At 37.1% G+C, this 121,896-nt stretch overlaps 2 protein-coding genes across 4 annotated transcripts; both read right to left on the bottom strand.

Moving 5' to 3' along the window:
- Positions 1-15,751: 15,751 nt before the first annotated feature.
- Nup42 (nucleoporin 42) lies at positions 15,752-35,513 on the bottom strand. 2 transcript variants are annotated; one of them, XM_046463631.1, is made up of 7 exons: positions 35,297-35,513; positions 33,117-33,345; positions 31,831-31,925; positions 22,262-22,338; positions 21,491-21,577; positions 19,425-19,503; positions 15,752-18,264 (listed from the first exon to the last, which is right to left on the bottom strand). In XM_046463631.1, exons 1-7 carry the CDS (start codon positions 35,415-35,417, stop codon positions 17,687-17,689), a joined length of 1,266 nt encoding a protein of 421 aa, XP_046319587.1. In that variant the 5' UTR covers positions 35,418-35,513; the 3' UTR covers positions 15,752-17,686. The 2 variants fall into 2 exon arrangements, with proteins under 2 accessions (XP_046319587.1, XP_058441330.1); XM_058585347.1 differs by lacking the exon at positions 35,297-35,513 and adding an exon at positions 35,003-35,180.
- Positions 35,514-47,992: 12,479 nt separating this feature from the next.
- Klhl7 (kelch like family member 7) lies at positions 47,993-104,973 on the bottom strand. 2 transcript variants are annotated; one of them, XM_046463509.2, is made up of 12 exons: positions 104,577-104,702; positions 103,958-104,133; positions 92,305-92,407; positions 91,296-91,389; positions 90,943-91,067; positions 82,173-82,348; positions 79,274-79,448; positions 70,723-70,865; positions 54,945-55,185; positions 53,188-53,389; positions 50,565-50,662; positions 47,993-49,392 (listed from the first exon to the last, which is right to left on the bottom strand). In XM_046463509.2, exons 3-12 carry the CDS (start codon positions 92,381-92,383, stop codon positions 49,109-49,111), a joined length of 1,617 nt encoding a protein of 538 aa, XP_046319465.1. In that variant the 5' UTR covers positions 92,384-92,407; positions 103,958-104,133; positions 104,577-104,702; the 3' UTR covers positions 47,993-49,108. The 2 variants fall into 2 exon arrangements, with proteins under 2 accessions (XP_046319465.1, XP_046319464.1); XM_046463508.2 differs by lacking the exon at positions 103,958-104,133 and having other exon boundaries at positions 104,577-104,973.
- Between the last annotated feature and the right edge of the window lie 16,923 nt (positions 104,974-121,896).

The raw sequence follows: 121,896 nt of genomic DNA, 5'->3' as shown, positions 1-121,896 counted from the left end.
TTTCATCAGAAGACTAGAATGGCTCTCTTCCTCCTGTTCTCTAAAGAGAATTCTCTTTGGTCACTTAGCTCTGCCTTGGCAGACCATGCCTTACCAAACCCTTACCTTCTGGGGTGGTTGCAACTGACAGCTACTGTTGTTTATCCTTCTCTTCCTAATAGAACCATATTTTCCTTTGGGGCAGCCAAGCCCACAGCTTAGGGGATGCCTTTCCCATTTGCTACCCAACCTTCTTTGTAGCTTGATATAGTGCTGTCAGTTCTACCAGACAAGAGGTACGGAGAAGTGGCTTTTAGCAAGGCAGTTTCAAGGAGCTGAATGGGCTGAGAAGTGTTCCCTTTTTACCATTGTGCTCTTTCTCCCTCTGGCTGGAAAGTGAATATTAAAAAGACTCTGGTTCTTCAGTAGCCATCTTGAATTATAAGGTATCCTTAAGGATCAATGTCATGTGCAAAGATGGCTGATCAGAAGGTAGAGAGAGCCTGGGTCTCTCTGATGGCCATCATTTCAGTTTTGGACCACTCACCTGTGGACTTTGTGAATGGGGGAAGGAAAGGAGCTTTGTTCCTTGAATTTCTGTTATTTTGGTTTTCATATATAAGCAGCCAAACCTAACTGGTGCAGAAGGTTCAAGTCTGCCTGTTTGGTTGGTCTTATAATGTAAGCTGAAGTTCTAAATGGTGGCAGACAGGTGAAATGAGAGAAGCCAGAAGATATATACTAGAAACAGAGAGCTGCTAATGAAAGAGGAAAGAGACTGGGCATGGTGGTACATGCCTATAATCCTAGTCACTGGGGAGGATGAGGTAGGAGAATTGCAAGGTCAAGTCCAGCCTGAACAACTTAGCAAGACCCTGTCTCAAAATAAAAATTGAAAAAAGGGATGGGATATAGCTCAGTGGTAAAGTTCCTTGGGTTCAAAAAAAAAGTGGGAGGGGGGGAGGAAGATCAGGCACAAGTCAGGTGTGAGGCAGGCATCAAGGGCTGGGTTAGGAGAGGGATATTTGGTGGGGACTTGCAGGGAGGTCTGGATAGCTTTAAGGTGTAAGAAATACTGAAAATAAGAAAAATGGGGCAAGAAGACTTTTAAAAAGTGCTGTTCTCCCCCAGAGTCCCCTGTTGGAGTTCTATAGCAAACAGGACTAAACTTACCCTGTAGCCATAACCTCAGCCATGCCCTAGGACTGGCACAGGATTAGTCAGCATTGTGGTGGCGTTTTCCAAAGTCACATCCTATTATGAAAAGCCAGCAAGACCCCAGCTGCGGCTTCCATGCTTAGGAGCACTTGGCGGGTAGTCAGAGTAAGGACAAGAGGAGAAAGAGGGTCCCAGGGGGCACCCAAAGAGTTTGAGGAGAGCAGGAATTTTTGTAAAAAGCTGGTTTCTTTTTCACTTAGGTGCAAGTTTGTAAAACAGAAAGTCTCTACACAAAGATTTGTACACAAATATCTGTAGCAGCCTTATTAATAATGTCAAAACCTGAAAAGAACCTAATATCCATCTGCAGATAAATAGTTAAGCAGTTAACTCATAAAACAGCGCACTATACATAAGGACATGAATGACTTTCAAAACAACTATTCCCAGTGAAAGGAGCCAGGCAAAAAGACACACTGCATGATTTGTCCTATATAAAACTCTAGAACATGTCATCTAATCTCTAGTGACAGAAAGTAAACCAGTGGTTGTCCAGGACTGGAGGGAGAGATCCTTGGCCACAGAGGTCCTGAGGACATGTTGGGGGGATGGAAATACCCTGTATCTCAAGTTTGTACATCAAGACTTGGCATACTTCACACACTGTGATTTACTGTATATAAATTATATTTTAGCATAATTTAAAGAACAGAATAAATACATGGGAGGAAATTAATTTATAAATAAGCACTGTACGTGGAGAATGTAGATAAGGGTTAGGAAAAGAAACTATTATTTCTAAAGAACCCAATGGAATTGAGTTCCATTTATTCTGAACAGGTGAAAATAATTGAGAAGCCATTGAACTAAGACTCCAGTTATCTCAAAGCCTCACTAATTCTGCCCAGAAATCTGCCTAAGAAGCAAAGCCCTGTTTCTTCCTGTAGCTAAGAATGGAGTGTATTTGCTGACCTCCATTCCATATAAACCTGACCTTTTCACTAAAAATGTTCTGGAGCATTTAGAAGAGGTATGGAGCACATGTGTGACAATGGTGGCCTAATCCAGTTGATCTGAACTCCAGTAAGGATGAAACAGCCTACCTTGCCTTCTTACCAGCCTTCTTGTTCTCATGTGAAAAGTAGAAAGCCAGGAGTGTTTCAAGGAGGTTCTATTAGGCATAGTTCTTGGGTGTTAAAAACTGAATCCACCTCTTGCCAGTAAAGTAAAAAAGAACATGTTAGAAGATGTCATACCACTCTACCAACTTTGGACACTGGATAAACAGCTGGCACCACTGGGGTGGGCATGGCTGGGTCTGCTGTGTGACAAACTGGAGTAAGTCAATGACTTTGTAAGAGTAATAACACAGGTATCCAAAAATGTGATGCAACAAGAATTTCCTTGCACAGAATAAGGCAACATTAGGCTGCCACTTAGCATGCTGCATACCCCAGTGTGTGATTATAACCCCTGGATTACACAGCAAGGTAGCCTTGAGAGAGATACTTAAGTGCTCATATGGTTTTCTCCCCTCCCTCCCTCCACCAAAATAATATAAAGAGCAGTGATCTTCAAGTTCTGAACATCTCTGGCCTGAAATATTTCTTTCTTAGGGCTCCTGGGCTTCCAAGCTTTTACTGTGAGTGAACAAGCTTTACAAGCTTTTACAGTGAGTGAACAGGGTTCCTCTTTCCTGCTTGCTTTCTGATTTGGAAGTAAAATCAAGTGAAAGTAATGAAGCCAAGTACAAGTCTTCATTCTTGCCAGCTTTCAAACCTGGATCAGCCTGTGCTCCCAGCCTCACTTATTCACCCTTGTCAAAATGAATTCTGCAGCCTGCCTTCATTGTTGCTTCAAGAGCTTCCAATTCAGCCTTTTGCCATTGTATGTCGGTCACGTGCCTGTACTCCATCTGCAAGGGAGGTTGGGGAAAAAATATTTTTAGTTGTAGATGGACATAATACCTTTATTTTATTTAGTTTTATGTGCTGCTGGTGATCAAACCCAGGGCCTCACACATGCTAGGCAAGCACTCTACTACTAAGCTACAACCCAGGCCCCCAAAATTCTAGTTTGCATGTGGTAGATACTCAGATGGAATGGATGTTCAAAAGTACTGGGTGCATAAAAAGAATGGCAGCTGTTCACTAGAGAGATCTCAGTAGATTACTACTATTTTTGTCAGGTCTCTCTCACCTTTTCCATTCTGGGACTGGATATGGCAATAGTCCTATTCTGGGACTAGATAACCTTTTCCCACTACAAGGGTTAGGCTGGTCACCTGGATTTGCCAATCAGACTCACTTTGGCCACAGTGAAAGACATATGGGAAGGACATATGACCCAAGCTGGTCCAGGTGGCAGCATCTCTGGGACTTTTGTTGGATCTGTTCTATTTTCTCTGGAATTGCTGTCTGTAAAAATGAGACATGGAAAAAGAAAGACATGAACTTTTAGTGCTCATATTTGCCACCACTAGCCTGCTGAAGAAGAAAGACAACCCAGTGATGAGAGAAAAAGAGGAGGGAAGCAGGGAGGGAGAGAGGGAGGAAAGGAGGGAGGGGGGAAGGAGAGAAGGAGAGAGAGAGGGAGAGAGAGAGAACTGTATATATTTTATAACCAAATGTTTGAGGCTGGGTATTGCATAAAGTGCTCAAGTTTTGGAGGTTGAAAGTTCAAGATCAGGTGTTTTAACCTCTGGTGAAGGCTCCTCTGGTTGTGGAGAATATGGCAAAGCAGAAAGGGAAATGGTACCTGAAGAAGGGTAAGATCACATGGTGAGACAGGAAATCAGAGAGACTCAGGGGTCAGACTTACCCTTTTTAACAGCCAGCTCTCAAAGGAACTGACAAGGTCTCCCGAGAATTATATTAATTTCTTCTTAAGATAAGCCCCCATGATCTAATTACCTTGCACTAGGAGCCCACATTTTAAAGCTTCCATCATCTCAACATAGGCACACTGGAGAACAAGCTGCCATCACATAAATCTCTGGGGGACATACTCAAACCATAACCAAAACAAAACATGCTGTATCCAGTTTTGCCAAAGTATACATCAACCCTGAATTTTAATTATGTGACCCATATACCAATAGATAAGTAAACATCACCCACCTCCATCTTTTCTGTGATCAAGCCAGTTGAGTTGGACTCCTTCACTTGTAACAGAGTCCTAATATATTGGGTGTACTTGGCTGCTTCTATGGTTTGGATCTGGAATGTCTCTGAAAAGCTCATGTGTTAAAGGCTTGGTCCCCAGTGCAGCCGCATCCAGAGGTAGGGCTTTTGGGAAATGATTGGACCATGAGGCTTTTAACCTCATCAGTGGATTAATCTATTTGATTAATTAATAATCTGAAAGAACTACTGGGAGGTGTTAGAAACTGTAAGCACGGCATGGTTGGAGGAAGTAGGTCACTGGAGTCATGCTGTTGGGGACTGTATCTTGTCTCTGGCCTTTCCTCTGTTTCTCCATATTTGCTGGCTGCCATGAGCTGAGAAACTTTCCTCTACCACTCCCTACCACTTTGGTATTCTGCCTCGCCTCAGGCCCAGAGCAATTGAGCTGATGAACCATGCACTGAAACCTCTGAAATCATAAGGCAAGATAAACCTTTCCTCCTCTACATTATTATTGTCAGATATTTTGGTTATAGCAATGAACTGACAAACATAGCTGTGTAGAAGACTGTTAAGAGATTGAGATACACAAAGATCAATAAATGTAGGCTGGCATGTAAATGATAGTAAGATATGTGTTATTCTTCTATTGGCTCATCCTTAATTTTTTCTCTCTTTTTAATAGAACCTGGATTTTTTAAGAGACTCTTATTCCACTCTCAGCCCTTCAGGCAGGGCTCTGCAGCCCAAGCCAACCACAGCATCATATTCCCCTAGATACATGACTAATCCATGATGGGCCTCTAGTCCTAATCACAGCCAGTAAGAGGAAGTGGGAATTTCACTGGGAACCCAGAGAAAGAGATTGACTGACTCTGAGAAGATGAAGTAACTGGAGCTGCCACAGGGATATTGTCAGCTTGAAAAGGGATTCTGAAGAGGGCTTGCTGGCACTAAGACCTTAGCAAGAATGGTTCCCATGGGATGAGGGGTGGGAGACAAATTGAAATAGGCTGACAGAGGTATGACTAGGTGGAGGAGGAGAGTGATCAAGCAAAACCAACATATAGTGTGGCCATTAAAGGAAGCAGGGAGCAAGGGTGGTCCAGGCTTTGGAAAATGAGTACAAGAGCATTTGTTTCTTCCTAGCAAGGAGATGCTATAGCCTATGTGAACCTTTGTGGGAGACTTCATGGAGACCAGGGGATGCAGGAAGAGATGGAAAACTTCATGGAGACCAGGGATGCAGGAAGAGATGGAATACTGTGAGGTAAATCTCTCAAATCTAACAAATATGGAGGGCTGGCTTGGATTGCAGATGACAGTGGCCAATGTCCCCATTGGTAACATCTATTTTCTCTGTGAAAAAGGAGGTAGGGCCTTTCTAGAGAGAGAAGACAGTGGAAATGCCACAGTCTGGCTGGGCACAATCAGGAGCCACTTGTCAAAAGAAACTAACTTTATTTTTAGAACCACACATGCCAAACAAAACAGCCTCTCAGGAAAAACCCTCAGAGCCTCAACTGCCACCACCGGCTTTCCACAAGCCTCTCTCTCCCACACAAGCTTCTCTCCACCTCCCACAATCCTCCTGCTCTTGAGGCCGATTGGCTGGGTCACGTGGGCGGAGCCAAAAAAGTCCCCCAATGAGCAGCTCCGTGGTCTGAAAGGGCAGGGAAACAGCCCAATGAGCATCACCGCAGAGGAGCCAATCAGCTAGATGTTTCTGGGGCCGAGGAGCCAATCAGCTAGATGTTGCTGGGGCCGCTGTGAGCCAATCATCAGCCGGCAGCTGGAAGTTTGCTGGCAGCTGGAAGTTTGCTGGGGCCCCTTCGGCTGTGGCTCTCAACATCTCCCCCTCTCTGTTTAAACAACAAGCATGTGGCTTAGGGACCGTGTCTGTTAGGCAGTCCAATTCAACATATGGTCCTTACCCGTCATCGGATGAACTGACCTCTAGGCGTCAGCCTCCTGTCTTAGGTTGGTACCACTGCAATTGGATCATACCCGTCACTGACTACCGGTCCAGCATACAGCTATACTTGTGGATAGGCCTTTGCACCAGTGGGGGGGTGAGGTTCTTTGCCTCACCTCTGTTGGCCCCCAAATTTTAGACCATCACTAGTAGAGGAGGATGCAAAATGCCATGACATTAAGCCAATTGAGGGCTCCTTTGAAAAATTGTACCACCGGTGACATCATCAGCAAAAATACCCCAACACTACCACAAGTCGCTGCACCAACAGATAGTTCACAATGCATACAGGTGAGCTCACAATGTGTCCAGGCAAGTTCTGCAAGCAGTTCAGTGATGGCTATTGTAGAAGCTGTAGATTGGTTTTATCTTTGACTTCACCAGCACTGGGATGAAGATAGGAATTCTGGCAATAATGGCTAAAGAAAAAATTATGTAACATTCCAGAAGGCACTAAAAGAAAACAATTTTCTTAACAATTTACATTGTCTTCACCGGCACTGGGATGAAGATAGGAATTCTGGCAATAATGGCTAAAGAAAAAATTATGTAACATTACAGAAGGCACTAAAAGAAAACAATTTTCTTAACAATTTACATTATCTTTAAGAGAATTATTAAATATAATGAAAAGGAAAGGTGAAAGTAAACAAACAGATCTGTTAACCTTCTTTTTTGTTTACATATTAAAACAATCCTCAACAGTTGTTTACCCAATTTAAATTAAACCATATAAATCACGTGAAAAAAAATTTTGGATCCATTTTATCATGAGCGCTCATCATATATGATATATGGACATACGTACATTCAAACATATAACACAAAACACAAGTGTGCACACATAATATAATACATACAACACATAACATTATAGTAAAGGCATTATAACTTTTTACAGGTGAAATCTCCATTGCAATGTTTAAAAACTCTATAGTCAAAAAATAGAACTGATCAGCAAAACATTAACCTAGGTCTGTATGAGCTCAAAAAACAAAATAGAACTTCATGATATGGCAAAGGGCAATAATAAAATAGATATTGAAAAAAGCATCCTGGTTCTGTTGCAGATGTAAGAATAGCCAAACTGGAGTTTTGGATATCAGTTGTTATGGATTTGAGCCAAATCATCTTCTTTTTGGTCTGTAGAAATCGCTTTAGTTAATCTTTCTGGAATCCAAATCGGCTGCTGTTCTCCCTGTGGAAACACATAAACAGACCCCCGACTCCAGACAATCACTGGGTCAGGACCTTGGTTAATCTCTCTGGAATCCAAATTGGCTGCTGTTCTCCCTGTGGAAACACACAAACAGACCCTCGACTCCAGACAATTACTGGGTCAGGACCTTTCCATTGTCCTGTTAGAATATCCTTCCAAAGTACCTTGGGCTTATGTACATTTTTTTGACACATATGCCTTTCCGCAGCACTAAGTCCTGATGAATCCAAATTTAAAAAGTTTAGAGTAAAAAGGGTTATTTTAAGTTTATCTTTGGGGAATATATACCCCTTCCCAATTCCTTCTTTTTGCTTTAATAAGTACATTTTAATAGTTTGATGAGCTCTTTCAACTATGCCTTGTCCCTGTGGATTGTATGGGATTCCTGTTATATGAGTAATGCCAAATGTTGAGCAAAATTGTTTAAAAGGGGTAGAAGTACAACCAGGGGCATTATCTGTTTTTAACTGTTTTGGAACACCCACAGTGGCAAAATTTTGTAAGCAATGAGCTATAACATCTTTAGTTTTTTCTCCTGCATGAAGGGAGCCCATCAAAAATCCAGAAGAAGTATCAACTGTAACATGCAAATATTTTAATTTTCCAAATTCTGGCAAGTGTGTGACGTCCATCTGCCAAATATGGTTAGGTATCAATCCTCTAGGATTGACTCCAAGATTAACTTGTGGTAAAAAGGTCACACAATTTTGACATTGTTTTATTATTTGTCTAGCTTGTTCCTTAGTTATTTTAAAATGCTTTTGTAAAGTATTAGCATTGACATGGAACTTTTTATGAAAATTTACAGCTTCTTCTAGTGTAGAGAAAATATGTATGTCATGTGTAGTTTTATCTGCTAAATCATTGCCCAAACTAAGGGCTCCAGGCAATCCTGTATGTGCCCTGATATGTCCTATAAAGAATGGATCTTTTCTGTCCCAGATTAGACTTTGTATAGTGGAAAGCAAAGAGAAAACAGTAGAAGAAGGGGAAATCCTACCAGCATCTTCAAGAGATACTATAGCATTAACTACATACTGACTATCAGAAAATAAATTAAATACAGAATCTTTAAACATCACAAAAGCTTGTAAAACTGCATTAAGCTCTACCTTTTGAGCTGATTGTTTGGGTACTAAAAATGTAAAAGTTTGATCAGGGGTAACTACTGCTGCTGTACCATTATTTGACCCATCAGTGAATATATTTGGAGCATTCATGATAGGTGTTTTTCTTGTCATTTTTGGAAAAATTACAGGATGCAATGACCAAAAAGACAATAAAGGATTAGATGGTAAGTGGTTATCAAATGAAACATTAGATTTGCACATGATTATTGCCCAAGTATTTAACTCATTAGCTAACTCATCAATTTGATTCATAGTATATGGAGTAATAATTTTATTGGGAGAAATTCCAAACACTCCCTTTGCTGCTTTTATTCCTTTGAGTATTAACTGTCCTACAGCCTCAGGATACCTAGTAAGAATAGTGTTAGGAGAATAAGATAAATGTATCCATAATAATGGACCTTCTTGCCAAAATACTCCTGTAGGAATATTTTTTGTTGGTAGTACAATAAATAATAAAGGCAAACTTATATCAATTCTATCCAAATGCATATTTTCCATTTATGTTTCAATGATTTTTAATGCCTTTCTTGCTTCAGGCGTTAACATTCGGGGTGAATTTGGATCTGATGGACCTTTTAGGATATCAAATAAAGGTCCCAACTCTCCTGTTGGTATACCTAAATAAGGCCTTATCCAATTTATGTCTCCTAATAACTTTTGAAAGTCATTAAGTGATTTGAGTTGATCTACTCGTATTTGAATTTTTGGTGGACGGACCATGGTTGAGGATAATAGAACTCCTAAATAATTAATTGGAAAATTTAATTGTACTTTATCTATTGCTATCTCTAGATTATAATTTTTTAATAAGTTTGTAAGTGTGGCATAACATTCTAGCAATGTGTTTTTATCTTTGTGTGCTAATAATACATCATCCATATAGTGAAATATTTGTAGTTCAGGATTTTGATTTCTAAGTGGCTGGATTACTTTGTTAACATAAATTTAACACATAGTTGGGCTGTTAGCCATCCCTTGAGGGAGTACTTTCCATTCATATCTCTGATCAGGACCTTCATGATTCAGTGCAGGGATAGTAAATGCAAAACGTGGACTATCCTCAGGATGAATTGGAATTGAAAAAAAACAATCTTTAATATCTATAACTAAAACATACCAGGTTTTTGGCAAAGCAGACAACTGAGGAATCCCTGATTGAGCAGGTCCCATAATAACCATCTCATTATTAATGGCTCTTAAATCTTGCAATAATCTCCATTTACCAGATTTCTTTTTGATGACAAAAATGGGAGTATTATGGGGAGATACAGAAGGTTGTATATGTCCTTCCGCTAATTGTTGTTTGACCAGGTCATGGGCTGCTTGTATCTTTTCTTTAGTCAGGGGCCACTGAGGAACCCATACTGGTCTTTCTGATTTCCAAGTAATTTTTATTGTCTCAGTGGCCCTTTCTGAAAATCCAACCCATGTCTGTCTGTTCCTTGATCTATTTGTATTGGTGCTGCTATACCTTGTTCTTGTTTTTCTAATCTTTTTCCTTTCCTAAAACCTTGTCTAGTCATAATAGTGGGTGCATTTTGGTTGATGTTATTTGTTAATGTCAAACCTAATTGATCTAGGACATCTCATCCCCATAAATTTACGGGAAGATGATCCAATACATATGGCTGTATAGTTCCTTCACATCCTTCAGGATCCTTCCAATCTAATACCATTGCACTTCTATGGGGATTAGTCGCCACTCCTAGGCCTCGAAGCGTTTGAGTGGCTTGTTGTAATGGCCAATGTTTTGGCCATTCTTGACGAGAGATGATGCTAAGTTCTGCACCTGTATCCAGTAGCCCATTAAATTCATGTCCTTGAATATTTAGTTTTAGCATGGGGCGAGAATCTAAATTTAAAGAAAGCATAGCCCAATCTACACCTGTGGAGCCTAATCCCTTGGAACCTCTTTCTACAGCACGACTAGAAAATTTATCATGTAGGCTGGGTATTATTAGTAACTGTGCTATTCTATCTCCTGGTGAAATTACTGATATACCCTTTGGAGAACTGGTTATAATTTTTATTTCACCTTCATAATCGGGATCAATTACCCCAGGACTTATCATAAGTCGTTTTAGAGTAGAAGAGCTGCGTCCCAATAATAAGCCTACTGTTCCTTTGGGAAGAGGTCCTTTCACCCCTGTGGGAATGATTTGAACTCCCATCTCTGGAGTTAGTACTGCTCTGGCGGAGGCGCAGATGTCCAACCCTGCGCTCCCTCTGGTTTGTCTGATGAGGGATCTGATGGACAATGTGTCCTGGGCACTACCCTGATGGGGTTGCTGGGTTCCTCCAGTGCTCCGTATATTTGTGGTTTTGGGACCCGGAGCATTGGGCCCCCCTGTCCATTTTTTGGCAATGGAGCCCGATGCCTTTCTCCACGATATCGTGGATAAACACCTGGTCCTTGTTAGTTTTTTGATAATGGAGTACCCTCTATGGTGGTTTGAGAATAGCATTCATTAGCCCAATGTCTCCCTCTACGGCATCGTGGGCAAATACCTGGTATTCTACTCCTTTGATACCTAGTTTTGTTAAACCCTCCGCCAATGCGGCAATTCCTTTTAAAATGTCCTGTTTGTTCACAATTGTAGCATGTTCTTGGCCTGGCATCTAAAGCCTGTTTTACTGCAGCTGCCACAATTTGCCCTTGTTCATTAATGTCTCTGGCATCTAAAGCCTGTTTTACTGCAGCTGCCACGACTTGCTCTTGTTCATTAATGTCTCTACATAATTTAATATATGTGTTTAAATCTTCATGTTTCCATGGTCTAATGATATCTCTGCACCAACGATTCGCTTCCTCATAAGCCAGGTGTTTTAGTAATGGCATTGCTTGTTCTGTATTCCCAAAAACTCTGGTAGCTGTTTGAATAAGCCTATCTACAAATTCAGCATAAGGTTCATTAGCTCCTTGTATTACCTTAGATAATTGACCTTGTAAACCTCCATGTCCTTGTAAAGTCTTCCATGCCTTAATTGCATCTGCAGCAATTTGTGCGTATATGCCAGGATCATATGCAATTTGTTGCTGCTGATCCTCATAAGGTCCCTTTCCTAACAACATATCTAGATTTCTCTGAGGATAACCAGCTGCTGCATTTCGCCTAGCCGTCTCCTTGCAAAATTCCTCATTGGCAACCTTCCATAACAGGTATTGTCCTCCATTTAGCACAGCTTTACACATATTAGCCCAATCTGCTGGCATCATGTTCAAGTTGTTAATGGATTCGACCATGCTTACAGTGAAGGGTGCTTGAGGACCATAGGTTGTTACAGCCTCTTTTAGCTGCTTCACTGTTTTGAAATTTAAAACTTGGTAAAATCGCTGCCCTCCTGCCTCAAATACAGGGCATGTTAATATTTGAGATCTTGTCTCAGGATCCCAACTATCAACTGCGGGGGTTGGGGGCCTCCCAGCATATGGAGGTGGCGCTGTTGGTTGGACACTTAAGCCCTCTGGTGATAGAAAGGTGTTAGTAGCAGTCTCCTGTAGAGGTGGTGCTGTTGGTTGGACACTTACACCCTCTGGTGATAGAAAGGTGTTAGTAGCAGTCTCCTGTTGTAACTTTCCCCCTGATGGCTTTTTCTGTTTTACACTTTCTCTGTCTGACTAGCTTGAGAGGCCTTCTCTTTTACTTGAATCTTTTCCTCTGTCTGACTAACTTGAGAGACCTTCTCTTTTACTTGAATTATTATGTCTTCTCCTTCCTCTACCATTGTCTGAACTGAAGGCTTTGGACTAAGCAAACAAGATATGAACGTCCACAATGGCAATGTGCCAACTGGCAGAGTCCCTGGGCTTTTCTTTTCTATTCTTTTTAAATCTTCACCATGATGGTTCCATTGTGATATATTTAACAACTCCTCCTTAAAAAGCCATGGGCTACATTTTTGTATTGTATCAACGTATGCCCTGATTGTTCTTGATTTTACTGAGATGCCTCCTTCCTCTACCAATTTACTTAACACTCTTTCAGTTTGTTTTTTACTAATTTCTGATCCCGTATTTCTACTATAATACAACCCAACAAGATGATGCCAAACAAAACCGAGACAGAATGAAATAAAAAGGGAACAACAAAAAGTCATTATAGCCTTTCTATCCTCCTGACATGTGCATCCGTCCTTTCTCCCTATCTGTTCCTCAGACGTAAATAGTTTTTCCTCAGATGTGAGCGGTTTTTCTTCCGTCTCACTCATCTCCAGGGACAGGCAACTTAAAACAAAAGTGAAGCAAAATAAAAGAGGAATCTTAAAATGGCTACCCATCCTCTCGCCCTGCCCTCAGGGGTGAGCAGTTTCACTTACCCTCAGTTGTTCCCTGTACGGGCCACCAAATGCCGCAGTCTGGCTGGGCACAATCAGGAGCCACTTGTCAAAAGAAACTAACTTTATTTTTAAAACCACACATGCCAAACAAAACAGCCTCTCAGGAAAAACCCTCAGAGCCTCAACTGCCACCACCGGCTTTCCACAAGCCTCTCTCTCCCACACAAGCTTCTCCCCACCTCCCACAATCCTCCTGCTCTTGAGGCCGATTGGCTGGGTCACGTGGGCGGAGCCAAAAAAGTCCCCCAATGAGCAGCTCCGTGGTCTGAAAGGGCAGGGAAACAGTCCAATGAGCATCACCGCAGAGGAGCCAATCAGCTAGATGTTTCTGGGGCCGAGGAGCCAATCAGCTAGATGTTGCTGGGGCCGCTGTGAGCCAATCATCAGCCGGCAGCTGGAAGTTTGCTGGGGCCCCTTCGGCTGTGGCTCTCAACAGAAAGGTATGGGATAGCTATAGTGGGGCAGAGGCTGAGCCCATGGGAGGAGCTTGTGGAGTGCTTGGCAGTGCTTCTGAGACTCAGGTCCTGACCTCAGCTTCCTCCAGAGCATTTTACTCCACATGTGTGCTGGCCTAGGAGACAGCCCCCCAGGGCTGTAGCTGGCCAGGCAAGTGCTTGAAAGAAGAGGGGAAAGAGGAATCACAATTAAGATTTCAAAAGAGTAGTTGTAGTGATGGACCACAGAGTCTAAAATAAACAAATAAGTGAAAGGTGAGACGGTGGCTGAAACATTTGGGCATAGTTCCCTCTTCTCTCATTCAGTTTTCTTTTCCCTGTTACAGCTTTTACCCATTTTGTTCTCAAGTTTGGCTTGTTAGAACCTGTTTTCAGTTAGAAAACTGTGTTGTCTTTTTTAGAGTTACCTCTATCCACTGTTGTGTTTTCTGCCAATAATTTTTCCCCCTTTGAGGAGATTCATCTCTGTGGCAATGACAGATTTGTATGTTCAATACCATTAAACATTACAAAAACTGGCCTGGTGATGTTTTCCAAGCAAAGTCCTGCCTATGTAACTCTCTCTGGTTTTGATGAAAAAAGTGCTCACTATCCAAAGCAATATCCATGTGGTGCTGGTCCAGGGGACTGAAAGGGACTAATGGAAACATTGCTGATCAATCTCTATAGATCTTATTGATATATATATATATATATATATATATATATATATATATATATATTTTTTTTTTTTTTTTTTCAATTACAATAAACCCATTGCCACCTGCTCTCCTTTGAGGACCTACACTATAGGGAGGATGGGAACAATTTAACAAAATATACTAAAACTTAAAATATTCATACTTTTCAACTCAGCATTTTCACTTATAAAACATTCTCACAATAGTAAAAAGATATATGTTCTAGGATGTCCTATTGAAGCATTGTTGGCCCATAACTAGGAATATGGCTAAATTAATTAATGGACATACAATGGAATACTGTGAGGTAAATCTCTCCATGCTGACCGGGAAAATTCTTCAAGATATTGTCAAGATGCAAAATAATATGTTGATAATTATTGCATATAAACACTGGAAAATGTACACCAAAAGGTTAGAGACAATGTGAATTGAGAAGGTAGACTGTAATTTTCATTTAATGCATTTCTATGATTTGAATTCTCTAAAGTATTATTTTGATCAATGATGAAATTATGGAGCATCTCTCTAAGCACTTTACATTCTTTTTTTTTTTCATTTAATCTTCATATAATCACTGGGCGGTAGATATTAACTTGCCCAATTTCACCCAGCTAATAAAAATTTCTTAAGAAAATTAAGAGTTTTCAAACTCTTCACCAGCTTATCTTACCTCTATTTAGCTCAATTCCTGGCTGGGGATGTAGCTCAGTGGTAGAGTGCTTGCTTAGCATGTATGAGATTCTGACTTCCATTCCCAGCACCTTCTGGCTATTTCTCCTTTCCAATATGGTTTTACTTCTCTATCAAAGCTACTAAAATTAATTTCCTCTGTGAAGTTACTACAAGCTGATGGCCCCTCATGACTCCATTAACAACACATCTTGGCACTTTGAAGTACTCCTTTAGATCCCTTTATACATGTTGCTTGAATCTGTACATTTTTTTTTTTTTTTTGGTTCATCTTCATCTTTGGTGATGAGCTCCTGGAGGAACTTGACCCTTTTGAGACTTCTCATAGGTGCTTAGCAGGACTGAATCCTTAGCATAGTACTTAAGATTTGATGGGTCCTTAATAATGACGAGTAATAATCCAATAAATCAAACATATGCCTGTAATCCCAGCAACTCAGGAGAGGAAGTAGGAGGAGCTCAAGTTTGAAGCAGCCCCAGAAACTCAGTGAAGCCCTAAGCAACCTAATGAGACTGTGTCAAAATTAAAAAAAAGTGTTGGGGGTATGACTCAGTGGTAAAGCACCCCTGGGTTAAATTGCCAGTACCAATAATAAAGCAAACCATCTGTCTCTTACATAAGACATATGTTGATCTACTGAATTATGTAAAATGTCTCAGTTGAGCAGATTCTGAAATATTAGATAAATCAAGTAAGGATTTTTTTTTTTTTTTTTTTGTGGTGGAGGGGAGATGTGAGTCATAGGAGAAACAAATGGTTTCAAATAGGTTTCCAAATGGAAAAAGCTCAAATGTGACAAAGGCATCACCAGCAAAATTACCCTATTCTTCTGCTTCAACGTTGTGGGAAGTGAATGCCATTTAAGTGATCAATGACCAAGGAAACAAGGCTAGATTTCCAGTTGCTTGAGGACATGTGGCTGATAACAGCCTCAAGGTCACACTTATCTTCCTTGTCTGGTGTACTGGAACAAATACAAACCCTTACACAGTTCATCAGATATAATTTTCATTTTGTTCACAAATACTCGAATGTGTACTCTAAAATTTCACTGGCTATACTCAAATGTTCTCCAGAGCAGTTTTGCTTCTGGGCTTCAGTATTTGAACAAGGTTTATCAGGGTGGCATGTTTAATCCAACAGACTTCAACACAGCCAATGCACAGTGATCACTTTAGGAATCAGAAAGCTACTTAATACACAATTTAGGGTGAAAAAAGGCATTCTTTTGTGTTTTCTAAAATCTTTGAACATTTAAGGACCTATTTCAGGCATATGGAAAAGTACAGGAAATAACAATTGTAACTATGTATTTGTCATCCACTGTTAAATTTTACCATAGTTATATAAAGCTTTGATTTAAGTCACATTTTTAAAACATCACACATAAAGCTTCCTGTCTATACCACTCGGATCCCATTCATTTTCTTACTAACCAAGGTAAATACTATTTTGAATTTGGAGCCTACTATCCCCATGTTTCTATTCCTATGTTGTATCCATAACCAATATAACTTGCAATTTTAAATACTACATCACACATATAATTCTCATCTGCCTCATTTTGGTTGTTTATACTTGTCACGAGCTGTGCAGATGCAGCCCACCATCATACCAGTTTATCTGCTATTCTGTGAAGGGACTTCTTGTTGCTTTCATTTAATTTGCTGCTATAAACAATATTATGTACATTTTTATACATGTCCTTGTTTATGTACACAAACTTCTCATACATCCATGTGCATACAAATCACTTGATGAGTCTTCAAAAGTGCAGTTTCTGATTCATTGAGTTTGGGGTGAGACCTGGCTTTTTGCATATATGTATTAATTTCCCAGGTGGTGTTGATGCTGCTAGTCCTAGGACCACACTTTGAGGAGGAAGGTCTTGCATAGGAGTGGAACTGCTAAGCTGTAGAGGTTGTGTACCTTCAACATTATTAGATGCTGCCAGACTGCTCTTTTTTAAGTATTTGCAACAATCTACACTTCCATCAATAGCATAAATTTCTACAATATTACACCTTCACCAATATTTGTTATTGTCAGATTTTCATTTTTATCAGGTGGATGAACATGATGTGGCATTTCATTATTTTAATTTGCCCTTCCTGAGTATTAAAGAAGTTTTGGACCTTTTGAGTTTCTTCTGTAATAATTTAATATTTGAAGGGAAAGAAAAAGTCATTATTTTTCTCATACTTTAAAGCATTCTTAAAAAGATTCCCTCACTTTTTGAAGATTTTTCAATTATCCCTTTGTTAAAGGAGATAAAAGTGGAAAGGCAAAATTGAAAGAATGGGGCTTGGAGTAAAGAAAGCAGCCACGTCAATCCAGCTGGAACATCCTAGTCTTGTTTCTGAACTCTTTTCTCTTACCCCACTGAGGGTAAGAGAAAAGGAATTGGAAGCCTAGGGAGGGATGAACAGATAAGAGGTCTAGCCTAGCACGAACAGGCCCTGGGTTTGATCCCCAGGCGCGCATGCATGTGCGCACGCATGCACACACAACTTTAAAGGGTAAGAGACAGTAAAGTGAGATAGAATGAGATTATTCAGTACAATATTTTTTTCAGTTCATAACCATGCCCCCACCACTGGCCAAATTCCCTTGTTTGTTGTGTATTTACTTATTTATAGTTTTGGATATGTTTCACTTAGGCTTAAGGAAAAAATGTCAAACTTTACAATCCCTAAAGTATTATTGAAGCTTACATTCCTCAAAAATGTGTGTGTCTGTGTGTGTGTATATATGCTTTTATGTGAACCACTCAAGACAAGTTCAAAAGCCATTATAAGGCTGGGAGTATGGCACAGTGGAAAGTGCTTGCTTAGTACACACAGGCCCCAGGTTCAAATCCAGCACTGCAAAAACAGAAACAAAAACCTCTTATTTAAAAGCTGCTCTTTTCTGTATTTAAAATTGCCCTTTTAAATATTTAGAAGCTCCACAGGTGGTGGCTTTAATGGAATTTTTCCCAGGATAAATTTCTTAGACTGAAATTGTTCTAGTTCTTCTACTGTTAATTGATCCTTGGGTGTGAATAACACATTATCTGTGGTGATGATGACATTTGAGAATGGGAGAGAGGTGGATATGTTGCTATCTCCAAAGATGTCATTAGATGGCTTGGAAAAGGCAGTGTAAGAATGTGAGCTGGGACTACCAAAACCAGCCATAGAACTGGTGTTTCCAAAGGCTGAGGCCACTGGAGCTCCAACAGGGCCCGCTGCCAAGGAAGCTGGAAATCCTGAAAATCCAGGTGATCCAAAACTGGAAGCTGAAGGACTTTTAAATGAAAATGAAACAGCAGATGTAATTTCAGGCTTCCCAAATCCAAAAGTTGGAGTGGAAGTAGAGGTGGCTGAACTGGCAGAGGGTACAGCTCCAAATGTTAGAGGACTCCCGAACACTGAAGGGCTTCCAGAAGAGGCAGTGACAAATCCAGGGGTTGTTTTAAAACTAAAATTCTGAGCATTATCACTGTTGCTATTATTCACTGGAAAACCTACCAAAAACAGAAAAAGAAAAAAGTGAAAATGAGAGGTTAGGACCAATGCACTGAACCCTATTTTCCCGATATTTTTGCTACTGTGATTTACCTTCACCCTAGAGAAATCTCAGGGACCAGGCAGTGGCCTTTCCACTTTTGGTGTGCCACCCTGTCTTACCTGAATTGTCACTTGACAGCTATGCAGTGACAAAAATGTTCTCAAAGGTACTGCTACCATAGATATGTATTCCTGTGAAACTCTTGAGAAACATTCCTAAAATGAACTAAAGCCTAAGCTGTAGTGTCTTTTCAAAGAACATGCCCATTCTGGCCTCTTTCACAAATGCTTGATGAGCCAATATCTCTGAGGCTCCATCATGGTAGGTGGCAGAATTGGCAAGGGTGATTTATTTATTTAAAAAAACTTCCAGTTTTTATTTTATAAACAATTACTTAAGAAAAATATTCAACCAAACTTTTAGAAATTAGGATGTATTAATAAAATAATCAACTTAAAGTAGCCCTTTTATTTAGGGCCAAAGTGGCCAATAGTTGAAATTCAAAGAGCAGAATCGCCCAATTGATTTTGTTACCTATATTCGATGGCACAGAAATGTAAGTCATACAACTTTCATTGATAACCACCCTACCATCCAGAGTGGAGTTTAAATACTTGCTTGTCAGGTCAGTATTCAGACTTAAAAATCAGTAATATTTTGAAATATATCTACAATTAATCTGAAGAAAACACTTTAAAAACAATTCTCATAGGGAAAAAAAACTTAAAATAATTTCATGGCACATTAGACTGCTTAAAGAAACAGCAAAGATGAAAAATAATGCACAAGAATTATAGTCCCTTGTTTACAGAAACCACCCAAATAAAATATTTTCCCTAATTATCCTTGCTTCTTATAATTTATTAGCAGAGATGACTTGCAAGAAGCAGAATGCACCAACTTTTGGTTCCAGCTTAAGAATGCATAACTGTGAATACAAAGGAAAATACAATTATGATCAAATATTCTGGAATGTGAAAAAACCAAAATCTCTCTTTGAAGTTTTCCTCTATCTGGCAAGGGTGATTTAAAATGATAATTCAGGCTTTTTCATTTGAAACCTACAAAATTCTACTTTTCTGATTGAGTGAAGTCCAGCATTACTTCATCACTTACCTGGTGATCCAAATGTTCCTGCTGGCCTACTTCCAAATCCAAATGTAGGTGCTGCTTGATTTACTCCATCATCAGAGAGCTTAAAAAGAGTATGCAAACATAAAGTGCTTGATGAATAATTCTCAATTACCTTTTCTATACACTTAACAGTCAAATTAAATTTCTGAAATGTATATTTAAAAGTGTGAAGTTAAATGTTTAACATGTAAAATGCCCATAAAGGGATGTTCAAAAGGGTAAGATGTAATATTGTACAAAGTATACTATAAACTAAAAATACAAATATGCATAGAAAAAAAGTACATTAATAAATCAATAATAGGGGCTGAGAATTTAGCTAAATGGCTGAGCATTTGCCTAGGAAGTGCAAGGCTCTGGGTTCAATTTCCAGCACACTCAAAACAACAACAACAACAAAACCCCAAAAAGTTAAATGACTGTCTCTGGCTGAGAAATTATGATTTAAAAAATTGTATGCTTTTAAATTACTTTCTAGATATCAGCAATGAGCACATATGCCAATCAGAAAATAATGTTTAATAATACATTTTACTCTCTATAAGATTGGATTCTACATTTATCAAGAAATATAGATGTAGATACAAAGAACCTTTAGAGGATATTCAGTCTACTCTATTGCTTGAACTGAATCCACAATTATCTTATTAAAAGATTACCACTAAAATCCACTGAACATTTCCTATTCCCTAAAAATATTTTATGCTCTTTCAACTCCACTGACATCTTTTTTCCCTTTTCTCTTCTCTTTTTCTTTTGTAGAACTGGGGATTAAAATCACAGTTGCTCTACTACTGAGCTACATCCCCAGGTCTTTCTAAAATTTTATTTTCAGACAGGGTCTCAGTAAGTTGCCCAGGCTGGCCTTGAACATGCATTCTTCCTGTCTTAGCCCCCTGAGTTGCTAGGATTACAGGTGTGTGCCACCATGCACAGTTCTAACTGCTAAATAATAATTTCTTAATTTCCTTTTCAAGAAACTTTTCAGACTCCTTCCAAGATGTTCCTAATCAAAGTAAGCAAATATAATTTCTCTCATTTGGAAGCCTCAATAGCATTTTTAAAAATTTAACTTTATTGAGGTCTAATTTACATAAAATAAAATGTACTCATTTTATGTAAATATTTCCATGAGTTCTGACAATCTTATAACCGATACTATAATCAAAATTCAGAACATTACTGTTACCCCTAAGAGTCCCCTTTTTCCCTTCTCAGTCAATCCCTTCCTAACTCCTGGTTCCAGACAACCACTCATCTGCTTGTCACCATAGAAGAGATGTGTCTTTTTATTTCATAAAAACAAATACTACAGTATGTACTTTTTTGGTCTCTACTACTCATGAGAAAAAGAAGTGATAAACTATTTAGCCAGTTGAGGATGGATTGTAACCAAATCAACTATGAAGGAGCCCTAGGAAGTTAGCAAAGCAAGGGAAACTCCCTACCCTGAGAGAAGTTCTGCAGTTCCTTGGACTGAAGTATCTTTTCTCCATCACTTCTCATCAACAGTGATGGTGGTTCATTCTCACAGACAGAATACTTATTAGAAGTCCCACTAAAATTCAAATGTCATTATAACTGAAAGGTCCAAGAAATTAGCTTGCAACTAAGAGTCCAGTCAGGACCATATACCTTTGGAGAAAAGTGGGTATATATGTTCTAAAGGCATTTCTGCCTACAAGGAACCTATCTATGATCAAGGTCCTTTAGTCCCAGAAGTATACATTAGTCTGAATATGCATTTATATCATTTCCAATGTAATTTCTTTTAAAACAGATAACCTTAAATACTTAAATTTATGTAATATTTCCCAATTTTCAAAACTAATACTATCAAAAACTACCTAAAATTAGTTTTTTTTAAAAAAGCATAATTATCCCTGCTTTTCTGAGAAACAGAAAAAACAATTCTAGCACCCTGACTCTAAATATCATCTTAAGAATGTGTATCATAATTCTTGACATTTTGTTTTGCCTTCCAAATCCAAAGTGAAATATCCTCTACAAAAAAGTGATTTAAGATATTTCTCTAAAGAAATACTCACCAAAGCTACTTTAGTTGAGGAAGTTAGACTTTTCAGTTCATTTATCCTATTACTCCACTGACTTATTAACTGTTGGATGGAATTTAGCTGAGGAGAGAAGACAGAAACATAGTAACTCAAGTGTTTAAATCAATTTCTTCAATAACAACTTCACAAAAGTTTTATGGTGCCTAACTTACAAAATCTACATTGACTTGCTCCTATTTGCCAAAGATATTCAAACTCTAGTTGCCCCTCCCTGATCTCCAACTCCTTGTGTTACTTGATTAATCACAAGTACCTGGTAACTCAGAGTTAGTTATATTTGGAGATGAGGTGAATAAATGTACTAGTTGAAATGCATGATCATAACTGTCAACAATAGAAAAACATACCATTTTCCTTGAGGTTCCCAACTCAGTCTATTCTATTGACCCAACTTAATAGACGGCTTCTTAACTTTGTTCTTCTAACATTCATCATGGTATCTACACCTAACAGATGCTCAACCAATGTATTGTCAATTGATGAAAAGGTCTGATTTATGAGAATGAATGCTGGGTGACTTATAATAAAAATCATAATATTCTTAATTACTGTATTCAAATATACTATTATCATTTTAGATAACCAACCAATTTCAAAGAAAAAAATTTAGGACGGGGGGAAAAAAGGCTTTCTTATAAAAAACTGGTCTCCATAACTTTGCCAAAACATAAGCCACTACAGACACTGAAAACAGTAATTGACACCAATTTATTATTGAGGTAGATGAATAGGAAACAGACTTACATAACTCTGTAAGTTATTGCTGGTTAAGAAGTTATGGTATTCAAGCCTCAACTCCTCTGGTGAAATGTCTGTAAAACCTGAAGTGAGGAATCAATTTGAATATTTAAAATAAATATCAATAATTTTAATAGTAAAGCTAGAGGTACTAGACAAGAAAATGTTAAAAGTCAATTATCAGAAAATTTTCATAATCATAAGGAAAAGAATTCAGTTTATGTACTATTTAATGTTTAATAAAGTATAAAATTAGAATATAGTTACTTGACCTTTTGAGTGGAGAGAAATTTTCTAAATATGAATGGAAAGAAAACAAAGATCTGACTATATATACATTCAAACTTTAGTCTAAAAAAATTTTGTTAGTCTACAATAAATAAAACTAAAAGGCAAATGGTAAATAAGAAAACGATATTGTAACATATATGACAGGAGAAGAGCTAACATCCTTAATGTGTAAGTTGATCTTATAAATCAATAAGAAAAGTTAATATGGGCAAAGAAAGAACAAGTAACTCACAAAAAATTCAAATAGCCAGTAAATAAATAGTTAAATTTTAAACTACATGTTAAACTAGAGATAAAATAGTTTACTTATAGAACTGGCAAAAATTAAAAATAGAAGATATTTACTGTTATTTAGGATGTGAATATTCTCCCAAAATGCTGTTAAGGGAATTAAAATGGAACAACTTTTCTGGGGGTAAAATTCTCAATAATCATCACAAGCCTTAATAATGTTCACAACCTCTGACATGTAATACAAATATCTAGGATTTAACTTCAGGATATAGTTTTATATGTAAACAAAAATGTATGTATAAGTATGTTCATTCCAGTGTTTCTAGTAGTAGAGACAAAACAAAAACATAGAATACTTAAGCTCAGGGAGGGGCACTTGTCTAGCATCTAGCACGTGCAAGAGTCTGGGTTCAAAACACAGAAGAAAAAAAAAAAAGTATAGTACAAGACTAGATAATTATGATCCTAAATCACACACATGAAATATATGTTTGCATATGTATATGTTTTGAAGAAAATATACTAAAATGTTTCAGTTGTTACCTTTTGTGACATCAGATGATTTTATTTACATATTTTTGTACTTCCCAAGTTTTCTACACCAATAGCTGTAACTTTAATAATTGGGAAAACTTATTAAGAAAGGAAAAAAACGTTCAGGATGTTTTCTACAGAAATTTCCTCGCAATCCAGATATCATTAACTCTAACATCATCTACCCAGGCCAAAAAAACCTAGGAATCATTGGATTTCTCTCTTTACCCATATCTAATATTCAACAACCTGCCAGTTGAGGCTCCAAAACAGAACTTGAATTTTATCTCTACTGCTAATAACTCTACTCTTCAGCTGCAATTATCTCCTAATTTGTTTCTCTGCCTCTACTTCTGTCCCCACTCCCAACAAACCATATTTTTCATATAGTAGCCTGAGTGAGCTTTTTCAATTAGACCATACCTGTCTTCTGCTTAAAGGTCTTCATGGCTGTCCATCACCTAGACTTGGCTACCTGGTTTTATGTTTGTTACTCTTTCCCTTGTTTATTCTCCCATGATTCGGGCCTCATTTAGTGTGCCAATCTTGTTTCCACTCCTGTCTCTGCATTGCCAGGAATGTTTTCCCCCAATCTTCCTATAATGGGTATCTTTTCTTCATTCAGGGCTCAGCCCCAATATTGCACTGGTAAGAATGGATAGCCACTCTATCTAAAGGAACACTCTCCCTGCTATTCTTTCCAGCCATGCTCAACCAGAACACAGAAATGATCTTAGTAACTATTTTCTTAGTTTTTCAATGGTGGTATAAAAAGAATATTATTCTAGACACATAGAAAAAGTTCCTTCCTTCCCTTTTGAAGTACTGCAGATTAATCCCAGGAGTACTTTATCACTGAGCTATATCTCCAGCCCTTTTTATTTTTTTAAAATTTTATTTATTTATTTTTTTTATTAGTTACACATTACAGTACAATGACATTTCATACATTTGTCCAGACCTTTTTATTTTGAGTCAGGGTCAGTTAAGTTACCCAGGCTGCACTCAAACTTAATGATCCTCCTGCCTCAGTTTCCCGAGTTCCTGTGATAACAAGAATGTGACACTGCACTTAGCTAATTCATTATTTATAATGGATGCCTAAGGACAGCAGAACTCCAATTTTTTGGTCTCAGGACCCATTTATTGTTGAGAGCCACAGCCGAAGGGGCCCCAGCAAACTTCCAGCTGCCAGCAAACTTCCAGCTGCCGGCTGATGATTGGCTCACAGCGGTCCCAGCAACATCTAGCTGATTGGCTCCTCGGCCCCAGCAACATCTAGCTGATTGGCTCCTCTGCGGTGATGCTCACTGGGCTGTTTCCCTGCCCTTTCAGACCACGGAGCTGCTCATTGGGGGACTTTTTTGGCTCCACCCACGTGACCCAGCCAATCGGTCTCAAGAGCAGGAGGATTGTAGGAGGTGGAGAGAAGCTTGTGTGGGAGAGAGAGGCTTGTGGAAAGCCGGTGGTGGCAGTTGAGGCTCTGAGGGTTTTTCCTGAGAGGCTGTTTTGTTTGGCGTGTGTGGTTCTAAAAATAAAGTTAGTTTCTTTTGACAAGTGGCTCCTGATTGTGCCCAGCCAGACTGCGGCATTTCTATGGGGATTAGTCGCCACTCCTAGGCCTCGAAGCGTTTGAGTGGCTTGTTGTAATGGCCAATGTTTTGGCCATTCTTGACGAGAGATGATGCTAAGGTCTGCACCTGTATCCAGTAGCCCATTAAATTCATGTCCTTGAATATTTAGTTTTAGCATGGGGCGAGAATCTAAATTTAAAGAAAGCATAGCCCAATCTACACCTGTGGAACCTAATCCCTTGGAACCTCTTTCTACAGCACGACTAGAAAATTTATCATATAGGCTGGGTATTATTAGTAACTGTGCTATTCTATCTCCTGGTGAAATTACTGATATACCCTTTGGAGAACTGGCTATAATTTTTATTTCACCTTCATAATTGGGATCAATTACCCCAGGACTTATCATAAGTCCTTTTAGAGTAGAAGAGCTGCATCCCAATAATAAGCCTACTGTTCCTTTGGGAAGAGGTCCTTTCACCCCTGTGGGAATGATTTGAACTCCCATCTCTGGAGTTAGTACTGCTCTGGCGGAGGCGCAGATGTCCAACCCTGCGCTCCCTCTGGTTTGTCTGATGAGGGATCTGATGGACAATGTGTCCTGGGCACTACCCTGATGGGGTTGCTGGGTTCCTCCAGTGCTCCGTATATTTGTGGTTTTGGGACCCGGAGCATTGGGCCCCCCTGTCCATTTTTTGGCAATGGAGCCCGATGCCTTTCTCCACGATATCGTGGATAAACACCTGGTCCTTGTTAGTTTTTTGATAATGGAGTACCCTCTATGGTGGTTTGAGAATAGCATTCATTAGCCCAATGTCTCCCTCTACGGCATCGTGGGCAAATACCTGGTATTCTACTCCTTTGATACCTAGTTTTGTTAAACCCTCCGCCAATGCGGCAATTCCTTTTAAAATGTCCTGTTTGTTCACAATTGTAGCATGTTCTTGGCCTGGCATCTAAAGCCTGTTTTACTGCAGCTGCCACAATTTGCCCTTGTTCATTAATGTCTCTGGCATCTAAAGCCTGTTTTACTGCAGCTGCCACGACTTGCTCTTGTTCATTAATGTCTCTACATAATTTAATATATGTGTTTAAATCTTCATGTTTCCATGGTCTAATGATATCTCTGCACCAACGATTCGCTTCCTCATAAGCCAGGTGTTTTAGTAATGGCATTGCTTGTTCTGTATTCCCAAAAACTCTGGTAGCTGTTTGAATAAGCCTATCTACAAATTCAGCATAAGGTTCATTAGCTCCTTGTATTACCTTAGATAATTGACCTTGTAAACCTCCATGTCCTTGTAAAGTCTTCCATGCCTTAATTGCATCTGCAGCAATTTGTGCATATACACCAGGATCATATGCAATTTGTTGCTGCTGATCCTCATAAGGTCCCTTTCCTAACAACATATCTAGATTTCTCTGAGGATAACCAGCTGCTGCATTTCGCCTAGCCGTCTCCTTGCAAAATTCCTCATTGGCAACCTTCCATAACAGGTATTGTCCTCCATTTAGCACAGCTTTACACATATTAGCCCAATCTGCTGGCGTCATGTTCAAGTTGTTAATGGATTCGACCATGCTTACAGTGAAGGGTGCTTGAGGACCATAGGTTGTTACAGCCTCTTTTAGCTGCTTCACTGTTTTGAAATTTAAAACTTGGTAAAATCGCTGCCCTCCTGCCTCAAATACAGGGCATGTTAATATTTGAGATCTTGTCTCAGGATCCCAACTATCAACTGCGGGGGTTGGGGACCTCCCAGCATATGGAGGTGGCCTTGTTAGTTGGACACTTACGTCCTCTGGTGATAGAAAGGTGTTAGTAGCAGTCTCCTGTTGTAACTTTCCCCCTGATGGCTTTTTCTGTTTTACACTTTCTTTCTCTGTCTGACTAGCTTGAGAGGCCTTCTCTTTTACTTGAATCTTTTCCTCTGTCCGACTAACTTGAGAGACCTTCTCTTTTACTTGAATCATTATGTCTTCTCCTTCCTCTACCATTGTCTGAACTGAAGGCTTTGGACTAAGCAAACAAGATATGAACGTCCACAATGGCAATGTGCCAACTGGCAGAGTCCCTGGGCTTTTCTTTTCTATTCTTTTTAAATCTTCACCATGATGGTTCCATTGTGATATATTTAACAACTCCTCCTTAAAAAGCCATGGGCTACATTTTTGTATTGTATCAACGTATGCCCTGATTGTTCTTGATTTTACTGAGATGCCTCCTTCCTCTAACAATTTACTTAACACTCTTTCAGTTTGTTTTTTACTAATTTCTGATCCCGTATTTCTACTATAATACAACCCAACAAGATAACGCCTAACAAAACTGAAACTGAGTGAAACAAAATTGGAACAACACAAAATCATTATAATAGCCTCCTGAAATGTCCATCCGTCCTTTCTCCCTATCTGTTCCTCAGATGTGAGCGGTTTTTCTTCCATCTTACACATCTCCAGGGACAGGCAACTTAAAACAAAAATGAAACAAAATAACAAAAGAAGAATCTTAAAATGGCTACCCATCCTCTCGCCCTGCCCTCAGGGGTGAGCAGTTCACTTACCCTCAGTCGCTCCCCATGCGAGCCACCAAATGCCACAGTCTGGCTGGGCACAATCAGGAGCCACTTGTCAAAAGAAACTAACTTTATTTTTAGAACCACACACGCCAAACAAAACAGCCTCTCAGGAAAAACCCTCAGAGCCTCAACTGCCACCACCGGCTTTCCACAAGCCTCTCTCTCCCACACAAGCTTCTCTCCACCTCCCACAATCCTCCTGCTCTTGAGGCCGACTGGCTGGGTCACGTGGGTGGAGCCAAAAAAGTCCCCCAATGAGCAGCTCCGTGGTCTGAAAGGGCAGGGAAACAGCCCAGTGAGCATCACCGCAGAGGAGCCAATCAGCTAGATGTTGCTGGGGCCGAGGAGCCAATCAGCTAGATGTTGCTGGGACCGCTGTGAGCCAATCATCAGCCGGCAGCTGGAAGTTTGCTGGCAGCTGGAAGTTTGCTGGGGCCCCTTCGGCTGTGACTCTCAACAATTTATATTCTTAAAAATCATTAAGGATACCAGAAAGCTCTTTTATATATATATATATATATATATATATATATATATATATATATATATATATATATATGGATAATTACACCACATTTGAAATAAAAACTGAGAAATTTAGAAATATTAATTCATTTAAAAATAATTAATCTTGTATCACATACATTTATTTTCCATCAAAGAAAATTAGTGAAACGAATAGCACTGTTTTGTTTGCAAATCTCTTTAATGTTTGGCTTCAGAGATTCTTAAATATGCTTCTACTTCATTCTGTTGCTGGTGATTATGGTCTTAATATGGTTGAAGTATATGAAAAAAATATTCACATGGATTTGTTACTGGAAAAGAAAGACTTGAATGGCTTTTTCAGATAATTGTGGACATTTTTCTTTGACTTGACACCAAAACTTGGCAAATGGCTGAGTTTTTTTTTTTTGTTGTTGTTGTTCTGTAATTTTTTTTTTGTAGTTGTAGATGGACAGCACACCTTTATTTACTTTTTTATGTGATGCTAAGACTCGAACCCAGTGCCTCACATATGATAGGCAAGTGCTCTGCCACTGAGCTACAGCCCCAGCCCCAAGTGGTTGTTTCTTAAAAGATAGTTGTAATGGGGACTCTGTCCTAATGAGCTTTTTGGACTATCATATTAAAAATCCACTGGTTTATCTTGTTTTTAGAAAAGATTTTTAGTCATACATAATTTTTTTTAACATTACACATTAGTTATTTGGAAAGTACTGGTATAATGAGTTATGTTCAAATATTGGTACATATCATTATATAATATTTTTAAAAAATTACATTTGTTAATGCTGCCATCCATTTTACCAGAAGTATTCTGAGTACTAAACAAGCCATTACTGAGGTGACAGAAGAGTTTCCTATAATTCTAATTTTTGCATAAAAAGTTGAATTTTATCACTGATGAAACTGTCAGTTGTTTTCTTTGAAGTTACAGCCTTACTGCATTTACTCACTTTAATCAATTTTTTAGGATATATTTGCCAAATACATATGTCTGAATAACCACAGCTGTCATTCTTTCCAGTAAAAACTGTCTGAAAAAAGTGACTATCTCATCTCACAACTTGATCACACAAATGTCCTCCCCTCAAGATAAATATCACATTTGAGAGTGGGGAAGAAGCATTTTATGTGTTTCCCATTTTGTCATGCAGAATATTTGAAGTGTATACTCAAGTATTAAGAATTAATAAAATCAGTAATTTTTATCTCTTTATTAAGGACATTCTTAAATTAAAATAGCATTTAAAAATTTTCTTTATTGTGATTACTATAGTCAACTAGTAGTTCGTCATCTCTGCCTTGATTCATGCTAAAATATAAGTGTATTGGTTTTACTCATCAGTTTGCACCAACAGTACAAATGTCAACACAGTGAAAATGCCAATTAATCTCTTAGTATTATTATGAAATATTTTGCACTTACACAGCCTATAAAGGGGTCTACAGGATAGGTTGCCTGATTTAACAAATACTTTTTTAGTATGAGTATGTCCCATATATTATATTGTTATATTGTATATGTGTACACATATAAATATATGATATGTATAAATGATATATAACAAACACATATTATACATGTATAAAAATATTATTGTTTATCTGAAACTTAAATTCAACTGTATGTCTTATATTTTATTCAAGGATCCATGTGTCTCATTTTGAGAACCACTGCTTTTAGGGCATTAGGCACTAGGTTTAATTCTGAATTGATTAAGACTTAATGTACAAGTATTAATATTTAGTCTGATTAAAGGCTTGATTTTATTATTTTCTTTACAGACTATATTCACTATCTGAAATTATGCTACTTATTTGCATTCCTTCTTGTATTCTTTCCTGTTATATGAATATGAGGTGTCCCCAAAAGCTCCTGTTAATGCAGGAATATTCATAGATAAAATAGTCCATCCATCCTATTTTGAATGAACTGATGATTGGGTAATAATTGTAGGCAGGTGGAGCATAGCTAGAGATGGGTCACTGAGGGCGTGCCCTGGAAGGGCTCTTCATCTTCTGGCTCCATCATCCCCCGCTTTTTGGCTGCCAGGAGGAGAGCAGCTTCCCTCCAACACAACCCTCCCCATGATATGCTGCTTCATCTTGGGCCAAGAGCAATCGAGTTGGCCATCTATAGACTGAAATCTTTGAAACCATGAGCCCCAAATAAATGTTTCTTCCTCCAAGTGTTACTGTCACATATTATGGTCACAGTGATGCAAAAGCTGACTCAAACACTTTCTCAAGAATATAAGTTTCATGATGGGTGTGGTAGCACATGCCTATAATTCCAGTGGCTCAGGAGGCTGAGGGAGGAGGATTGCAGGTTTGTAGTCAGCCTCAGTAACTTAGTGAGGCTGCAAGCAACCTAGTGAGACCCGTCTCAAAATTAAAAAATAAAAAGGGCTGGGGATGTGGCTCAATGGCTAAGTGCCCTTGGGTTCAATCCCTGATTTTTTTTATATATATATAAAATTTCATAACTCATTTGCTTTACTTATCACTATATATCAGCTACCCTAGAATAGGGCCTGGCATAAAAGAAATTCAATATTTGCTAAATGAATAATAAGAGAATAAATAAGTAGTGCTGTGATACCAATTCTCACAGAGAAAGAGGAGGCAGACTGAAAGAATGAAGGAAGATCCCATAATTCTGGGGCACTGATTCTAAGGTCTCCTATCTGCTAAGTATCTGCTTCCTCAACAGGCAAAGGCCCAGGACCTTTGGGAAAACCTGGTGGTCTAGGTTTTAAGCCAGAAAGCGCTTAGGGATTGTGGACAAAAGAAAATGGAAAATGGGTAATTTAAAAGAAATGCTAGCCCTGTAGTAGTCTGGGTAAGGCTCCTAATCTTCAAATACTATCTCCAGAATAAGATCTCAAAATGCTTTATGAAAAATAAGTATTCTTAGAAAAATGAGAATAAAGAACAAAGCCAGGCAGCAAAGGCCTTAATGGCAGGTAGAATGTGTGACTTGTGACTATTATTCACTGCAGGCAGCAAGGAGGTTCTGGGGTTTTGCATATGGGAATCAAGAAAGCAAAGCCTTTTTGTAGGTTTATGGTATTGGAATTGTTGTGGGTCCTAATATGATATGTTTCTCATAGGAATTATGTATCTTAAAGGAACTACATTCTCCACTTGCAATCTCTATAAATTATTAATTTAGAATACTTGGATACTTTAGACAAAGTCCAACTCTCCTATAAGCAGCTGTTTGTCATGAATTCATTTAGCATGATCTTTGTTTTAGAAAGTAAGTTTTATTTATTTATTATTTGCAGTAATGGGTATAGAACCCAGGAGTACTTCTCCCTGAGCTACATATCCCGAGCCAGCCCTTTTTTTTAAAATTTTGAGATAGGGTCTTACTAAGTTGCCTCGACTGGCCTTAAATTTGCCATCCTCCTGCCTCAGTCTCTTGAGTTTCTGGGAGTACAGGAATGTACCATAATGCTCAACTAGAAAATAAGTTTTACAGTGTATTTTAAAAACACAATTTTGAGCTGGGTGCGGTGGTGCATGCCTGTAATTCCAGCAGCTCAGGAGGCCGAGGCAGGAGGATTATTATGAGTTCAAAGCCAGCCTCAGCAATGGTGAGGCGCTAAGCAACTGAGTGATTGAATACTCAAGTTCAATCCCCAGTACCAAAACAAATAAACAAACAAAAACAACACACACACACAGAGTTTCCGGGCTAAAGGGTGTAAATGAGTGGTAGAGCGCTTGCCTAGCAAGTATGAGGCCCTGGGATCATTCCCCAGCACTGCAAAAAACCAACCAAACAAAAACCCAAACAACAATGAAACAAATAAAACATAAAAACACATAAATACAATGTCTCAGTTACCTGAAATATTAGGTTTCTTTTTCACTGGTGAATAAACTGAAAACATCCACTGTCCTGATGATTTCCAAACTTCCATATCTTTCACAATTCCTTCCCTGGGGAAAAAAAAAAGTAAAGGATTTTTTCAACTATTTGTTAAAATTTATTACTTGTGATTTTCAATAATTGAAATTTTAAATTCTTGTAAAATACATAATTTAGATTTTTCCAGTTATTTCCTGAAGAATTTTCTTTAAAGCACAAGCTGATAGAAATACAAATTATATTTTGTGATTATAAATAATACAGAGAAATTAATAATTTTGTTTTCCAATTAGTAAATAATTAGCCAATATACTTAATTATATATTATAAATGCCACACATTTTTTTTAAAGAACAAAAATATACTAAAATACACAATACTAACTTTAATCTCTGTTTATTATCATAAACATCATTGATCACTTAGCTGGGAACATTAGAAATTACCACTTAACTGATTCAAAGTTTCTCCCCACCCAGAATGCAACAATTAATAAAATGATAGATATCATGGAGAATACTGTTATAAATTTAGGATTACAACAAATATAAGAGAGTTTTGTTGTTTTGTTTTTTACTTAAAAAACAAAAAAAAACCCTGATATTTACTTAGCAATGTACGAGGCCTTCTATTTAATCCCTAGCACTGCAAAACAACTGTATAATTTATATGGCTCAAAATATTTACTACTGATTCTAATTTAGTTATGGGAAATGAAAGATTAACCATTATACAGAAATTTTGTCTTAGGAGCCAGGAGCTAAGGAAATGTTATAGACAGCCAAGCACTATTTGGGCAACAGTCATAATTTTACTATATATGTTCTTAAGAAATGTCATGAATATACTACACAAAATGAATGAAGTCAGTCTGAACAGGGTTAACTGAAGTAAAAGTTTTAGAAACAAGAATAAGTAATGCTATCAGTGACTTTCAAAATTACAAGTTGTTCTGAAATACTTTGTAAAACACTCATAATTTACAATGACCTTATGCAGGACTAATCTTAGGTATGCTATGGAAATATATTTTTCAGTAAAATAAAGCACAGAATGTTATAAAACAAATTAATGGTTAGCTCTGAATGATAGAATCATGAAAGATTTTTGTTTTATTTTTGATTACTTTAATTTAGTAACAGATTACTTTCTTTAAAAAAAAAACAAAACAAAACAAAAACAAAAACAAAAAAAAACCCTACAGGTGCTTTGGAAAAAAAATAAGCAAATGGGAAGTGATTTCCCTTAAGGCTTTCACTTACAGAAGTTTCTTTTCATCTGTCTGCTCATCAGAGTTAGGTGAAGCAAATGGGTTCTCAGAAAATCCAAAGCCCCTGTTCCTGCTAGTTGAAGCTTCAGAATCAAAAGAACCAAAAGATGGCTTTTCTTGATCTCTGCTGCCCCCCCATGGTGTGGATTTGGAGAAACTGGATGGCTGGATGACACTGGAATATCTCTGACTGGTGGCATTCCATCCACGCCTATTATTACCTAAAACAAATATAAAAATAAAAGAATAATTTTATTATCAACTTCTCTATTAAATCCTGAAAATCTTCATTATATTTTGTTTTATTATGTCTAGGAATTACACAAAGGTTTAACAAAGTACTACATTTCCACTTGTTTCAAATGATAATCTCTTCATTTCCAATTTGCATAGTTAGGTATAGTAACAAATCACATATGGTCTAATTGCTATTTGACATCTTAAATCATAAGGTCCTTCAGGATAAAAAGCTGTGTTTTTATCATTCTTTGCTCCCCCACTAGGCCTTATACAGAAGAAAAGGCTAAAAAATTGACAATTAAACAGAGCAATGAATAAACTGGACAAAGAATAAAAGATTAAATTCTATGCTCTATCCTTGAATAGATGTTTATTCAACTCAGCCTTCCCTCTGGGAAAATAACACCTTCATATCTATCTTTTATAGACATATTTTATGGGTAACTGACATATGAATAAAGTGCATTGAGTTCATAAGTATCAAAATAAACTAACAAGACTCTCTCCTATCTCTATTTTGTCTTTAATCTTATCACTGGGGCTAAGATCAAGGTAATTCATCTTATTTGATAGAATTCTAAAACGTGCCATTAAATATATTAAGAACCAGAATAACAGGAGGTATATTTCGTTACAAAAGTTCATCCCCAACTTTAAATTAGCTGATAAATCCATAGAGAAAAGGGAGAAGACTGCTGAACAAGATCCCTGAAATAGGAGTTAATGGTATCCAAATCCTTTACGGGAATCACACAACTGTAGAAATTCACTTCCTCTTTTGGTATGTTGCATTTGATCTTCACAATTTTGGGCTTTACAATTCCATAAGTACTGATTAGTTTCTGGGAGCTAAATACACTATTTATCTGTTGAATTTTATTCACATTTTTTCACCTACAAGGTCTATTCATTCAACATTTACTTTCTAATAACAACACTTAAAGCAAGCCTCCAGAAACTGCTGAATATCACATTGTTCTTGGAAAATACATTCATGTTTATCAGATTTTGAGACCTGATTTTTGGTTTGGATATTTCACTGGATCCACTACGGATGACACAAAAGGACTGACTTCTACAAGAGGGCTCAGATGTGAAACCGACAGAAGAATCAGATAAATAACCCTAAAGGAGAGGAGTGAAAAGGAATAGGAACTCCTGATATTTTAAAGCACAAAATTCCAATCTTAAGAAAACAAAACCTCCTTCTCTCCTTATAGACAAATGCTTTGACAAGATCCTAGCCCAGGGAGCAGGTCAATGTGAATTTTAAAGGACAATTAGTCACCTGGAATGGAAAGAAGTGCTTCTCTTCCCTATAACCCAGAGGGTTCTGAACCAGGCATCCCACCCTCCCTACCTCACCCCAAATTTTAAGAGCATGTGCATTTTTCTGTGGTATGGGTCTACAGCTTTATCCGATTTCAAGAGTTAGCAACCTCCGCAAATGAAGTCCTGATTCTGATTCAAGTTGCTTGCCTAGCCCTCAAGGGAGGGAAAATAGCTCATCAAAATTGGATTCACGGTGTCAAGGGAAAAAGACAAGTATACAAAACAGTAGTAAGGAAGAATCTGGCTCAACCCACTTGAATTCTCCCAACCACTGACATTCACCGACAAGGTAGTTTTTATACATACTTCTGATGTAAAAATTCGTTGTCTGGCACTAGCACCCAGGGGCAAACCCCGGTCCTCATCTGCTCAACAAAAACCGACTTGCACAAGTCGCGGATGAAAACATCAAACAGAACTGTTCGAAGCCAGGTGGGCGGGGTCGGGGCTGCCGCGACGCGGGCACGTCTGGTCACCTGACCGGCGCGGCGCCACGCCCAGCACCGGGACTCACGCGGGACGACGGGTCCCAGCCGCCCGGGCCCCCACGCCAGGCCTTTCCCGGCTCAGCTGGCGGCGGAGGATTGAGGGGAGCGTCACCTGCGGGCTGCTGCTGTGGTGGTTGCCGTCCCCCGCCCGCACCCCGGGCGCCGGGATGTTCGTTCCAGCACCGGTCTCCAAAGCGGCACCGGCCTTGAAGGAAGAACTGACAAATGGTCATTGCTACAGCGTCGCCGACGGAGCGGTCCTCAGTCAACACCAGTCAGCGAGCAGAGAGTGCCAAGCAACGGAAAGCCACTGGTCCCCTACTGTGACGTCAGTGTCTCGCGCCCGGAAAAGGCGCGCCTTTTTTCCTCTTATCCCGCCCCCAGTGCGATGAGAGGCGCGGGTTTTAGCCAATAGGACTTGAAAAGAGCGGTACTGACGCACCGGCGGCGGACCTAGAAAGCGGGACGCTTGAACGTTATTCCGACACTGGGCGCCGAGTTTGCTATGTAGACCTTCTGTCCTCAGGGAAGCTTGACGTCCGAAATGAGAGGAAAGAGATGACAACGAAGGACTTCAACAGGGCGCTGAAGGGAGACCATTAGCTGTGGTTTGAGAAACGGAGTCGTTCTTTTCATTTGTAGCCACTCAGAAAGTAAAAACTCGGGGAGAAAGTGGACCTTAAAGCCAGTTATGACGTTAACAGGAAATACTGTTTGTTTTTAGGACAACCGAACTGAGAAGTGTCATAATGTTCTTTGAGTGGGTGCTGCCTTTCCACACACTGAGAAATCTTGCCCGTTAAAATCCGCATACTATTTGAAATTATATCAGTAATAATGAAAGAAACATCCCATTTTTTTGCCTTCAGGACTAAATCGCTTTGACACAGAAGTAGCCTCACAGGTACACAGCTTCCAATAAGGGTTTCTGAAAACAAATTCCTTATAGTTTTTGCAATTTCCAAGGAAACATCCCACACCTATTTTCCAGCCCACACTTGATGTTAATGCCTTTGCACATAGTTCTGCTTTGTTTCCAGCCTATCGAAGAAGTTTTATTTAAGCTTCATTTGAACTCAACTCTACCCCAACTCCTATAAATGTCTTGTCTTTGTTTGGTGGGACACCCCATAGTTCCTCTGGTTGCAGTCTCCTTGGTTGCAATGATTTAATGTATATGATTTTGATTAACTGCATGTTTGTCCCTGGTGGTTTTAGGATAGTTGATATAGGGGTAAGCCCTCCCTCTTGCTTGTGTACTTTGGATTTTGAGGACAGTGGGATCTGTAGGAACACTGGGACAAACACAGTACAACTTCCCTGCCCCCATCCATTCAAGACTATGTTCCAGGCCTAATGCCCATCACCCAAATACTTATTGTATATTTCATACAAACATGGGCATTCTTCTACATAACTGTTAACCCAGTCATAAAATCAGGACATTAATATTCATGCATTACTACTATCTATCTAATTCTTAGGCTTCATGTTTTGTCATATGTCCAATTAGGTCCTTATAAAAAACCCCAGAACCCCAGTTCAAAATCATTGTTGCTTGCCTGAGTCAAGTGTTTTTAGTCTCTCAATCTAGAATATTCCTGAATCATAACTTGATTTTCATGTTCTTAACACTTATAGATTATAGATTAGTTGTCTTGTAGAAGTTCATCAATGGACTTCTTTTTTGATGTTTGCTCATGATTAAATTCGGATTATACAGTTTTGTAGGATCATCACAAAAGTGACACTGTGGAGCTGGGAGCTATGACACACACCTGTAATCCCAGAGACTGGGGAGGCTGAGGCAGAAGGATCACAAGTTCAAGGTTATCCTCCGAATCTTGGCAAGACCTTGTATGAAAATAAATAATAAAAAACTGAGGGTGTGCTCAGTGGTTCCTGGGTTCAATTCCCCAATACCTTCCCTCCCCCCAGCCCCACCCTTACCAAATGATGCTGTGGTCTTCACATTGCTCTTACCAAGTTGTGCACAATTTGTCCCCTTATATATGGTGTTTACTATTACTACTTAATTAAGGTGATGTCTGCCAGAAAGCTCCACCATATACTCTTTTCCTCTTTGGCATTAAAATTTTGTGGGAAGGTACTTTGAAATTATATAAAAATCTGATTCCTCATCAAATAGTTCATTCCTTTATTTACTCCTTTAAATATGGACTTATGATTTCAAATTTTATTCAATGGGTTAGAATCCATTAATATAATTTTAAAAATTTTAATGTTCAAATCATCCTTAATTTGGTCAATGGAAGCCCCTTTAAGCTCCTTTGTCCTTTTAACAAAGGAAAAGAAAAACCTGATTCTTGGAGCACTTCTTTACATTTCAGGTGATTAATTTTACACCACCTCTGCTTTAGTCCTGGAATCACTCATCTCTCTAAAGAGCCCTTTTTGTGGGTAGCAAGATCTGAGCTCTAAGTGTGCTTATTGTTATTGTGATTTCTTTGTTGCCAGGTCCTTTTATGAGCATCACTAGGAAATACATATGTATAGACGTGCATGTACTTTGTGTGTGTGTGTGTGTGTGTGTGTGTGTGTGTGTGTATGTATACAAAACACTTATATAATACAGTAATATCTAATTCCAATCCAAGACCACAGGATTAATTTTATTTTCCTCCTACATTGTAACTTTCTTCTTTCATAGTATGAAACTTGGCTTCTATAATCCTTAATATGTTTGTTATCTCCTTGTATCAACCAATTTCTCTGTAGCCACTGACTTTTCATCCCTGAAAATGCCAGCATATGTAAGGACTTTGGCTGGGATTGAAGACCTCAAATAATACCAATTGTGGATAAAGCTAAAATAAAGGTGAGCACAATGGCTTGTTGAAAGCGGAGAGGTGGACAAAGCCAAAATTAAGATAGTCTTAAGTGGAGTGTTGTGTGGGACGATGAGAGCCTAAGGCTGAGGCTTGCAGAACTTGGTAATCAGTTTGATGAGGGGTATTGTTGGCATTCAGGAGATTAGGGTTATAGGAAGGAAAATTTTAGTTTCAAGATGGCAGAGTAAAAATACTTCTTTCCTATACTCCTGAAAATCATCTAAAGAAAACAATAAAAAAACACCATCTTTGATTATAGTAGGAGATAACCATAATCTCAAACCACAATGTATGAAGACTGAATGTACATGGAAGAAGAAGAGTGGATAGTAGATTACTTAGAAGTGAGGAAAAAGGTCAAATTAAAATTCTGCAAGCTGGACACTGAAGTCCCCAGAGAAGACTAAAAAGCCTCAGGAATTAAGAGCTACTGTGGATGCCAGAGAAGGATGGATTTTTTGAAAATCTATATATGGTGTGGTTAGAATTTGGCTACAAAACTCATCTTGCAAGGCAATTGCCTCTGACAGAAGATAAGTTTTATTAATAAATAAATAAAAGGTACAAGAGAGGTTTCAGATTTCAGGATATCAAGTAGAAAGGGTTTAGGGCTTATTGAATGTGAGTTGGAATTCCTTTTGTCTGAGCTCCACAAATTCTAGCTTAAGATTGCCCTCTTCCAGATTTGTACCCCACCAACCAAGGGGAAGGAGATTATTTTATGGAGTATTTAACACCTCCCCCCCAAAAAAAACCTATGGGTTTGTTATGGATTCCCAACAAAAATAGTTGGTCATTTCCTCATCATATATGTTTATTTTTCTTTTTTAGGTACTGGGGATTGAACCCAGGCTTGCTAACTAAGCACATGATCTACCACAGAGCTACACTCCCAGGCCAAGATAGTTACAGATTTTTTTTCCCCCAGTGCTTGGAATCAAATCCAGGGCCCTGTGCATATTAGGCAAGTGCTCTACCACTGAGCCACACCCCAGCCCTTCACTGATTATCGTACTCACCCTTGAACACAAAAATTACCATCAATTTTAAATGTCTGTTTTAAATATAAATGCAGTCAGAGAACACATATTTGCAAATATGCAGAAAACAAATCAGAGGAAATAAACACTCCAAGAACATAAAAAAACTAAAGTGTCCTCAAAGTACAACATGAAACAAGAACAACATGCTCTATACAGGAGCAATACAAAAGAAAGTGCTCTTGGGATACACAATAGAATATTATTCAGCCTTAAAGAATAATGAAATCATGGCATTTGCAGGTAAATGGATGGAGCTGGAGAATATCATGCTAAGCAAAATAAGAAAATCCCCCAGAACCAAAGGCCGAATGTTTTCTCTGATATGTGGATGCCAATTCACAATAAGAGGATGGGTAGGGAAAAATAGAGGTACTTTGGATTAGGCAGAGGGTACAAAGAAGGGGATGGGGTAGGAATAATAATAGAATGAATTGGACATTATTACCCTGAATACATATATGATTTCATGCCTGGTATGATTCTGCAACAAAGAATGAGAAGTTACACTCCATTTATGTATGATGTATCAAAATTAATTCTACTGCCATGTATAACTAATTAGAATAAAAAAGATTGTATGAGTATAAATAAAAAAGTGTTCTTGGAAATCATATATGGATAGTGGGAATGAATTAAACAGTTGGAAGATAAAGTCAGGAGAATCCTAGTAAGACTCAGATAACCTTGAATCTCATTTTTACATTTTGATTAAGAGGGTGTAAAACTCCTAAGAAGCAAAAAGCTTTCTAGTTAGAATAACAACATTTCCTGGCACAGACTACTTTTTGTTTTTTCCCAAATCAGTTGCAGACATCTTGGGAAGGAGGAAAATTAGAAAGATGAAAATGAAGCTTTTAAAAATCAGATTTATGTCTTTTATTGTCATAAAAGTCTAAACCCACTGCTGTAGTCAATAATCTCATATTCCTAAGAGCTCCTGTGATTTCATATTTCATTACAAGGAAGAGAGGGTATTTAAAAGATCTGTCAAGTGTTGAATGATGTGTTCTATAAAATATCCTTTCTTATTACCAATTTATTGAGGTTTAGTGAGAAATGGTTTGGTGCCATGATGGAGTTGACTGGATTTTGTCTTTGGTATATGTTAATAATATCAACCTTAAAAAGCAAAAATTTCCTCTAAGTATCTCCTTTACCTTGGCATATGCAGCAAATCCAAAATTTTTGTTGCTAACAGCATGTAAGACAAAAGGAATATAGACTTAGTTGAACAACTGTTTAGTAAATGGAACATTTTGATTGTTAATAATAGATCAAGATAATTCATGACTCAAATTGTTCATGAGACTGTCAAGCTTTTGAAAACTAGTCTATAAAAGCCACAATTACTATTTTTTTTTTGAGAGAGAATTTAATATTTATTTTTTAGTTTTTGGCGGACACAACATCTTTTGTTTGTATGTGGTGCTGGAGGATCGAACCCAGGCCGCACGCATGCCAGGTGAGGGTGCTACCGCTTGAACCACATCCCCAGCCCACAATTACTATTTTTTTTTTTTAGCAACATTTAAAAAAATATTTTAATTAGTTGTAGTTGGACACAATACCTTTATTTTATTTTTATGTGGTGCTGAGGATCGAACCCAGGGCCTCACACAGGCCAGGTGAGCGCTCTACCACTGAGCCACAACCCCAGCCCCAGCAACAATTTGTAAGATGCCAAACTTTCATGTGCAAATTGTGATTTTCAGAAGTATAATTTTTTTTAAAATTTCCTTTCATGTGCAAATTGTGATTTTCAGAAGTATAATTTTTTTTTAATTTCAGATTTTTTAAGAAGAGTTTTTGTTTCAGTTTAGTACAAGTATGCATATATTTTTGGATTCTAATAAAGGATTTCTTACCATGAGTCTCGGTCATAAAGTCTAAACTCATTGCTGTAGTCAATAATCTTATTCCTATGAGTTGCTGTGATTTCATATTTCATCATTCCTTTGGCCACACTTCTATTATTAATTTAACTCATGTTCCTAAAAAAATGTATTTTTATGTCTTATTCTCTAAACCTGTTAAGAATCTTGATGGTAGGGGCCTTATGTTTACGTGTTTTGGAATCTTCCATAATATTATTGTACATAAAGTATGTTCCCATAACTTTTTCAATTTAACAAAGCCATTTAGAATGTTCAATTTTGAGTCCACACTTGCCTGCAAAAAGATCCTGTGACTCTTGGTTTTATTCCTCCTGGATCCTTTTTTTTTTTGAGCCACTGTTGATGGGAAGAATGGATGCAGTTCTCTTTGGAGACTGAGGCAGGCTCACTACTATGACCTTCAGTGTCAGCATCTACAGCCTTCGGTTCAGACCCCACTGCCCATACTCACGGCCCTCACACTCAGCATCCAGGCTGGGGAAGGTAGCACTAAAGCCACTACCTCTAGATGCCATCTTTCTCTACCCTAAATTGAATTATTGTCATAAAAATTGTGTCACTGCAGAGGATATAACACCAACATATCAAATATCCACTAAAAAGTGCAGCACTTTATAGAACAGGAACTTTTTTGGGGAAAAAAGTAATAGAAAATGTACCTGTCAAAACAGTGTATTTTTGCTATTATCCTGGCATTAATAATTGTGTAGAAGGGTTCCAAGGCAGTAAAAGTCACTTGTTAGCAATTATAATGTAGATTGCTAAGGGAAAACAACTTCATAATAACCTACATCAAACTCATCTGTATCTTTACTATAATGTGTTCTAGTTAGTGGACAAAGCCTATAAAGAATGGCTACTGTATTTGAAATAGATTAAACACTGGTACACATTCTAGAAGGGCAATTATCATAGTAAATTAAGCAATATAACCATATTATGATAAATGGATATTCTTTCCTCCAATGGAGTGCAGAATTCAAAAAGCTAATAAGGTTCACAATAGCCAAATCTAGAAATAGAAAAGATTAATGGTTGCCCAAGGATGGAGTATTTGTGGGTGTACTGGGTTGAATTGTATTTGCCCCCAAAATGTTTACCTAGAGCTTCAGAATGTGACCTCATTTGGAGATTGGATCTTTGCAGATGTAAATAGTTAAGATAAGGTTCTACTAGATTGGGGGGGAGCTCTACCCAGATGACTATTGTCCTTATAGAAACACTATACAAATGGTATTAGAATCAAATCAAAACAGACACAAAGATCAGTGGAATAGAATTGAAGACACAGAGTCAAACCCACATACTTACAACCATCTGATATTTGACAAAGGTGCCCAAAATAGATGTTGGAGAAAAAAAATAGCCTTTTAAACAAATGGTGCTGGGAAAACTGGATAATCATATGTATAGACTGTAAGTAGATCCCTATTTCTCATCCTGCACAAAAGACAAATCAAAATGAACCAAAGATTTAGAATTAGACCAGAAACTTTGTAACTGCTAGAAGAAAATATAGGGCCAATATGCCATCATATTACAGTAGTCACCCACAAAGACCTAAAGCTCAAGAAATAAAACCAAGAATCAGTTAAGTGGGATGCCCTCAAATTAAAAAAAAAAACGTCTGCATAGCAAAGCAAGTGATTAAAAGCATGAAGAGAGAGCCTACAGAATGGGAGAAAATCTTTGCCAGTTGCTCCTCTGACAAGGGATTAATGTCCAGAATATATCAAGAACTCAAAAAACTCATCACAAAAAAAAAACCCAACCAATAGGCAAAATAACTAAACAAGTATTTTTCAAAACAAGAAACACAAATAACCAACAAATACATGAAAAAATGTTCACATCTCTAGCAACCAGGGAAAGGCAAATTAAAACTACACTAAGATTTTATCTCACTCCAGTCAGAATGGGCATTATCAAGAACACAAATACTAATAAATGCGGGTAAAATTGTTAGGGAAAAAGGTACACTTATACATTGTTGGTGGGACTGCAGACTAATTCAACCACTCTGGAAAGCAATGTGGAGATCCCTCAAAAAAACCAGGGATGGAACCACTGTATGACCCAGCTATCCCACTGCCTGGTATTTTTCCCCCAAATCTAACATTGGCATACTACAGCAATATAGTCTCTTCAGTATTGAGACATAAAAGTAGCCAAAATACAGAATCAGCCCAAATTCCTGTCAATAGAAGAATGAATCAAGACAATATGGTAGGTATACACAATGGAGTTTTACTTAGCCATAAATACTGGCATTTTCAGGTAAATGGATGGAACTAGAGAACATCATGCTAAGTAAAATAATCCAGACTCAAAAAAATCAAGGGTCAGATGTTTTCTCTCACTTGGAAGCTAGAGTAAAGTAAGTGAAAGAAAGCGGTGGCAGGGGGAAATCAGGTATCATAAATACATAGGGAAGATCAGTGGAGTAGGTGGAGAACCAGAGGGAGAGAGGAAGGATGGGAAAGGGGAAGAAATATAGAACAAATTTAACAAAATCATTTTATATGTATATATAAATGTGATTGTTGAAAGCCACAGCCGAAGGGGCCCCAGCAAACTTCCAGCTGCCAGCAAACTTCCAGCTGCCGGCTGATGATTGGCTCACAGCGGCCCCAGCAACATCTAGCTGATTGGCTCCTCTGCGGTGATGCTCATTGGGCTGTTTCCCTGCCATTTCAGACCACAGAGCTGCTCATTGGGGGACTTTTTTGGCTCCACCCACGTGACCCAGCCAATGGGCCTCAAGAGCAGGAGGATTATGGGAGGTGGAGAGAGGCTTGTGTTGTTGGAGAGAGAGGCTTGTGGGAACCCGGTGGTGGCAGTTGAGGCTCTGAGGGTTTTTCCTGAGAGGCTGTTTTGTTTGGCGTGTGTGGTTCTAAAAATAAAGTTAGTTTCTTTTGACAAGTGGCTCCTGATTGTGCCCAGCCAGACTGTGGCATTTGGTGGCTCGCACGGGGAGCGACTGAGGGTAAGTGATAAGGTAAACTGCTCGCCCCTGAGGGCAGGGCGAGAGGATGGGTAGCCATTTTAAGATTCCTCTTTTGTTTTGCTTCACTTTTGTTTTAAGTTGCCTGTCCCTGGAGATGAGTGAGACGGAAGAAAAACCGCTCACATCTGAGGAAAAACTATTTGCATCTGAGGAACAGATAGGGAGAAAGGTTATAATGATTTTTTGTTGTTTCATTTTTATTTCATTCTATCTCGGTTTTGTTTGGTGTTATCTTGTTAGGTTGTATTATAGTAGAAATATGGGATCAGAAATTAGTAAAAAACAAACCGAAAGAGTGTTAAGTAAATTGTTAGAGGAAGGAGGCATCCCAGTAAAATTAAGAGCAGTCAGGGCATACGTTGATACAATACAAAAATGTAGCCCATGGCTTTTTAAGGAGGAGTTGTTGAATATATCACAATGGAACCATCATGGTGAAGATTTAAAAAGAATAGAAAAGAAAAGCCCAGGGACTCTGCCAGTTGGCACATTGCCATTGTGGACGTTGGTATCTTGTTTGCTTAGTCCAAAACCTTCAGTTCAGACAAAGGTAGAGGAAGGAGAAGACATAATGATTCAAGTAAAAGAGAAGGTCTCTCAAGTTAGTCAGACAGAGGAAAAGATTCAAGTAAAAGAGAAGGTCTCTCGAGCTAGTCAGACAGAGGAAAAAATTCAAGTAAAAGAGAAGGTCTCTCGAGCTAGTCAGATAGAGGAAAAAATTCAAGTAAAAGAGAAGGTCTCTCGAACTAGTCAGACAGAGGAAAAAATTCAAGTAAAAGAGAAGGCCTCTCAAGCTAGTCAGACAGAGAAAGAAAGTGTAAAACAGAAAAAGCCATCAGGGGGAAAGTTACAACAGGAGACTGCTACTAACACCTTTCTATCACCAGAGGGTGTAAGTGTCCAACCAACAGCACCACCTCTACAGGAGACTGCTACTAACACCTTTCTATCACCAGAGGGTGTAAATGTCCAACTAACAAGGCCACCTCCATATGCTGGGAGGCCCCCAACCCCTGCAGTTGATAGTTGGATCCTGAGACAAGATCTCAAATATTAACATGCCCTGTATTTGAGGCAGGAGGGCAGTGAATTTATCATGTTTTAAATTTCAAAACAGTGAAGCAGCTAAAAGAGTCTGTAACAACCTATGGTCCTCAAGCACCCTTCACTGTAAGCATGGTCGAATCCATTAACAACTTGAACATGACGCCAGCAGATTGGGCTAATATGTGTAAAGCTGTGCTAAATGGAGGACAATACCTGTTATGGAAGGTTGCCAATGAGGAATTTTGCAAGGAGACGGCTAGGCGAAATGCAGCAGCTGGTTATCCTCAGAGAAATCTAGATATGTTGTTAGGAAAGGGACCTTATGAGGATCAGCAGCAACAAATTGCATATGATCCTGGTGTATATGCACAAATTGCTGTAGATGCAATTAAGGCATGGAAGACTTTACAAGGACATGGAGGTTTACAAGGTCAATTATCTAAGGTAATACAAGGAGCTAATGAACCTTATGCTGAATTTGTAGATAGGCTTATTCAAACAGCTACCAGAGTTTTTGGGAATACAGAACAAGCAATGCCATTACTAAAACACCTGGCTTATGAGGAAGCGAATCGTTGGTGCAGAGATATCATTAGACCATGGAAACATGAAGATTTAAACACATATATTAAATTATGTAGAGACATTAATGAACAAGAGCAAGTCGTGGCAGCTGCAGTAAAACAGGCTTTAGATGCCAGAGACATTAATGAACAAGGGCAAATTGTGGCAGCTGCAGTAAAACAGGCTTTAGATGCCAGGCCAAGAACATGCTACAATTGTGAACAAACAGGACATTTTAAAAGGAATTGCCCCATTGGCGGAGGGTTTAACAAAACTAGGTATCAAAGGAGTAGAATACCAGGTATTTGCCCACGATGCCATAGAGGGAGACATTGGGCTAATAAATGCCATTCTCAAACCACCATAGAGGGTACTCCATTATCAAAAAATGAACAAGGACCAGGTGTTTATCCACGATATCGTGGAGAAAGGCATCGGGCTCCATTGCCAAAAAATGGACAAGGGGGCCCAATGCTCCGGGGCCCAAAACCACAAATATACGGAGCACTGGAGGAACCCAGCAACCCCATCAGGGTAGTGCCCAGGACACATTGTCCATCAGATCCCTCATCAGACAAACCAGAGGGAGCGCAGGGTTGGACATCTGCGCCTCCGCCAGAGCAGTACTAACTCCAGAGATGGGAGTTCAAATCATTCCCACAGGGGTGAAAGGACCTCTTCCCAAAGGAACAGTAGGCTTATTATTGGGATGCAGCTCTTCTACTCTAAAAGGACTTATGATAAGTCCTGGGGTAATTGATCCCGATTATGAAGGTGAAATAAAAATTATAGCCAGTTCTCCAAAGGGTATATCAGTAATTTCACCAGGAGATAGAATAGCACAGTTACTAATAATACCCAGCCTACATGATAAATTTTCTAGTCGTGCTGTAGAAAGAGGTTCCAAGGGATTAGGCTCCACAGGTGTAGATTGGGCTATGCTTTCTTTAAATTTAGAACCTCACCCCCCCGCTGGTACAAAGACCTCTTCACAGGTGTGGCTGTATACTGGACCGGTAGTCAGTGACGGGTAAGATCCAATTGCAATGGTACCAACCTAACGGGTAAGGACCATATGTACTATTGGACAACCTAAGGCAGGCACGGTCCCTAAGCCACATGCTTGTTGTTTAAACAGAGAGGGGGAGATGTTGAGAGCCACAGCCGAAGGGGCCCCAGCAAACTTCCAGCTGCCAGCAAACTTCCAGCTGCTGGCTGATGATTGGCTCACAGTGGCCCCAGCAACATCTAGCTGATTGGCTCCTCTGCGGTGATGCTCATTGGCCTGTTTCCCTGCCATTTCAGACCACGGAGCTGCTCATGGGGGGACTTTTTTGGCTCTGCCCACGTGACCCAGCCAATTGGCCTCAAGAGCAGGAGGATTATGGGAGGTGGAGAGAGGCTTGTGGGAAGCCGGTGGTGGCAGTTGAGGCTCTGAGGGTTTTTCCTGAGAGGCTGTTTTGTTTGGCGTGTGTGGTTCTAAAAATAAAGTTAGTTTCTTTTGACAAGTGGCTCCTGATTGTGCCCAGCCAGACTGCGGCATGTGACAAAGGCAATTTCACCTTTATGTGTAAGTGGACAGTACCAATTAAAAAGAAAGGAGCGAAAGGGAGATCAGTGGAGTAGAGGAAGGAGAATAGAGAGGAAAAAGGGGAAGGAAAGGGGGGGATAGGTATCAAAATCAAATTTCTTGCATGTGATTTTGATAAAATGAATTCAATTACTATGTATAACTATAATGATGTAACAAAAAAAATCATGTGAAGATACAGAGGGAAAAGTCCACGTGAAGACAGAATAAACTGAAGTGATGCAGCTACAAGCCAAGAAATGCCAAGGAGTGCTAGCAATCATCAGAAGCTAAGGGGAGGGGACGCATGTGTGGGTCCTGCTTCAGAACCTCCAGAAGGAACCAACCCTGAGGACTACTTGATTTAAGATATCTGGCCTTCTGAACTGAGAGAGAATAATTTTTTGTTATTTAAAGCCACCTAATTTGTGGTAATATGTTACAACAGTCCTTGGAAACTAAAATGGGGAAATGGGATGTGATTGCCATGGGGGTGTCTTTTTGGGGTGATGAAAACATTCTGAAATGATGGTGATGACTGCATTAAGTCTATGAATATACTAAAAACCACTGAATAGTACAGTTTAAATGGGTCAATTGATGGGCATATGAATTACATCTCAATTAACCCGTATATATGTATAAAAATGTATATATGTATAAATAGGTACCTATTATGTTGTTTTGAATTTCCTTTTAACATTCTGAGAGTTTAACACTATAATAATCTCCATATAAATAAAGCAGTGAAAACTAAAATAGAAAAACTGCTTCATAAATTAAAAAAAAATACATAACACATTTAAAATAAATAAAACTGAGCAGTCCACTTTAAGTTAAAAAATATTTATTATTATCAGATAAAAACTGATGATAATTTTACCCATGGCTCATTTCACATTCCATACATAGAGAAAAGGGCAAAACATTACTAGAAAAGAAGTTAGTAGTTGGGTTGGTAAACAATTTATTGAGACATAAAAACAACAAATAGAAGATGACATATACTGAACTCAAATTATTACAAAACTTTTAGACACAACTACACTAAATATCTCTTATGTGTTCTGCTAAAGAAAACATAACCCATATTAAGTTCAAAGAAAATACTAATATTGTGGGTACAACTGTCAGTGCTTTTCTAATAATCTAGAAATTTGCTATAAATAGCTTTATCTTTTGCTAGATAACCATTCTTATTATGATTAGATTTTATTTAACAGAACTAAAGATGCAGACTACTGTTTTAATTGCTGGGTAAAACCATATAAATTAATCATAGATACAAAGCTTAGCATTTCATGTTAAAAAGATAAATTACATTTAATTGGATTGAAAGTGTTTAATGAGGTTTTTGGACACACTGTTAAGTTCCCAAATCTGTTTAAGAAGTTTTGTAAGAAAAGTGTGTATATGCCTTGACTCACCTTGCTTACTTCAGAATAAAATACATTTGGTATTAAATGAAATAAATGAAGACAAGCAAAACTACGTGACACTAAGTTGCTCCATCAAAGTTGCCCATCTTGAATTACAATTCATACTATTTCTTAGTTCCTGACTGAACGTGAACAGACCTAACTACTAGCACTTACATGATATATGAAAATAGAATATAGGGCTAAGATGAGGCTGCTTCAGCCTGCCATAACCATAGTTATAAATTTGAAATTTATTCAAGAAATTCATATTTTTAACAAATGCTTATAATTTTCAAGTTTTCTGGCTAGATATGTTTGTGGTTATGTGGCCAGCTAAAATATGGTCTTTTAATTAAATAAGGAACTCCATATAAAAGAAACATTTACTTTACAGAATCTTACTTCACTCATTTAAAATTTCTTTTACCAAAATGCCAAACCAGAACTCTGTAGCCAAACTCTTGGAACAAAGTGCTGGTGGCCACATTTTTGAGTCTCTGATGTGTCTTGAAGTTCACTTGTTTTTCATGTTTCAAGTGTTTCTTCATTTGCTCCACAAGTATCAACAACACAAATTAAACAACTTGTGACTGGAAAAGCACGAACTTTGGAGTTGGCGACCCATTTGTCTGTTTCAGTATTATATTCAAGGATGTGTCCTAATCGGCCCACACCTTGAAAACCAGCCAAGACATAAATGACAGAGCCAACTGCTGCACACTTCACTGTCACACCCTTCCATGGCATTGGAGACACCATCTTCCATTCATTTAATTTAATGTCGTAATATTCCACACTGTCTAGGCCACCTTCAAAAGAATAAAACAACATGAAAAACTATATGAATAATTGATCATTTTTGGATTTCTCTAACATTTAAAAAAATTTCAAAAAAAGAAAGGCTGTAAGAATTTTACAATGAGTACCTACATATCTACCACCAAAATTTTAAAGAATCATAAATATTATTTCTAAAAAATTAAAATGTTATATTCTGGAAAAATCAAAAAGTAAATTAGTGATTTCCCCTTTGATTATAATCCTCTAGTTTTTCCTTCTTCTCTTTTATAGCAATTTATGGAAAATAAAAATGGATGAGCACCATAGGGGAAAGAATCATTTCTTTGTTATAACTGCATAATGCTTATGTGGTTTCCATAGGCTTAATTTCTTCCAGTTAAACACATTCTAGTTACAAAACAATGTATTGACTAAAATGAAGCTCATGGACTATCTCTAGATTTAGTTCAGATTTCTCATTATTTAAGAAAATTATTTAAGATACTTGAACACATTATTACTAAAGAAAATAAAAAGATCTAATTTAATAATTTAAAAAATAATAATATTAATATTTTCATGCCACGTTTAAAAATGTTTAGGAAGCTGGGTGCAGTGGTGCATACCAGTAATCCCAGTGACTTGGGAGGCTAAGGCAGGAGAATTTCAAATTCCAGGCTAGCCTCAGCAAGTTAACAAGACTCCATCTCAAAAAAACGTGGAGGCAGCTAGGGATATAGCTCAGATGATAAAGTGTCCCTGGGTTCAATTCCCAGTTACCTCCTTTCCCCCCCAAAAAAATAGTTTAAGAAACTTTGCTAAAGTTAGAATTTGGATACAAGAGTTAAAATTTCTAGTTAAAAAGTTTTAGAAGATTTTCTTTTTTAAGGTTCAACTATTTCTATTGTTCAAGTGTTCTAAAGCTGGAGTGATATCATTCCATAGGGAGCATCTGGAAATGTATGGGAATTATTTGAGATTGTCATAGTGACTGGTGGCCCTATTGACATTTCATAGACAGGGATGTTTAACATCATGCAATGTTTCATAAAATGTTAGCTTCCAGAAACTACAGAATAGATGTAATGATGTATGTGGTAGAGAACTGATTTTAAGAAATATTTCAATAAATTAAAATATGAAAGTATCAGCAAACTCATCAGCAAAGTTGAACTAATTAACACTAATTAACATCATATACCTAAACCATTCTGACCACCCACAGCAAATATCTTGTCTTTTACAAATACCAGCCCATGATTCTTCCTGGGTTCAATCATTGGACACAGCTCAGTCCACCTGAAAAAAAAAAATAAAAGAAAGTTTTTAGTATGCTTATTTACATGCAGTAAGAAGGCTCTTATACTAACAAGAAAGGTCTGTTATCCTAAATAATTACATTTAGAGCACACTGACTTATTCTGAAATATTAATGATCCCTTTTTGTTTTAAAAATTGTTCCACAGCCACCACTGTGGAGCACACTGTGAAGTGAGGTGGGAGAGGCCTCCATTGCTGGAAAGGCCTCCACTTGCTCAACGATATAGTGAGCTGTTATGGTGTGTTAAACATGGTATTTAGCTTGGAAAAATTCAATATATATATACCTCTTTCCTTCCTCTTCCCCACTGTGTGCATGTTTTATGTATATCTAAATATGTATGTTATATGTATATCTAAATTTCTTGACAGTTAAGAACACAGTTGCATAAATCCTCCCTCCATAATTCACATGCACAGAATATATTTCATTCTTGTTCCCCAAAGTGAAGTTTAGTGTTTAGAAGCTTTTTCTTAAAATTCTTAATTTCAAACTGTGTTTTGTGATTTCCATAGGCTTAATTTCTTAATTTCCAATTAAACACATTCTAGTTACAAAACAAGATGTCAAAGTTAGGATAAAAAAAAATTCCTATAAAAATAACTTGGAAATCTGGATCAAATTTTAGGAAGGAGATCATAGCATATAACATTTATTTTGAGAATTGGCTAGTTATATTCACAAAGCTTTTTATTTATGAAAATGTAAAGGCACTAAAGAGATCATAAGAATTCAAATTTAACACAGAAACTCAATATAAAAAAAGAAATGCTAAGTTGTACAGTTTATACAATATTCCTAACACTGAATATTCACCTCAATTTTAAAAATCACAAAATTCCTTTACATTTTTTCTCTTTCTATAAATGAGATTGTATTGACTTACAACAGTATTGCCTGAATAAAGATCTTAAAATTTCGAAGTTCAGAAAACTTTACATGGTTATGAGTTACATTTTAAGGATTTTTAGAAATGTAAAAATTAGAAATCAGTATGAATCAGATTACAGCTTTCCAATTAGTATGCTGTAATACCTGTGGGCATTTTATGGAAGAGGTTCATAAAGGAGGGAGGACTTTTAGTGTTAACACCACTCACCCCATGGTTTGGAACAAAATGATATGAATAAATGGCTGAATTGATGGGTGATAAGATAAGGAGTATCCCCAGGATCCCTGGAAAATACATGGTATATTTTGAAAACATGTGAAAGCAATTCATTTGATGATCTCAAAATTTATATTAGCAAAATATAAATTTCAAGACAAGTTGTTGTTACTTTTGTTCCTTACATTGGTAATCTTGAGCAAAAGATGAGAAAGGAAAAATTTTAACTGCATTTATGTTTGGGTAAGGATTATTGATTATGCAATTATTCTTAAAGCCTTTAAAATATGTGAGAAGCAAAAATAGATGAGTGATCATATTTCATAATTAAACTTCTATCTTTTAGTTGAAAAAAGTAATAGGTGGAGTAAAGACTTTTATGTTTGGTAGTGTGGTTAGTGTGGTAATATTTTCTAAATAGAAAACACAAAGCATAACTCTGGACATTAACAACTCTTGTCATAACATTTAACTTGAACATATTGGGGGACCAATATATTCGAGTAATGGAAGAACAACGGGCAATCTAGGTATATATATAAGCAAGTTACTTTTCTTACCAAAATTCTTTTGATACATCAACTAAAAGTATGACTGAGATGTTACACATTTTATTTCAAAATTATCTTATTCAATGATCACATTTCCTTTTTTGCTACAAAGTTAGTAAAATTAGATAACTGATTTTTTCTTTAGCATTTTGCCTTTTTAAAATTGATACTCACTTGATATAAGAGTAATTTTATTTAATAAATATGAGCCCAAACACAATTTTGGACATATGAGCCCCAAAAGACATTATACCTAGGGGTATGATTTATTAATGCCATGAATCAATATGTAATATTTCTACTTAAGGGCAAAGTTACTTCTAAGTCCTCCATCTCCTACATTTCTTGACATCTCAAATATAAATATTTGATGAATCAATCAGATTTGTCTCATTCATACATATTTACTACACAAATAGGACCAGAGAAGGCTTCCATGGGGTATAAAGTCAAGCCATTTCTAAAGGTACAAAGGAAGGGTTAGGTTATCCGGGTTTATGTACATTCTTCTTTTTTTAAAAATTTTTTTTTGTTGTCAATGGACTTTTACTTATTTATATGTGGTGCTAAGAATCGAACCCAGTGCCTCACACATGCTAGGCAAGCACTCTACCACTGAGCTACGGACCCACCCCTTCTTTAAAATTTTTTTTAAAAAATCTGTTCTAATTAGTTATGCATGACAGTAGAATGCACTTTGACACATCATACATAAATGGAGAATAATTTCTTATTCCATTCTTAATGTAAGAACTAAATTCTTCTGTTGGGGTCCTTTTGCCTTTTCACCTACTGGGCTTATAGAATACAGTAACAATGAAATGAATTTTAAGTTGATACATACGTTTCTGTGGCAGGATCATAAACCTCACAAGAACTGAGGACTCTCCCAGAAACATTGTTCCCTAAGCTTCCACCACAAACATAGATGAGGCCATTGGCTTCCACCATCCCATGGCTGCAGCGCTGAGTCAACATGCTGGGCTTCGTGTGCCAGCTTTCAGTTCTGGTATCATAGCACTCAAACAAATACAGAGCTGAGTTTCCTGTATATATTTAAGAAAAAAAGAGGGGGGGAGGGTGTGTGCAATCACACTTAACTGAGTGTATATGTGGGTTGGGAATGAACTGACTGTATAGCTGAATCATAAATTAGGAAAGGAAAGAATTGTAGAGCCATTTTTATAAACAATAACAAAAATGTAAGAAAATTTAATAAAGCTAATAACTCTGTATAGACCTTGGAAAACATTTAAAAAATGAATTTACTTGAAAGACTTTGTTTTTTGGTTCTGGTACTGTAGGAAGAGAAACTGGTTTGATTTCAAAATAAAACAAGAAATATTATTTATGTCTTGAAGTCCAGTTGTGCATGATGGGAATGACCTAAACTTCAAATATTAATATAGAATGGAAAAAAAAGCTACTCACAGATGGTAGGTATATCAACACCTTAAAACATGAAAAAAATTATTTAATAATATTTTAAAGTTTATTTAATGTTAATATGATAGTTACTAATGACTTCTTCACTGGTCTCAGTGAGTAAGTAGATAAGCCCTAAAATCACACCGGTTCATTCTTGACTATATTCTCAAGGTATCAATGTATACATTTTAATGATAAAACATATACATCATGTTTTGCAACTTTTGCATACTATAAGTCGTCAATAATGGTTTGGAAATAATATATTAAAGGTGAAGTGCTTTTTTTTCTTCTTAATAAAACTATTTCTTATCTTCCACTGTTCTGGGGGTAATGCCAAATGATTTAAAGGTAATTACAACACTGCCACCTTTATAATTCTCCATTGCAACCAATGTCTAGGAAAAGTAAAGATCAGAGAATAACAAACAGAAGAAGCAATAGTTATGGCCTAAATAAACTATGATCCTCCTGCCTCAGCTCCTGAATAGCTATGAATTACATCCTTTTAACTTTAAATATTTCTAATTTGGTATAATCAGGTTGGTGGACACTAGGGAAAAATATACAGTATATAACATCTATAAAAAAACTGACAATAAATGCTAAAGAAATGAAGTTTTAAATATTATTTGTTTAGAAAAAACTACTAGATACTAACAAATCAGCCATCAATGAGAAAGGTTTTTATGCCCATACCCACACTCCTGTTATGATCCATAAAAATAAAATATCACTGCCAACATTAGATTAAAACCTTACAGAATACAACAAATGAAAATGATTGTTCTTTTTTATGGTACAAAGAAAGCAACAATAATACATATTTAAAAAGTATGAATGTAGTAAAAATTCTTAAAAGGTCTATAAGTATAACTTTAAAAATATTTAAAGCAAATAATACTAGATGCTAACTAATCTAGAACTAAAATTCAGATAGTGTCAATTAATCATAATAAAAAATGGGCAATTAAAAATCTAGGGAGCTGAAATTCTTATAAATTAATTATTAAGGTAAATCTTGAAGGAAATGGGCTCTAAAATGTGACAAACATGTAATTAAATTACCAAAGACAATCTGGAAAAATAATATCAATGTTTATTTTAATATGAAAGCTAATATACTTGGCTTTAAAACATTTCCTTCAAACAAAATTACTAAGAAGTCCTTACCTACTTCTGAACCTCCAGATGTATAAATTTTGCCTTCTGCAGCACAGGCAGCAAGGCTGTCTCGAGGTGTTGGAGGGCCCAGTTTGGAATACCAGCTATCCTTTACTACATTATAGCAGTCCATTCGCTTTATGGGGAAAAGCTGAGAGCCACCCAAAATGTATACTACGTTGTCCCAAAATACACATGCTGCATCTCTCCGTTTTTCAAATGGGCAGCGGATGTCTGTCCAGCTATAATCCTGAAACAGGAAAGGATAGGAAGCTTTTGGTGAGGGAAAAGCATAATTAAAAAGGACAAGCATAGATGTAATTAAGAAAATAAAAAGTAAAGAAATGTGTTAATTTACTAGAATATATACAATTTTGACTTGAGACTGTTATCCAATTTAATCTGTGTAATTTCTCCAGAATGTTGGTTGGTTTGCAGTAGAGGGCAAGAGGAAGATACTCTATTCTTTTGGGTCCTGTCTTTTCTGACTTTTAATTTATACATCTGGATATACTGCTATAACCTTGTTTTCTATTTCTTCTGCTATTGAATACTAGAAAACTCTAAAATAAAGTTGTTTTGTTATTTTTAAAAAGATTGTTTCAAATAAAATATCTCCATGCCTTCCTGCCAGATGTATAGACTGATATAAAAAATGTCAATGGACCTTAAGGAGGTCAAATTGCCATTATCCTACTGATACCTAAAGCCAAAAGGTATTTTGTGGGCTTTTGTGAGATATTTTCTATAAATATTGACTCAGTGTTGTCTACCATGCTCTTAAAACTATGCTATTTGTGTGCATTTATAAATATATAACAATTTTCATCATTATGTACAACTATGATATACCAATAAAAATGTGCAAAGAGAAAAAAAGTTATTAAAAAACCCCTATGTTATTTACTTTGAAATATTTAAGTTCTGAGTACTAGGATACTTGCTTTTTCTCCCTGATGATTTGATAAGAGTACACATCAGTACCTCACAGTAAGGGCTGTTCACAATACCACCCTGTTTCCTATGTTTGATGGCATCTGAGGATACTTCTGCCTATCTTCCATGTATGTGAATGGGGAATGTTGACACTTTTTTTGAGAAAGGATGGGCTGGGGATGTGGCTCAAGCGGTAGCGCGCTTGCCTGGCATGCGTGCGGCCCAGGTTCAATCCTCAGCACCACATACAAAGATGTTGTGTCTGCTGAAAACTAAAAAATAAATATTAAAAACTCTTTTCTCTCTGTGTCTTAAAAAAAAAAAAAAAGAGAGAGAGAGAAAGGAGACTAGTGTTTTGGTATTTTCTGAAAAAAATCATGATCAGACAGTAATCCAAACAATTCCCATCTCCCTGAATGTACTGACTATCAACGCTGAGTTCCCTTTGGGAAAATCTGACTGATACCTATTATGCTAGTATCTTATGTGGCAGGTGTTTACTAGATTACAGCAGTTCATCATAAGAATATGAGGGTTGATCTCTTAGGAAAAGAAGAGCCCCTCTATAAGGATTTTAACTCCTGATGATGATGAATATACAGTTTTTCAGGTGACCAGGAAAATAGAGATTTAATCACAATCTCAATCACAGATCTGAAATTAGGATCTTTGTCCTTTCTAAGTTGCCGAGTGGTACATCCATTATTAGTAGGTAAAGACAACTATACTATAAACATAACTCCTTCCTGAAGCTTCAGTTTTACACAAAGGATACTGAAAAACTAGGGGAAAGTAATTTTATTTATTCTCCTAGAGAAACTGTATCCCACAGAATGAAAGATAAAATAATGATCATATTCTACAGAGAGCAATCCCTCAAAGATAAACTGAATGATTTTCTTTCAAATTCTGGAAAAATTTTCAAATTCCTACCTTGCCAAGTTTGTTTAGCAAATAAATGCAATTTAATCAACTATATTAACAACTCAGTGAATCTAAAGTCATGCCATTCTTATACCAAACTTATACTTATTAAGTTATGTAGGAACCTCTCCAAAATTTTTAAAGATATTCTCAAGAACATTATTTTCCCATGCTCTTAATTTTGGGATGAAAGAGTTGGTCACATATTCTTTTATCTGATCTCCAAGACCTGCGAGTCTTTTTTTTTTTAATATTATTGTATTTTTATACCTTTTATTTTTATGTGGTGCTGAGGATAGACCCCCAGTGCCTCGCACATGCTAGGCAAGTGCTCTACTACTGAACTACAACTGCAACCCCGACCTGCTTATCTTCAAATTAAAATAACTACCCACGTGGGACCTAGGATTAAAAAGGAAAAACATGCATTCTTTTAGCTGAATTTCCTTAAACAGTTAGATACTATGACATGAAGGTCTAAGGAATGAAGTAATTCTGCAGAGTTTGGTAACAAAATATTCTAATATTATTAAAATATTCTAATATTATTAAGAGAGTAGGGAATACATTGCTGGTTATATGTACCTATCATACAGGTGCTAGTAATGCTTCAAGTCTAAGAACTAAAATAAATTCTTGGAATCATAAATGCCAGGTAAAAAACAATGAGCTTATGTGTGTGCACTTGAGGGAGGGAGAGAGAGGAATAGGCACATGCCTCTTCCTACCTACAATTTGGACTCCAATGTCTCAAGGAAAAAATTTGTTGTTTTTTTTTTTGAGCTGAGGTCTTGCTATATTATCCAGGCTGGTCTTGAACTCCTGCCTGAGCTCCTGAATGCTGGAACTATAGGTGTATTTCACCATGTCTGGCCCTCAATTTTTAATATCTGTCAATGGTTACTGTAGATGTAATACACTAGTATTTGACAAATACTAGCCATATATAATATTGGTGCCCATTAGTTCATCATCTAGGCAGATAAGTGAAATATCCTATGTCAGCATTTCTACCAATAATGCAAAACAGAGTTCAATTTTAGCTAAAATTTAATGTTTTACATTTGGGCTCACTTAAATACACCTTCATTTGTCTGGCTTTCATTTTATGTATGTATGGAGGGAAAGGAGCTTATATATATTTTTTCCATGTATGTATATGGTTAGGTACTCCAACAGTGCTGGGGAAGTCTTCCTAATTCTCCCAATTTATCACCCAAAATAGAGTATTGGGAAGATGATTTGATGTTTTCCCTTTGATAACTGGTTATATTACTTAGGAGATAATACATGTATTAAAGAAACATGTGAAGTTAGGCTTGTCAGCTCAGTGAGTATGAATTTTGGGCCTTGACCTGGTGATAGAACCAGGTCCCTGCATTCCCAGGTTATAAAGGAAGGTAAAAGAATTTGCAGTTTTCAATGTTAAAAACAAGATGGACAAACAGCACTATAGTCACACATGGGGAGGTACCTATGGGTTGTAGGTGGCAGGGAATCATTACATTAAAAATATAATTCAATCCAGTTAAATTTTATGAGTATCTATTCTACACAAAGGTCTGTATTTATGGGCTGAGAAGATAGGAAAATAGGAAAGTCTGGGAAAGATATAGCAACCTTTCTTAAGTTTTGACATAGTGCCCATATATGCACACATGCAGACATATCTATGAATAAAGACCTGTTTTCCTTGGTCCTAACTTAGCCTTTCTTGCCTTTGCTGATATGCTATATTCTGTACTTTTTTCAAGCTTAAGACTCCTTTCCATTAGGGAGGTTTCCCTGATTTCCTTCTTCTGAATCCCTACCACTTGAAAGGGCAATATCAGTGACTAAGCACTGTTATCTTCCTTGTTCGGTTTTATATCTTAATGCAATAGTTCTTTTAAAATTTTTAAAAATTTATTTATATTATTTACTTGGTACTGGGTACTGAACCCAAGAGTGCTTTACCACTGAGCTATATCCCCAGCCCTTTTTATTTTTTGTTTTGAGATAGGCTATGTGCTACCATATCCAGCTGTAGGGCAATACAGGATGGCAAAAACTTCTTGAGGTGAGGGGCTGTCAGTATTTGTTCTAAATGCTTAAGGCAAAAACATCAGTGTGCTATGTTTCTTCAGAATAATGACTGATTCTATATATATAATTATACATGTATATAAGTATATACAATTTTAGATACATAATAGAGATTTTTAAAATCAAGGGAACCACGATGCAAAATGAAATATACATTTTATTTATTTATTTTAAGACTTGAGAACTTTATTCTGGATCATTTTGAGAGAAAAATCAATCTAAATTAGAGAGGAGGGTCCAGAAGAAAAAGGAAAGCAAAATTAACAAGATTAAAAAAAAAAAAAAAAAAAAAAAGCTTTAAGATTTCTTAAAGAAACTTTGGGGGAGGGTCAATCCAATTTGAGTTTAGAAAAACAAATTTCAAATTACAAGTTTACTTTCTCTTAAGCCATTATCTGACTTTTCTTAAGTTTCCAAGGGCTGCTAAAATTAACAAACTATGGTGACAATCTATAGAAAGCAGTTCATGCCACATGCCAGAAATTTTCTGGAAGTAGTTTCATGAGAAGTACATAGAAACATTTCTGATTTCATTCATTTTACAAGGTCAGAAAGAATGTGCTCAAAGAAGTTGGGACAAGCTAGGTTCTGTCTGAAGAGCTGTGGATCTCAAGGAGGTCACTTCTTAGGAAGTTTAGTTTCCTTTTCTGTAAAATAAAAGGATTCTACTAGATGATCTCCTCCCTTTCAGCCCTAAAATCTAATGATCTCAGGGTCTGGTTTAGAATGTAACAAAAAAACTACCATTAAGTAATAAATAGTAATTATTAGTTTTTGATTGCTACCTTCTTAGGAAGTATGATGAAATTAACTTATTAACTGAATTTCCTGAAATAATCTTGAAATAATCTCTCATTTACAGATAAGAAAACTAAGTGATGTAAGAACCTTATCAAAAGTCACATAGTTGAAAACAGATAATCCAAAATTTAAATCTAAAGCTGTGCTCTTAGCTCCTATGCTGTACCATTTCTCTAAAATCTTCTTTCACCGGCTACTAGATAGAACACTGGACTGGGAGAAAGGCAATCTGGATCTTTCTCACCACTCTTGTGTTCCTAGCTAAGTTACTCTGGGTACTTATGTTGATAATGAACCTCAATAGACTCATCTGTAGAATCAGATGTTAGCAGGATGACTGCTGAGGTCCTGCACCACCTCTACATCTTATCATTTATAAACACAATGCTCAACCAAGCCAAAAAGATGCTTTCATATTCAGCATTCAATGAACTCTACAAATCTTTTCTCTTTCTTCCTCAACAAACTCTACCAATAAATCTCTCAGGAAGCTTCTTCCATGGAGGATTCCTGACTAACAAATCCAACCCAGAGAATTTTCTTCTTTTTATACTACCAATGCTGGCACTGTCTTTAACACTGGGACATATAACTGGTTAAATTCAATTGAATTTCTTATCAACCTCTGCCTCTGTGCAGAGGAAATTTTTATTAGGTGACAGTTTGTATTTACAGAAAAGTATATTTCATACAGCTGGGGTACCTGCATTTTTGACCTTACAACAGTTAGAGTATGCAGGTGCTGCACTCTGTTCCTAGTTTGGACCAGTTAGAAATCTTTTGTCACTGCAGCAGTATCTTTTAATTGTTCCAGCTGGCATCCTGTCACCGAGGATCCTGGCTTTGTGGTTGACTGCACCACTGAGGACTTGGGAGGCCTGTGACAAATCAATAAACAATACTTGGGGTTGGAGAGCAGGCTTTCATACACTTTTTAAAGTAAAATCTAAACTATTTACATTTTTATCCTTTGTTAGAATAATTCTTTTCTGAAGAATTTATCCAAAGGGAAAAACTGGACAGTATGCAAAGCTGGCATATAAAGGGTATTTCACTGCAGGGATATTTTATTTATTTATTTAAAGGGGGGGAGGGAGGGGGGAGAATTTTAATATTTATTTTTTAGTTTTCAGTGGACACAACATCTTTGTTTGTATGTGGTGCCGAGGATCGAACCCGGGCCGCATGCATGCCACACGAGCGCGTTACCGCTTGAGCCACAACCCCAGCCCCTGCAGGGATATTTTAATAGGAAAAAACTGACATAGGCCAAATGTGAAAGAAAAGGGCAGGTATACTGTAGCCCTTCATGAGGAAATTTTCACCTCACCATAAGATAAAGCTGGGAGGAAAAAGAATTTTGTAAAATAGTATGTTTGTCGTGACCTCAAAAAAAAAATGAAATGTGAGAACTGGAGTGATGTTTGCTGAATACTGATATCTGTCTGAATGTTGGGAGCACTTTGAATTTTATATCCTGCTATGTTTCAATTTTTAATAAAGAAAATGTATCTTTTTTTTAAACAGAAAAGGTAAAAATACAACAATCACACAAATGATAGCCAAGAATGGCACAAAAAAAAAAAAAAAAAAACAAACAAACAACTGCTTCCACATAGAGACCTACAATAGTACTCAACATTTTAACAGAAATGTGAAATTAAAACTAATTTTAAGACACAGGCTTTAAGAATTGAAGAAAACCAAACAGCTCTTTTACTATGTGTTGAATTTCAATTTAGGACAGATTTACAGTATTTGACTTTCTTCTAAATTTCCTTCACCACCTCTACATCTTATCATTTATAAACACAATGCTCAACCAGAGTATAGTGGTTTTCCAGAAGTAAACATGTGTTAAGCAAGTAATTCACAGGCTGTTCCTGTATTTTGAAATGTGTCCATTTTTAATAGAGCCACACAAATATTGGTGGAGATATATTATAAAATTACAGAAAAAAATTTTTCCCCTTGCCAGGCTGAGGCTTTGTGTACGCATATTATATTCAACAATAGCACTTAGCCACTGAATGAAAATTAAATATTAGGAAGAATGTCTGTATGAGCACCCTGCCAAGTTATTTTCAACAGATTTGCCTTTAAATGAACTATGATGTGTAACTTTTAATCTTGGGCATAGTAAGGCACATTACACTTCACATGATTATCTCAAATTCTGGAATGAACTCATGTACTAATTTAATAAAATGTTCTCACCAATGAAGCATCAACTCACTGTGTTCAGACATGAGGAGTACAGGAAATAATGCAGATGGTCAATGTTTGGAAGAGTTAGGGAAGGTAAAGGGAAACCCACAGTGGAGAAGAGGGCAACCTTCTGTACATTTAAACGTAAGAAAATCAGAAAACCCAAGGATGGCAGGGAGACAGTAACTGAGTGACAATCCAAGACATGACTAAGGAGTTACAGAAACATAACTCCTATCCACACAAATCTTGAAGTTTAAGCTCTTTTAGTCCACAAAACTAGTTTAGAAAGACTTGGATTTGCCTAAGATCATATACCTAGATTGAAATGCTCTTTCTAAAAAACAGTTACCTTCCTTTAGAGAAAAAAGACCCATGAGTAGGTCTAAGAAAAATGACTAATGACCCACACCTTCAGTTTTTCTACCTACATTAAATTCTTTTTAAAAGTGCAAAGTTAAATTAGATTCTATTCAATTAAATAATTCCCTTGTGATCTTTCATGAAAAATTTTTATAATCATACTTTTTACACAAAATGATGCATTCTCACTCAGCATTCAATATACTTGTAATACTTTTTCTTCTTTCTTCCCAAACTCTACCAATAACTCCCATTCAAGAGAACCTCCATGAAGCTATCACAAAGGGGTCCTGGTTGACAAATCCAACCCAGGAAGCTTTTTTTCATATGACCAAGCCATCACTGTGTATCACACACTGGGATACGTAACTGGTTAAATTCAGTCAAGCATCTCATTGACCTTGTTATGGTTTCATCAGGTGTCCCCAAAAAGCTCATGTGTGAGACAACACAAGAAAGTTTAAACATGAAATAATTGCTGCTTTCCTCCACCACACTCTCCACCATGATGATCCGCTTTATTTCAAGCCCTAAGGAATGGAGCTGGCTGTCAAAGGACAAAGACCTCTGAAACCATGAGCCCCAAATAAACTTTTCCTCCTTTATTTTTGGTAGATCTTTTAGTCATAGCAGGGAAAAAACTGACCTCCCAAAACAGACCCCCACCTCTGTGCTCTCTCACTGCCCTCTATTTCTGAATGTTTCATGAACTTTGAATTTGAGGACAGGACTGTGTTACATGTGTCTTTCATAGGCCATCAATGCCCAACCAATAAACTTCAAATTCTAGGTGAACTATGCTAACAGGAATATATGTTAAAATATTTGTTTAGGGGCTGGGGATGTGGCTCAAGCGGTAGCGCGCTCGCCTGGCATGCGTGCGGCCCGGGTTCGATCCTCAGCACCACGTACAAACAAAGATGTTGTGTCCACTGAAAAACTAAAAATAAATAAATAAATTCTCTCTCTCTCTCTCCCTCTCCTCTCTCTTAAAAAAAAAATATTTGTTTAAACTATATATTTTTACAATTAGCTAAAGATACAATACTCTCTGTTCTTTGTATGAGCTGAGGACAATTGTCTTTTACACCCGGATCATCAATTTTCAAAGGAAAAACCCCTCACCACTCCTAACTGAATGGATTCAATATTTATGAGAATGATAGGTTTTACTGTGCTTCTGGGTCATCATATGAACAAGCACCAAAGGTAGCCAATGTAATTATCAGGTGACATAATATAGTAAGTAGTGAGAATGTATCTCCTTCCCAGTTACTCTCAGCCTCTTATTCCTCTAGTGGTCACGTGCTTACTATTTTCTTGCCACTTCCCAAAGGGTAGAATCCCTTAACACACCACCACAGAGATACTATTTCTATTTTTGTCTTTTCTTCCCACTTAACCCCCTTCAAATACCTACAGTTCTGTTTCCACTATCTCCAAACCTTTGAAGGGACTCTTTATTAATTTATGATAATTAAGGCTGGCTGTGGTTTATGAAGAATGAGTCTGACATCATCCCTCCTGGGGTTACTCACATTTTCACCGAAGATTTTTTGAAGGTACAGTGACAATACAAAAAAATAAACTGCAATGGACCAAGGTGGGATGGAATGGGCTATGAGGTTAATTTTTACAACAAAACTACAAATCAGTGTGTTATGAAGATGCTTGAAAAAAAATGGACTGAGACTCACTATTCCTATTTTGGAAGATATTCAATGAAGGCAGAACACTTAGAATTTCCCTCAACATGTGCTCCAATACCTTCTTTACATAAATGTGAAGTCAACCTGTACAACCAAACTGCATACAAAGACTCAGGCAGAATACTTCTTGTTCATAAGTTGCAGTTAACACTGATTTTGCCACTGGAAGCCTATTATGTTGATAACAAAGGAAGCCTAGGGGATTCCCAGGATGATCCACACTTGAATTACAACAATATCAGTGGCTGGATGACTGCTACCCATTTGGATTTTGAAAAGAAATAACTTTTTTTTTAAAATTCAATTATTTTAATCTGGGATTTATCCCCAATCTCCATACACACCCTCCACCATCAAAATTCATCACATAGAACAGGGGCCAGAAATGATAGTCTCACCTCCATCACCTCATCTACAGAACACACTGTATAAGGTCATTGGTTGGAAAACTCTAAACATGTTTGAACTGCAAACATGTTTAGAGGCATAACTCTTTTCACATCAGAAAGCATGATAACTAAACCAAATAGGTTGTCAAGCAGTTTAAACCTATGCAAAATTTGGTTATCTCCCTGGAGCCCCAAAGTTCCCTAGAGCAGCCAGAAATGCCTGTTTCAGAGCTGTTCTCTCCAGTCATTGGAAACTGCCCATGGAACCAGTCCCTTCTTCTTGAACTGTGCGCACCAAGATTTCACATAATGAATGAACGCTTCTACCTATCGAAATTCAGAAAATTCCAGTCCAGGGAATAAAGCCTTTATTAAAGATATATTAGCACAACAAAAATGTCCATCATACTTATGGAAGCTCTTAACTAGGCAGAAAAGTGAAATCAGTCCTGGTCCAAGCCATATAGTCAAACACATGCTCATCACCAAAGCAGAAAGTGAAACCAAGGGCTGGTGGGAGCATTATATTCAGCATGTATGCAAGTACACAGGTCCCAGCGCCTGTCACACCCAACACAAGCCAATGAGGACTCACTGTAGGGCAGAGCTGTAGGTGCTTCTGACCATTTTAGCAGTGTTCATGCTTCTACCTCAGTGCAGTGCTTCTAGAAACACTCTTTGTTGGTGGCAAAGACTACTGGTATATTTTTATAAAATTCTCACTTTTTAAAATAACACCATTTCCTTTAAGTTTATGCTTATTTTATGCAAGTGATCTTTTAAAGTCATACACAATAAGTAACTGTAATTTCCACCTTGATCGCAGGGTGGGACTGCTTTCTCTTTTGGGAAGACCTGTTTAAGAGGGAAGGTGGCTATAAAACTAAGATAAAGTGATTTAAAGGCACTGTATTTTTAGACATTGAACTCAGAGATGCTTAACTACTGAGCCACATCACCCCACCCCCCACCCCCACCCCCCTTTTTTTTGAGACAGGGTCTTGTTGAGTTGCTTAGGACCTTGCTAAGTTGCTGAGGCTAAGGCTGGCTTTGAACTTGTGATCCTCCTGCCTCAGCCTTCCAAGTTGCTAGGATTACAGGCATCCACCACAGTGCCCAGTAAGGTACTGTGATACCTCTAATAAATATTTCCAATAGAAAAATGTATTCTGATTTGAAGATAACTACTTCTTGTTTCTGAAATTAAAAAAAAATTAGGGTCCATTCATATTTTAGATCCAGTCCCATAAAACCAACTGATAAAAATTTCTCTGAAGTGCTATATAATGGTTCATTCATCCTCACAGACTTGAGTACTCACATTAGGCCAGGCACTAACCTCAGTAATGAATCTACTTTAGAGTCCTGAGAGAATGCAGGTAGAGCAAGCCTGATCCTGGTGGTACCACAAAATACTGTTTTCTGCCTTTGTAATTTACAGACTCTAGTCCTCACTCTGCTGGTTTCACTTCTTGTTTGTTTTTGTCAGGGAACATGCAGAGTCCCTTTTTTTGTCTAGGGCATAGACAGTCTCCTATTTCTTCACCATACAAAAATAATAAGCCAAGATCCTTACAAAGTTTCAATTCTTCAGCCCATCATTTCACTAGTAGGAGTCCAAATAAAAACTGGTCAAGTAAGTCAACTTTTATTTAGACATCAATTACATAAGACATTAACCATGCTACAATTTGTGAATAACAGAACTAAAATACTCACAACAATCTTTTAGCAATCACTAAGCACTTAGAAATTTAAAAACAGGTATGAGATGCAGAAAAGTGGACTCAGTTGGCTTTACAAAAGAACCATAGGAGAGAAATAACATTTCAGTTCAATATAGTAATCCAAGACTTCTTTTTCTGCTAACATTCAAGGGAAAAAAAAAAAAAAGATTCTTTGTTATCAAAATAATTTAACTGATATTTAAGCCATTCATTAATACAAATATTTTCCATTGATGCCAATAATAATCCAAGAAATAGTTCACTACAATATTGACTTAATTCTGGATAAGTTAAGTAACACTGCCTAAAATGTCCCCTTTGAAGGAGATCAATGCATTGAAAGTGGTCCCCATTTTGGCTAGTGTAAGATCCAAACAAATGGACTCTATTTAGTGATAGTGAAACCCATTTTAACATTTCTGAACTACTAAATTCAAGAATTTTAAAGTTTACCAATTCCTACACAGTATTTCTTACTTAACAGTCTACTTGAATTGAATAATGAAACAATAACCCTTTTGGGAGAGCCAAGATTAATAATTATTTGTTAATTAAATCAGCTTCCCTAATTAATTTAGCATTAGAAACAATAAAGGCTAACAGACATGCTAAAATGTTATAGACAAATAGTAAATGGCAAAATTTTTTCAAGATGGACTTTATAGCTAAAAGTAGGGAGGGGGCTGACATTTTTAATAGAATTATTTAATGAATATTATAATTGTATTATTTCCAGGAATAAGAGATAATTGATAGAATGAAGATTTTGTTGTTTTTTTAACAGTTAATTCCTCAATTATTTGAAGTTTTCCCCTGGAAGTCTAAAAATTTGTGGTTAAGTATACAAAAAAAAAGTAATTAAGTATGATTTATTGGTAAAAGCAGAAAGCAAGATACAAAATGAGAATTCTGAAGCTACATTCTCACTGCCAGGCTTGTGTAGAATATGGATCTCTTTTCAACTGTCCAATTAAAAAAAAAATCAAGGAAAGCATTAGAACTATGGACTAAAAGTGAGTCACCTTTCATTTGCATTATTCTAGAAATAATGCTCCCTGCCCTCTAAATGAAATCAAGTTTCTTACGGCCTATTTGTACATCAAAATAGCCACTCTACTCTAAAATACTTTCTACCAAAATTTGGTTTAATTGCTTCTTCACTGCCCAAATCAACGCCACCACAGTTAGGCTGTATGGATGTAACTTATTAACAGTTAAAGTTGTAGTGTGTAGCCTTTTAATTTAAAGTGCTATGATTTCAGTTTTTGCTTAAAAAAAAATCATCATTTGCCCTGTTATTGGCTCAAAAGGATCCTGAAAAAACAACAACAACAAAAATTGTCACTTAAATACCAACAGTATGACACAGGTGGGTAGGTATATCAACCTTTTAAGCACATTGAGGAAACTGTGCCTTTGGAGTGTGTTGCCAGGCCATGAATTCTCATGGTACCTGTCATCCACTCAGTTTTCTACTGAGGAAGGAAGCCAGATGTCAGCCTATATTCTGAGAATGAAGGCATGGATCAGTAATAGATCCATTTGGCTGCTGAGTTGACAACAGCCAAAAATGGAGATACAAATAGGATGGTGATTCACTTTAACTGATCCTCTTTGGGGAAGTATTTCTGATATCTTGCAGCATATCATTTACTCTATGGATTATGGTGTTAAGTGTTATGGTGAGAAAGAGAAGCTGTCAGAGGTCTTCTCTACTGGAGGAAGAACTGTCAAGACTGGTGATTCAGAGTTGTAATAGGGCCAGACACAGTCTTACTGGACCAGATTATCACAAGAACTGAAACTTGGTATATAGCTAACACTTGGCTAATGTTTATTTCTGTTACTGTCTAGCCAGATTATTAGAGGAATTTTCTTATCTTCTGGTAGGGTAAATAATGTGTGGTCTCTGACTTGACCTCAGAGATCTCTTGACTCTGGCACAACATCATAATCTAAACTTCAGAGAACCTGGACCAGCTCACCTTCCCCAAAGGAAGTCACAGGCTGGTTTACTTTGTTGATGCTCATGATACTGAACAGTTCTAGAGACAAGAACATGAAAAGGATCCTATGTATCTTGGTAAAAATAGAAGAGAAGCTAGTCTAGAATACAGTGTTGATCACTTTAAAATCCATAGGTCTAGAGTAGAGGCTGGCAAACTATGGCCTGAAGGTAATCCAGACTTTTACTTGTTTTTATAAATAAAGTTTTATTTGAACACAGCCATGCCAATTTTTTATGTACTATTTGTGACTGCTTTCCTTGTATGGCATCAGAACTGAATACTTGTGGCACAGATCAATGGTCTATAAAGCTGGAATATTTACTCTAGACTATTAAGAAAATGTGTGTCAAGTCCTGATTTATGGCATGTTGGTCTTACCCCTTGGAAATGAAGAACAGCTTGCTGCCTCAATCACCTTCTATATATTGGAGATGGGACATATCCTATAACTGGGTGTTTTATCCCCCTAACCACCACCCCCCAAACCAGTTTTACCATATAAAACAAAAAGCTCTCAGTACAAGTATACTTCAAAGCAGGAGAAAGCCTTTTCAGTGGGATAGGCTGTAGTAATATGGCTCGGCTGCTCAGGTTGCCCTATGATCCCAGGGCACCAGGATGGTGTACATTGCTTGAGAAATGTACCAATATGATCACAGAGTACACTCCTAGGATTCTGGAGCACAGTCAACCTCCTTTAAGCAAGTGCCATTCTTTGAGTAGACACTTCCTGGTTGGCCACTAGATTTGGACAGAAAGCAAATAAATGTCCGATGCCAAGGGAAACCAGGTGACCATATTAATCCATCTAGAACAGTTTTACCTGATCTATCTAACCACAAAAATAGCACACCTTCAATCAATTATGTGGTATGTAGGAATAAGATTGGGCTTATTTCAGTTTCAAAGGCACAAAATACCAAACAAGCTAATTATAATCCTTACCCAGTAGCCTTTCCCTTCATTCACAGTTTTCTCCCTCAACCAAAACAATGTCTTCATGGAGGTATTTCCTATATAATCACTGACAAATTTGAGATACCTGAGCTTGGTCCATTTTTTAAAGGACTAGCCAATAATGAACTGATAAAGCAGTGCAACCCTTTTAGGAATTGTACTAAAGGACAGCACAGAAGGACAGTATTCTGATTTGGCAGAATTTCAAGCAGTTCATTTTGCTATCCATTATATCTTTAGAAGGAAAAGCCTAAGGTCAGGTTTATCAACGCTTGGGCATCATTAATTGTTTATTCTGATGGATACAGACTTGAAATAAGAATGCAAGACTGTTGACAAGATTTGAAGAAAGGCAATGTAGGTGGGCCTCCAGGAAGGACACACAAATTTATGTTCCACATGAATTCTTATCAGAATGTCCACAACTGTAAAAAAAAGTATCTTGTGTACGGAACCACATCTATGTCTTCCCTCCCCCATTTGCTGATTGCTCAATGGGTTGATGAGTGATCAGTGGCACTGACAGAGGCAGGTATAAGCTAGGAGTTATAGTAGCCAAAGGACTTTTCCTCTCTAAGGTCAATGTGGACCAATGCTGACACTGTCAGTAACACTGACCAATCCTAAGTCCTTAATTTGCTACCATACTGTAAGGAAGCAAGTTAATTTACCTCATAACAGGCTTTCTCCATTGGGACTCTCTCATTGTTGAAGGAGCAATGCTTTGCCTTCACTGGAATTGATACTTAATATGGATTTGGACTGGTCTTTCGTCCTTCCCCCTTGTGAATCACTACATTACAACATAGAATACCTCCAAGGACCTACTTCACACAGAAATAAGCAACAGATGAGTATCCTAATGTCAACAGGATGCTCTGGTCTCATTGGGTATTTATCATCAATCAAAACTGTGCCTACAGAATTATGAAAGAGACCATTATGTGCTAGAATTCAGCATGTGTTATGGATACTACTAAATTTTGGATGTTATCTTTTAGGCTTGTGATATTTGCTCTGCCCCAGCAATAGATGCAGTACAAGCAAAATATGGTATTTTTCCTTAACAACCAAAACACATAGGACTAAGAAATAAGAAGCAGAAATGTGAGTGGACTCTTTCAAGGGATAACTACTTGTAAAAGATTATGTTCCTAGACCTATGACTCAGAATCTGCTAGCCCAATTGGCATAATATGTACTGGAAGGCACACTAAAACTGGAGACTGTTTCTAAATGATCAAAGTAATTTTATTTTTTTCTTAACAATTTTTTAGGTTTTCCAAATTGCTTAGAGTGACTATTTTTTATATTAAAATATTAATAACTAAAGAAAAAAGCAAATCTAGCTTCAGAAGCAGGTTTTCATTAAAAATAGCACAGAATAAAGGCAAAAAGAATGGATGCAGGGACTTGCTAACAAAAAAAGATAGGAGAACTAGTTTTTTTTTGTTTGTTTTCTTTGGTTATGATTGCTATAAAGAACATCAGAGCAATTATGAGAACATTTGAAATCTAAATCTCAATTTCCTTATCTGTAAAACAAAAAGGGTAACTATGTATCCTAAAAGGTATGTGAAAGAATGCCGTAAAGTGACATATTTAAAGAAAAATTTACTACTTGGGTGAGCGTATATTTGCACAGTGCTTTCAAAATCAAAAGAATAAAAATTAGTTACCTTTGGGTTAAAATATCTACAGGATTGTGGTTGGGAGCCACCAAATAGGGCTATGCGGTAATCATGTTTCTTTCTTCTAGGTCTTGTGCCATCTGCAAGTTCTTCTCTATCCTCTGGAGATAGCAGATGGTACCTCATTCCACCTGTAGAAAAATACACAGCAACTATTCAAGAACTTCAGGCACTAAATGCAGTGTTTTGAAAAATAAATGCCCAGACATAATAAAGCATTTATTTCTATAATTTTATTTTTATCACCCCTTATAGCATTCAAAGAGAGAGAGAGAAAACATGGTAGGAGAAATATATAATGATCTGAATCCTAACCAATTTATTATTCTCAACAATCACCATTGTTCTAAGATTGTGCCAGGCACTTACTTACTACATTCCAGTGAATTTCCTGGCTTCATGAGCAATAGCTACCAAAACAATAATTACTGAAATCCACACCTCCTAAAACCCAGTGGTTCTGTAACAACATATTGGAATTACCTAGGAAATCTCTGAAACTCTTTATAACCATGTCCTATCACAGACCAATTGAAATCTCTGGTGATAGAGCCTAGGCATTCATATTTTAAAGGGCTTCTTGTCACTTAAAATGTGGTTTAAAGCGCAGCAGTTTTAGCATGTGGGAGTTTGTTAGAAATGCTGGATACTAGGCCCCACCGCAGATCTGCCCAATTAGCATCTGCACACTTAACAAAACCCCAAAATAATTCAGATGTACATAAAACTTTGAGAAGCACTGTTTTTGATGACTCTCAAGTGCAATGAAAATTCAGAACTAACATGCTCTTTTTCTTTCAGTACTTCCTCAGTTTGGTTAAGGGCCACTTATTCAAACTTTTGGTTAAGGGCCACTTATTAAGGTGCCATTTTACATCAGTGTGGGGGTAAAAAAAGGGTTCTCACCAATGTTAGATAATAATATGGGGAGAAAACTATCCCCACCTCATATTTTACTTTAAACTCCAAATCAATACAAACTGGAATATGCAAAAATATCTCAAATATCTCAAAGAAAAATAGTGTGGTTAAAATAAAAATGCCCCAGAATAAGGAACCCTCAAAACGATAAAAACATGGAGCCACAAAATAATGTTCAGACTTAACTACAGAAAATTTTAAGATAAATTACCATGTGATGAAAAGAAATGACAAAATCAAAAGACAATGACAAACTAGGGATATATTTAAATTTTTTATAAAGACAGTTATAAAAACACATCCTAGTAATAAGATTAAGACCAACAACTTGAAATACCTGAATACAGTTCACAGAAAAAGAAGTATGGACAAATATTAGACATATGAAAACATGCTCAACCTGTTCTATCTAAGAGAAATACAAATTAAAGCCATAGTTTTTCACTTATCAAATTGGTCAAGATAAAACTGTCTGGAACACAGGGCAAATGGGTGTATGTATCTGGTAAGGCAGAGGGTCACATAGTGAGGTTCACAAAAATCACAAATATACATATCCTTTAACGCAGTAATCCCCCCGTAGGAGTTATGAACCTAAAATTCATTGATAGGGAAGTGGTTAGAAAATTAGGATATATCCATTAAATGGAATATTATAAGTGACTGTTAAGAATGGAAAAAGTTAATATGAACATATGGAATGATCTTTAAGAAATAGTGTTGTGTGAAACAAAACAAGATATAGCTGCGCATGGTGACACACATCTGTAATCCCAGAGACTGAGGAGGGAGGATTGCAAGTTTGAAGTTAGCCTGGCATCTAGCAAGATTCTGTCTCAAAATAAAAAATACAAAAAGGCTGGGGTTGTGACTCAGAAGTAGAGTGCTCACCTAGCATGCATGAGGCACTGGGTTCGATGCTCAGCACCACATAAAAATAAAATATTGTGTACACCTACAACTAAAAACTGAATGAATGAATGAATGAATAAATAAATATATTTTAAAAAAAGATAAAAGGGGATGGGGTATAGGAGGGTGTAGCTCAGTGGTACAGCACCCTTGGATTCCATCCACAGTACCATACACACAAACACATACACAAAAAACCCAAGATGTAGGACAAAACACAGAGTGCAATACCATTTGTGTTAAAAAATTGTATTTTAGGCTGGGCGTGGTGGCACATACCTGTAATCCCAGCTACTAAGGAGGCTGAGGCAGGAGGATCACAAGTTCAACCTCAGCAACTTAGTAAGACCCTGTCTTAAAATAAAAAATAAAAAGGGCTGGAGATGTGGCTCAGGGATTAAATGCCTCTAGGTTCAATTTCCAGTACCAAAAAAGCAGGGGGGAGGGCTTAAACATATATACCCATTTTATATATAATTTATATATGTATAAATAAGCAAATGACTATATATTATATATACAGTCCCAAGACTACCTCTGGAAGAATAGTTAGCATTATCCAGCATAAGAGATTGATAGGCTAGGAAAAAGGGCTATCAGTGAGACTTGCTTTTCACTATGTACCCCTTTTACATCTATTTGTGTTATTTATGATGTATAATATTATTGATTATTGAATTTTCTATTCAACAGTGCAAAAAATTCTTAACTCATGCAAGCCACTTTTGTACATGAGGCTAGGTAGGGTCTTTAGAAAAGGGATCAAGAAAAAGTTTGCAGAAAAGTTTGTGAGTGAATAAAAATCAATATTTAGCATTCCCTTTCATTTTAGAGTTTGAGTAGAGACATTTTTGCATAAGAGCTAGAAACCTCAGACACCAAAGCTCTGGCTTTAGGTCTAGGGTCAATACCCTAGGGCAGAGGCTGGCAAACTTTTTCTGTAAAGGGAAGACAGTAAATACCTTAGGCTTTCTCAGACACATTTGGTTTCTGTGAAATAGTTTTTTGTTTTTGTTTTTGTTTTTTTAATATTTCTTTCACAAATGTAAAAACCACCAAAGCTCAAAGCTGGATTTAGCCTGGGACAGTTCTTGGAATGTTGGTCTGGTGACCCACAGTATCAGCATCACCTGGTAACATGTTAGAAATTCAAATGATTGGACACTAGCCCAGATCTTCTGAATCTAAAACTCTGGGATTTGAGAACATTGCTCCAAGAGGGTTCCATACATGATGATCATCTGAATAGTGTATGAATCTAATATACCCAGCAAGAGAAAGGTAGGGGAGAGTGAGGAGGAAACTGTATCCAGTCAACAGGCTGCTGGATGACAGTAGCTGACCCAGAGAAAGCATGAACTAAGTTCCTTCTCTGATAGATTTTTAAATTTATTTATTTTTTCTGTCTCCAAGCAGAGGTCTGGGAACACTTGGCACCTGTCCTTGAGAAGTTCATTACTCCTAAGGCATATTTCTTTGGGAGCTATTCCTTTCAGTATTATTATCATTTGAAAAATTTTAGTAAAAACTTTATACTGGCCCTTTGGGCCTTTAACTATGTACTTTACTTTGTAACACATTCTTTTTATATATACATTCTTTTGGTTTAGCTTTATTCTACTTTTTAGATTATCTTTTCTGTTTTTCTTCCTCTATGAAAAGGCAACATAAATTAGATGGCAGGAAGACAACTTGTGATCTGAAGAATGGAGGCTGGAGGCTTTCTTTCCCCTACATAGCTCTGCCTAGTCCCCCACACTTGAGGTCTTGGCTGCTTGTACTTAGATAATAAGTTATGGAATAACTCACTGTTCTTCATTAAGTGGGGAAAAAAAGGAAAAGGAAAGCTGCAATAAGCCTGGTAAGCTAAAGAATATATTTAAACAAAGCTTCTAATTTAAGAGCCTTATCTCCATACTTGAATTTCTCAAATAATGCTACTATCCTGATTCTAAATCAATTCAGAATTCACGTAAGAACTAAATGGTAGACTCTGAGCCTGGCTAGTTTCTTTAATAACTCATGCATGAAGAAATAGTGCAGCCTTCTACCTTGTGAAACTGTAAGGCCAGAAAATACCAGAATTTGCAAATGGAGGACTAATGAAAAAACTGATATTAACATGTATGTAACCCAAAAGATGGAACCCTAATCAAAAATCTTTTATGGTGCTGATTTTCTTTTCTCTCTTTGTATTTAAAGGGACTAGTGGTCACCTGTGCTCTCCTTAACATATCTTGGTCTTCAAGATACACTAGGCTTTGGTTTTAGCAGTTCTGTGAATTCACCTTCCCACCCCCTTCAACCCCTAAATGTAAATATTCACAAGGATGTGTCCTTCACTCATATCCTCTTTTTCTTTTTCCCTTGAAAACCTTACCTGGGTTCAAACACTCCTGGTCTTTAAAATTTTTTTTTCATTAACCATAGAACATTTCATTATATGAATATACCACAATATTTTTCCAGATTAGGGTTAGCTTACCTAACTACTGGTCCAAGATTACCTATTTTCCACGTTACTCTAAAGCTGTAGCTATGTGACAAGTCTAATAGAATTTTCCATTAGACTTCTAAATCAAGGGCAAGTGATTTAATAATTCAAAAACTCCAACTTATTACCAATCTTGATATCATCTTAGGAAGAATAAAAGTGCTCATTTTTCTTTCATCAGTTTTCTTAACTTTGTGCCAGAACCAGTCATACCTTAAATGAATCACCCAAATGAGGTAGCAAAAACAAGTGTTCAAAATGGGTTACAACTACCACTTTGAACACCTATTATTTTTGCTACCTCATTTGGGTGTTTTTTTTTTTTTTTTTCCTTATCACATATAAATTGAAATCTACCTTGCCGCCCCATGTGGTTTCTGGTTTAAAACGAAAGGGAACTCAAGAGCTAACAGTATACTTGGTGTATCATAGTCATTATTTAGAAAACTATATATTTCACATCTGTTGAAATAATCTGATTTTCCACTTATAGGAAATTGACAGATTAGATTTATAAAAAAACTTTCTTGTAACAAAATACACATAAATGTTGAAAAGAATAAAATAAATATCTCTTTGAAAGCACAGCTAAGATCCCAACAGAGTAGACATAGAGGGCCAAAATTAAGAAAAAGCTAAACACCAGAATAGTAACCATTAAGAGACTCTTAGAGATGTTCTGAAATCTTTTGGTAATACTGTAAACTAGAAATTGTTTTTATTGGCTGTATGAGGGAGAAAAGATAAAGTCTTGAACCTGCTCAAGATAAGGAGTTGGAACTGAGATATCTGTTTAAAGTTGGATCGCTTGAACCAGTAGTTATACTTTCAGTGAAAAACAGGCTAAGAAACATCTGTCTGAGGGCAAAGTGAGAAACAGTAATATGCCTGTTTCAATTTCAGGTCCAGGTGGAGGCAGTCTCTCTCCTTTGAGAATTTACAATGACAGTCCTGCTTGTAGGTAGGTTTCAAGTTTGAATTTACCCTACCTGCCAATCTAGGAAACCAACAGGCAAGGAAAATTCAAACTTTGCTAGGGAACCTGGCAAAAGCAAAACTATTCTCCTTTTAAGGAAAGAGAAGACCTCCAGGGACAAACCAAGTCCCCCAATATTCCTAGAGATTAAGATCAATCAAATGTTAAACACACAATCCCAAATTACAAAACACACAAGGAATTAAACCACCAGGAAGAAGTCAACAGAAAAAAACAGCAGCATTTGATCTTCAGACACTTCAGATACTGGTATTACCAAACACAAAACATAAAATATATTTAAGGTATTTAAAAAAATGAAAGAACTGAAAACAAAAGGAAAAAAACACCAAAAAAAAAAAAAGATCAAGTTGATAATAAATAAAAGAAAAAGGACAATATTCACAGTTGCAAAAATAAAAATGTCTAAAATAAAAGCAGAAACTAAGAAAATTATAAATTCTCCAAAAACATATGACAACTTAAATGAAATACAAAAATAACTAAAGAAAGGTACTTGAATGAAAGAGAAATTGTGTGTATATGAGTACAGATTTATGCATATTTGTTTTTAAATCAGTGGGATAGATGAATTATTCAATGACATTGGACCATCTTATCAGACATTTAGAAACAAATTACTTGGCACCAAATAAATGTCAGTAGGATGAAGTCTTAAAGGAGAAAAGAAATCCATCAGTGGACAAAAAGAAAATTTAGGTAATTAAAAAAAAAAAATCTTGGAATAGGTAAGACTTTTCTAACCACCTCACTATAAAGCCATCATAAAGAAAGACTATTCAGATTTAATATAAAAACAACATGATACTGGACTTGCCATTTCAAGAACTTTTTTTCTTAAAAACCACTCTAAATATCAAGAAAATAAGAAGCAATCAAAACTAATAATACTATGAAAATTATAATTCCAAAACACTATTAACGAAGCCAGCCAGATGTATATCATACCTAAATGATTATGCAAGGAGACACAAATGAAAAGCAAGCCAAATTACCCTGCAGAATCTTGGAAACAATCCCAACAGGAGATACCAAGTATGCCAGAAGAGGGGTGGGTGAACACAAAAACAACAGAACTCTAGAATGCTGAATTACACAACAGTTAAACTCCCAGGTCTCCTTCCCCTGCTGTAGTCAGGTACTGGCCATACCTGGACAGGTCTTCTGCAGGATACAAGGACTGGTTTTTGGAAATACTGACAGATGATCCAGACTTAGGGAAAAACACAGAGAAGAGTGCAGAACTGAAACCAGGGATTAAGTGAAAAAATATCTTCTTAACCCAGGCTCCTAAATGTCTGTACCCAGCTTATAACTCCCTAAGAAAATATTGACATTTGGGGGCTACCAATTAAAAATTTACTGGCTACGCTGATTACCCTACAGTTTAGCCCAAGAACTGAGAAACACTCTGATATGCACAGCATAATCTATCAGTTTTATAAAAACTTACTCTTAAATAATTGACAGATCAAGTATTTAAGAAAAGCTTAAAACAAACACAGGAAAATTCAAAGGCAATAGGAAAATACAACATAAGAAAATTCCAAAGGCACTATAATGACTACTTTAGAGTGATAAGATATTGCAGTCATGAAATAAGTAGAAACTCATAGAAATTAAAAATAGCTGAAAAAGGTTTAATAGAAAAATGAAGGCAATCTCTTTGAAGAGAACCAAGAGAAAAAGATGGAAATAGGAGACAAAAAAGAGTCAATGTCTGAAGAATCACAGTGTCATTCATTAATAAAGAATTGAGACATCTTTGGCTGAAAAGAGAATACCCAACATGACTTTAAAAAACAAGGTATACATCAAGGTACATTATTGTAAACTTTTGAAACATCAGAGTTGAGAGAAAAAAAGATACATATATCTATATTTCCACTCCTGCCCCCATACTGGGGATTGAACCCAGGGGCACTTCACCACTGAACTTCACCTCCAGCCCTTTTTATTTTTTGAGACATGGTCTCATTAATTTACCTAGGGCCCCTTTAAATTACTGAGGTTGGCCTTGAACTTGTGATCCTCCTGTCTCAGCCTCCTGAATTGTTGGGAAACAGGTGTGTGCCACTGAGCATAGCTAAGAAAAAAGATAGTACTAAACAAACAAACAAATAGGAAAAAATGATTGTCTCTCAAAAGTTAAAAGAGTAGAAGCCTGAAGATTATTCTAACTTAAAATGATTTTCAACATAATTTTATGTCCAGTTTAATTATCATTCAATGTTTTATGGTAAAATACACATGAGACTTGTTAAGTCTCCAAGTATTTACCAATCATGTGTTCTTTATCAGGAAACTTTTTTTTTTGGAGGTGGCAGTACCAGGCATTGAACCCAAGGGTGCTTAATTACTGAGCCACATTCCCAGCCCTTTTTTTCATATTCTATTTAGAGACAGTGTTTTGCTGAGTTGCTTAGGGCCTTGCTAAATTGCTGAGGCTGGCTTTGAACTCGTGATCCTCCTGCCTCAGCCTCCTGAGCTGCTGGGATTACAGGCATGTACTACCTTGCCTGGTTTACCAGGAACCTTTTGGAAGATATGTTCCTTTTAGAAGATATGTTATGAAAGGGGTAAACCTGGGATCCAGCAGATAATGGACACACAGAAGTAAAGGATTTCCCAGGATGGTGACAGGAAGCTCCAGCACAAGGACTGTGCATCAGGCCTAGAGAACAAACATCCCATATTGGAATGGGTAGAAGGCTCTAAAAGGGATATTTCCAACAACAACAAAAAAGCAACAGATTGTTTAATTGTACAGATAATTTTATTAAGTGGCATTTGAAAAGGGTACTAAGGGCTTGAGACAGCCTACAAGAAAATAAAAACAAATGAAAAATATTCAGTAATAATTGGCTCCAAGGGAAAAAAAAGAAAAGCTACTTAGGAAGAAAAATGTGATGAAAGTATACTGTTTGGCCAAATAAAATAAAGAAGGAAACACTAGAAACAAAGTGCATGAAAGCTATTGTATAAAAAGTAAGAAAGCCTAAGTAAATTCTACCTTCCATCATGTAAATCCCTATAAAATAAGGCTGAGGCTGTCTTCTCCAGGGGACATCAAGAACCCTGAGGGACTGACTGACTGGCAGGGCAAAGTCTTCAATGTTTCCCCTTGGCTATTGAGTCTGATCCATTCTAATGGGTTAAGCCCATGGGAAACTGGCCACATGATCAGGTTATAAATGGATATTAAGGCAACTTACTTATCACCATCTTAAGGCATTCAGGATTGTCTTGAATAAGTGGTTCAGCTTGTACTGTTTTACTTAAGAAATTCTTTGATATAAGAGGAAACCTGACTTTAGCAAGGATGTCAACCATAAATGGCTGGCGATTAGGTTCATCATATTTCAACCACCTGACTGCAGCATCATAAACCTAAGGGGGAAAAACAGCATAGTGAAGTTTTTAGATGGCAGAATCATTCCAATTATCTATGGTTACATTGAAGGGGGAGAACCTCATAAGAGGACCACCACTTATTCCCAGTATTTATTAAAATATTTGTTTTTATCCCAAAATCGTGCCTATACTTCATAATAGTTTACATACTGATCTAGTGAATCTTGTCAATGATGTGTTTTCAAGAAGTAACTATTACTATATAATGTAATCACAAGGAAGATGTTTCATGTATAATTTTTTTTAAAAACAAAATAAATTTCCTTTTTGGAATGAGATACAGCATATTAAAAAAAATCTATTGATTAATGATAGTTCCAATATATGCTTATATAGTTCCCACGAGGTCTTCCATCTCAGGAGATAAGAAGGTCACCCATGATTTTACTTCAATTTTATATTCCTATATTATGAACTGAGAGACTTATCTGCTTTCTAGAAACTTAGATACAAAAGTTCCACACTTTATGACTTATAGGATATTTATATAATAATTATTTTTCAAAAATAATGCCATAGCATTCATTTAACTGTACTAAACAAGTCCAAATTCTTTTGTATTGGATTTATAAATTATTTAAAATGCACTGAAAGCAAATTAATCATTTCATATACACACATATCTACCACACACACACACATACATACACACACACATTTGAGCTTGTTAAATTAGTTAATTTTGGGGTGATGTTAATAACCTGAGATCTGATCTTCTATGAGCTAATTAATTTTTAAGTCAATTGGTCTTTTTTAAAAAAATAGATCTTTTTATTTTAGAATAGTTTTAGATTTACAGAAAAGTTGCCAAGATCGTGTAGAGTTCCCACATACTCTGAATGTAGATGTTAAGATGTTATATTAGTATGATACATTTATCACAACTAATGAACCAATAGTGATAACATTAAGTAAGGTTTGTACTTTTTTTTGGATTTGTTTAGTTTTTATCAACTGTTCTTTTTCTGTGTCACAATCCCATAAAGGGCCACATTACACTTAGTCATCAAATCACCTTAGGCTTTTCTAGACTGTGACAGTTGTTCAGACTTTTCTTGTTTTTGACGATATTGATAAACCAATATTTGTTATATGATAGAAGAATGCATTTCAATTCATAGAACACATATACAGCACAATTTTTCATGTCTCTGGTTGTACACAAAGTACTGTCACACCATTCGTGTCTTCATATTTGTACTTGAGGGTAATGATGTCCATCTCATTCCACTGGTTGGGTCTTTTCTAATGACCCTGAATTTGAGTTTGTCTGATGTTTTGCTCGTTGGTCTGGTGTTATATTTTACGGGGAGGATGACCAGAGGAGATGTGCCATCCTCATTATGTTAAATGTGCATGTAATCAACATGACTTATCACCAATGATGTTAACCTTGACCAACTGTAGGCAGTGTCCGTCAGGTTTCTCCAGTGTAAAGTAATTTTTCTTCCTTTGCATATGTCAGTTAATTTTGATCACAGAACTGAAGTATGTTTTATGTTGTTTGTTTTTTATAGTAATGGGCATTGAACCCAGGGTCGCTTTACCACTGAGCTAGATCCCCGCCCCTTTTCATTATATTTTGAGATGGGGTTTTGCTAAATTGCCCAGACTGGCCTTAAACTTGCAATCCTCTTCCCTCAGTCTCCTGAGTTGCTGGGATTACAGGTCTGAGTTGCACACCCAGCTGTTTATTTGTTTGTTTTCTCCCCGAGATGGGAGTCTCACTATGTTGCTCCAGACTGGCCTTCTTGGTCACTGGGACTTCAGGCTACTGCACCTGGTATTAAAGAACTGTGCTTTTTTCTTTTTTGTCTAGTCAATCCTCCAGTTTAATCTGTCAACTTGCAAATTGATACTCTAAGCCATGATGAAAATAGGGCAAAAGAATAAGGCTTAGTAAAAAAAAAAAAAAGTTTATAGAACAAAAGCAACTCAAAGCATATGATCTTTCAGTATATTACCACCCTATTTACTACTGCTGCTGTTTACAAATTACTGCAAATTTAGTCTCTTAAAATACAGAGAAGGATATGGGGCTAAAAATAAGGATTAAGCGAGCCTGAATATCAAAGTGTTCTCCCACCCACCTCCCAAATGCCTGCAATTAGCTTATACTTCTGATAGTTCATCTCACTATTCTATAGGTCAGAGTGTAAAATGGTTCATACCTGGGGTAAAATCATGCTGGCAGGGTTATCTGGAGGTTTTTATAAGATACTATTTCCTTGTCTTTTTTAGAACATAATAGCTGCCTGCATTCCTTGGCGTGTGGCCCCCTCCACTTTCAAAGCTGGCAATGATAAGTCAATTCTTTCTTACACTGCACCCCTCTTTTACTTTTAAGGACCCTTATGATTACATGCGACCCACCTGAATATATCATACACCTCAAAGTCCCCTGACCATTTAATGTAACATATTAAGTTTCTGGTGATTCAAATGTGGACATCTTGTTCTGGCTATCATGTAGTTTTATCTCTACTAAGTGGCTTCTCAAACAGCTGGCCCCTGTAAGCACCCAAGACTTACTTTTCCTATGAAATAGACTTTGGAATACTGTGTTTATTGTAAAAAAAAAAAAAAAAAAAACATATTCTCTCCTAATATGACTCTTTCCTTTATGTATCCAAACATCAGGTATAAGAAATCAATAAAGAAGTTTTTACTAAGAAAAATTTAAGAAGACACTTTAGTCACCTGATCCTCTGCTCTCACAGTTAGTGTGTCCTGGTTGAGAAGATGTGTTACTCGTTTGACATCAAGTTGAAGAAATTCATCAGTTTTGTAAACTTCAGTAAAATGCTGATGAATAAAGTCATCTGCTGTTGCTTTCAATTCAGGACAGTCCAGACACTCTGCAAGCACACTTATACCTAAACATGGAAAGAAAATATATGAACAGAAAATCAAAGCATTCGACAAAATACAGCACCCCTTCATGTTCAAAACACTAGAAAAACTAGGGATAACAGGAACATATCTCAACATCCTAAAAGCTATCTATGCTATGCTAAGCCCCAGGCCAACATCATTCTAAATGGAGAAAAATGGAAAGAACTCCCTCTAAAAACTGAACAAGACAGGGATGCCCTCTTTCACCACTTCTTTTTAACATAGTTCTTGAAACACTGGCCAGAGCAATTAGACAGATGGAAGAAATGAAAGGGATACAGATAGGGAAAAAAAGAACTCAAATTAGCACTGTTTGTAGATGATGATTCTATACCTTGAAGACCCAAACAGTGCCACCAGAAAACTTCTATAACTAGTAAATGAATTCAGCAAAGTAGCAGGATACAAAATCAACGCCTATAGATCAAAGGCATTTCTGTACATCAGTAAAAAAATCCTCTGAAAGGGAAATGAGGAAAACTACCCCATTTATAATAGCATCAAAAAAATAAAATACTTGGGAATAAACTTAATGAAAGAGGTGAAAGACCTCTACAATGAAAACTACAGAATGCTAAAAAAGAAATTAAAGAAGATCTTAGAAAATGCAAAGATCTACCCTGTTTTTGGATAGGCAGAATTAATATTGTCAAAATGACCATACTACTAAAAGCACTATACAGATTTTATGCAATTCCAATCAAAATCCCAATGACATTCCTCAAATAGAAAAAACAGTCATGAAAAATAAGAGACCCAGAACAGCTAAAGCAACCCTTATCAAGAAGAGTGAAGCAGGTTACATCCCTATACCAAACCTTAAACTATACTACAGAGCAATAGTAACAAAAACAGCATGGCATTGGCACCAAAATAGACTATAGACCAATGGTACAGAATAGAGGACACAGAAACTACCCTACATAATTACTGTTAATTTATATTTGACAAAGGTGCCAAAAATGTACATTGGTGAAAATATAGCCTCTTCAACAAATAATGGGAAAATTGGAAATCCATATGCAACAAAATGAAATTAAACCCCTCTCTCTCACCATGTACAAAACTCAACTCAAAGTGTATCAAGGACATAGGAATTAAACCAGAGGCACTGCATCTATTAGAAGAAAAAGGAGGCCCTAATCTTCATCATGTGGGACTAGGCCCCAACTTCTTCAATAAGATTCCTATAGCACAAAAATTAATATCAGGAATCAATAAACAGGATAGATTCAAACTAAAAAGCTTCTTCTCAGCAAAAAAAATAGTCAGTGAGGTGAATAGAGCACCTACTAATTGGGAACAAATTCTTACCAGATACACAACAGAGCACCAATCTCTAGAATATATAAAGAACTCAAAAATCTTAACACCAAAAACAAAACAAACAAAAAAACCCAAATAACCCCATCAATAAATGGGCCAAGGAACTGAACAGACATTTCTCATAAGAGGATATACAATCAATCAACAAATATATGAAAAAATGTTCAACATCTCTAGCAATTAGAGAAATGCAAATCAAAACTACTCTAAGATTTCATCTCACTCCAGTCAGAATGGCAGCTATTAAGAATACAAGCAACAATAAGTGTTGGCAAGAATGTGGGGGAAAAGGCACACTCATATATTACTGGTGGGACTGCAAATTGGTGCAGCCAATATGGAAAGCAGTATAGAGAATCCTTGGAAAACTGGGAACAGAACCACCATTTGAGCCAGCTATCCCACTCCTCAGTCTACACCCAAAGGACTTAAAAACAGTATACTACAAGGACACAGTCACATTAATGTTTATAGCAGCACAATTCACAATAGCTAAACTGTGGAACCAACCTAGATGCCCTTCAGTAGATGAATGAATAAAGAAACTGTGGTATATAAGGAATGGAATATTATTCAGCATTAAAAGAGAATAAAATCATGGCATTTGTAGGTAAATGGATGAAGCTGGAGAATATAATGCTACGTTAAATTAGTCAATCCCCAAAAACCAAATGCCAAATCATTTCTCTGATTTAAGGATGTTGATCCATAATATGCTGGGGGTGGGGGGATGGGAGGATTACATGAACTCTAGATAGGGCAAAGGAGAAAAGGGGAGGAAGGAGAAGGAAGGGGACATCAGGGTAGGAAAGATGGTGGAAAGCAATGGTCATCATTACCTTAAGAACATGTAAGAGGACATGAAGGATGTGACTCTACTTTGTGTACAACCAGAGATATGAAAAATTGTGCTCTGTATGTGTAATATGAATTATAATACATTCTCTTGTCATATATAACCAATCAAAATTTTAAAAAAGAAAAATCAAATTGCATTAAAGATAAAGCATGACTTCAGGAAGATATGACTAAATTTCATAAATCTGAATCCTTCTTTGTTCCTTTGTCTATGCTTTGTACCAATATTACTGTCTATGTTTGGCTAATTTAATATTTTGTAGGAAAAGCCTCCTTCATTGTTTTTCACACTTTTCTTGGTTATTGTTAAATATTTTCTTACAAATCAATTTAAAAATAAATTAACATACTCTACTTTTTAAAAATCCTGATATAATCAATTAGGATGGTTCAGAACTTGTGAATTACTTTGGGGATGATGGACTTCTGTAACATGGAGAAATTCCACTTAAGAACATGACATATATCAAATTACATTCTGACAAATATATTCATAATGTTTATTTAAATTTTATGATCTCTTATGTAAATACACAATTTTATTCAAATAGGCCTTATGTATTTCCTCTTCAGCCTTTCCTTAGCTATCTTAATCTTCATTTAGCAGGGAGTTTCCCTGTTAATTGGATACTTATGTTCCATATCAGGACTCTGCAAAGTATTGTCCATGGACCAAATCCAGACACAAGAGCTTGGTTTTTATCCTATGGTCAGCACATAAGAATGAAAAAAAGAAAAAAAAAAAAAAAGCAAAATTAAGCATCATTCTTAAATGGCTATTTAAAAAAATATATAGGAAGAAGGGAAGAAGAGTAGAATGAAGGTGAAAGAGGAGGATGGGAACAACATATGGCTCATAAAGCCTAAAATATTTATTATTTATTTTCTGGCCCTTTACAGAAAAAGTTTAACAACTCCTATTCTGTATAAAACCACTGGTTTGTTTTTTTTTTTTTTTTTTTTTGGTATGTCCTTTTTTGTGGCAGACCTCCCAATGATTTTTCTTTCATATTTCAAGCTCATGTTGTCTTCAGATAATGAGTTTTGATGCTTTCATATTTACACCTTAAAAGTTCTTATCACTGATATCTGCTAACCAACTTGTTGGATCTGGTGGCATTTTCTATTTCCTTTTTAGAAATGGGCTGACTTATGCCATGGCATGCTGAATGCTCATAATGAAAAGTCTGCTTTATCTATACACTTCTGCTCCCACCAGGGAGATGATATTTCACTAAGAACTATTTTTAGTTTAAGAATTTATTTATTATTATTTTTTGGTTACTGGGGATTGAACTTAAGGGTACTCAACCACTGAGCCACACTGCCTGCCTATTTTGTATTTTAGTTAGAGACAGGGTCTTAGTGAGTTGCTTAGAGCCTTGCTTTTGCTGAGGCTGGCTTTGAACTCGTGATCCTCCTGTCTCAGCCTCCCAAGCTGCTTAGATTACAGGTATGCACCATGGTGCCTGGCAAGAGTTTATTGTTTTAAACATCAGGAATAGGTACTGAAATCACAAAAGTACTATCAGCATCTGTTGCTAAGATTTGAGGTATTTATTTCTCTTATAGGTTGTTAGTAAATTAAGAGGTTTCTTCACGCTAAAGAAAAAGTGTCATTTCTAAGTAAATATCTAGTCACAAAGCATTATTACTATTATTTTAATTAATAAACTATTTTTTTAGAGTAGTTTTAGGTGCACAGCAAAACTAGGGAAAGTACAAAGTTCCCTATACTCCCTTGTCCCCCCCCACACATAACTTCATAGTCATCCTGCACCAGAGCCAGAAAGGATTTTCTAAAGAACATTCATAGCCAGGAGCTGTGGCATGTGAATACTGTATCTATTCATGAGGCTGAGGCAAGAGGAATTAACAAACAAACAAACAACAACAAAAACAATGCTTCTAAATGAAACTGAAGTTTTATGTATGTTTGTACATGCACATCTTACATAGGTTTGTTGTTTCATGTTGGCATTATGGTGATCTTATCCTAATAGAGTAAATGAACTGGGACATTTTCTATCCTTTCCATGATTTAGAACACTTTAAATAATATGACCATCATTCCATGGAAGCTTGAAAGATTTAACCCATAAAATCACAAGGCATGGAGCATTAATTGAGAACAGTGTTTTACTTTTTCAACTGTTTGAGGTTATCAGTTTCAGATTTTCTGCTTTTGAAATCAATTTTAGTTACTGACTTTGCTTTCTTATCTACAGTTCCAATTCTTGATATTGTCCTTTGATACTTTCTTCTTGATCAGAGTTATTAAGGTTATTTAATATTGTTTTAAAAAATTAGTTTTTGTGTTTCTAATCAAGTCCAATCTATAGTTTTATTTTCCATATCATTAATTTATATTTTAAAGAATCTTATTTTCATCTGAGAAGGACGCTTATATTATGAACGATCAAAATTTAATGCATTTTTTTTGGAAAACATATTTATTTATTTTAGTTTTAGTTAGACACAATATCTTTATTTTATTTATTTATTTTTATGTGATGCCAGGCAAGTGCTCTACCGCTGAGCCACAACCCCAGCCCAGGAAAACATTTTGAGATTATTAATTTTCTTCCAAGAAATACTTCAGTTACATTCCAAGGTCCTGATTTTATTATGTCCTTATCATATGTTTCTATATTGCCTCTACATTAATTTTAAATACCTCCTTTTAAAGTACTTTTCTAAATAATTCTTCAGTTAAATTTTCAAGTGCTGAGAATGGGGTTGAAGAAAACAGATATCACTTGTGTTTAATTTCTAGTTTTACTGCACTATACTTAGGGAGTGGGAGTTGTATTTCTTCTCTTTGAGGTACTGCAGAATCTATTTCTGGTGATCAATATTTGTAAATACTTCAAGGAAATCCTAAAACAATTTGTGTTCTCTGATCCACTGAGTAAAACACTTTGTGCTGTTTCACTAGGTTTGTATTATCCTTATATTTTTTTTAACTTATTTTTGTGATTTCTAGGGAATTCTTTGAGTTACCCATTAGTCTTTCCAACAAATTTCCCCTTTAAACCAGCAAAAATCAGTTTATTTTGCTTGCAGCTAAGATAATCAGCATATCCCTATTAGAGCTATATACCTCTCTCACTTGGCTTCAGTAGTTCCTCTGATAAATTTTCAGAAACATAGGTGATTTACTATTTCTTTATAATCTCCCAAATAAATAATGTCTTAGAACACAACTCTTTCTTTTCCCCCTCTCATTTGCAAACTTTATGCAATTATTATTTTATTTTTTTGTACTAGGGATTTAACCTAGGGGCACTTAACCACTGAGCTACCCTTTTTTATATTTTTATTTAGAGACAGAGTCTCCCCGAGTTGCTTAAGACCTCACTAAGTTGCTGAGGCTGTCTTTGAACTCTCAGTCCTCCTGCCAAAGCCTCTCCAATTGCTTGGATTACGGGCGTGTGCCACCACACCTGGCTATTATCTTCTAACTTTAGGGTTAGAAAAAAAAATCTATTATTTATTGTAATTGTATGGGGTCAATGATGGTTCTTCTGATCTGGACTACTTGCCTTATCTCTGCTGTCAGCTGGTTGTTTGGCAGAGGCTGAATGCTTTAAACTGATCTCATCCACATATTTGGTAACAGCAGGCTAGTTGGTCTTGTGACTATCAGGTAGAAGAGCTCAACTCTGTTCCAAATAGTTTCTTTTTGTGGCAGAAGAGTTCCCAGCAGAAAAGGGCAAGTTCTAATGTACAAGCATTTTTCAAGACTTTGCTCACATCAAATATGTTAATGCCTCACAGCCTGAAGCAAGTCATATAGCCACATCCAGATTACACAGACAGAAAACAAGCTCTACCTCTTGATGAGAGAAACTTCAGAGTCATATTGCAAAGGGATGGGTATATATGTACAGGGATGGAAATAATTTTGCCCTTTTCTGATAATCCATCATACTGTCTCTCTCTGAAAGTTGGTAATTTTTTTTTCTTATTGTGGTAAAATACAAATAACATAAAATCTACCACAGGTTACCATCACTACTATCAAGTTTCAGAATATTTTCATCATCCCAAATGTAAAGTCTCAATCTTTGAAGATTAAAAAAAAAAATCACTAGGATATATCTAAGGGAGGATTATCTTAGAGGCTATTTATAAATGATCAGCTTGGTACTTCATAAAACTTAGTCAAAGTAATGTTTTTAAAGTCCAAATAAGTTTTTTCTAGATTTTTCTTTGATTCTTGCTTTTCCTCCATCTGTTCCTTCTAAAATTCCTACTTCACATTAGTGTTTCTACATCTTCCTATCCTTTCACTAATGGCTTTCTTTGAATTTTTATTTTGTACTATAAGGCAGTTTCCCATTTGATCTTCTTGTTCAATTTGATTGGATGGCAAAAACTGGAAAACAACTCCCTTTGAATATAATCCTAAATTCCCTTTCATTTCTTCATTAAATTTGCCTGTAGGAACTACTCATTCTGGCTGTTTAGCTTGATTTATATCCTTTAAAACTACTGGGTTTCCTTAAACTTTATATGAGTTTTGCCCAATTCAATCTGCTGCCATGGGTTCCATTAGTACTTGTGAAAATCAGATTGTTGGGATCTTATGGGAAGCAGGGAATTGATAGATGGTAAAAACTAGGTCAGGAGTTTTCTATTGGGTTGGCAGTGTCAACCATACTCAGAGCCACAAAGAAGGCAGGTAGAAGCAGTTCCTCTAGTTACTTGGTATTATGCTTGGCTCAGCTGTATTTGTCCTAGGCTTAGAAGAAGATCAGTCCTGTTTCTGGGTGCTTGGGCTATCCTTCCTCCCAGCTTTGTAAAACAATGACGACCAAAGGCATCCAGAGGCAGAATACCTAAATGGTCTCCTCAGGAGCCCAAAAGCCTAAGATGTGTTTAGCATGAACTCACTACAGGTTCAAAACCTTACTTGGTGCTATCACATCTATTACCGGTGTTTCAGCCATTTTTCTTTAGAGTGCTAGGGATTTAGGGAAATATACCTAAGCCATCATCTTCCCAAAACATTTTAAAAGCAATTCCCTTCTTTAAATACTTTGTATTAGAATGTATATTTATTTAAGGGAAAATAAACATCAGGAATTTAAGGTTTATTGATGAATAAAGCCCCAAAACTATGGCAAAGAATGAGTCTCATCCCAGAGTGTGTCTATTGCATAGATTTATTTCCTAACACAAGGGCATTTTTCACTATGCTGACCCATGACTACCTTTTTAAAAAATTCTATCAGTATGTTCGCCTGCATAACTGTTTCCCCTTCTGCTCTATCAAGTTCAATTCCTTTTCTAGATACTAGGCTGAATCTCATTTTTATTCACTTTTCCTGGCTTTTATTCTTCTCTGAAATTACTCTGCTTACTTTTCATCTATGTTCCAAGTTTTCTCTCTGTGCTCACAGTAAGGGTCTGTGAAGGAAGGAGTACCAAAGTGCCCAGGAGGAAGGAAGACTAGAAAAAAGAGGGGCAGAGGAGGCTTGCAAAAATTCTGAGGCATCTCTCCAGGAGGCCTCCACCCTGGCTGTTGATTCTTGACATCAGCATTCATTATCTTTTTTTCTGGGTCAAAATCTTAGCACTGACTAATTTCCAGAGGCTCTATTACCTTGATTCCAGTTTTCTTTCTTCCTTGTTTTCCTAGCACTCCTACCTTCTTCCCTTTCCTTAAAGGTTCTCAATTACATTAAGGGTAAGAAAATGTAATTACAAATATATGGTTTCATTCACTGCCTCTTGGGATCATTTCAAAGTGGAAAACTGACAGATTTTCTCTTATCAAATATAAAAGGCTCCCTTTATTGACGCTTCCTAATGGAGAACTATGCCAGTTCCTCAATTAGCACCTTAATTTATAATGTTTATGTGTTTTAGTATAAACCAGCATATTTGCCACTGTGGAAGGGCAGCATGGTGTAGCAGCTAAGAATTAGATTACTTGAATTCCAATCCTAGCTCCTTCATGTATTCGCTATGTGGCCCCAGTCAATTTTTACCTCTAATTTTTAATCTGTGACAGACTTTGGCATACCCATAAGTACTTAAATAAAAGTAAACATTCATGTTTATCATATGCCATACTACCCATAGATACAATCATTATTCCTTGTTCTTGATATATGAAAACTCATTATAAAAACTATTTTACATTTTGGGAGATGCTGATACAACTAAGCCATAAATGCTGATACAACTCAGCCACAACTGAGCTGTGGATACCCAGGCTAATAGGTATCTTACTAAGCTCCTCTTAAAATGTGATCACTAGAAAACATTCTAGTGGATAAAGGTTAAATAAGGAACTTGCAATCATTTTTTTTCTTCTTCTTCTTTAATAAAATACACAATCAAGATTTTTTTTTCAAAACAGGAATCTGGCATTTCTTACCAAGACAATTTGAAGCATCAACTTGTTCTTTCAAAAAATCAACACACATTTTCTTCACAGGTTCAATCTGGTACTGGTTTGCTGCATCTAACAAAGACTGAACATTGTTGCTGTTCACAGAAATTCTGCAAATAAATAAGTTAAGGTGAACACTAATTTCCCCCAAATTTTAAATATTTGAATAATATTACTGTAAATTGTACCCTCATATGGCATGGGACCTTCAAACTCCACCATGCTTACAGTTTTTCATTCTGAAGAATCTAGAGCACACTAATTTGTTACAACAATGCTTTGCTATGGTAGATCTCAATGCTGTTCCCTTAACATAGAAATGATTCTTCTTGACTCACCTAGCTGTATAAGCGAATTCCACAAGTTGTTCAATAATGTCAGGTTCAGCATCTTTGAGTTCTACTTCAAAGGATTTTGATTCAAGCATGTTAGCTAAAATGAAAAGGAGAAATGTAAATGGCCCCAGTACCATCACAAATTTAATTGAAGAAAGAGACAGTATTCGGGTCATATTAAATATGTAGAAGAAGAATAGCAGGACAGATCTACTGGAAGAAAATACCTCAGGCAAGCCATCGTTCCTATAATAAATACAAAATAACTTTCAACAGTTGAGGTATACCATAAAGTAATCTAAGAACTTGCTAAAGTCAAGTGAACAGACATAAAATTAGATTTAATTTTCCCCCAACTCCTCAAGTAACTCAAGAGCACTCTGAGGAACAAAACAGCTCTAACATAGCTGGAACAAACATATATGAACAATGATAACTACAGTCATCTATCACTTGCCAAATTCTCATTCCTTCTAAAAACCCTGGGAGCTAGAACACCATTATTTCTGATTAAGATTATAAAACAGTATTAAATAGAGAAATCAGGAGTTGGACCCAGTTCTCAACTTCAAATTCAAGTTTCTTTACAATATACTGTATCTCATTTTTCTTTTAACTTGCTAGATTAAATGTCACTGAAAAAGTGCTGCTCATTTGCCTCTCCATGTGAAGTTAAGAAGAAAACTGGGGATGTGGGGATGCAAGCTCAGTGCAGAGCACCTGCTAAGCATTATGAGGACCTGGATTCAATACCTAGTACTTCAAACAAACAAATAACAAAGAAAACCCTGGGCCTTCAAGTTGAAGCCTATCTTTATCACCAAACGCATCTGAAAGGCCATTTTTCCTTTGCTCAATCATCACATAACCACTTTTCAGTCTCCTCACTGCTCTATAGCTCTAAATCTGAAGTGCTTTAAAAACTAACTAGGAAAAACGACATATTTTCTCTTAGGGTCCCATCTAATTCTCATAGAAGAAATAACGGCATGATTTACCTTTAGATACTTACTTGTGAACATTAAGTTAAAAAAATGACTGGCAGCAGCAAGGACAACTCGATGAGCAGGTATCTTTCTTTCCTGGACCATGAGGATCACATCACACAATGTTTTCTAATCCCCAAAAAAAAAAGTATAAAATTAAAAGGGGCTCACTGAGCCTAGTTTAGTAATGCATATAAAACATGGGCTTACCATATGCATTATCTCTATTTTCTACTTAAATCCAATCTTTTTATAGCACAGAATTTGTTTGTAAGACATACTGAGGAAGGATTTACAGAGTTGCTGCAATGTGGTATCAAAATTTGGTGCTGAGGTTCCCATGAGAAGAAAATGTTCCTCATAACCAGAAAAAAGAAGTCTACTAATCTTTCAGGGAAGCAATTTTTTTCTTTTTCTTATTCTGACACAAACCCAAAGTGTTTCTCTTGGTGAGCTTTTCTGGGAGAAATTAAATGACACACTAGCAATGCCCTGACAATTTTTCAAACATAGCAATCTGTTTTTATGTTTTTTTCCTCAAATATGTATTCTTGATAAAATCCAGAGCAAACATGGTGTTTCCCAAGAAAATAGCCTTCACAGCTCTAACTTGAAACAGAAACAGTGCAGAATACACAGAGTAGATGAACCAAATGTCCTTTGAGCAATCTTTCCTTAAATAACTCTTCTCTCAAACTCACTTCTGATAGAAGCTGGAGAGCAGCCAGTTTTAAATTATGATTTCTGACAAGGGCCAAAACAGTATCAACTCTAGCCTGATGAAAGAAGGAATATTCAGAGTAAATATTTGATTAAAACATTGGGAAAATGGACTTATGAATTAAGGTTAGTTATAAATAAGTGAGTTTTAAGGAAAAAATGTCCTTTTTGTTAAATAAAATTTCAATTTTTTAATGAAGCTAAAGATATAATGTATAGGTTAGGCTCATAGAAAATTTGGTGTCTACATGTGTTAAACAGTCTTCTAGGCACTAGGAATGAGGCAAAAATATATTTAGAACAAAAATAACTTATCATAAAACTAAAAATGGCTTAGTAGCTCAGAAGATTTGGCGTTTGCAAATTTTAAGTACTTAACTAAAATTATTAATATAGTTTCTTAGAAACTATATTACTCTTTGCTATTTCCTTCTTTTTGTTGTGAATAAAAATCCAAATAAGATGCTAATGCTTATAGTGAGAGAGAAAACAGGCCCCAAAGTAAATCAGATCATATTCGATCACAGAGACCCCATACAGGAGGAATCTATGGCTACTAAGGGGAACTTCCAGAAAATACTAGGCTAAACCAAAATATAGCAAAAAACATTTCCAAGGCATATTGAGAAATAGAGGCTTATTGGTCAAATTTATAGGCACTTTGGGCAGTTGGAGCAATGGAGATCTCTGCATGGCAACTGAGTTAAGTAATCTACAGCTGTATGCATGAAGGTGAAGTGGAAGGGGTCATTTGTGTCCAAATGGTACATTTAATTGACTATGCTATAACAGACCCAAAGGTTTCAATAAGAGATGGGACTGACCTAGAAAGAGAGGTACTGTTAGAGGACAGATAGGTGTGAATGGTGGGAACATGAGGTCAGGAGAATAATTCTATAAAAGGACAGCCCACTGTGCTGACCCCCCACATGCTTTCTTTTCCAAAGGCAATTTATCTGCAGCCCTGCTTGGCCTAAGTGGATAGGATATGTCACATTCCTTAGCAAACCACCTGTTAACTGCAGGGAAAATGCAGGCCCCAAAATAATGTCTATGGTAGGAACCCAGGAGATGTTTGTGACCAAATCATGAAACTCTGGGAGATAAGGATAGTTTTCCTAACTATAAAGTATGTTAGAATATATGGTTAAGAATCCAATTAGAACCAATCGGCATGAGCCAAGGTGACCTAGAGTTACCTGATAGTAGAGACTACAAAGTCTGATGTCACCCTGCAGTCAAAAGTCAAGAGGTGGAATTCTATATTTAGAAGATTCAAAAAATCCACCAGAAAACTTTTAGAATTCAAATGAATTTAGCAAAGTAGCAGGTTATAAAATCAACACCCATAAATCAAACGTGTTCCTATATATCAGTGATGAAAGAGAAATTAGGAAAATTATCCCATTCACAATCGCCTCAAAAAACAAACACAAACAAAAAAACACTTGGGAATCAATCTAACAAAAGAGGTGAAAGACCTCTACAATGAAAACTACAGAACACTAAAGAAGAAAATTGAAGATGACCTTAGAAGAAGGAAAGATCTCCCATGCTCTTAGATAGGTAGAGTTAATATTGTCAAAATGGCTATACTACCAAAACTGTTATACAGATTTAATGCAATTCCTATTAAAATCCCAATGACATTTTTCACAGAACTAGAAAAAGCAATCATGAAATTCATTTGGAAAAATAAGAGACCCAGAATAGCCAAAGCAATCCTTAGCAAGAAGAATGAAGCAGGAGGCATCACAATACTACCAGACCTTAAACTATACTATAGAGCCATAGTTAACAAAAACAGCATGGCACCAAACACACAAGTAGACAGAATAGAAGACACAGAGAGATTGGCTCCACTTGTCTCACCAGTTGTTGAAGTTTGAGGTTTTAGTCTCAGGGCTACAGTTTTTTTTTTTCCCCCTCCCAAGCAATAGTGGGAGCAACTTTTTTGAGGGTTCTGCTCACCTCCCAATGGACCCATTGCAAAAATTTAACCCAACCTTAATGTCTGGAAATGAAGAAAATTCAGTGGACTCTCATCCCATCAGTTCAGAAATGCTAGTAAAGCAACTCCATTACTTAACTCTGAATCCTTACGCTAAATGCCTGTCCCCTCTGCCAGAAGATCCACCCCAACCACAGGACAGGAGTGAGAGGGTCTTATGGGAGGTCAAAAGGCGCTTTCCAAACAGGCAGCGAGGAGTCTGGACATTGTTATCTGCATGGAAAGAACATGTGGCAAATAGAGATATCTCCTAAGTCTTCAAAGAGAACAACAAAGAGGCAACAATCTTAAAGGAGTTCAGAGTGAATCACGAAGTGAACCACTCAAATATACCTGCAGTTTTTGCATCATGGATGGGATCCTTCTGAGAATGCTAGAATAGGGTATGATTGTGACACAGAGTCAATATAGGCGTAAATTGTACTTCTTGTTCTTCATGATGGTAATTTTAGGCACACTTTTCTATGCTTAGATTGCATACCAATGATTTTTGAATAGCTTATGTATGAGTTCTGTGATGTCTTTATTTTTTTGCATTTTTTTTTTTTTTTTTGGTGTTGGGGATCCCTTCATGCCTTAATGCCAGTAATTTATAAGGAATCTAAGTAGTTAAAATGTGCATAAATGGTTTTACTTTTCTGTTTGACCCAAAGAAGTACCAATAGGTCTCAAGTCTTCTGTGGATATTAAAAGCTCAGTCATTCAAGTACTTGGTTACCAGGAACACAGGGTTCAAAAAATAAATTAAAATGAAGCTTTACACGCACAGGATGAACAGAGAAAGAAAGAAAACTGTACGGAATCTGGTGGCTGAGCCTTTCATCCTGGCAAATTTTAACATTTTGTCCAAGAATGTGTCATATGCCAGAGACATCATTATGCATAGATGAAATCTCTTCTATCAATGGTCAATAGTCCCCTATTAGCCTTGGGACAGATGATTCCTTCCAGGTGAGTTTAGTTTGACAATCTGAAAAGCCTAAAGCTGAGATTTTTTCTCGTGTTTTCTTGGAAACCCCTCATTCTCCAGAAATAAGTTTTGGTTCTGATTTTGGACGGGAACAATAGTGTGAGCCAGACAGTGTGCTACTGGGCCCAGCTATTCCTTCTACTTGTTCTTGTATTTACGTAAGTTTTAACTAATTTCCTTTTCTCTCTACAATCACATAAAGCACCTATTTTTAGTCTTTAGGATCTTGAAATGGCTACAGATGGAATGGATATCAGCAAATGAACTCAACTTGGAATTAGATTGGTGACGTTTTAAGTATAGAAATGAGAAAGAACATGCATGTTTTACTGCACAGGGTAAGGAGTATAGTGAACTTTATTTGTGGACTTATCTAGTCTAATTCCCTCTTCTTATAAGAACCCCTAGCCCCTACTTCTAAAAAAATTTCCTCATAATAAACTATCTGAGTGAGAGAATCCCAGAGCCCAAAATCAGATACTTCATTTACTTCTTGCAGAGACATGCTCTGGTGTTTTAGTCAGCTTTTTTGCTGTTGTGCCCAAAAGACGTGACAGGAATAATTTTAAAGGAGGAACAGTTCATTTGGGGCTCATGGTTTGAGAGGAGGTCTCAGTTCATAGGTGGCTAATGCCATTACTCTCTTCCTGAGCTATGTCAGAACATCACGGTAGAAAAGTGTGGTGGAGGAAAGTGGCTCAGGACATGGCACCAAGAAGCAGAGATCGAGTGCTCAACAAGGACAAAATGTATACTCTGAAGGCACACTCCAAGGACGGACCTCCTATAGTCACACTCTGTCTGCCTACAGTTACAATCCACTTAATCCCAGTCAGTGGATTAATACACTGATTAGATTAAGGCTCTCATAACCCAATCATTTCCCTTCTAAACTTTCTAGTATTGTCTCACACATGAGGTTTTGTAGGACACCTAATATCTAAACCATAATGGCTGGGCAAAAGGTCTAAAGTTAGTCATTTAGATACCTACTTTCATGATTTGAATCTTGAATAATAGGAAAAGGGAAAAAAAATCATCTTTATGGCTACATCACTCAGTGGTCAAGACTGTTCCTTCACTGCAAACTTGATACCCAGGTTTCTTTCTGTCCCAGCATGAGAGAACCATTGGTTCTTGCTTGACAAACCTGCTCATGCTCTAGCTATTGTTTAAGGCTGTTAGCTCTAGATATCGTTGAGAAGTTATTACTTAAGAAAGAATAAAAACCTACTGCTTATAATCCAAAAATCCCATCAGACTCACTGTAATAACAATACCAACAATATCTGTATGGCATTGAATAATTTCACATTCTTTATCTCACTTATTTCAAACATTATTAGATAGGTTAGGAGAGTATTATGACTGTTATACCAATTAGGCTGAGAAATTGTGGCTTGCCGAATGTCACCCAATTAATAAGACTGAGCTAGGATTCAAACCTAAATCTATTTGATTCCAAAGTTCACTATAGTATGCTGCTTCCCAAAGTAATAGGTGGCAAAAGACATCACAAAAACAAGGTTTTCTTTTGTACCAGTGATTGAACTCAGGGGCACTTGACCACTGAGCCACATCCCCATCCCTATTTTGTATTTTATTTAGAGACAGGGTCTCACTGAGTTGCTTAGTGTCTTGCTTTTGCCAAGTCTGGTTTTGAGCTCATGACCCTCCTGCCTCAGCCTCCCCCGCTGCTGGGATTACAGGCATGCGCCACTGTGCCTGGCTAAAACGAGTCTTATAAAGGACACACATAAAAATGCTTTTAATTTTTCTGAATAAAAGTTTCCAGTATAACATTTAATCAAATTCAATTGAATTTTTTTAATAAAAGGTCTGAAGAACTAATTTAATTCTACTATGCCATTTACTAGTTAGCTAACCTTATATAGAATTCATGAGAATTAGTATAGATGGCATATCCTTAAGAGTGTCTTTCTTAATTATACCAACTGAATTTTTGACAAGGGTTCAACAGAATATAAGTAAATTATATTCTGTATCATTACATACTAAAATATATAATATACCAGCTATTTCTCTGATGAAATTCATTATAGTGGACACTAAGTGGAGTAGCTTACTGACTTACTTATTTCCTCCTCCTGAAGTAGTGGCCTCATTACCTAAGATGGTTCCTTTACATGGCTCTGCTCTCCTTACCATAGATAACTGATTCACAGATTCAATGAAAACTATAATTATCGGGTCCTCTTTCTCCAGGATCTGAAACCGTGAAAGAGCAGGATACTGTAGGCAGTCATGAGTTGCAATGAATGCAGTGGCCTAGAGAAAGGCTGGGGGCTACCCTGGTTCTTATACTTTCCATCTTGATTATCTCTCTTCTCCTTAGAAGGAAATTTTAATACAATTGTATCTCTTCTCAAGATAAGCTTTTGTACTCATTCATTCAACCAACACATAGTGTCAAAATGTTAGCATGCACTAAATACTACTGGAGTTTAAAGGAAGAACATTAGTCCCATTCTGGAAAGTCTGGGCATCACAGGAGACAGCTCTTGTCTATATACTTACCCTCTGTCCCTCCTACATTCTCTAAAATTTGTGCCTCCAGTCCCCAGGATTCCATTAAAACTCATTTTCTAAGTTTATCAATTTCAAATCCAGCCAATACTTTCTTTTTTGGTCTCCCTATAACATTTCATATTCCTATCTCCTCTTTTTTGTAATTTATATCTTGGTCTCAAATATACTATTCCAATCTTTCATTTCTAATGCATTTTACTTCCTATCTTTTTAATATGCTATTTCCCAGCATTTCATTCTGACTACTTTTCTTCTTACTGTGATCTCAACCTCTAGATATACCCATACACCAACTTTCATTTATTAAATACTTGAGCACCTATGTGGTAGATGTTGGGACTCTGACACTGAACAAGACACAGTCACAGTCAGTCCTTGCTTAGATTTAGTAGCAAAGACACTTTTTAAACAAAAAAGTGCCAACTATATTTTTAGAGAGATGATAAGTGTATGAAAGAAAGGAACAGAAGGTGTTGACATATCTAGACCAAGAGAAAAGTGATATCAGATATGATTGGTGAAATAAGGTGGGATCAGACAAGACAGGGCTTTGAAGACCACGTAAGGATAGTATTCATTATAAAGTCATAATAATCTCAAAAGAACCTTCAAAAACATTGTCATCTACCATACCATTTACAAACACTGCTTTCCTCAACTTCTAGCTTTACCTTCTTCTTCCTCCAATTTTGCAGATCATCTCATCTCCTATGATTCAGAGAAAAGAGAAGTCTCTGGATAGAAATTCCTACATTCTTCTAATTCTAAACACACCTAACTACCAATCCTGTCCTCCTGCCCATTTCTTAATTAAAGGAATTGCTACCCCACTCCCCAAGATTAATCGCATTTACTTTGATCTCATCTCAGGAATTATCAACTACTCATTCTATTCCTTATACATTCAACCTCTTCATCTTAAATGAATTCTTTCTACTAGTTTTTAAACAGAGTTATATCCCTTCCATTTAAATAAATAAAACAAGCAACTTCATTTGAGCCCCTTGCTCCCTCTTCAGGGAAAATTTCTCAAAAGCTGCTTCAATTTCTTAATTTCTTCCTCATGTCAGCTCACATCAATCTGATTCCCATCTGTCTCTCCAACAATATAACTCTCAATAGTCAACAAACCCCTCTGTGTTGCTCTGTGAATATATATTTTTAGTTCTGCTTTTACTGATCTCTCATTAGCTTCAAAATTTGCAATCTTCCCTTTTAAACAATCTTTTCTGATTTTCAAAACTCGTCTTTTTCTCCTACTCTTCTGTCCATTATTTTTCCATCTCTTTTACAGGCTCATTCATTAGCCTTTATCCTAGACACTTGACTCTCCATGGTTTCAATGAAGAATTTGTTTTCTACATGCAGATAATTCACAAATTTACACTTTTAACCCACCACCCTTCAGACCTGCTGACTGAATGACATCCCAAATTGAACATACGTCTAAAACACAAATTACAATCCTTTCTATCAATAAGAGTCTTGCCTTTTCTAGTACCTTCTCACTGAATAGTGTCATTATCCATCTAGTTATGTAGTCCAGAATCCTAAAGGTTGTGACACCTTGTATTGAATCTCCCTCATCCAATCAACCACCAGCAACACAACAGCAACAAACTAATATTAATATTTATCATTTTCAGGTTCTGTTCCAATTTATCTTAAATTGGTTATCTAATTGTCAAAACCACATATGACAGTGATCACCAAGTGATGATAAATATTTTAAGTATATATTTTTCCATTGATATTTCTGTTGCTGTCATCACCACCTCAGTGCAAAGGATTATCATGTCTCACTGAAATACTACAACTCATGTTTGATATGCTGGCAACCATTCTGAGCGCTCTATATTTCATTCACCACAGAGCAGAGAGCCATCTTTTTCAAAGAAACTGATATAACCCACCCATCCCTACACACACACACACACACACACACACACACACACCCCTTTCAGAATATGGAAGAACCCACTAATATGACTTTTGAAGTGATACATGGGCAAGTCCCAAGCTTTTTTGTCAGCTTCATCTTGCATAATCTTCCCCCTTATGTTCTGGGCTTCAGTCATACAGGTCTTTAATTGATGTATTATACTTTCCAGGAAGGTCTCCAGCCTCTGCACATGTTGTTCCCTTTACCTGAGAGGTTCCTCCCTCTGCCCAGCTAACACCTATTCTTATGTCAGCTTCCAGTTGTAACTTCTTTAGAAAAACTTCCTGAGAGTCAAATCATCCATCTCCATATGCCCTCATGGTACCATGTTTTCTTCTTAATAATCCACCACTATTATAATTTTGTATGTATTTGTGATTTCCTGACAAATGCATCACTCTCCTACTAGACTATAAACTGCATAAGGATTAGGACTCCTTTAAGTTTTGGTTATCATTGTAACATTGGAATCTAGCAAAATGACTAATGCACAGTGATCTGAATGAATGATTTGAGAACCCAACTGAAATAGAGCCATAAATAAATGATGAGTAAAGAAAGACAGTGAACCTACCCAACTTTTGAGTTTAACAGGGGGACAAGAGTTATTATTTAGAGGGAAATGTTAAGATTAGAATGCATAGAAAGACTTGTTGGTTAGCTCAAAAACTGGAGAAGCTAAAATATGCTTAATACTGATAACATGGGTCCAGCAGAGAAAGAAATTAAAGATGCCCAACAATTAAAGATGCGTAACTTTTCTGGGAAGGTTAGCATCAAGGAAGCCAAAGTCTAGAAAGAAGCACTGGCCTGAGAGAAAAAAAGATGCAGTTTCTCCATTGCAGCAAAATGAGAAAGTATTAAAATAGGTTCATAGATTTGGTGATGGAAAGTAAGTTAGAAAGTAAGTTAGTTAAGTTAGTAAAACAAATCTGAAGGGTTGGGGTTTTGACTCAGTGGTAGAGTGCTCGGCCACAACGTGCAAGGTGCTGGGTTAGATCCTTAGCACCACATAAAAATAAATAAAATAAAGGTATTGAGTCCAACTACAACTAAAAAAGTATATTTAAAAGAAATCAAAAAACAAATCTATGATGATAGAATAATGCTTACCATTCTGGGGGTGGGAAGGTTTCCTGAAAGGGATATAATGGGGGTCCCTCTATGTTTAGACATGTTTTAGTCCTTTTGGTGGAAGTGTGTTCACTTTGTATTAATTCATTCAGCTTCATGTTTATGATTTGTGCCCTCTTATGGGTATCCTACACTTTTTTAATATTTATTTTTTAGTTGTAGTTGGAAACAATATTTTTATTTTATTTATTTATTTTTATGTGGTGCTGGGGATTGAACCTATGGCCTTGTACCTGCTAGGCAAGTGCTCTACTGCTGAGCCACACCCCCAGCCCCATGGAAAGTTTACTTAAAATCAAAAGGCTAGAAATGACAAAAAGGATATAGAAAAAGGCTCCATGAGAAATTAAAGTTACAGAACTCTCTTTTATCTCTATGTACAGAATTGGCCACTAGGCTACTGCTATGGTTTGGATGTGGTTTTTCCCCACTAAAAACTCACACTGAAATGCATGTATACTAGCTAGTAAAATAGGCCCTTTAAGAGCTAATTAGGTCATGGTGGCTCCACTCTTATGAAAGGATTACTGTTCTCACAAGAGTGGCTCAGTTATTGTGACAGTGATTGTTATAAAGCAAGCTTAATACCTTCTCTCAGTCTTGATTGTTCTCTTACACACATGCTTCTCTTCCATACACTTGATTCCCTTCTGGTTTTCATGGTACAGCATATGGCCTTCATAAGAAGCTGAACAGATGCTGGCCAATCTCTTGGATTTCCAAAATTTTGAACTAAATAAACTTATTTTCTTTATAAATTTCTCAGTCTCAATTATTTTGTTATAGTGTTAGACTAATACAGCTACAGAAAGATGAAATGATATAAATCAGGACTCTCAAGTTTTGGTTATCATTGTAATACTGGAATCTAGCAAAATGCCTAATGCATCTTTTAAGATCACAAAAAAATATTAATGTGGGGCAGGAATTTTAATTGAAATATGTTAATTTCAGAGTAGTCTCAAATTCTTGAAGAATGATTCTGAGTATACACAGAGGGTTCTTGTCATCCAGGTATTTATTATCCTCATCCTCTATGCAATATGTTAAAAGGGAAAGCAAAAAAACAAAATCATAACAAAAATATTTACTACAGAATTAAGAATACTTATAAAATTGGACCTCAAATATTTCTTCTCTAGTTCAAACCAGCTTCTGTTTCTGCCAATTCTCATCAACTGCCTTATCAGTCATTCTTGGTGAAGTCTTTCTTGTGTTATAATGTCAAATAGAACAATATAAACACTGTAAATCAACTACAAAGTAAAACTGCACATCTTACAAAAGATGCAGAATCCCATGGAGTTGATAAAAAGTACTCTTAGAAAATTGACTGAATTACATTTGAAACCAATGACAAAAGAAGACTCACCCAGGTCAAGAGTCCTTAACTACTATAGAAGAGATCCCTGGTTGCTCACTAAGTATCTGTTTCTCTCTTCCTACTCAGTAACAAAAACTTGATTTTTCAGTAAGTGTAAGTTAGTAACTGTTTCTATTTTACCAGTAAATAAACAGATGTTACTACAGTCTAAAGCTAGGTCTAAGAAATGTACTTGAATCAATTTTTAAATCCAAAGAACTAAACATACAGTCTCAGACAATTCCTCTCCTCAAGTAAACATCTGATGCTGCACCCCATCTACTTAAGGAGTGAGGCAATGCTTCACAATGCTAGTCAACAGATGAAAGCACTTATGTCTGAGGGTGTGGGAGGGTACCATATTGAGTCCTCAACAAATTTCACAGCCCTTATGAATTGAGTTCAATTACAATTACAGGCAGACACCAGTGAAATGTACAAGCAATTTGAAATTAGTGATATAAAAAATAAAAATGGTCACATGATAAGAGATATATGAAAATTACACAAAAGAATGAATTCAGCTATTCACAGATGGTTCAGTACAAAGATCAGTTAAGATTTAAAGACATTCCCGTAGATGGCACAGTGCACCAGAGCAATAGCTAGGAACTGGTAAACAAAGACAAGATCCTTGTGGATAGTGTTTGCTGAATGAAACCAGGTGTTAATATCCTCATAAAAATTCTGAAATTCCTCTACTATTGTCCATACTACCAAGAGAACTACCAGAAAAGTAGTAGGGTTTGTAGTTATATTTACATCCTGCTTTGCCCTCTTGAAAAACAGTACCAGTCAACAAATCCGAAACATTCCATGTCTCCTTACATGTATATTTTCTACTAAGTAAAGCCTAAGAATCAAAAAGTATCCAAGCGACCTTTTAAAGCTCATTGATAAATTAGAACGATATGGAAATTTTTTAAATGAAAAATAAACCTTTCTATCTCCTCTTTCCAGCGTTAAAATCCCTTCTTTTCATAACCCACCTTTCGCCGACGTGCTGCAGACTTTCATGAATGCACCACACATCAAAGACAGAACAAAGAGCTCCTCTTAATAACAGGGGCGTACAGTGTCCTTAGAAGATGGCATGGTATTTATCGATGACTGTTTCTGCTCTAAATTAACACGCTCAGGAGGATCTGTCTTCCACTAGCTCCACCTGGGTAACACAGGAGGTGGGGGGGATCTTTATTCAAGAGAGGCTTATTTCAAGCCAGCAACACTTCTCCCTTTGGGGGCTTCAGAATGGGCAGTGCCAAAGGGCTTCTTTACACCAGATCTCACGACGCCTTAAAACGGCTAGCCAAAAGAAGGCTCCCCGCCTCACAAAGAGATAACTAGGGCACAGCTGTTACACAATTAATACCCGACGCCGAAAGCCTGCCCGAGTCCCCCAGGAGTCTGACCTGGAAGTCACGTCTTGGCGGACAAGGAGGCACTTCTGCTCGAGAACTATTTAACGAGACCCTCCACTAACTGCAGATTCAGAGCGTGCGGAAAAAGGAAGGGCGGATGAGGACACAAGAAGAGGGTCTTCAGCACCAGGGCCCCGAACACCCCCCCACACCCCACAGCCGACCGGCCCTCCCACAGAGGCGGTACCTGTTTCCGCATATTATTCATGACGCCCATGAAACCCGCCAACAGTTTAGCTTCCTCTCGAGCGGCAAGTTTCTTCTCGGTCTTCTTCTTACTGCCCTTCTCCACCCCGGAGGCTGCCATCCTCCCTCGGCCGGCCACTTGACGCCCGGGGCTCGCCGGGCGGGTTGACGGGTCGCACTCTCCCGGCCCTCTGGGGATTCTGCTGACCAAACACTGCGGTCACGACTGCAGCCGCAGCGCGTAGCACACAGCTTTGGAGCGGCTGGACTGCGGCGTTGGTTGGACCACAGAGGGACGACAAGGCCTACGGCCGGCTGCAGAACTCTGAGGAGGGAGACGTTGGGAGCCCGGCTGCGCGAATCCGGCTGAGGAGCCTGCGTACTGCGCCCAAGGCGGCGAGGCGCAACGGAGGGAGTGGGGCGTGGCCTGTGTGCGTCACAGCTGTGCGCCGCTCTCTTGCAGGTGCCCCTGGTGGATTTGTTGGCGTCTGCCGCTGACTGGTTGTTGCCTCTCGCATGCCTTTCCATCGGCCAAAGGCAGATTTCTAGGTTTAGATTACGGGATTATCTATTTTGGATCATTGGAAGACTAAAATTGTTATGCTGAATTCAGGACCCCTAAAGGCCACCAGAGACCCAAGATGGATGTAAGCAGCAAAGAGGTGTTTATTGCGAGCTAGCTTGGTTCTCCTCGCACACACACAGCAACTGGTGACGCTGAGAGGCCCCAAACCCAAGGTTTGCAGCATTTTTATACATTCTTTGGAGAGGGCAGGGACTTCACATACATCATAGCCACTTTTAGCAAATCATCACACACCGCGGGAAAATCAAGTAACAACTCTAAAACATGATTAGCACATTCACTGGCGGGAACAAGTTGTGTAGGGGTGATTGATCAGTACAAAAGGGGTATTCGTTTGAACTGATTGGTTTAAGCCAAGAGGGGTGTATGTGCTGAACTACATGGTTTTCCAACACCATAAACTACTGGGAGGGTCATCTGGCATCCCAGGTATTTCCCTGTCTCATGCTGATTGGTGGCTGCTAGGGGGCTGCTATGGGTCCCCACCTAGCCTGAGTCAGGGACACCTGGCGCAGCAGATCTCTCCTGTTATTTGTAGATAAACAACTTAGCAGGGTGGGAATGTGCCTAGGAGTGCTCTGTGGGTTTTTCCAAGGACAAAGGCCATGTCCCTTCCTTGGACAGGCTTTGCTCTGAGATAGAGGCTGGTTTTTCAAAATGTCTCCCCTGGGTGTAAACTCCGTGGGAACAGGGTTGGCCTTTCTTCCCTGCAGTATCACAGCGTGGCATGTTGTGGGCGCTCACTAAATATTAAATGATTAATAGGTGGCATGCACTGCTAGTTAAAGACTTATTATACGGAGCACAAAATTTGTTTGCTTGAAATTCATAAAGCAAGAATACACCGTCCCATTGATGTCTCCTTGGGGGACTGCTGCTTACTAGGCTGGCTTACTGTTTAAAACCGATCAGGTTTTAATCATCCCCAAGTGTCTTGGGGATCTCAGAACTCAATCCTAGCACTCACAGATGTGCTTTTTGTAACTATTTACTCTTTTTCGTGTTTAGTAATGTACGGGATTATTGCAACTGTATGCTATTTTTCATTCTGGACATTTTCTACATATTCTCTAAATTTTCTATTTAGATATGTTTAGGACTATGTGGAAACATTTTTTTTATATGAAATAACTTACACTATTGAAGCAATTCACTTTTTATGAGGACAAGCAACAGAGTGAAAGCAAGCAAGAGGCTTATAAACCTCAAATTTTACAAAAGGACACTTGTGTCTCTGTAAACTTTTATTATTTTTTTTAATCTAGAGGTTCTCAGATATGCTTCTATTTTAACTATTGATAATTTGAAGATTTACAATGGACCCATTTAGCAATAGGACCCATTTATTCTTAATGAAATTAGAAATGAGAAAAAAATCATTTATTAAATGATCCAGGATACTGAAGAATAAAAGAATATTTTTTTTAATTGAAAGGAAGTAGAAACCTGTCTGATCCTAATTCTAAGGCCTTGGAAACACTAAGGCTGCGTGAAAAGCAGAAATGTAGGTAATATTAGAATGTTATTCTATAACAGTGTTAAAAGAAACAAGGAATAGCACCCTTAGTACTTGATGTTGGAACATTCACATATTGAAGAATATGAAATATCAAAGCTCATAAGGGCCATAGAACTCAGAACTCAAAATAAACCTTGGAGATTAAATGGCACAGAAGTTATGCATGATTTTGCCTTGATGCAAAATCAAACACCCCTACTTTTTTTTCTTTCCTTTTTCTTTCTTTTTTTTGGGTTGGGGATGCAGGGGATTGAACTCAGGGGCACTCAACTACTGAGCCACATCCCCAGCCCTATTTTGTATTTTATTAGAGACAGGGCCTCAGGGAGTTTCTTAGCACCTTCCTAAATTGCTGAGGCTGGCTTTGGAACTCTCCATCCTCCTGACTCTGCCTCTGGAGCCACTGCAATTAGAGGCATGCACCACCACACCTGGCCTCTCAAACACCTCAACTTTCTAGTCATGCAATTTTGAGAAGATTGTTTAACTTCTCTTATGTCTCAATCTCCTCATCTGTAAGAATAAACCTTACTACATAAAACTGGCAAAAGTATTACAAAAATTCTTAGACTGGTGCCAGCACAAGGTGCTCAGTATTAAGATACTGAGTTAATAATACTGGCTATTATTATTTAATACAGAATTTCCCAAAATATGTTCCTCAGCATACTAATGAATCAAATCTTGCTCCCCCTCTACCCTTCCTGAATTGGTTCCCTGAGAATATACTTGCAGTAGAACAGGTCCCTGAATGACCTTGGAAACCCAGATCTCCCCTCTCTTGCTTATAGTTCTCAGAATAAGTATAGAATACAACATTCTGAGATAGAGAGGAAATGCCCAGAACAATCCAGCTTGTATCCTTGTTCCTTCCAGAACAGGATGTATTACAGTGCTTGGTTTCAGTGATTCAGTGATGCCTAGAGTATAAAGCCCAGAGAGATATGTTCTCAGGGTTTCTAAACTACAGAGGAGTATGGGGCATGCTGAGATGAGACTTCCCATTTGCTCTGGGTAGCTTTCCTGAGCTTTGGAGTACTGGATTGCTGTGGTTCCTAGGCTTCTGTTTATTTTATTTTGATTGAAAAAAAGTTTTTTTTCTCAGTGCTGGGAAACAAATTGAAGGCCTTACACATGCTAGGCAAATGCTGTATCACTGAGCTACAACCTCAGCCTGGAGTTATTTGTTCTGACTTGTCTGTGAGAAATAAACCTGCTTTTCCAGGCTTGTTGCATGAAAGTTCTGTTTCATTGGATTTGTGTGAATGATAGAGAACTTTTGTAACAGCTTTGGGAAATATGTAAAACATATCCTTTTTGAAAGAAGTCCCAAAATATATTTGAAGAGGAAAAAAAAATAATGAAGCAGAAACCTAGAAAGAAATCAGAAGAACAGGTGATATGTGTGAGATGAAGTTTACCATGAAGTTAACTAAGTTTAAAATTCAGGGTCTCTAACTTAAGCAGGTAATTTTCAAGACTGGGGACCACATGTGTTCATGAGTTCACATGTTTTGTTAAACTAATAAGTAAAATATTGGGGGTCTGAGAATGTGGTATAGTTGTGGAGCATTCACCTAGCATGAGCAAGGTCCTGAGTTTGATTTTATCAGGTATTGTTGAAATAGCCATGGGTGTTTTGGGAAACTAAGGATAAATCAAATTGGGAATACATTCTTGTGGGTGTTTAATGGGATGTATTTTTGTAGATCACAATTACTTTCATATAGTAAGCTATTTGCAGTCTTTCTAATGTAGGAATGACATCCAGGAATTAGTTCCTATACCCACTACACCAACCCTGTCTTGTAAGATGCAGCCAGCAATCTTATTACAATATGTTGTACAGTGCCTAGATTGGAGGTATGTAAGAAGTAGTGAAAGTTTGAAACAAGTTTGGTTGACCAAGCAATAAGATGGTCTGTGGAGAATTCTTTCAATCATATATGTAAGATTATAAGCAGAAGATTTGGTATATCCTTAAAATCTTGTCAAAAATCAAAGAAATATAGTTGTTATGCCTACATTTTATAAGATAGCATATGAATTCTTAAGTGTGACCTCAACTTTCAGAATTACAGAGTAAGGACTTCTGCAAATCCATTTCTCTGTAAAAGCAGCAATAGTATGTGAAAGTTGTCAAAATCAAATCCCTCCACTTCCAAAAGCTCGGAATTAATCAAAGGCTTATAACAATTCAAGGGTATTTATTCCAGAAATATGGCTGAATCTCAGTAAAAGCAATGAAATTTGTGGTATTTTAACTTTTCCTAATCTGTTTCCTGGTCCCTGGATTTGTGGGTCTTGAAAGCCAATACCTTTACAACAATGGTAACTGTGAAAACTACTAGCACTGGAGGAGGCCACATAAGTTGGATATCCCTCACTCCCACCAAAGTCCCATTTCCAAAGAATCTTTAGTATTTGACCTGTCCAACAGCTTGCTGAATTGTCAAATAAAGACAATACCAAGAATGGGATTGTCTCTATTTGACCTGACTCAGAGCTTCCTTTGTGAAAATAACCTTACCAGCAAAAATTGTTCTGACAAAAACAATAAGTGGCATGTGCTTGAGGCAGCTTTACCAGTTGGGTTTAGCAAAAGTCCACCCTAAATATTTAAAGGGAAAAACTGGGTATATGGATTAAGGTTCTCTAGAAAAACAGAATCAATTGGATGGATAGACAGAGAGAAAGGGGGAGAGAGAGAGAGAGAGAGAGAGAAGAGGGGATTTATTATGAGAATTCACACAATTATGGAGATTGAGATGTTCCATGATATGTTATCTAAAAGCTTTTCTGGGTGCAATGGTGCACACCTGTAATCTCAATGATTTGGGAGGATGAGGATCACAGGTTCAAAGCCAGCCTCAGCAATTTAATGAGGCCCTAGGCAACTTAGTGAGACTCTGTCTCAAAATAAAAAACAAAAAGGACTGGGGATGTGACTCAGTAGTAAAGCACCTCTGGGCTCAATTCTCAGTATCAAAACAAAAACAACTAAAATCTGGACAATCAGGAAAGCTGGTGGTGTAATTTAGTCCAAAGGTCTCAGAACCAGAGAGACCAGTGTAATTCTCAGTCCAAGTCTGAAGGCCTGATAAGTCCCAGAGTCTAAAGGCCTGAGAATCTGGAGTTCTGATACTGAAGGTAGGAGACATGAGTTTCCCAGCTCCAGAGCAAAGAGTGACTTTACCCTTCCTCCACCATTTTGTTCTGTTTGGGCCCTCAACCAATTTTGTATGATGCCCACACTCCTTCATGAAGGGTGAATCTTTTCAGTATACTGATTTAAATACTTACTTCTTCTGGGAAAAACCCTCACAAATTTATTCAGAAATGTTTTACCAGCTCTCTAGGTGTCCCTTAACCCAGTAAACTTGAAACCTAAAATTAATCATTATATTGCATAATGAAATACTGCACTTGAAAATGAAGAATTCCTGGGAATCTGGAAGGCCATGTTCATGCTCAAGCTATTTGCATGCCTAAGAAAAAACTGACAAAGACTTGAACTCTCACTTGTGGTTGACTTTTGAGGCTCTGTAAAAGCAGCAAGTGACGGGTAAGGCAGAGTTATAAATGACAGTTGGAGTATTGAAGGCACAACTCAACACAAACATAGAGGCAGAGTGGGAGAATTATTGGCTTAAAACATTTAAGGAAATCTGGGGCTGAGGCTATGACTCAGTGGTAGAGCACTTACTTAGCATGTGAGAGGCACTAGATTTGATCCTCAGCACCACATAAAAATAAATAAATAAATAAAATAAAGATATATTAAAAAACATTTAAGGAAATCTATGTGAAAACATTAGCTGATGATCAGCAGGTTGACTGAGCAGAGACACATGGCAAAGAATCTGGACTACACAGAATAGTCTAGGAAATGAACTAGACAACAGCAATAACAATAAAAACAAATAGCTACAAAAACTTTGTGGAGAGGAAATAATTTGATTCCTAGAGTTGACATATTAAAGTGGCTACACGTTAGTCTTCGACAAATGAATTATTACACACAAAGAAATAGAAAAGTGTGATACCAAAACAGAAAAAAAAAAATCAGTCAATAGAAACCATCTCCCAAAATTCAATAGGAGGAAAACAAGCCAACCATTTTTTTTTTTTTGTGGGGGGGGAGTTCTAAGCAGACGCTTCTCCAAAAAATATATATTAAATAAGACTATGAAAATATCCTTAACATCATTGGTTATCAGGGAATTACAAATTAAAATCACTGTGATACCACTTCACACCTAAAAAGAAAACCTTATTAGATGGTGGTGAGGATATGGGAAAACTGAAGCTTTCATATACTGCTAGTAAAATGTACAACCATTTTGGAAAACAGTTTAGCAGTTTCTTAAAGTTGAATATCTACGCACTATATGAATCGGCCATTCCGCTTCTAGGTATTTACCCAAAAGAAATGAAAGTATATGTCCTATCAAAGACTTGTACAAAAATAATAAAACAGATTTATTTGTAATGGCCTAAAACTGAAAACAACCCAATGTCCATCAATAGTGATTAAAAAGGTGATATATACATACAGTAAATCACTGGTTGAGCTTCCTTAATCTGAAAATTTAAAATCCAAATTGCTCCAAAATCCAAAACTTTTTGAGCATTGATATGACACTACAAGTTCATAAAACTTTGTTTCATGCACTACAGTATTTAAAATATTTTATAAAATTACTTTCATTCTATATGTATAAGATGTATATAAAACATAAAAAGAATTTCATGTTTAGACTCAGATCTCATGCCTCAGATATCTTATTATGTATAATGAAAATATTCCAAAATTTTTAAAAAATCCAAATCCAAAATACTTCTGGTCCCAAACATGTCAGAAAAGGGATACTCAACTTGTACTATGCAACAATAAAAGGAATTAGTTATTGATATTGTAAAAAAGTGAAGATCAAAATCATTATGGCAAGAAGAATATAGAAAAAATATTACATATTATATCATTCTATTTATGTAAATTTCTAGACATTGTGAGCTAATTTATAGTGACAGAAAGCAAATCAGTGATTTCTTGGAACATGGGTTGGGGACAAGGAGGGGGAAGTGGGGGAAGAATTCAAAAGGGGCATAAGAAAACATTTTGGATGATGGATATTTCATTATCGTGATTGTGGTAATGGTTACATGGGTGCAAAATCAAGCAGATTGTATGTTTCAAATATGTCCATTATACTTCAATTAGATTAAAAACAAACTATGAGTTCATGGAGAATTTGGATATATGAAACATAACACTTCATTATTTAAACCTCTTAATATTTTTAAAAAGTACATGAAGATTTAGTGGATGAGAGTTGGTAACAAGTTTGGAAACATTGTATTTACCTTTTTTAAAAGAGCTTTAAATGTAAATTATGACAGTGGAACCCTTGCTTTTTTAAATCTTTAACAGTATGACAGGCAAATTATTTTCAGCATTACTTGAAAATTCTTAATGAGATTAAACATCTTTTTATATGTTTATCATTTATAATTTTTTCTTTTGCAAGTTGCCAGTTTGTTCATTTCTCTTTTGGAATTTTTCTTATTGATTTGTAAGCATTTTTTATTGAGTTAGGTTTTAGATATATTGAATTTGAGATCATGTACATGTAAAAATATCTAAGAAATCACTGAAGATTCAGGATAAGTTCTCCAAGGGAGAGAGGGGGAATGAGCTAAAGTGGATTACCAAATTAGAGTTCAAGTAAAAAAAGGATCCAGGGAAGCAAAGAGTGACTTGGAAAAACATGTCCTCATATGACCCTAACTAAACACATTTCCTGTTACTATCCAATATAATGTGGCATGTGTGATTATGGGAAGTCCAGTCTTTTTTAGAGTCCCCTGTCTAAGTATGTCCAAGAAATCCCAAAGATGCTGATTCATGTTTCATGTCCACATATCTGTCCTTTGAGGCTGTTTTTTTGTTTTTCTTTAGCAAACTCAAAACTCAATGTGCCCCCTTGAGGCTTTAGGATTCCATAGAGCCCTGTTGCTGGAACCCAGAATGTGCTGCTGATGTAGCATTGACAGCGACTCCTGGTGCACTGTGTTCTGAAACCTGAGTAGTCTCAAGACTGCCCTAACCAGGCTGTGCTCCAGTTGCTCAGTGACTATCAGTGCTGTTGCCACTGTTGCTACTGCTGAATCTGAACCTCAGGGTTGCTGTCAAATAGGGCAAGCAAAAAAGTTATGGCTCAAGATGGGCCACCTGCTCTACAGGTTTCCACCAGGGATATTGCAGATCCCAGCTCCAGGGTATGATCATTCCTCATTGTGCAGAGAAAATATGTGCATTTTGTAGTCAAATGGGGTCTGTATCCAAAACAGCCCAGCCTCATCACATTCAAACTTTCGTGATTTGCCGCAGTCTGGCTGGGCACAAATCACGAGCCACTGAAGCAGGAACAAACTTTATTTTTAAACTGCAGGAAAACACTTCACACAGCTCCCGGGGAATCCTCCCGAACGCGCCAGGAGGCTTGTCCAGGAACCCCCAGCCGGAAAAATCTCTCCCGGAAATCCCTCCTCCTGCACTTCCCCAACCAATGGGAACTCTCGGGGAATCCCCGGAAATCCCCATGAGAACTCCAAAATAGTGCGAGAACTCAAAAGTTGCGGCAGAGGCGGATAGTAATGCCTCGCCTGTCAATCAATACTGTTGGCAAAATGCCAGGGGCCATACAGACTCGGCCGTGGCTCTCAGCATCTCCCCCTTTTTGTTTAATTAAACAACAAGCAATGTGGCTTAGGGACCGTGCCTGTTAGGCAGTCCAATTCAACATATGGTCCTTACCCGTCATCGGATGAACTGACCTCTAGGCGTCAGCCTCCTGTCTTAGGTTGGTACCACTGCAATTGGATCATACCCGTCACTGACTACCGGTCCAGCATACAGCCATACTTGTGGATAGGCCTTTGCACCAGTGGGGGGTGAGGTTCTTTGCCTCACCTCTGTTGGCCCCCAAATTTTAGACCATCACTAGTAGAAGGGAGGAGGATGCAAAATGCCATGACACTAAGCCAATTGAGGGCTCCTTTGAAAAATTGTACCACCGGTGACACCATCAGCAAAAATACTCCAGCACTACCACAATTCGCTGTACCAACAGATAGTTCACAATACATACAAATGATACATAGTCCAGGCAAGGTCTGCAAGCAATTCAAAGCAGAGGAATCTGTCAATGTGTCCATTTCCTCCCAAAGTAAATCAACTCCTTAATTGAGCATTACTTGTTGAGTTATTATTCATTGATGCATCAGTTTTTACAGTTTGTTGTGATAACTATCGAAGAAGCTGTAGTTTGGTTTTATCTTTGTCTTCACCGGCACTGGGATGAAGATAGGAATTCTGGCAATGATGCTAAGAAAAAAATTATGTAACATTCCAACAGGCACTAAGAAAACAATTTTTTGAACAATTTACATTATCCTGAACAGAATTATTAAATATAATGAGAAGGAAAGGTGAAAGTAAACAAACAGATCTGTTAACCTCCTTATTTGTTCACATATTAAAACAATTTTCAACAGCTGTTTACCCAATCTAAATTAAACCATTAAAATCACATGAATAAAAAAAATTTGTATCCATTTATTCATGAGCGCTCCTCATATATGATATATGGACATACACACATACAGACATACAACACAAAACAGAAGTGTGCACACATAACATACAACACATAAGACAATAGTAAAGGCCTTGTAGCTTTACCTAGGTGAAATCTCCATTGCAATGCTTAAAAACTCCACAGTCAAAAAATAAAACTGATCAGAAAAACATTATCCTAGGTCTGTATGAGCTCAAAAATAAAATAGAACTTTATGATGTGGGAAAAGGCAAATAATAAAATAAATATTGAAAAAAACATCCTGGTTAATCACCGTCGCAGATGTAAGAATAGCCAAACTGGAGTTCTGGATATCAGCTGTTATGGATTTGAGTCAAATCATCTTCCTTTTGGCCTGTAGAAATTGTTTTAGTTAATCTCTCTGGAATCCAAATCGGTTGCTGTTCTCCCTGTGGAAAAACACAAACAGAACCCCGACTCCAGACAATCACTGGGTCAGGACCTTTCCATTGTCCTGTTAGAATATCCTTCCAAAGTACCTTAGGCTTATGTACATTTTTTGGACACATATGCCTTTCCGCAGCACTAAGCCCTGAGGAATCCAAATTTAAAAAGTTTAGAGTAAAAAGGGTTATTTTAAGTTTATCTTTGGGTGACATATACCCCTTTCCAATTCCCTCTTTTTGCTTTAGTAAGTACATTTTAATAGTTTGATGAGCTCTTTCAACTATGTCTTGTCCCTGTGGATTGTATGGAATTCCTGTTATATGAGTAATGCCAAATGATGAGCAAAATTGTTTAAAAGAGGTAGAAATATAACCAGGACCATTATCTGTTTTTAACTGTTTTGGAACGCCCACAGTGGCAAAATTTTGTAAGCAATGAGCTATAACATCTTTAGTTTTTTCTCCTGCATGAAGGGAGCCCATCAAAAATCCGGAAGAAGTATCAACTGTAACATGCAAATATTTTAATTTTCCAAATTGTGGCAAGTGTGTGACGTCCATCTGCCAAATATGGTTAGGTATCAGTCCTCTAGGATTGACTCCAAGATTAACTTGTGGTAAAAAGGTCACACAATTTTGACATTGTTTTATTATTTGTCTAGCTTGTTCCTTAGTTATTTTAAAACGCTTTTGTAAAGTATTAGCATTGACATGGAACCTTTTATGAAAATGTGTAGCTTCTTCTAGTGTAGAGAAAATATGTATGTCATGTGTAGTTTTATCTGCTAAATCGTTGCCCAAACTAAGGGCTCCAGGCAATCCTGTATGTGCTCTGATATGTCCTATAAAGAATGGATCTTTTCTGTCCCAGATTACACTTTGTATAGCAGAAAACAAAGAGAAAACAGTAGAGGAAGGGGAAATCCTGCCAGCATCTTCAAGGGATACTATAGCATTAACTACATACTGACTATCAGAGAATAAATTAAATACAGAATCTTTAAACATCACAAAAGCTTGTAAAACTGCATTAAGCTCTACCTTTTGAGCTGATTGTTTGGGTACTAAAAATGTAAAAGTTTGATCAGGGGTAACTACTGCTGCTGTACCATTATTTGACCCATCAGTGAATACATTTGGAGCATTCATGATAGGGTTTTTTCTTGTCATTTTTGGAAAAACTACAGGATGCGAAGACCAAAAAGACAACAAAGGATTAGATGGTAAGTGATTATCAAATGAAACATTAGATTTACACATGATTATTGCCCAAGTATTTAACTCATTAGCTAACTCATCAATTTGATCCATAGTATATGGAGTAATAATTTTATTGGGAGAAATTCCAAACACTCCCTTTGCTGCTTTTATTCCTTTGAGTATTAATTGTCCTACAGCCTCAGGATACCTAGTAAGAATAGTGTTAGGAGAATAAGATAAATGTATCCACAATAATGGACCTTCTTGCCAAAATACTCCTGTAGGAATATTTTTTGTTGGTATTACAATAAATAATAAAGGCAAAGTTATATCAATTCTATCCAAATGCATATTTTCCATATATGTTTCAATAATTTTTAATGCCTTTCTTGCTTCAGGCGTTAACATGCGGGGTGAATTTGGATCTGATGGACCTTTTAGGATATCAAATAAAGGTCCCAACTCTCCTGTTGGTATGCCTAGATAAGGCCTTATCCAATTTATGTCTCCTAATAACTTTTGAAAGTCGTTAAGTGATTTGAGTTGATCTACTCGTATTTGAATTTTTGGTGGACGGACCATGGTTGAGGATAATAGAACTCCTAAATAATTAATTGGAAAATTTAATTGTACTTTATCTATTGCTATCTCTAGATTATAATTTTTTAATAAATTTGTAAGTGTGGCATAACATTCTAGCAATGTGTTTTTATCTTTGTGTGCTAACAATACATCATCCATATAGTGAAATATTTGTAGTTTAGGATTTTGATTTCTAAGTGGCTGGATTGCTTTGTTAACATAAATTTGACACATAGTTGGGCTGTTAGCCATCCCTTGAGGGAGTACTTTCCATTCATATCTCTGATCAGGACCTTCATGATTCAGTGCAGGGATAGTAAATGCAAAATGTGGACTATCCTCAGGATGAATTGGAATTGAAAAAAAAATAATATCTATAGCTAAAACGTACCAGGTTTTTGGCAAAGCAGACAATTGAGGAATCCCTGATTGAGCAGGTCCCATAATAACCATCTCATTATTAATGGCTCTTAAATCTTGCAATAATCTCCATTTACCAGATTTCTTTTTAATGACAAAAATGGGAGTATTGTAAGGAGATACGGAAGGTTGTATATGTCCCTCCGCTAATTGTTGTTTGACCAGGTCATGGGCTGCTTGTATCTTTTCTTTAGTCAGGGGCCACTGAGGAACCCATACTGGTCTATCTGATTTCCAAGTAATTTTTATTGCCTCAGTGACCCCTTCTGAAAACCCAGTCCATGTCTATTTATTCCCTGATCTATCTGAATTGGTGCTGCTATGCCTTGTTCTCCTAATCTTTTTTCTTTCCTGAAACCTTGTCTAGCCCTAATAGTGGGCGCATTTGGATTGATGTTATTTGTTAATGTCAAACCTAATTGATCTAGGACATCTCGTCCCCATAAATTTATAGGAAGATGATCCAATACATATGGCTGTATAGTTCCTTCACATCCTTCAGGATCCTTCCAATCTAATACCATTGCACTTCTATGGGGATTAGTCGCCACTCCTAGGCCTCGAAGCGTTTGAGTGGCTTGTTGTAACGGCCAATGTTTTGGCCATTCTTGACGAGATATGATGCTAAGGTCTGCACCTGTATCCAGTAGTCCATTAAATTCATGTCCTTGAATATTTAGTTTTAGCATGGGACGAGAATCTAAATTTAAAGACAGCATAGCCCAATCTACACCTGTGGAGCCTAATCCCCTGGAACCTCTTTCTATAGTACTACTGGAAAATTTATCATGTAGGCTGGGTATTATTAATAACTGTGCTATTCTATCTCCTGGTGAAATTACTGATATACCCTTTGGAGAGCTAGCTATAATTTTTATTTCACCTTCATAATCGGGATCAATTACCCCGGGACATATCATAAGTCCTTTTAGCGTAGAAGAACTGCGTCCTAACAATAAGCCTACTGTTCCTTGGGGAAGAGGTCCTTTTACTCCTGTGGGAATGATTTGAACTCCCATCTCTGGAGTTAGTACTGCTCTGGCGGAGGCGCAGATGTCCAACCCTGCGCTTCCTCTGGTTCGTCTGATGAGAGATCTGATGGATAATGTGTCCTGGGCACTACCCTGATGGTGTTGCTGGGTTCCTCCATGGTGTTTCTGGGTTCCTCCAGTGCCCCGTACATTTGTGGTCGTGGGCCCCGGAGCATTGGGCCCCCCTGTCCGTTTTTTGGCAATGGAGCTCGATGCCTTTCTCCACGATATCGTGGGTAAACACTTGGTCCTTGTCTGTTTTTTGATAACGGAATACCCTCTATGGTGGTTTGAGAACGGCATTCATTAGCCCAATGTTTCCCTCTACGGCATCGTGGGCAAATACCCGGTATTCTATTCGTTTGATATCTAGCTTTGTTAAACCCTCCTCCTATGGGGCAACTCCTTTTAAAATGTCCTGTTTGATCACAATTATAGCATGTTTTTGGCCTGGCATCTAAAGCCTGTTGTACTGCTGCTAAGACTTGCCCTTGTTCATTAATGTCTCTACATAATTTAATATATGTGTTTAAATCTTCATGTCTCCATGGTCTAATGACCTCTCTGCAACAACGATTTGCTTGGTCATAAGCCAGTTGTTTTATAAATGGCATTGCCTGTTCTGTATCCCCAAAAATTCTGGAAGCTGCTTGAATAAGCCTATCTACAAATTCAGCGTAAGGTTCATTAGTTCCTTGTATTACCTTAGATAATTGACCTTGTAAACCTCCATGCCCCTGTAAAGTTTTCCATGCCCTAACCGCATCTACAGCAATTTGTGCGTATACGCCAGGATCATATTCAATTTGTTGCCGTTGACCCTCATAAGGCCCTTTTCCTAACAACATATCTAGATTTCTTTGAGGGTAACCGGCTGCTGCATTTCGTCTAGCTGTCTCCCTGCAAAATTCCTCATTGGCAACCTTCCATAACAAATATTGTCCTCCATTTAGCACAGATTTACACATACTAGCCCAATCTGCTGGCGTCATGTCCAAGTTGGTAATGGATTCGACCATGCTTACAGTGAACGGTGCTTGAGGACCATAGGTTGTTACAGCCTCCTTTAACTGCTTCACTGTTTTGAAATCTAAAGCACGGTGAATTCGCTGCCCTCCTGCCTGCTCAAGTACAGGGCATGCTAATCTTTGAGGTCCTGTCTCAGGATCCCATCTATCAACTACGGGGTTTGAGGGCCACTCAGCTATCTCCATAGGGGGAGCTGTTGGTTGAATTATGCCCTCTGGTGATAGAACGGTGTTAGTAGCAGCCTCCTGTTGTAGCTTTTTCCCTAATAGCTGTTTCTCCTCTAAGCTTTCTTCCTTTAAATTTTCTTCCTCTGTCTGACTAGCTTGAGAGACCTTCTCTTTTGCTTGATCTAAAATGTCTTTCTCCATGGTCTGAACCTCTAACAATTTACTTAACACTCTTTCAGTTTGTTTTTTACTAATTTCTAATCTGTTATAAAGATAACGCAACCCAGTAAGATAACACAAAACAAAACCGAAACAGGATGAAACAAAAACGGAACAAAAAATCGTTGTATCAATTTTCCTATTTTCTTGACATGTGCATTTGTGGTCTATTTCTATCTCTTCCTCAGGGGTGAACAACTTCAAACCTTGAGCCAACCATTTTTCCCAATCTGCCTGAGAAAATTCTAGGGATAGGCAGCTTGAAACAAACACAAAACAAATCAAAACAAGAACACATTGTTTTTTAAAATGGTCGCCCATTCTCTCGCCTTCCCTTAGGGGCAAGCAATTTCACTTACCCCGAAGCTTCAGACGTTCCCCGTACGGGCCGCCAAATGCCGCAGTCTGGCTGGGCACAAATCACGAGCCACTGAAGCAGGAACAAACTTTATTTTTAAACTGCAGGAAAACACTTCACACAGCTCCCGGGGAATCCTCCCGAACGCGCCAGGAGGCTTGTCCAGGAACCCCCAGCCGGAAAAATCTCTCCCGGAAATCCCTCCTCCTGCACTTCCCCAACCAATGGGAACTCTCGGGGAATCCCCGGAAATCCCCATGAGAACTCCAAAATAGTGCGAGAACTCAAAAGTTGCGGCAGAGGCGGATAGTAATGCCTCGCCTGTCAATCAATACTGTTGGCAAAATGCCAGGGGCCATACAGACTCGGCCGTGGCTCTCAGCAGTGATTCAAATAGATATTGTCTAGGCCCTGATCCTATCTTCAGGATGACTGTGTCAAAGGCAGGTTCACTAATGGATCACATTTTCTAGTTGATCTTTTAGCCTGTCTTTTCCCATCTTTATGGTAAATGATCTCACAATGATCTTGTTGCTCTTTCCTGTTCCTAATTTGGCATGCCACCCAAGTCTATCAAACAATTTTGATTCATTTGAACTTGAGATGGAAAGAGACAAGTTCTCACTTAATTTCTCCCAGGAGTACTTCTATGTGTTGGAATCTCTAACCAACATGCCCTCATTCCAAGTAGCCTTGAAGTTTTCTACAATAACGATTATTTTGGGGTATAGAAGGAGGTGTCTGGTGCCATTGAAATATAATTGCATCAAAAGAGCACCTTCTCCTACTTTCTTAACCAGGTAAAGGAAAATTGAAGGGTTGAATCCCCAGGAGTGGTGGATTTTCCATGACATTAATGAAGCTTAAGTATCACTTGCTCCATTTCTATCTAAGTGACAGGGGAGGGTCCTTATAAGGTGTTCACAATGTCATGTATTTTCATAAAACTTACCAAATAATATATTTTTGTTTGCTTTCTTAAAGATGATATCTCTCCCAAATTATATAAACTTAAGCTTCACAAAACTTGAGTCCATCTCTGATTCCAGGCAAAAATCATGAGAAGGTTTTTTGATATAACAGGAGGCCAAGTGGCATGATAGAATCAAGCTGGTCTGATTCCATCCCTTCTCCATTTCTTAGTATCTGTGTAATGCAAGGTGTGTTGCTTAACGTCTCTGAACCTGAGGTTCCCAGTAGAAAATAGAGATAATAATGCATGTCTTACTGTACTCGTGTGGGAAACTATTACCTAATGGAATAACTAATGGTGTTTAGCATATAGTAGGCAATCAAAAATGTAGTGTGTTATTATGGTTATCATCACATTGCTAACTGTAAAAAGATCTATCCTGGAGGAATGGGAACTTATTTCCTATGTTTCTTACATATCTATTTATTCTTATCTCTTACCTAGACCCTGATCAAACAAAGCCTTAAACATGAAGGAAGAGGAATTCAGAAGAACTGGACCTGACTCTGAACTGATTTATCCTTGCATATCTCAAAATTTAGGTTTCCTGCATTATTAGGTTTCCTTGCATTTCTCAGTATTGTATTTCTAGAAATTCACATACAGGCAAAAAGATCAGAAAATGTCCTTCACAATCACACACTTTTGGTATAAATATAAAAGGGAATTCTGACTTTGAAAATATAATATAAGGAAATAACACTCTTTCAAACATAATTGCAAAGGGAAAGGTCGGTGGACTTCAGACCATAAGCCAATATGTCAATCCAAGTAGGCCCCCCCAGGGATATGGTAGTTCTTTTTCTTTTTCCCAATTAAAGTGCCAAACATTTTGTTTTCATCTGATTCTAAAGTTGAGAAAAAGTATTATAATTAGTCACATTCTCATTTTAAAAGGTATGAGTTACATTTATAAGTGCCTTAATGAAAAAGAGTCAAAAATGAAATGCAATATCTCAAATATCCTCAAGTAATTGAAACCCAATGAGCATGATACATTTCTTATAATTACTTAATTGGCTGTTTGCCTGTGGGTCAGACACTAATTCACTGTAACCACAGCTTATAATTGAAATTCTATTTTAGTTAAAGAACACACATGCCAATAAATCATCCAAAGAAAGGATTCTGCCACAGATTTGCTAAATGAACTTAAGTGTTGACTCTGGATCTCCTGTACTTAAAAT

The sequence above is a fragment of the Marmota monax genome, unplaced genomic scaffold (genome assembly GCF_021218885.2).
Source record: "Marmota monax isolate L192 unplaced genomic scaffold, Marmota_monax_Labrador192_F-V1.1 WCK01_AAM20220418_F8-fsc00057, whole genome shotgun sequence".
In the NCBI taxonomy this organism is placed as follows: Eukaryota; Metazoa; Chordata; class Mammalia; order Rodentia; family Sciuridae; genus Marmota; species Marmota monax.
This window is presented reverse-complemented; position numbering and strand designations above follow the sequence as displayed.

Bases quoted from the DNA above. Each gene is read 5' to 3' on its own strand.
- Nup42 (XM_046463631.1), bottom strand. From the start codon at position 35,417: ATGACCATTTGTCAGTTCTTCCTTCAAGGCCGGTGCCGCTTTGGAGAC. The intron at 33,346-35,296 runs GTGACGCTCCCC...TATTTGTTTTAG, and splicing joins ACCACAGCAGCAGCCCGCAG to GTAATAATAGGCGTGGATGG. The intron at 18,265-19,424 runs GTAAGTGATGAA...TGTTTTTGGTAG, and splicing joins AGGAACATTTGGATCACCAG to GTTTTCCAGTGAATAATAGC.
- Klhl7 (XM_046463508.2), bottom strand. From the start codon at position 104,696: ATGGCAGCCTCCGGGGTGGAGAAGGGCAGTAAGAAGAAGACCGAGAAG. The intron at 91,390-92,304 runs GTAAGTATCTAA...TTTTCATTTTAG, and splicing joins TTTTAACTTAATGTTCACAA to CTAACATGCTTGAATCAAAA. The intron at 91,068-91,295 runs GTGAGTCAAGAA...ATTTATTTGCAG, and splicing joins GAATTCGCTTATACAGCTAG to AATTTCTGTGAACAGCAACA.